At 37.7% G+C, this 144,179-nt stretch overlaps 2 protein-coding genes and 1 pseudogene across 6 annotated transcripts; 1 reads left to right on the forward strand and 2 right to left on the reverse strand.

The window, feature by feature from the left end:
- Positions 1–534: 534 nt before the first annotated feature.
- On the reverse strand, positions 535–30,842 carry SUN3 (Sad1 and UNC84 domain containing 3). 2 transcript variants are annotated; one of them, XM_077162172.1, is made up of 11 exons: positions 30,535–30,842; positions 24,017–24,078; positions 22,474–22,577; positions 16,187–16,227; positions 12,952–13,123; positions 11,598–11,682; positions 7,747–7,862; positions 6,098–6,265; positions 1,841–1,933; positions 1,352–1,405; positions 535–699 (listed from the first exon to the last, which is right to left on the reverse strand). In XM_077162172.1, exons 1-11 carry the CDS (start codon positions 30,651–30,653, stop codon positions 580–582), a joined length of 1,134 nt encoding a protein of 377 aa, XP_077018287.1. In that variant the 5' UTR covers positions 30,654–30,842; the 3' UTR covers positions 535–579. The 2 variants fall into 2 exon arrangements, with proteins under 2 accessions (XP_077018287.1, XP_077018295.1); XM_077162180.1 differs by lacking the exon at positions 1,352–1,405.
- Positions 30,843–34,988: 4,146 nt separating this feature from the next.
- On the forward strand, positions 34,989–104,078 carry C1H7orf57 (chromosome 1 C7orf57 homolog). 4 transcript variants are annotated; one of them, XM_077118845.1, is made up of 9 exons: positions 34,989–35,135; positions 35,265–35,337; positions 40,213–40,398; positions 72,250–72,358; positions 75,158–75,311; positions 97,759–97,856; positions 100,266–100,483; positions 101,244–101,258; positions 102,996–104,078. In XM_077118845.1, the coding sequence occupies exons 2-9, from the start codon at positions 35,283–35,285 to the stop codon at positions 103,040–103,042; spliced, it is 882 nt and encodes a 293-aa protein (XP_076974960.1). In that variant the 5' UTR covers positions 34,989–35,135; positions 35,265–35,282; the 3' UTR covers positions 103,043–104,078. The 4 variants fall into 4 exon arrangements, with proteins under 4 accessions (XP_076974960.1, XP_076974955.1, XP_076974968.1 ...); XM_077118853.1 differs by having other exon boundaries at positions 35,025–35,071; positions 100,314–100,483; XM_077118831.1 differs by having other exon boundaries at positions 35,030–35,071.
- Positions 37,687–39,135, reverse strand: LOC143648591 (COP9 signalosome complex subunit 2 pseudogene; annotated as a pseudogene).
- Positions 104,079–144,179: the final 40,101 nt, after the last annotated feature.

Below are 144,179 nucleotides of genomic sequence, written 5' to 3' on the forward strand. Positions count from 1 at the left end.
TTTGTATTTATGAACAATATTGACCTATATTTAATAATTTCGTATCTTTAACTTACCAAGATTTCTTTATGAAGTGTTTTTTTCAATTGACTTTATTGCATGCCAAGGATTTCACCAAGTCATCTGCAAACAGTCATGGTCAGACTTCCTTCTCAGTAATTTTTACCTCTAATTTCTTTCTCTTTTTTAACTGTATTGAGCAGTACCTCTAGATCAGTGGTAAATAATAGTGATGGGGTAAACACCAATGCCTCAAAGGAATGAATTAAAATAAATGAATGCAAAGATGATATTATGAGAAATGCTGTAGAATCATACCATATTCTGTAGAATTCTACAGATTCACTTCTCAACATGCTAACACGATTCATCCCCAAAAGCTAAACTACTAGCAAGATATTGAGTTTACTTTCATTTTTTTTATTAGTAAAATCCATTCTTTTTTTATGGCAAGTATGAACGACTTTGAGGTTTCCCACCCACTCCCAATTTTTGACATCTCGGGGTGCTATATAATCTAAGGAAATAAGAATCTTGAACATTCTTAAGCTTTAATCATGACCTTCTACACCAGCTGTTCTAGGTGTGATTTCCTGGATTGCCATGGACCCTGAATCGATATAAACAGGTATATGTTGGGTGCCCCCAATTGCTGAGGATTTTCAGTTTCACACATGATAAATATTCAGAAACTTCATGCTGAAAATAAAGAAAAGATAAAGATTAGTGCCTTTTAAAGAATTCACTTCAAAGAATCCTAATGAATGCTGAGATACAAATATTTTCAATTCTTGTTTAATGGATGAGAAAATGAGCTAATAGAAGTAAAGAGTTCATAAAAGACAAATATGGTGGAGGAAGATAATCTAGTGGCCTGAATACCCAAGTTCCCCCACTGCCGTTCTGGTCACTATCCCACAGTGCTCCTGGTTGACTGTGCCAGGGAACGAAGGAGTGTAAGGTGTGTGTATGTGTGTATGAGTGTGTGTGTGAAAAACACATTTGTGAAGCCACTATTATAATAACAAATATATAAACCCAAGTTCTAACAAATATACAACTAAATATGAAACTCTGTAAGTACATTCGTTCATTTCTAGCACATGTATTGTTCTGGGCTTAGATTTTCGGATTTTTGGCCAAGAAATGTAATAAAACACCCAGTTTTACATAGTATAAAATGCCTCCTACATCTGTTTAGTTACCTCCTATATAACTGAGTAACAATGAAAGCATATTTTGTTCAATTTAGAGAGTTTCAGGGGGATTATAACTTAAGAGTTTGTATTATTTTCAATTGGTTTAGGAAGAGTTTGGCTTACGTTATCTGGTATTAAATACTTGGTCTTACCCTGAATTTCTCTCTGCCTCTAGCCATCTCATATTGCATGGTCATCCCCATCTCCTTTATCCAAGGAAGACAAGATAGTGACTATCACATTTAATAATAGGAAGGGAAAGAAATAGTTAAGAGAAAGACCAAGAAACTGGGGGCAGTGCAACAGTGGCTCAGTGGCAGAATTCTCGCCTGCCATGCCAGAGACCTGGCTTCGATTCCTGGCGCCTGCCCATGCAAAAAAAAAAAAACCAAAATCAAAAACAAAGTGATAGTAGATGAGTAAGAATTTGGCTTAGAAACTGCTTTTGTATCTGCCTGTCTTTTGCATCACTATCCACTTCAGTAATTTTTGTCTGAGCTAAAAATTGAAGTTCAGACAAGTGATGTTTAACTCATGCATTGGTCATCATTATTTCCGCAAGCAAATTTTCATCAAGCAACCCCAACAAACCCCTTCTACTGAGGGAGCCTACTCAGATCTTTCCCCAATGCTTTCATTACCTGAAGCTCAAATGTTTGAATGGTGGTTCCTCTTTTGTTATATATAAATTCACCTAGGAATATTTCTTCTCCTTCGCATTCCTTTGATATGCCCTATAAAGAATGTGACAGACATGGAGGTTTTAATGAGTGGATGCTTGATTAAAATAAAATGGAAACATGCTGTCTGTTCAAGTAGAAAAAAATTCACCAGACATCTCTGAGCATGCACCAGGGGCAATAAGATGTGCTGGATGTTAGCACTGCTTTGTATGCTCAAAAGGGTTCTAAATTGGGAGATTTTGAGGCAAGAGGTAGACTAATCACAGGCTTGACATTAGATAGATAGATAGATACATAGATACATAGATAGATAGATAGATGATAGATAGATAGAAAGATAGATAGATAGATGGAAACATACAAACATAGGTACATAGATGCATAGAAGTTGGATAGATAGCTACAGATAGATAACAGACTAGATAAGGAAGGAAAGAAGAAAAAGGAAGGAGAGAGAGAAAGAGTGAGGGTGAGAAAGAAAGAGAGAGAAAGAAAGAAAGGAAGGAAGGAAGAAAGAAAAAGATAGAAAAAGAAAATCCAACCATTAACTCTGGCCTAATAACCATGTGTGCAATCCAGTATGCTTTCAATGGAATAAAATAGAAAACAAGAAATTAGTACTCGTATTGACCTGATGGTTTCCAAAATGAGATAAACTTAATTCATCTGCCAGGCTTTTATTGCACAAACAACTTTCTGTAAAAATTAAGCTTTTGCTGACTAAATGAAAACATTGATATTTATGTGCAATATCCTTTGGGCTTTTTACCACCCCCCTCCACCTTTCAAAATTGAAGATTTTTGAAAGCAGAATACTCTGATGGAAACTATTTTGTGAATCTAATATTTATTGTTAGGTCCATAAAATTGTGGTAACACAAAAAATAGTTCATTAATTAAACCATTTTATAATGAAAATATTACTCTTTAAACTATTCATAGCATTTTTTATTAAAGAAATTGAATACTTCACAATTAAATAATGTACCCACAATTATCTACAGATAACTCAGGCCTGTTACAGGTCTTTTAACCTGTTATGGGAGAACTGTTAGCTTTATTTCCTCCTACTTTATCACTGTTTTAATTTCCACTTGTTATAAATTCTCTAATGTAAAAGATAAATGAGAAGAGGCAGATTTTTATTACTAAAGGATTCTTGCCTAAAGAATTCACCCATGATTCCCCTAGAAAATGAGCAACTGTGTGTACCCCTCTGGTAAAGGGTTAGAGATACTCAAATTCAATCAAACTCAAGTTTTGCAGAAGCCCCTATAACCCCTGTTGCAGATAGTGGCAGGTTTGCATCAAAGGATAGTAGTCTTCCTTCTCTTTTGCAATCCCCAAATCATGGAATTCAGACTGAGCACCTATGTTTAACAATGAGACTTCCTCCAGATAGTAACACCATGGGATTTAAATAATCTAAATCTAAAGGACAAAATGCAAAGAGACACTGAAACAAAACATTTTGAAGAGGGCAAGATGGCTGATTCAGCAAACTGGAGAAGACACAAATTACCCTGGCTGTGGGCAGCACAAGTGGCAGCCTGACGTAGAGAGCAGAGCCCCAGAGAGGGCCAGGCACTGGAGCTACCGGGGCTGGGGGGATGTGAGGCATGAGGGCCTCAGGAGGGCTCCGGGTCAGAGGGTTGGTTGATAGGCATATTAGGAATCATTTACGCCTCACCCAGCACACAGCAGAGGACCATCTTCTTCCTCGCAGCTCTTAGGCAGCTGACAACAGGAGCACCACACAAAAATAAAGGTGTTAAGCCCTACTCTGCTCACTGAATGGTGGAGTTCTTCTCACAAGCAGACCCGGAATGGGGTCTCCAAGGCAAATGACTGCAGGGTCACTCTCAGACTTAACTTACCTAAAACCACATGCTGGGGTCTGCAGGTGAAAGGGCCCAACCAGCTACCCTACCGGGAAGGCTCTCTGTCAAGGAGCCACCCACACAAACAAGACTTCCAGTCAGCTTTTTGTTACATAGCTCTTTAAATGCAAACAGGCATTTGAGAAAAACATTTAACAAGAAAGAGACCATGTAAACAAATAGGAAAAATGGTATTTGGAAATAAAGACAGGGAGGAGGCAGAATAAATTAAAACTATATTATCTTCAGATGCATAAGAGAAAATATCACATCCATGGAAGAAAAAATTTAGACTCTAAATCAAAGAATGTTTACAGAAATAAAAAACAACCCTTGGAAATCATAAACATGATAGTAAAAATGAGCATTTCAGCATAGGAATTAAAATATAAATTGATAAAATCTTCCATAAGGTGGAGAAAATTAGCATAGAGAGAAAATAAGTCAGGGAAGATATTTTTTTCAAATAACAAATAAATAGACTTTTCTGGATGAAGTGAAATTCCATGATAACTGTAATCAGGCCCACTTTGCAACCAGCCAGATTAAAGCAGATGGGCACAGTACCCCAGAAAGGATAGCTGTATATGTGTGTGTGTGTGTGTGTCTGTGTGTGTGTGAGAGGGAGAAATTTGTAAATTGTCTGAGGTGAATGGCCATAGTGGGAGGGTATTTTACTTCTGGAGATGAACTTGGTAATGATTTAGTTTAGGAATTAGCCATGCAAATTAAATAAAAATAACACAATTATTGATCTCAGGAACACCAAAGCAATGACACAAAATAAGAAAAGAGCATTCTAGCACACAATATGGCTCAATGGAGAACAATATTATTCACATATTCACAATGGAAACACTGAATACTGGTTGAGGCAAAAGGTAAAATGCACACTGTCAGTTTTTCAAACAGTTAAATATAGAGTTGCTATTGTATCCAACAATTCCACTCTCAGGTATATATCCAAAGGAATTGAAAACATATACCCATACAAAAACCTATTCTTAAATGTTCACAACACAATTACTCATAATAGCTGGAAAAAAAGTAGAAATAACCCAAATATCCATAAACGGATGAATGGATGAATAAAATGTGGTGAATCCTTGTGAAAACCTTGTGTCTGATGCTCCTTTTATCTACCTTGTCAACAGACGAGTAGAACATATGGAATAAAAATAAATAACAGGGGAAACAAATGTTAAAATAAATTTAGTTTGAAATGCTAGTGATCAATGAAAGTGAGGGGTAAGGGGTATGGTATGTATAATTTTTTTCTGTTTTCATTTTAGTTCTTTTTCTGTTGTCTTTTTATTTCTTTTTCTGAATTGATGCAAATGTTCTAAGAAATGATGAATCTGCAACTAAGTGATGATAACGAAATGATCTCATGTTAATGTTTTAGTTCGTTGGTTGTTAAATGTTTTTAATTAATAAATAAATTAAAAGAAAAAAGCAAAAAACAGAAAAAAAGAAAAAAATGTGGTGAATCCTTATAATGGAAGATTATCTGGCAATAAAAAGAAATAAAGAGTTGATACATGCTACAACATGGATGAACCTTAAAAACATTATGGTAAGTGAAAAAAGTGTGCTACAAAGGGTCACTTGTCATGATTCCTTTATATGAAATGCTCAGAACAGGCAAATCTGTACCGACAGAAAGTAGATTAGTGATTGCCCAGGACTGAGGGACGGAGGTTGGGTGGAACAGGTTGTGATGGCTGGGGGCGTGCAGCTTCTTTGCTCAAAAATTGATTATGGTAATGGATGCACATCTCTGAATATGCTAAAATCCATACACTTACACCCTTAAAATGGGTGAATTGTATGGTATACGTTTATATAAGATATATAACTTGTTGGAGGATGGAGAGAACCATTAAAGAGAGCTAACCTCTTCTTCCTTAGGAGAACATCAGTAGATATTAACCAAACCAGAAAAAATCAAGAAATAGTAGCAGAACCATATATGGAGACAAATCCCAAATAAGCATCTAAAATTGCTGTTAGTGGGTGTTTTCTGGGGAATGAGAACTGGGGGTTGGGAGAAGTGGGACAGTGAACCTCAGTGTTTCATTATAAGTTTTATGGAAATATTTGATCTTTTTAATCCTATAAAAATCTTTTGATAAAAGAATATATATAAAGATGTAATAATAAAATGTTATAGATATAAACAATCTGATCTAGCCCACTTACACAGTTCTGGGAAATTCAGTGAATTTCCCACAGTGATACAATTAGTTACTGTCCAGTTAAGATGATCACCCAGCTCCTAATGTCTAGCCAACCCTCTTCTATCATAACCCACTCTGAATGCTAGACTTCTCACATAGACGGAAAATTCCTTGGGTGCACTGGAGGTGTTTCCTGAGGGAGAGATCGTCTCAGAGATGTGCTCCATAGTAACGGCAGTTGGGATGATCTTCCTGGCCAGCTTGATCAGGGTATGACCCTGGGGACCTGGAAAGGCCCAGCACTTCCCGGGATGGACATCTGGCTGGAAAGAAACACCAAGATGATCTCTTTTCTGGCACCATAAATCCATCCCCACAGTATCAGTCACTATCTACTGCAGGTCTATCTTGTGCCTGGAGGTGTTGTGCGGGATACAAATCAAATAGGAAACTTCCATGAAACTACCTAGGCTTGGTTAAAAGACCCTCCTCTGCTCTTTCAAAGACTTTTCGGCTTCTTGCAGAGTCTTTTATTACCTGAGCCTGGTTTCTTACATTGCTCCAACTAGACCATCATTGATTGCAATGATGGTGATGGTGATGGTGATGATTGTGGTGGTGGTGATGGTGGTGTAACGGTGACGGTGGTAATGATGGATTTGCTGATGCTGCTGGTAAAGAAGAAAAAATGTTTTTTCTTCAACCATTTTCTAGAACTAGACTGTGTTCTGGAATGAGCTTCATGAGTTTGTCCCTGAAGGTACTTACAACTTTGAAATCAACTTTAGATTTGGGGATCACAGTTAAAAAGTGCTCTACTATCTACTGGCGATGCTACGAGTTTAGATGGCAATCTCATCTAGAATTTTCCCTGTTATTATATTGAGTTAGGATTTTGTGGCTTCAACACGGCACTTAGTGGGCATGAACTCTCAATAAATGTTTGCTGAATGACAGAAGATTTCAAAGAAAAAGGGAGGAAACAGAATAAACTCAAAGAAAAGAATGCAGAATGTATCTGTTTTATTTCAGAAATAAATAATCTAGTTTACTGATCATAAAATAATAGACATAAATAAATGAATAAATAATTACGGTATAATGCCTAGAAAATAAATAATTCATGTGGTTTAGTGACAACAAAAAGTTAAGGAGTTTCTATTTGGGATGATAGAAAAGTTTTGGCTATTTGGTAATAGTACAACATTGGGGATGTAATTAACAGCACTGAACTGTGTATTTGAATGTGGTTAAAAGGGGAAATTTATGTATATACTACTAGAACAAAGTTTAAAAAAATTTCATGGAACTGCCCTACACAAACAGTGAACCCAAAGTTAAAACATGGACTATAGTTAATAGTACAATGTAAAAAATGTGCTTTCATCAATTGTAACAAATGTACCACACACATGCAACGTGTTACTAAAGAGGTGGTATATGGGAACCTTGTGCTTTGTGCATGGTTATCTTTTAAACCCACAACTTCTGTAATTATATATATATATATATATATATATATATATATATATATATATATATATATAAAACAATAGGAAAGCATTCTCAAAACCATTTGTAATAGCATGCTGTGTTTCAAAAAGAATCCGAACTCAATCTTTTCCATAAATATTTGCTAACCAGACTTTTGTGTTAAACTTGCCAATTTAAAAGTTAAAAATTAAAAGGTAAAGGCATGATTTAGGTCCTGAAACGTGTATAATACACCTTATATTGCCCCCATTTTAAACAATATTTTCATGATAAATAATAATAAAAGAGGAACAGTCTATTCTATTTTTACCTGAAGAATAATATCTGGAGGCATTTCATAATTTAAGAACCCTATCCCATGCCAGTACAGTTTTGCCTTGGCATTTTTGTAACTTTCTGAAGTCCCAGCTTCAATGATAGAGGCTCCTAAAATTAGAAAATATTTTTCCTAGTTAAAAATAAAAAATAAAATTAAAAAATTACATATGCAATTCAAAACACATTATTTGGATTTTAATAATGTTCTTGGAAAACTGTTAGTGGACAAATTATAAACAAGGTAAAATCCATACTCAGGAATCAGTAGGAAAAGCATGACTTTCACTTTTCATTACCAGTGAAGTTTTATTACTTTTAGGAAATCAGGTTTTCTCTGCCAGTTCCACAAAATTTCTGAAACTGAAATTATGATGAAAAATAGAATTCTGAGCAACTGATTTATAGAAGGAAATATTATAATAATGATATTAGTGTCTTTTCACGTGCTTAATTGACATTCATTTATCTTCTTTAATGAACTGTTTGTCCAACTCTTTTGTCCATTTTTTATTGGGTTGTCTGTTTTCTATCACTGAAATTTAAGAGAAATCATAAATTCTGGATTTAAGTCCATAGTCAAATATGTTTTGAAAATATTCTCTCCTAGTTTATGGCTTGTCCTAGTCTTGTGACAGACTCTTAATTGTCTTTTGCAGAACAGAAGCTTTCAAATTTGATGAAGCCTAGTTATTCCATTTTTCTCCCTTTTTATGGATCATGTTTTGGTGTTTTATATAAGAAATCTTTTCCCAATCCAAATTCACTAAGATTTTCTCCTGTTTTTACCTAGAAGTTTATAGATTTAAGCTTTACAGATGAAATTATTTTTTGTGAGGTGTGAATTATAGGCTGAAGTTTATTTTTTACACACAAATATCCAACTGTCTCAATACCATTGATTTGCTTTTGTTCCTTTGTCAAAAATTAATTGGTGGGCAGGACACGGTGGCTCAGCAGGCAGAGTTCTTCCCTGCCATGCTGGAGACCTGGGTTCAATTCCCAGTGCCTGCCCATGTGAAAAAAAAAAAAATCAATTGGCAAATTTGTGAGGCATGCAACTAGGTGAATGAAACTTAAAGACTGTATGTTAGATGAAATGTCAGAAACAAAAGACAAATACTATCATGTCTCACTCATATGGGCTAACTCTAATATAAAACCTCAGTGAACTGAAGTTGGGAGTGTGGGTTATCACATTGGGGCCTATTGTAAAGAGCTGTTTGTATGTAACCTGGTTGTTCCCAGAAACTTTGGGTGTTTATATGACACCCGCGACTCAGAGTTAGAGTGCTGAAGCCATGAAAGTCAGGACTGCATACAGAAACTGTTTAAATAAAGTTGAAAAAAGGATCAGGCTTTGAATAGAGATGTAAATGATGCTGATTTGGATAGGACTCGGGTAGATCAGAATACAGGGTAAAAGATGATATGATCCATATTTTAAAACTTCAACATCTGTGTAAGACCAAAGGGAGAGATGTTTCGTTGGTGCAAAATTTATATTTTGGGTAGTACACTTCCTAATTTAATTTGTATGGTCAGTTTAGTTACCACCATAAATACATGGAATCATGAATAGGGTGTGAGATCTTGCTGGTTTGTCCAGGTTAGTTTGGTGCCCCAATATATCTCAGAGTAATTTTGGCAGTGAATAAAGAAGTATTTGCCAAGTCCCCTTGGGGGACTGGAGAGAAAGGAAGAAATATTCAACTTTCCCGTTTGGAGAATTCCTGACATTCTCACAAGCAATGGGGACAGCCAAATTAATAGGCTAAGCCCTTGTCTTGTGTTGCACCTGTGAAACTTATTCCTGTAAAGAATAGGCTAAGCCTACTTTTAATTATGCCTGACTCATCCCCAGAGAATCTCTTTTGTTGCTCAGAGGTGGCCTCTTTCTCATGGCAGGTGAGAATTCTACCACTGAACTACATCAATTTTACTTTAAGAAGACTGTGTTTTGTTTTCGTTGTTTGAATTTTATTGATTTCTACTATATATAATTTAATTCTTTTTTTGCCTTCAATTCCTACTCTTAAGGTGGAAATTTATATCATTTATTTGAGATCTACCTTCTCTTTTTCTAATATAAGCATCTGATGTTCTACATTTCACTGCAAATGTTGCCTTAGATATATCCCATAATTTTTGATATGTTTTCCTTTTCACTTAATTTAAAATATTATCTAATTTCTCTTGTAACTTTCTCTTTGACCTAGAGGCAATTTAGTAAAGTGCTGATTGATTTCCAAATATTTGGAGATTTTCCAGATAGCCTTTTTAAAAAGCATTTTTATTGTTAATATAACATTTAAAAATCAAAAACTTAAAAGAAAGAAGAAGCAATGATTTTCAAAGTACACTTCAACAAGTAGATACAGAACAGATTTCAGAGTTTGCTACGTTATACCATTTCATTATTTCAGATTTTCCTTCTAGCTACTACAAAACACTGGAGGCTAGAAGAAATATATATTTTCTTTTTTGTGAAAAATAATATATATACAAAAAAGCAATAAATTTCACAGCACATTGCAATAATTAGTTGTAGAACACATTTCCGTGTTTGGTATGGGTTACAATTCCACCATTTTAGGTTTTTACTTGTAACTGCTCTAAAAAAACTGAAATATTTATGGGATTTTAATTTTTGGGGGTGTGTGTGCGGTGTGAATGGTCTGGGAATCGAATCCAGGTCTCCCACATGGAGGGCAAGCATTCTACCACTGAACTACCCGTGCACCCCATAGACAGCCTTTTGTTTTTCATTTCTAGTTCATTTCCATTATGGTCAGAAAATATATTTTGTATCAGTTCAAATATTTTAAATGCATTAAGGTCTGTTTTACAACCCAGAATATGATCTATCTTCAGGAAATTTCCATGTGCACATGCAATGACCTTGTAGTCTGATGCTGTTTGGTGGATTGTGCCAATTAGTTCAAGTTGTTTGATGGTGTTTATATCTTCTATATTGTGCCTGATTTTCTGTCTTGGTTTTTCTATTAATAACAGAAGAATGTTGAAGTCTCCACCAAAATTGTGGATTTGTGCATTTATTTCTTTTTAATGCCATCAGTTTTTGCTTCATCTATTTTGAAGTGTGCTTCTTGTAGACAGCATATATTTGGGTTGTGTTTTTTATCCAATCTGCTACTTTTGGGTCTATCCCCATGAATACCCAGCTAAGGGCTGCACATGTAAATCGTCTGCATATGTATATGAGATTAGGAAATCTTCACCAGCTCTTTTCTCGGGTTCCCCCTCAACTCTCTGGCTCCCTTTTCCCCTCCTTTTCTCCCACCTTCTTTCCTTCGACATTTCTCACTGAACACATTATTGACAGACTATTAAAGGCAGAACATTATAGAGAATACTAGAGTTAATAATTCACAATCCAAGCCTTAATTATTTTATTAGAGAATATTGAGAACATTTCTTTATCTACAGCCCTAAAACACTATTGTTTATTCACTAATAATTCATTTCAATTTTTATTATGCCATTTCAGTAGATGACAATATAAAATATCATAATAGTTACCATGCTTGACGTATTTTCTGCATTCCCCCAAATTCACTATGGACGCCTAGCTTTCTCTGTGGTGCTTTAAAATGCATCTAAAGAAGTTGCATAATTTTTGTTCCCTCTGAAAGTTGAACTCAGAAAGCAACTACAGTCATTTCTATTTTCTTCTTTATACATAGGTTTACTAATTTTTCCTCCTCAAGTTACTAGATAGACATATATGTTTTCCTAATAAAGTGATATAAAGAACGGAGACAATTTTGAAACATTGATATATTTTGTTTCCTGTTTTTTCTTTTTCACATTTCCTGTACTCACCAGCAGACTTAAGGGCATAATCAGCCATCTGAACTTGGTCCTCTCTCAACTTTTTAAGTACATAATTTATCAAGTTTGACATTTCCTGCAAAAAAAAAAATTTAATGTTTCCACTAATCTCTATCAACTGCTTAAGTTTTGATGATTCACTTTAAGGCTTTAAACCTAAGTTCTCTAATAGGCAAAATAATGGTAATAGCAGTGCAGATTTCTCAAGCACACCCTCTGAGTCAGGCACCGTGCAAAATGCTTTACACAGATATGTGATATAACCTTCACAGCTCTGTGGGAAAGGTGCATCTCAGATAGATGAGGCAACTAAAGCTAAGAGATTTTTGGTGGCTCCCCCAAGGTCAAACAGTAAGGGTGGACCTAAGGCCCATTCCAAAACCTTAACTGCTACACACCAGGACTTATAACTGAGGTGGTAATATGAGGTTGTGCCTCCTCATACTGTGATCTCCTGTGTCTTCTCTCTCTTTAGTGTCCTCTGCTTAGTAAAAAGCACATGGACATTCTATAGTTCTTTGGGAAACCAGGCTGTTTACATAAAATAAATGATAGCTTGTGTAACAAACGTCTAAAGGAAGTAGTATACTTAATCTTGCTTTCTCGCCATGCCCACCTCTCTCAGTCCCCATATCTCTTCTTTCTGTGCTTATATAGCTCCTGTACTGCTACTAATAGAAATGTTCACCCATTTGGATTAATATTGGGATCTTAAGGATATTCTGATTAAAAAGAAGCAAATATCTTGAAAGGGCCTAACAGTCTGAGTTCTAATTAGACACAGTACTTTAGAGATTTATTTTATTGACTATTTTCCTGTCTCAGAGCTGTGATGTGCCAAAATATAGGTGGTCAGTGTCATTTTCTGTGCATTTCAAAAAGTACACTTTAAGGGAAAGAAGATACTGATACTAGAGGTAAAAGAGAAAAACAAACAAGTTCATTGGATTTCATCATAATTTTGCCTAAATCTGGTGCTGATTAGGCCAGTTCTGTGAATAAAAAGCTTTTGCTATTTAAGTGCTTGTACATAGATCTTCTGAGACTGTCATTTCTGATGGATCTTTTTAAAATAAAACTGGAAAACAAAATAGGTTATTTTGGTGGGAAGTGAGTCGTATTGCACTGCAAAACCTTCTCTGTGGCACAGCATTTATGAAAAAGTATGTTTCCAGAAGCAAACTTGAGTGAAAGTAAGCTAATGTTAGGGAAGAATTTTAAAGAAGACATAAACCAAATCTCAGATTAGTACTAGAATAATTACTCCTCTGAAAGGAATAATGAAAAAGTGACACCAAAAGGAAGTGCTAAAAACACCACACCCACACCGCCCAACACGTGTTACCTCATCGAGGATCTCTTTGTTGTTTTCCTCCTCAGTAGGGTCCCCAGTGGTATTCCAGCTGCAATTGTGTATACCATCCTTCATCTCTCTAAGTAATACTTTCAGGTTATTTATCTGTTCAGTTAAAAATAGAATTTCACGAAAGTTGTTTTCCAAAGTTTGGCTTTCCTTCCTGTAAAAGGTGAAGCCCAATGTGAAAGTAGGAAGGTTTAAACTTCATCTCCCCTTGCAATCATCTGGAATTGGCTGCCACACATAAAGCAAAATGAGAAGATGTGTTGTATTTTTGAAGAATAAATTCCTGAGTGAATAGAGACCAGAGAAAGCCCCTTTGTCTAAAGCAGTACTCTTATGCTAAATAGGAAATGTAAGACATTTATGGAAAGCTTTCTTGACGGTGTCTTGGTGCTTAGCACTGAGCTCTGCATGGGGCATGGAGGATTAATCAAACTTGCATTTCCCTCTGGGGAACTCAGGACCTGTGCTGACCCTGAGACTGGGCATTTTATACTGGTGGATCCTAAATCTCATACTCCTTAAAACTGGTAATACCTTCCACTTTATGTATAGTATTGAGCACTGGTTTTTTTTTTTTTTTTTTTTTTAAAGGAAAGACAGAGAGAAGGAAGGAAGGATAGAAGGAAGGAAGGAAGGAAGAAAGGGAAACATTTTTAAACATTTTCTTGTTTTATTGTATTCTGTTTCTCCGTTTTTGTTACATGGGCTGGGGCCGGGAATCGAACCGAGGTCCTCCGGCATAGCAGGCAAGCACTTTGCCCGCTGAGCCACCGCGGCCCGCCCTGAGCACTGGTTTTTAAACTGCTTCCTTGGGTTCTGTGGAATGGCGTCAGGCAAGAAGTAGTTAGGAGAATCTAGACACTAAGCAGCTATATTTCATTTGTTTTATAGAATAAATGTGTTAATATTTAACTTCTGAAGAATGTGTTCTGCTACTTTTAAAGTTCAAAACTTACTGAAAGGACATTTGTGCTGGTTTGAAAGGATGTATGTACCCTAGAAAAGCCATGTTTTAATCCTAATCCCATTTTGTAAAGGCAGCCTTTTCTTCTAATCCCTATTCAGCATTGTATGTTTGAATCTGTAATTAGATCATCTCCCTGGAGATGTGATTTAAACAAGAGTGGCTGTTAAACTGGATTAGGTGGACACATGTCTCCACCTATTTGGGTGGGTCTTGATTAGTTTCTGGAGTCCTATAAAAGAGGAAACATTTTGCAGAATGAGAGAGATTCAGAGAGAGCAGAGCAGAATGACATAGCCACGAGAAGCAGAGTCCACCAGCCAGAGACCTCTGGAGATGAAGAAGGAAAATGCCTCCTGGGGAGCTTCATGAAACAGGAAGCCAGGAGAAGAAGCTAACAGATGATGCTGTGCTTGCCATGTGCCTTTCCAGATGAGAGAGAAACTCTGACTGTGTTCACCATGTGTCCTTCCACTTGAGAAAGAAACTGCAAACTTCATCAGAAGGTATCTTTCTCTGGATGCCGTAGATTGGACATTTCAATAGATTTGCTTTAATTGGGACATTTTCTCGGCCTTAGAACTGTAAACTACCAACTTATTAAATTCCCCTTTTTAAAAGCCATTCTGTTTCTGGTATATTGCATTCTGGCAGCTAGTTTTAGAACAACATTTGAGAAGAAAAATATGAAAGTCAAATAAAATATTTTATTTTTCTTATTCTTAAATAATCTAACAGAAAACAGCTTGTTCAAAATAATAATAGAAACAAAATGTTGGATGATTATAGTTTATGAATAAGTAAAATGTGTGACAGCAAGGTTATGAGGGAAAGAAGGGAGAAATTGGAAATACTCTGTGATAATGTACCTGTATTACTCAGGAAGTCACATAGTATTTGAAAGTAAACTTTGTACTGCTGTAACCATATAATGCAAACTCTAGGGCAACCACTAAAATTCTTTTTAAAGAACTATGATTGATATGCCAAGAGTGGGGAGAAAATGGAATCATATATAATGCTCAATTAAAAGCAGAAAAGGAAAAAAAAGAGTGGAACAAAAAATGAAACAACGTGACAAATAGAAAATACAAATATGGAAGGTATTAATCTAACTATATCAGCATTACTTAAAATGTAGATGGTTTAAATACACCAATTAAATGACAATGACTCCAGAGTGAATTAAAAATAAGATGCAACTATATGTTGTCTATAAGAAACCCAGTTTCAATATAAATACATAGGTTAAAAAAATAAAGGAATCTCTCTCTGGCCAACACAACGAGCAGTCTCACCACCCTACCCCTCTCTACGTGGGACATGACTCCCAGGGGTGTGAACCTTCCTGGCAACGTGGGACAGAAATCTTGGAATGAGCTGAAGCTCAGCATCAAGGGATTGAGAAAAACCCTAGAATGAGCTGAGATTTCGCATCAAAGGATTGAGAAAACCTTCCCAAAAGGGGGAAGAGGGAAATGAGACAAAGTGTCAATGGCTGAGAGATTCCAGAGTCCAGAGGTTATCCCGGAGGTTATTCTTATGCATCAAGCAGATATCATCTTGTTATTCACGATGTAATGGAGAGGCTGGAGGGAACTGCCTGAAAATGTAGAGCTGTGTTCCAGTAGCCATGTTTCTTGATGATGACTGAATAATGATACAGCTGTCACAATGTGACTGTGTGATTGTGTAAACCTTGTGTCTGATGCTCCTTTTATCTACCTTGTCAACAAAGAAGTAGAACATATGGAACAAAAATAAATAATAGGGGGAACAAATGTTAAAATGAATTTAGTTTGAAATGCTAGTGATCAATGAAAGCGAGGGGTAAGGGGTATGGTAGGTATAATCTTTTTTTTTTCTTTTTCTTTTTCTTTCCTGTGTTCATTTTATTTCTTTTTCTATTGTCTTTTTATTTCTTTTTCTGAGTTAATGCAAATGTTCTAAGAAATGATGAATATGCAACTAAGTGATGATATTGTGAATTACTGATTATGTATGTTGATGTTTTATTTTGTTTCTTAATTTTTTAATTAATAAATAAATTTAAACAAATAAAGGAATAGAGAGACATGCTCTATGCTAACACATAAAAAGAGAGCTGGAATAGGTATATTAACTTCAGAAATAGCAAATGCTCTTGGCTGGCATGGGGAGGAAAAGTATAACATTAGTGAGAAATTATTGCAAAGACATTGCACTATTTAAAATCGCAGCAGAAAGTCACACATATAAGAAAATCTCACTCACTTTAAAAATTCCAGTTGCTCTTTAGGCATACGAAGTTTGGCCTAAAAAAAAAAAAAAAGATAAATCATTCTGTATTTTGCATATTCAAATAACGTTATCATTCTTATTCAGGTAGCAGAAGGACATGACCCTCCAAACCTCGATACACACGGAGTGAGGGGTAGGACACACAAGCATCTTATAAGATACCTGAACATTTTGTAACTTCAACTATAAATATTTATCATATTTGGATTTGGTAACATCCAAATCTATTCATTAATGCATAATATTATACGTATTTCTAAACGGTATCCCATTTTCCTGTTTCTCAAGATTGTGAAGTGCTTGAACACCGTCTGAAGTCACTATAAGGGAGGAGAAGGGGGAGAATGAATTCTTGGGACATAGGAGGAAGAAGGAGGAACCAGAGTCTGTAGATGTGAAATACATGGGCCTGCCCTTAAGGCTGGGACGCAGCTGGCTGGGGGGTGGCGTGTGGGAAGAAAGCACCAGTGCAGAGTCTGGAAAAACTGGAGGAGCCAGACTGTGCTCTTGGAGGGCCATGCCATGCCCTCCAGGCTTGACTCTATAAACAATGAGAAGCCATCCCATTCTTAAATAAGAAAGCGATGTGATTAATTTTGGGTTAAATCAGCAATAACAATCAGAAGAATGCCTGATATTTGTCTAATGCTCACAAAGTGTTCCGCACAGACTACCACCTGTTTGAATGGGAGGTGGCCTGGGCCAAGACAAGGATGACCAGGGAGCGATAAAGTTTCTGCTGTGTATATACTGAGTGTGTGACCGCAGGGCCCTGTGGACATAGCCATTGGGGAGATACATATGAATACAGACAACCGATGAAGAAATGAAAGCCCCATTTTGGTTTTCAACTCTCCAGGGCTTTAGCACACCCTGCCTGTGCCTGGAACCAATGGCTCTGCTTCCTCTTTCACCCTCCGAGACAAGCTCTGGCATGGACCTGCCCAGCACATCTCTGCTCCCTTAGCTCATCCTGCTGAATCTCCCACAAACTACCGTGACTGGGTGCTCATATTTCAAAACCCCAGCTGGCCTAGTTGCATTCTGAAGCCAAGCACACCCTCCTCACCTGTATATTCTGTGGGCAGGGCACACACACACATGCATACACGCACATCCATCTATCCCAGCACAGGGATTTCAACAGATAGTTGTACAGCTATGTTCACAGCAGCATTTTTCACAAAAGCCAAAAGAGGGAAACAGCCCAAGTTTCCATGAATAGATGAATGGATAAATAAAATGTGATATAAATACACACAATGGAGTATTATTCAGCTATAAAAAGGAATGAAGTTCTGATACAAGTGACGTGGTTGAACCTTGAAAACATTATGTTAAGTGGTATAAGCTAGATGGAAAAGAATAAATATTGTATGATTCCCTTTATAAGAGATATCTAGAATAAACAAATTCATAGACATAGAAATTAGATTAGAGGCTACCAGGGTCTGGGGGCAAGAGTGGAAATGGGAAGTTATTTCTTAATGGGTACAGAGTTTCCACTGGGAATGGTAAAAAAAAATTGGTAATGAATGCTGGTGGCTGTCCAACATTGTGAATATAACATCATGGAATTGTACATTTCAAAAAAGTTAAAATGGCATATATGGATATATATAATATATATACATGTATATACTCACAATAATCTTTTTTAAATTACCTTGCTTTTTTTTTCTGTTGAGTAATTTAAATTCTTAAAGTCTCTCAACATTCTTATTTTGATTGGGACATGAATTTAAGATTTTATTATTGGTATAAGGACATTTTTATTTCTAGTTTTTCAGTTTCTATTTGAGTGAATCCTTTGGCAGTAGGGGTAGTATTTTCAATCTCTTTTTCTTTTTTCTTTGCTAATTTAAAATGAACATATAGAAAACATCCCTTAATTAGTGTGCTGATAAATGAATTTGAGAGTTCCCTGAATATTAAATTTATTTTCCAGAATTTTTTAAAGCTTATTTATTTTGCCTCATTCCCAAATGACTACGGGGGCTTTTCCACTAGAAGAACATAAATTTCATTTCATAAAAATGAAGAGAAAATAAGGATTAGGAAGGTAAGATAAGACCCAGAGGATCAGGTTGGCACACAGGCATGTGCTTAATAACTTAAATTCCTTTAAGTTATTAGCAGTGGACTATAATTTGTTTCCTAAAAATAAAAAAAAAGCTTTATTCACACACAATAAAATCCACCCAAAGTGTAAAATCAATAGCTCTCAGTATGATCACAGAGTTGTGCATTCATCACTACAGTCAATATAAGAACATTCTCATTGTTCCAAAAAGAAAAACCCCATATACCTTATACCCCCTATTATTGATACTTAGTGGTATAGTACCTTTGTTACAACTTATGAAAGAATATCACAATATTACTGTTAACTGTAGTCCATAGTTTACATAAGTTGTATTTTTCCCATCTACCAGCCTTATTATTAACACTTTATAATAGTGATGCACACTTGTTTTAATTCATGTAAGAGCCTTCTTATATTTGTACTGTAACTTGTTTCTGTGCATCCCAGCAGCCAAACTGCAGGGGTAGAGGGATGGAGGCAACCAAAATTCACAGCAACTACAGTATGAAAAACAAGCAAACACAAGGGTACAAGGGTAGTTCAGTGGTAGAATTCTCACCTGCCATATGGGAGACCCAGGTTCAATTCCCAGTCCATGCACTTCCCCCAAAATAAACAAGCAAGCAAAACAAACAAACAAAAACAAGCAAACAAAAATTCAACAAATGGTGCAGCAATAACGGGATATTCACATGGAGAGATAATGAAATGTGACCCCACCACACAGCATACAACAAACAAACAACCAAACAACAAAAAAACCCAAGCAAACAAACAAAGGTCACTTCATACCTTCATCAATACTGATGAGAACAGTAAGGGAGGTGTTTTGGTTTGCTGAAGCTACTGGAATGCAATATATCAGAAATGGAATGGCTTTTAAAAAGAGAACTTATAAAGTTGCAAATTTACAGTTCAAAAGCCATTAAAATGTCCAACCATCCAGAGAAAGATACCTTGACTCAAAAAAAACTGATGTCTGTCACATGGGTAGGCACATAGCTGGCATCTGCTGGTCCTTGTTCCTGGTTCTGTTGCTTCCTGCTTCTAATGCTAGGAGTTTCTCTCCAAGCATCTGCGGGCCCTCACTTAGTTCCTCCAGGACATAACTCTGAGTTCTGGATTTCTTGGCATCTCTGTGAAGGCACATGGTGATGTCTGCTGGTCTTTGTATCTCTAAACATCCATGTCTAGGCCTGTCTAGGCATCTGCTCTCTCTGCTGGCACTCTAAGCATCTCCAAATGTCCACATCTCTGTCACCTCTGAAACAACTGTTCTCCAAGCTTCTGCATCTCTAAAATGTTTCCCCTTTTAAAAAACTCCAGTAAGCTAGTCAAGATCCACCTGAAATGGGCAGAGTCACATCTCCATCTAATCAAAAGGTCACACCCACAATTAAGTGGATTATATCTTCACAGAAACAACCTAATCAAGAGGTTCTACCCTACGATACTGGATCAGGATTAGAAGAACAAGGCTTTTCTGGGGTATATGACAATTTCAAACCAGCACAGCAGGGAAAATCTCATCTAATGCTAGAAGGTCTAGAGTGGTTAATAGACTTCACAGACTCCAGGAATACTTTTTTTTTCAACAAAGCTCTTGATACAATACTGGCTGCCCAATCCTGATGACACCTACTAAGGGAGGATACCATTGGCACTTGCAGTCAGTTGAGCAGGGGTTGGGATGGACAGCTTTCTAAGAAATTAAGGCATTCAATGAGACAGGCAAAGAAATAGCTCAGCGAAGAGCCACAGTTTGTTTTGTTTTGTTTCAGACAATGTTAACTGAGACCCAAAGTTTCATGTTTTAGACTGTGGCTGCAGTAATTTTAGCTGGGTCAAATTCAGTGCAAGTCTTAACAATGTCCAACATGACCATTAATATTTTTTTCTCAACACCGATCTCCCCAAACATCTAATTTTAAACAAATACTCCCAGATGAATCCTAGAAGATATAATGGTGGCAGATGTACCCCTATGTAAATAATTAAGCTTGTCGCTTAATATAGAATTTCAGAGGTGAACCACTTAAATGTTGGAGCAAGTAACTTGAAATAATTGACCTTAAGCCTTTCTTTGTGATGCGATCATCTAGGTGTTGAGGCTAGCTAATGGGTGACAATAAAATCTCATCCTCCATGTATGGCCAGTGAGCTAATGGCAGGCCCAGTCTCAGCAAATTATGGGTTGAATTTCAGTTCCAGAAGTTACAGCCGGCCTGATTTAGGCCAGTTTCCTTAGTTGGCCCAGACCAGTTTCCTAATCTGTAAAATAAATTTGATAATACTCTTATTACAGACTTGTAAGAATTAAGGGCAATATCTATTTAGAGTGCATAGAATCACTTCTGGCACAAGCTATTAAATCATTAAGATGCCAGATAAAAAGAAAGAAAGTAACCTAAGAATTACAAATAATCATCATCTATCCTTCTTCTAGGAGTCAATCCTAAGTAAATAATCAAGTGTGTGAGAAGGGATTTATCTACAAGGAGTTGATGTTTATGATATCGAAAAATTGAAAGCAATTCAATTGTTCAGAAATAACAACTTATTGAATATATTATTCACTGTAATATTAGCTAACCATAAAATGTTTTTATAAAATAAAAAGGGAAGGGACCATGTTTAATTCTATTGTTAAGTGAATTAAACTACACAACAGCAATAGCATGTCACTTGGAATCTACAAGGAGCTCACATAGACATAAGTTGCAATCAATCTCAAGTGATTTCTAACAGAGCTCTTTGTGTGAAAAACAGCATAACTCTGGTCAATAACATGACCATGGATAAACCTCATCCTTGTGACCTTAGAAGTACTGCCTTAGATATTATTAAGAGGAAAACATCATCTAGTGTGTCAATTGGTCTAAAATTTAGAGGCACAGAAGGATTCCTTTTGAAAATGGAATAGATAAAACTGTCAGATCATTCATTCATTCATTCACTCAGATACATATTTGTTGTCTCCAGGTTCTGTTTTAGACTCTGGACAAGATTCCAACTCATCAGATTTTAGTAGGAAGCAGACAAAGGCAGGAAGACAGCTAACAAACAAGTCAATGAGGAAGTAACTGAGATAAAGTAGAGGTGATGCTAGGATACACCAAATATTGTCATAGGTGGGCTGGCTGGTCATGGAAGCCCTCTCTGAGGAGGTGACAGTTGAACTGGGCTCTAATGTTAAAAAGGAGCCACTGTTGCAAAGATCTGGGGCAAAATATTGTAGGCAAAGAGAAAACCCAATGTGCACACCTGGCAGAACACACTGGAAAAATATATAAGAGTGTACATTAGTTAATTCATTCTGGATATTCATCTGTTTTTCCTGTGAGCATTTAAAGATGGCCTTAGTTATGTCATGCTGGCCCTCCCTGGGGGGATCACTCCATAGCTGTCCTTCCTCCAGGCTCTGGTGCTCATAGATTTTACATCTATGCAGAGCAAGCAGCATCTTTGAGACAGACCCCTCAAGAGACTGGGGGCAATTCCAGGAATCAATTTATGGCCGTCCTGGGAAAATGCTCCTTGTTGGACTCCATGGGGCCAGACATGCTGGAATTAGGCAGCTGCTTGGTGATCCAAGACTCAGAGTATCTCAGAGGCGCCGAGAAGGTGGAGGTGAGGCTACTCACTGGAGCCCAGCCACCGTGTGTTGGAGGGGATTGGTTGGTCTGTCCCTTCTTCCTGGAGGGTAGTGAGTGAACTGGATGCAGCTCCTGTCATCCCTCCTTTCTTTAGTCTGCATAGTGCAGAAGGGACAAGCTCAGGCTAGCAATGGGAGTGGAGATGAACCAGAAAGAGCACATCTAATGACCTACTTCAAGCTAAGTCTATGTACATTTAATGTGCTTCAAGACCAAGGGAAGTCTGTATCTTCCAGAGTGAACGGCAGAAAGAAGTTAACAATAAAGTGCTATTTGCCACATTTTTTTTTTTTTAATACTGGCACTCCCCTTGGGGAACCTGAGAGAAGGAAAGACTAGGGAGAATTTTTAGGGCCCCTCAGCTGTAAAACCACTTCAGTCCAACTCCAGTCCCTACATTACGTCTATGAGATATTGTCATACAAAAGAAAGGTAACATATTAACAAGTTTGTCTAGGCTTGTAGCTTATTCAGTTTTCAATGAGTGACATACAAAACAGTTTAACAAAGCACATCACCTGGTAATTATAAAGCCTTGAACCATATTCTGCCATCACAGCGTATAATTGTCTGGAATCTTGAGGAAAATCTGTGTCTTTAAACCATACATGTTTTTGAAGTCCTGTTAGAGAAAAGACAAACTCTGAGTTAAAGAGAGTATCTGTAATCTGGAGACATATTTTTAAAAATATTTTACATGTGTTAATAGAAATGTCTCTAAGAATGAGGATATATACCATCTTTTAAAAATATCAGAGTCCTATTCAATGCCACTGAAATCATTTACACATCAGTGGTTAGAAGTGGGCCTGGAACACTGGCTGGAAAGTTAGACAAGTTTACAAGTGGAAAATACAAAGATATGTGTATCTTAAAAGATGTCAAGGAAAATTGGGGTATAATTTCTAAAACTCACTAAAATTCTAACTCATAAGTGTACGGTTTACATTGTGCGTTTCTAATGTAAGCACTGGAGAGGAAACTAAAGGCAACCATTTCCAACTGTTGTGAATAGGTCTGGCATGGTGCCATGTGTAGATTTCAGCCACAGAGGTGTAGTTAGACTGGGGCCAGACCCAAGACAAAGTGGGGAAGGCAAATTTAAGGTAAGGATGCCGAGGTAAACAGAGATAAACACCAGACAGCCAGGAAACAGAAGCCAATGACTATTAGTTCTCATTAGAAACTAGAATATTTAGGGTCTAGTGGTTCCTGGAATAGTATGGGCCCCACATATATGTAGCTAAAGATGGAGGCATGGGGTTAGGTGAAGCCAGCTTTACCATGACAACATAAAGAAATATCACTCAGAATCCTGCCATACATTATAAGGTACTATTTCGTTACGATAACTGGGTTGAACCCTTGATTTTTTTTTTTAACATGGGCAGGTACCGGGAATCAAACCCAGGTTTCCTGCATGTCAGACAAGAATTCTGCCACTGAGCCACTGCTGCATTGCCCTGAACCCTTGATTTTAAAGAGAACTGTATGCTTCAAGTTATCAGTATATTAAAGAGCAATTTTCCAGTGTATTGGGGTTTGTGATTTGTGATATTGTCAAGTCATAAAACAAGCTGCATGCTCAGCTGTAATTTCTTAGGAAACTGTGTGTTGAGTAAATTTCTTTGGCATTCACTATTTCCCAAGCTGAATCACCCAAATTTAGAAAAAGGAACTTGTGTGATGGGTTTCCAATAAAAATTTTAGGAATTCTTTAAAACAACTTCTTTACCCGAATGTGGTTAAAAGGGGAACATTTCATGTTGTAGATATATTACTAAAATAAAATTTAAAAAAACAACAACAACAAAAAACAACCTCTGTGATTTTAAACTGTGATTTTAGGAGAAAAAATATCACCTTCTAATTTTTCTATAAAGAAGCCCGTGTTACTTTTAGAATCAGAAATAAAAGACAACAAAGAAGCATGCTTTAGGAATGGGCAGCACACACCACCCCCACCCCCAGCACTGTCTGTGAGTCATTCCATTGAGGTCTCTCTAATGCACAGAAATATCTGTGAAATGGCCTTAAGGATTGTTGCTTAGTAAGACTTACCTACAAAAAGAAAAATCAATATAAACACTATACTTGTGGTAGTCTTCCATGATCGAATTGCCCTAAAAACAGTAAAAAAAAAAAAAAAAAAAAAAATTAGCAATGTAATGCATCATCATTAACCTTTTATCTGGGCTTCAAACTAACCACAACAACTAAGTCGACAAATTTGCTTATTTTCATTTTTGCTTATTCTAGATCAAGTGTGCAAATTAATTTAAATCTAAGTCCAGTATTCTTTAAAATTGAGTGAAAATAGTTTTCAGGAAGGTGTGTTCCCGCATGCACAAACATCCCACTTACACACACATAACTCTTAGGCTGCTATATTTCTATTCGTTTATCTTTAAATGCCAATAGGAAAGAAACAAAGGAGGCTATCCTAGAGGTCCAGAATATGGAACGAGCTTAAAAAAAAGAAAAATCTGAGTCTGATTTTGTGGAAATTGGATATTAAGCTAGAGAACCATGACAATACAGGTCTGATAAAATTCTTTATCCTATTCATAAGCTTTTCACCACTGTATATTGAAGTATAGCATATATACAGTAAAGAGCACAAATCATAATTGTGAAGCTCAATGAACCTACACGAAATGAATATATCCATGTAACCTCACTGGGATCAGGAAAAAGAGCGTCCCAGCTCCTTTCGTGCCCCCATCAGACCTTACCTCTCCTGCTTGTGTTTTTTATCTGTTGGTTCCTGATTAGTATCCATCAACTGAAAGGCACAATTCCCTGCACCAGGTTTACAAAAAAAAAAAATGGCTATGAAAGTGCCCTTGAGTATAGAAGCTCCTTGATTCATATTTAGATATGTACATTTCCTTAAATCCCAGCCCTTCTTAAAAAATATCTGCAAATGTCAGTAAGCAGGTAGCTATTAATTACCTTAAGTTTGGTGAACAAATTGTGTGCAAATATATATTCTCTCAGTTATGTGCCCCTGAGCTGTGCTGGCAGTTGGGCCTTGCAAAGCTACTGTTCTAGGATCCAAACAAACACCACAGACTTAGAAAGAATCAATTTTTCCTAGTATGGAAACTTTGATTAGCTTATCTCCTTGCATCAAGCAATCATGCTTATTAGCCATCAAGGGTTATGAGACACAATGCTAAACACAACTGAGTTTCCACAAACCTATTTTCTTCCCGCCAGGAAAGTGTATTTTTGAAAACCACTAAATATTGATGAAATTGGGGGCAATTGGGGAGTCCACTGTCTGAAGAGGTCATTCAAAGGTCAATTAAGGCACATAAGAGTCATTCTGATGGACTGAGTTAAATGACAATTATCCCAGGACCAAAAATTTATTTATTACTGAAAAGTTTGGCTGCCAGGCTTGGCTTTGAAAAGTTGCAAAACCCCTACTGTGCCTTCACCCAGCTTGTGGGATTTGGCCATTTAGGGGCAATATGCTTTGTTATTGTTGAGTGTGATTTTCAAATGCTTACTGTTCTTGAAGTAATGAATTTGTAGCATTATTTAAATTAAATAAATATTATTGATAGTTGGATTTTGGAGCAAGTTCATCCTGGTTTCCATTGGGATGGTTATTTCCTAACCTTTCAGTTTTTCTTTTCCCAGCACGCAGGGCTAATGGGGGTTACATAGGATAAGCTCAGATACGTGGGATGAGACATAGGTCTTTTGCCCCACCCAAGCGGGCAGGGCTTCCCTGCTGTCTTCTTAAAGGTTACATCCCATTTTCTAATTAGAGGAAATATACATTTTTAGCTTAGGGATCTGTAACTAAGTTAATTCTCAACAAGGACTGAACAAAAACCACTCTCTGCCTAAAGCTTGGATTAAGCACTGCGCACTAGAGAGTGAACAAGCTAGCCCTCTGATAAAAAAACTTAATAACAAGGGATCAAACAGATACTTGTACACACAAGAGCCAAATGATGGAAGCAACCTGAGTGTTCATTAATAGATGAATGGATAAACAAAATATGTATGTACATACAATGGAATGTTATTCAGCCTTAAAGAGGAATGAAGTTCTGATGCATGTGACATCAATGAACATTGAAGATATCATGGTGAGTCAAAGAAGCCAGATATGGAAGGAGAAATACTACATGATATCTCCTATAAAATACATAGGATAAGCCAATTCCTAGAGACAAAAAGTAGATTTGAGGTTACCAGTGGTGGGGTTTTGGGGAGAATGAGGAGCTATTGCTTAATGGGTACAGGTTTCTATTTGAGATGATGAAAGCGCTATGTAAAGAGTGATGGAAAATTATTAAAAATTTATTAATGTATTTACACTCTTAAACAACGAGTGGGTCAAAGAAGAAATTGCAAGAGAAATTAGTAAATACCTCGAGGCGAATGAAAATGAAAACACAACATATCAAAACTTATGGGATGCAGCAAAGGCAGTGCTAAGAGGGAAATTTATTGCCCTAAATGCCTATATCAGAAAAGAAGAAAAGGCAAAAATGCAGGAATTAACTGTTCACTTGGAAGAACTGGAGAAAGAACAGCAAACTAATCCCAAAGCAAGCAAAAGGAAAGAAATAATAAAGATCAGAGCAGAAATAAATGAAATTGAAAACATGAAAACAATAGAGAAAATCAATAAGACCAGAAGTTGGTTCTATGAGAAAATCAATAAGATTGATGGGCCCTTAGCAAGATTGACAAAAAGAAGAAGAGAGAGGATGCAAATAAATAAGATCAGAAATGGAAGAGGAGACATAACTACTGACCTCACAGAAATAAAGGAGGTAATAACAGGATACTATGAACAACTTTACGCTAATAAATACAACAATTTAGAGGAAATGGACGGGTTCCTGGAAAGACATGAACAACCAACTTCGACTCAAGAAGAAATAGATGACCTCAACAAACCAATCACAAGTAAAGAAATTGAATTAATCATTCAAAAGCTTCGTAAAAAGAAAAGTCCAGGACCAGATGGCTTCACATGTGAATTCTACCAAACATTCCAGAAAGAATTAGTACCAACTCTGCTCAAACTCTTCAAAAAAATCGAAGTGGAGGGAAAACTACCTAATTCATTCTATGAAGCCAACATCGCCCTCATACCAAAACCAGGCAAAGATATTACAAAAAAGAAAACTACAGACCGATCTCTCTAATGAATATAGATGCAAAAATCCTCAATAAAATTCTAGCAAATTGTATCCAACAACACATTAAAAGAATTATACATCATGACCAAGTAGGATTCATCCCAGGTATGCAAGGATGGTTCAACATAAGAAAATCAATTAATGTAATACACCATATCAACAAATCAAAGCAGAAAAATCACATGATCATCTCAATTGATGCAGAGAAGGCATTCGACAAGATTCAACATCCTTTCCTGTTGAAAACACTTCAAAAGATAGGAATACAAGGGAACTTCCTTAAAATGATAGAGGGAATATATGAAAAACCCACAGCTAATATCATCCTCAATGGGGAAAAATTGAAAACTTTCCCCCTAAGATCAGGAACAAGACAAGGATGTCCACTATCACCACTATTATTCAACATTGTGCTGGAGGTTCTAGCCAGAGCAATTAGACAGGAAAAAGAAATACAAGGCATCAAAATTGGAAAGGAAGAAGTAAAACTATCACTGTTTGCAGACGATATGATACTATACATCGAAAACCCGGAAAAATCCACAACAAAACTACTAGAGCTAATAAATGAGTAAAGCAAAGTAGCAGGTTACAAGATCAACATTCAAAAATCTGTAGCATTTTTATACACTAGTAATGAACAAGCTGAGGGGGAAATCAAGAAACGAATCCCATTTACAATTGCAACTAAAAGAATAAAATACCTAGGAATAAATTTAACTAAAGAGACAAAAAACCTATATAAAGAAAACTACAAAAAACTGTTAAAAGAAATCACAGAAGACCTAAATAGATGGAAGGGCATACCGTGTTCATGGATTGGAAGACTAAATATAGTTAAGATGTCAATCCTACCTAAATTGATTTACAGATTCAATGCAATACCAATCAAAATCCCAACAACTTATTTTTCAGAAATAGAAAAACCAATAAGCAAATTTATCTGGAAGGGCAGGGTGCCCCGAATTGCTAAAAACATCTTGAGGAAAAAAAACGAAGCTGGAGGTCTCGCGCTGCCTGACTTTAAGGCATATTATGAAGCCACAGTGGTCAAAACAGCATGGTATTGGCATAAAGATAGATATATCGACCAATGGAATCCAATAGAGTGCTCAGATATAGACCCTCTCATCTATGGACATTTGATCTTTGATAAGGCAGTCAAGCCAACTCACCTGGGACAGAACAGTCTCTTCGATAAATGGTGCCTAGAGAACTGGATATCCATATGCAAAAGAATGAAAGAAGACCCATCTCTCACACCCTATACAAAAGTTAACTCAAAATGGATCAAAGATCTAAACATTAGGTCTAAGACCATAAAACAGTTAGAGGAAAATGTTGGGAGATATCTTATGAATCTTACAACTGGAGGCGGTTTTATGGATCTTAAACCTAAAGCAAGAACACTGAAGAAGGAAATAAATAAATGGGAGCTCCTCAAAATTAAACACTTTTGTGCATCAAAGAACTTCATCAAGAAAGTAGAAAGACAGCCTACACAATGGGAGACAATATTTGGAAATGACATATCAGATAAAGGTCTAGTATCCAGAATTTATAAAAAGATTGTTCAACTCAACAACAAAAAGACAGCCAACCCAATTACAAAATGGGAAAAAGACTTGAACAGACACCTATCAGAAGAGGAAATACAAATGGCCAAAAGGCACATGCTCAATGTCCCTGGCCATTAGAGAAATGCAAATCAAAACCACAATGAGATATCATCTCACACCCACCAGAATAGCCATTATCAACAAAACAGAAAATGACAAGTGCTGGAGAGGATGCGGAGAAAGAGGCACACTTATCCACTGTTGGTGGGAATGTCAAATGGTGCAACCACTGTGGAAGGCAGTTTGGCGGTTCCTCAAAAAGCTGAATATAGAATTGCCATACGACCCAGCAAAACCATTGCTGGGAATCTACTCAAAGGACTTAAGGGCAAAGACACAAATGGACATTTGCACACCAATGTTTATAGCAGCGTTATTTACAATTGCAAAGAGATGGAAACAGCCAAAATCTCCATCAACAGAAGAGTGGCTAAACAAACTGTGGTATATACATACGATGGAATATTATGAAGCTTTAAGACAGGATAAACTTATGAAGCATGTAATAACATGGATGGACCTAGAGAACATTATGCTGAGTGAGTCTAGCCAAAAACTAAAGGACAAATGCTGTATGGTCCCACTGATGTGAAAGGACATTCGAGAATAAATTTGGAATATGTCATTGGTAACAGAGTCCAGCAGGAGGTAGAAACAGGGTAAGATGATGGGCAATTGGAGCTGAAGGGATACAGACTGTGCAACAGGACTAGATACAAAAACTCAAAAATGGACAGCACAATAATACCTAATTGTAAAGTAATCATGTTAAAACACTGAATGAAGCTGCATCTGAGCTATAGGTTTTTGTTTTGTTTTGTTTTGTTTTTACTATTATTACTTTTTTTTTTTCCTCTATATTAACATTCTATATCTTTTTCGGTTGTGTTGCTAGTTCTTCTAAACCGATGCAAATGTACTAAGAAACGATGATCATGCATCTATGTGATGATGTTAAGAATTACTGATTGCATATGTAGAATGGTATGATTTCTAAATGTTGGGTTAATTTCATTTTTTCTGTTAATTAAAAAAAAAAAGAGAAGAGGTAATTGGAGCTGAAGGGATACAGACTGTGCAACAGGACTGGATATAAAAACTCAGAAATGGACAGCACAATACTACCTAATTGTAATGCAATTATGTTAAAACATTGAATGAAGCTGCATGTGAGGTATAGGTTTTTTTTTTCTCTATATTATCGTTTTAATTCTTATTCTGTTGTCTTTTTATTTCTTTTTCTAAATCGATGCAAATGTACTAAGAAATGATGAACATGCAACTATATGATGATATTAAGAATTACTGATTGTACATGTAGAATGGAATGATTTCTAAATGTTTTGAAATCATTAAAAAATTAACAAAAAAAATTATTAATGTATTTAACGTCAAAAATTGTACACTTAAACATGGTTAAAATAATATGTTATGGTATGTATATTTGACCACAATTTAAAATGATGAAAGAAAAGTAAATAATCTGTAAACTTTTAAGTTAAAATAATCACTTTCCTGCTGCTAAAGTTCATTCTTTTAAAAAGAATGCCTTCTCTTTCAGGGTCTTTGTCCCTACCCAGTCCACTGCAATTCATCTAAATACTATTTACATAGATGATAGCATGCCACAGAGAACCGAAATCAGGAGAAACCTGCAGAGGAAACAGTTTGAAAAGAAGGAACATGTTGATTTGGTTATTCTCCAAGTTAACAGAGAATGCATGCCACATGTGGCATGGATTAGAAGGAGCGGATCTTTTTTAAAGAATTCTGCAAAGTTACATACCAGTTTGAGTCAGGGTTTTCATGCTCGGAGAGCATAACATTAATGCTTGTCCGACCGTGCGCTTCTTCAGAACCTCTTAAAAACCTGGTACCCCTTCCTGGCTTTGGCCTTCCATTCATTTTTCCCCACTGAACAAACTGTATTTTGTAGAGGGAAGAATACTGTTCATATTCTTTTTTTCTATTTTATGGAAAACATGATGCTATGCATGATGATTTTCTTTTTTTTGGTTCGGCTTTATTGTTTAACTTCTCTCGGGTGTTTCTCCTTCAAGGGAGAAACTGTGAGTGAACAAATCTTGAAATGTCTCTAATTCTTCTATTGCATCACACTTCTGTGACATGTCATAATGGTGCATATCTGCCTGACAGTGCATGGTCCTGAATATATGTACTGAAAATCTATTATTGAAGCATAGCTTAAGCATATTAAGTAAGATAAAGGTCTCTCATGTACCTTGTACTCTGCTATAACAGATCTGGAGGTTTTGTTGTGCTTGCTTCAGTACTTTTTTTTTTAACATGTACAAATGCAGTGGGAGGCCTCAAAATAGTGATCCCCAGTCTCAATCTGCTTCTTTATTACTCACAGCTAGTTTTAGTTAAAAAGTGATTGATATAAATATCATTCTCATGTATTTTAAAAGTATTTTACTATGTAAATATGTATCCACATATAATACTGTTTTCATGCTTTACATTTGAAATAAATAATATGCCACTCTCATAAATCTTCACTCATTTTAACTGCCCTCTAGTGTTCTATTATTCATCATTCTTCTATTAATGGATAATTAGGTTTTTTAGTTTTTAGCAATACAAATAACGTCTTAATTTAGACTCTTGAACATGTGTCTTTATGCACATTGCAAGGGCGTTTTTAGATATACACCTAGAAATGGAATTGCTGGATGGAACAATGAAGTAGTGTTTTTGGTGTATAAAATTCTAGGATGACAGTTATTTTTCTCTCAGCATTTAAGAAATACTATTCCATTGCCTTGGGAATTTATTATTGTGGATGAGAAATCCATCTAATTTCATTCTCCCCACCCCCATTTTTAGTTGAGTATTTTTTCCTTTGGATAGTTAAAAGATTTTTTGTTTATTCTTAATGTTCCTCATTTCACTACAGTGTATAGGGTGCAGTGATATCAGTTTTGCTTTTTCTTTATACTGAAAGGGCCCTTTCCATTTGAGAACATGTGTATTACTTCAATTCGGGAATATTTTTCAAGTACGAGTTCTCCAAATATTGTTTCTCTGCATTTCCTCTGTTTTCTTATAATGACTCATCCATCAACATTTGTGAATTCCTTTTAATTTATTCCCCTCACATCTCAACTTTTCTGTCATATTTTTTCCTTCTTCCTTTTCTTACTCTAGGCTGATTTAGGGGAAAATTCATAAATGCTATCTTCCAATGTACTAATTATCTCTTTGACTCTGTAACCTCTAAATCTATCTGAAAAATCTCAAGATTTCTATTTTTATACCCAATGGTTCAAAATTCAAAAGCTACGAAATGGCACATAGTAAAGCAGTTCCTTCCCACCCTGCTTCTTCTGTTCCCGCCCTCCTAGTATCCATGCTATAGTTTTCTTTCAAATAAGCGATATGCATACACGTAGATCTATACACTCATTTCCTCACATTTTAAAACTAGATGGCAGCTCACGACAAACAATGTTCTTCTCCTTTTTGTTTTCTTACATAAAAAATATATTTTGGGCAGGCCATGGTGGCTCAGTGGCAGAATTCTCACCTGTCATGCTGGAGATCTGGGTTTGATTCCTGGAGCCTGCCCATACCAAAAAAAAAAAAAATTTATATATAAATCTTTCCAGTTTAGTATGAACTTCCTCATTCTTTCATGGCAACATTGTGGTTCTTTTTTTTTGCATAGGCAGGCACTGGGAAACGAACCGGGTCTCTGGCATGGCAGGTGAGAACTCTGCCACTAAGTCACCGTTGCACTGCCCAGCATCATTTTCTATTGTGTGAATGTTCCATAATCTGTTTCACCTGTCCTATATTGATGGACATTTTGATATTAAAAGCAATATGCAATAAATAACTGTATACTTAAGTTATTCTGTAAAAGTGTGTATTTATCTGTAAGGAAATATATACCCAGAGGAGGAATTGTGGGGTCAAAGTCTATGCGTATTTGTAATTTTGATAAACATTGTCTTTGGAAAGACCCTACCAATTTACGTTTCCACTAGGAATGTATAAAAGTTTATTTCACTGTCTATTTACCAACATAGTGTTTTCAAACTTTTTATTTTTTAGAGTCTACTAGATTTTCAAAAACTGTTTCTCAGGATAGTTTCCTTTTGCATTCTGTTGAATGACATAGAGCGTGCTCTTTTTTTTCACACGACAAAGAGCCAAGTCCTCTTGGGTTCTATTCTTCGTCTACCTGCTTTTGTTTCATTTCTCCCTTTTTTGCTTGAAAAAATTTTTTTGAGATATCACTCTTTTATGGAATTTATTTAAGTAGTTTATACTTAATTAAAACCCCTTTTCAGACCATCTTATTTTAAAAAATCAATGTGGAGATCATTCATTTTCCTATTGTTTATCATGGTGGTGTCATCTTAGTGTCCAGTTTCCATCTGAGATCTAGAATGTTGGTCTAGAGCCTTATTCCCACTTACACTCCCATTTGTGCTCCTCCTTCTTTATTGGAGCCCCAGTGGCTCCCAGGGTTGTTAAATATTTTTTTTCTTTTTACATTTTATCTATTATTGTTATACGTTTGCAACAAGGGAACTTCATAGTACAAATTCCAAATGCTGTCTCTGTCAGAATGCTGAACAGATTTTTTATGATCAATATTGTGACAACTGAGCATTCAGCTTTCTACCTGGAATTGTTTCGCTTTTTTTGGCCCAGATGGAAATCTCTGGTAGGACACACTGCCTATTAACTTTTCTCTCCCCAGTCTTGCTTGGCTAGGGAGACTCTTCTACTGTGCTGGAGCATCTCAGCCCAGTTATTAGCTACTCCTCCCTGAGCAAGGAATCATGGAAATAACTCACTCATACTGAAAGCTGGAGTAGGCGTGTCTTAGTTTGCCAGGGCTTCGATGACACATGCCACACAGACTTGCTTGCTTAGACAATAGGAATTCATTAATTCAAAGTTTTGAAGGCTGGAAGTCCAAAGTTAAGGTGTCAGCAAGGCCGTGCTTTCTGCAAAGTCTGTAATGTTGTGGAGGCAGCAGTCTTCTGTGATGAGGCTCTCTTTCTGGCTTCTACTTCTTCTTGGCTTCTACTTCTATACATGACTAAGTTCCTTTGCTCATAAGTACTTAAGCCATATTGGATTAAGTTCTGCCTTCATTCAGTGTGGCCACTCCTTAACTAATGAAAGCATGTTCAAACGTCCTATTTACAAAAGGGTTCAAATTCACAGGATCAGGACATAGGACTTGAATGTGTGAAGGTGGGTGACATGAGCCAATCTCCAACAAAGAGCAGGATTTTTTTTGTTTTTCCCTTTTGTAGTTTATTCCTATATAATTGTCACACTGAGTTAACTCCGAGTAATTATCTCCATTATTTGTCAAGGGCGACATGGAACTTTCTGGATAACAAAAATGGCTCCCACTGAACTATGTTATAGCTATTGTTGCCTTATTGGCATCACCAAATGATATGCCAGATGGTCTGCTTTCTGGTGAAGCAGGATTCATAACATGTTTCTTGTAGACCCCAAATACAGGCAAGTCAAGTGTTTGGAATTCAGAACACTATTTGGTAGAAACATGGTTACGGGCTTTTAAAAAGTGATATAAAAAAATGACTTCTGACCTAAAAGATACGTATTCCTGAAAAAATAAGGTGTAACAAAGGACCTTTACAGAATAATTTCATTATTCTGAATAATGAATAATTTCATTATTGATGCACAATTAATTGGCAGAAACGTCTCTTTACTGGCTTTCCCAGGCACGTGTATGTCTTCTGTTTTTTAAAATGCATTACATAAACGGGAGATTTATGAGCATATCTCTGTCTAAAGTTAAGCATTCTTTGGCTAGGTGAATAATCACTCTTACATTCATTCGGTAAAATTATATTTTCATATACTGTCGCCCTCTTTTTTTTAAGATGAGACAGTTTATTAAGGAGTGCTAGTAAAACGTGGTAGATGCCACCAGTTTTTCCGGGCGCTTTGTAGTAACTAGGATTCCCAGCAGGAAACGAGAGGAAGCGGGAGGAGTCCTGGCCAGTAGCCGGGGTCCTTCCCAGCAAACGTAGACCCGCCCCCACCCAGCGCGGTCCCGCCCCGGGTCCTCGCTCCTCTTCTAGCCCAGACCCCGCCTGGGGCAGTTGACTGGCGGCACCCGCGCCCCGCCTATGCTGTGATTGGCTGGATGCCGCGCCGCAGGCTGCTTCGATTGGCTCCCGGCGCTCCCACCCGCGCCGGCCGCAGGTGCAGACCGGCCGTTGCCCGGGCGACGCGTGTTGTTGTGGTTCCGCCGCCCGCGTGGAGCCTGTATGGAGTTTGGCACCAGCTTTCCATGTGTAAGCAAATTGCAGTCTCAGCGCGACGCCGCCCTACGCTCTCAGGGACATTCTCGGTGATCCGGTGAGCTGGGGCGGGTGGGTCGAGGACTCTGGCCCACTTGGGAGAGTCCCAGGAGCTCTTGGTTACTCAGTTCACAGGAGGGGCTTAGTGCGTGAACACTCTACTCGGTGTTCTTTCTCTTCAAAACAGCGCTCAGAGGTCTCAGCAATGAGAAACACGAGCAAGGACCTGCACGGCGCAACCAGCCGTTATGCTTCCTGTGGTGAGTACGTTTGCGGAGCCCTCTGGAGGACCGACACACGGAGGCATCCTGGAGCCCAAAAGAGGCTGTGTTCATTTTTGCTCGGATTTTATTGGGTTGGTCATGAATCCGGCACCCTCTCGGTTTGTGTTTGGACGAAGAGAAGAGGATAAAACTAAAAAGTTTTATTCTAAAAAAACTTGTGAAACTATCCCTGTGCCCGTGTTAAAGTGAGGCATAAAGGGAGAATATGAAAAACAATTCGTTTTGTTTTTCTTTATTTTCAACGAGAAAACCAATGTTGTCTACAGTTGCCTCAGTTGTCGGTCAAAAGAATTTTTTTGGAATTTCCTTTGTAATAGTTTAACCCTGTATAACTCACAGCTTTTTTCCTCAATCCAGACTTATGAGCTTTCTTTTTCAGCTTCATCCTGGCCTATTTCACTGATTCCTTATTTCTTACTACCAATTTAGACCCTAACCAAGTGAAGTATATTGCCTGTTTTAAGTGGTTGGAAAAAAAGGAAACAAGAATTCAGTGGAGGTGCCTCCTTTCAACAATTCACATAGTCATGGAATTTACCTTATTCACCAGGGGCTGAATTTGAAGAGAAGGGAAGGAAGAAGATTTGGAATATTGTTGTCCGTTTTTTGTTTTTATTTCTCTCCATTTAGTGAAGGACTGGAGAAAGAGGGTTAGAGAAGCTGGTCCTGGAGCTCAGCTTGGGAGAGACAGAATGGGAAGCTGGGCTGGTATGCTGGAGTTGTTTACATCTGAAAGAAAGTGAGGACTGGGAGGAGGAGAGTGGAGCAACCTGTGGGAAGATCCCTGGCCAGGAGGCTTGGGCTCTCACCTTGCATTCTCCAACCTTTCTGTGAAAGGTTGTGGCCTTATCTGTAAGAATGACACTAATAAAAGCCAAAAAGTGCCAGGCACTGTTCTAAAATATTAACTCATTTAGCATCATAACAACCCTACCAGGTATCATTAACCCAGTTTTGAGGGTTGAGGACACTGAGGCATATGAAATTCTAAGTAATTTGCTCAGGGTCACATACCTAACAAGTTGGAATGGGGTCCCCACAGCCTGTCCTTGTGATCTCCCTTCTCTGGTTGCCACAGCAGCCTAAAGACAGGGGCCTGTGCTCTGAAAACTGTGTGTTCTGGTTTGGAGACCAGAGGAGCTAGACTCAAGTTGCTGCTGGGAGATTGTCGGTGAGATTCATTATCTCTTGTAGGCTCTGTTTTCTCATTGATAAAATGAGAATACTAATACTCACACATGAAGACATAAAAATCTATAAGATACTAAACAGTCTGCTGTCATATAAGTACTTCTAGTTTAAAGTGATAAAAGCTAAAAGATTATTTTTGTCCATTTAACCCTCTATGTGTGGGATTGTTAGGTGGTGGCAGTTGATTCTTACTGACTGGTACCATTGCTTGCTGAGTCCTTTGGCATGTATTTTTAAATGGCTGAAAGGATTAGAGTTCCTGTACCTGCCGGAGTTTACAATAATGAGAAGAAAGTAGAAGATACACTGTTCTCTGTGGATTAATTAGTAACAAAAACTTGGAGAGGAAAAGTTACACAAGAATCTAATGACTTCCCTCTAAAAGAAAAAATATTTGAGTTGAATAGGGTCAAAATATGAAGCTGCTAAACTCATTCTTAACTCTTAAATTGATTCTCTGTGATCATCTGTGCAGTTTTTTAAAGCTTTCCCTGTGGTTTGTTTTCTTTTCAAAACTGCATAATGTTGATTTAGGTAATTAATGTCCTTAAACTATTTTTAAAAATTTCCATTCTAAATACTATTTGTTTTTATGTGGTGAACCAGCTATATAGTTCTATGTAGGAATCAGATAAGCTTTTTTTTTTTTTCCAATTTCTAACTGCACTGTTTATTTTGCTGCTTGGAACCTAAGTGACAGTATGCCACTATAATTAAGGGGTTTCATCTAAACCTTTACTACACTGCAGGTACAAAAATATTTGGACACATTTTTGGAGAATTGACATTTTGTAAAATGCAGCAAACATTTTAGTTTATACATGAGAAAAGAAAGTGTTCAGAAGGGTATGCATTTCAAGTTATTGCAGTTATTTGTGAGAATTTCTGCAGGTAAAACATGTTTAAATTTAACCAACAATAGTGTGTCAGTGTATTTAAAATCATGACAAAAACCTTCTCTTTGGTCATGTTGCCCATGACAAATTACTATGATGATGTATGTTTAGGGCAAGCTGTCAATTCAGCAATGGCATTTTGGTTTTCTTCTGGAGAGTAAAGCTGTTTTTCTTGGGATAAATGCAGCAGCAAAACACAAACCAGTTGATCAAAAAAGCACTTCTGCCGTAACTTCATTAATTTTCAGGACATCTCAACCGACAGTAGTTTTGCCATTTCCTGTTCTTTTAAGGATTATATCTCTGCACTTTGCCTTAAGTGCGTCTGTAAAAACCTGTTCTTTGTTAAGCCAGTTTACTGACTACAGCCTGGCTGAGAGAATTTAATTGGTTGGTCCATTTATCTAGAGAAATATATCGTGCATTGCCCCTCTTCTGATGATCCAGTTCAAGGAGCTGGTTGACTTGATCAATTCAGACACGGATAATGTTATCCAGTATGTACTCCACCAGCAAGCTTTCCACATCAGTTACATCTATGTTTAACTTCTTAGAAATGAAAGGAATATGTATTCTTGTGTAAGGCTTAATTTTATGTGCACTTGTGTTCTGAGGGTTTGCAAAAGCTCTTCAGTATGTTCCCTTAAGAAAGGATCATCCACGATGTTGCTGTGGTTTGTTTTCAGAATCTTTTCAAATTCAGTAATGTCATTATTCTGATAGGCACTTACTAAATTTGCCATTGCTAGAATTTCTGGATAATTTTTGTACGGCTTGGCCTGCTGTGAGTCAAATGGATTTATTTGCTATTTCATTAGCATATTTGGTAAGACCAAATATTTTAAGCAAGTAGTTCATCTGGGACTCCCTGATTCATCATAATTCTTGAATGCTTAAAAAAAAAAATCAGTGTGTTCCTTTTCAAATTCACCTTTTCTCAAGTGCATTTTACCACCACATTCTCTGGTGACTTCCATGATCAGTGGATGAGGGATAGCAGACTTACTGTGAAGTGACTGTTCATAGAGTGCTTTAAATTTTTTGTTATTTTCTGTGCTGTGTACATTTGAATTTCCAAAGCATTTATTTCTAATAACTGTGTACCTTTTTTCAGGTCATCTTCTCCATAATCATTCTGGCAGGATTAATGTAATTGGTGTAAAATTTTTTGAAGTTTCCCATATTCTTCTTGTTCTAAATATAATTTTCCAAGCTTTGGTTTGTCTTAAACCACAGTCTATAATTCTTAGCATCTTTGAAAGCTTCCAATGTTGTTTCATAGAATTCCTGCAGTAAATCCATCTGACATAAAAAATCAGAATTCTGTTTAGAAGTGAGATATCAAGAATAGAATTAATGGATTTTTTAGAATAATTTTTTGTGACTGCACTCTGAATATGGGTCAACAGTTGTTTATATCTGTTTATTTCTGGAAAGTTTGTCAACTTAAAATTAATCTTAATCATTTGTTTCAGTGCTTTAAATCCCCATTTTCCTTTTTCACCTTCAAGTTCCAAAACCTTTAGGAAACTGCTTAATGCTGCTTTTGAGTTATCTTCTTTCAATGCTATGGAATTATAGTACCGATTTTCCAAATCCACATTTGGTTCCGGTTACTATCTTCAGAATATTCCAGGTTGTAGTCCTCCTCCTCATCGCACATGAAATCATCCTCCATGTCAGACATCTTGGCTGGGAAGGGGGGAAGGGGAGGACAAATTGGAGACAACCTCTGGAACCAGATAACTTTTGTCTTTAGAGGACAGTTTCATGCTTATGGGACAACCATGAATGTGAATTGATTTATTCAACACCCATTTTCCTGTGCACCCACCAAGAGCAGGGCATTGCACTAGACTCTGACACTCATGAATTTGTAAATTCTAGTTAGTGTTGTTAAATATACCAAATTACGTGTGGTGCATTTATTGCATCTTTTTTATTTTACTTTTTTTCTGGATTTGGTTTCCAAATTTTCATTCGGTTGTGGTATTTTCCCTTTTATCTGGACGTATGGTTAATCAGTTTCCAATGCACAGAGTTTCCTAATAGTCCGACTAAAAGTCTCTCACAGAGAGTCTTATGGGAGGTCACGAACCATAATTTAGGAATATGTCCTCCATGCCTTAAGCTGACAAGGCCACTTAGGCAACTTGATCACTTTGTCAGTTCTATGGCCATCTTCTTTTCCCAAGGACCCTGTCTGTTGGACTCAAATCAGGGTGGAGAAGAAGAACAGAGAGCCAGCTATCCTTAATTTTCCTCTCCTTCTTCTCTTACACTGTGGCACCAAACTCCGTCTTTTTGACACCTCCTCTCTATAGAAATCCCATGCCTTTATGTATCCTCACCAACATTTCAGTTTATAAGGATGCAACTTGAGGTTTTTCAAGGAAGCCAATCTCAGTCAACATAGGAATCAATAATGGTTTTCCATAACAAGTAATTGCTCTGACAAAGCTACAGTTTCCCCTTCCCTTCTCTCTTTTCTGTAATATCTGGAACTCTGGTTCTAGACTTTTAATTAGGTAACTGAGTTACTGATGGTGTTATGATTCATTACATAATATTCAAAAGAGGAGAACTTCTTCCCTTGCTAATGTGCTGTGTGGCATGTATTGCCCCTAATTGTACTGTCTACACAGGACAATCCTGTGGAGTAGAAGACATTCTCACTCACATGTCTTCTAGGCAGTGGAACAAACTGAACCATGAGATTAATGTGTACATCACCACAGTGACTTTGGCCTTAACTCTCTTCCAGATTGGTATTACCATCTTCCAGCAAAGCAGTCTGAGAAACCAGTTGATGCCCCACCAGCATCCCAGATCCCAGGTCTCAGCAATTTGGGAGACTCACATAATGGGAATACAGTGACGACACGTAGATACTGGATAAAAGAAACAGACTCAGAATATGTTAAACTGGCAAAACAAGGCGGCAGACCTGGTAAATACATTCATTTGCTTTGCTTAATTTTCATTTGGTTCTCTTAGTTTGGCTCAAGGAAACATTAGGAGAGTTTTTTCATAATTTAATTTCCTCATTATAAAAATATTACTATAAAATTCGTAAGTTTTGACCAACACCTTTGGAAGTATAGGTGGTTATTCCTTCTTTCCCATTTGTACTGTCAGTTCTGCTACAGTTCAGGATGTGTATAATCTTCAGTGATTTGCTAATTTTTAGAAGTTAAATCAAATAGGCTTTGAGTTCAATGAATTGGCTTTCTGGGACTTTTTTCTGAATGATAACTTGACAATGACTGACCCCTTTTTACTTTCTAGTTGCAAAGAGAAACTCCCGAAGTTGTCTACTTAACAGAAAATCTGTCTTTGGGTTCTGTTTTTTTCTTAATAAGAGAAGTTGTAGCTTTATACCAAGATCATGTAAAAAAAAAATCAGGACACCACACTGTTATTAACACCTTGCATTGGTGTGGTATATTTGTTACAATTGATGAAAGCACATTTTTATAATTGTACCATTCAATATAGTTTGTAGTTTAACTTAGGGTTCCCTGTTTGTGTAGTGCAGTTCCATGGATTAATTTTTAAAAATTTTTATTCTAGTGACATATATAAAACCTAAAATTTCCCCCTTTTAATCACACTCCAATATATAACTCTGTGATGTTAATTACATTCACAGTGTTGTGCATTCTTTACCAAAATGTTTGTCCACCGTACCAAATTTTCTATTGTGCATTTTAAGCCTTAACTCTATTCCCTGCTCCCACCCCTCCCCTGGTAACCTGTAGTCTAGATTCTGACTCAGTGAGTTTTCTTTTTCTAATTTTATATCAGTGACCTCAGACAGTATTTATCTTTCTATGTCTGGTTTATTTAATTCAATTTGATGTTTTTAAGGTTCATCCATGTTGTTGCATGAATCAGAGCTTCCTTTTTACAACTGAATACTATTCCTATTGTGTAAATATTCAACATTTTGTTTATCCATTAATCAGTCGATGGACATTTGGGTTGCTTCCATCTTTTTGCAATTGTGAATAATGCTGCTAGAAACATTGGTGTGAAAATATCTGTTCGAGTCTCTGCTTTCAATTCAGTATCCCTAGAAGTGGGATTGCTGGGTCATATGGTAGTTCTATACTTAGCTTTCTGAGGAATCACTAAACTGTCTTCCACAGAAACTGCACCATATTACATTTCCACCAGCAAAAAATGAGTGTTCCTGTCTCTCCACATCGTCTCCAACATTTACAGTTTTCTTTTTTTTTTTTTTTACCACTATCCATTCTGGTAGGTATGAAATGGTATCTCATTGTGGTTTTGATTTGCACGTTCCCGATGGCTAATGATGTTGAGCATCTTTTCATGTGCTTATTGGCCAACTGTATATGTTTAGAGAGTTATCTGTTCAATTCTTTTGCTTATTTTTAAATTGGATTGTTTGTCTTTTGTTGTGGAGTTGTAGGATTTCTTTATATAATCAAGATATTAATCCCTTATCAGATATGTGGTTTCTAAATATTTTCTCCTGTTTTTTAAGTTGTCCTTTTACTTTCATAATAAAGTCATTTAAGGCACAAAATTTTTAATTTTTATGAGGTCCTGTTTATCCATTTTTTTGTTGTTGTTGCTTGTGCTTTTTGTGTAAAGTCTATGAAACCCTTGCCTAACACAAGGTCCTGAAGATGCTCCACTAGGTATTCTTCTGTGATTTTTATATTTCTGGCTCTTATATTTAGGTCTTTGATTAATTTTGAGTTGATTTTTTTATGGTGTGAGGTTGGAGTCAACCGTCATTCTTTTGCATATGGACATACAGTTTTCCCAGCAAGTGGCTATTCTTTCCCAATTGAATGGTCCTTTCCCCCAACCAAAAATCAATTGACCATAAATGTGAGGGTTCATTTCTGAGCTCTACATTTGATTCTATTTGTCTATATGTCTGATCTTGTGCCAGTACTATACTGGTTTTTTCTTTTCTTGTTTGTTTGTTTTTCTACATGGGCAGGCACCGGAAATCGAACCCGGATCTCTGGCATGGCAGGCAAAACTCTGCCACTGAGCCATCATGGCCCACTTCATACTGTTTTGATTACTGTGGCTTAGTAATAAGTTTTAAGCTTGGAAGATATGAGTCCTCCAACTTCAATCTTCTTTTTCAAGATGTTTTTGGTTATTCAGGGCTCTTTAGCCTTCCAAATAAATTTCATAATGGGCTTTTCCATTTCTGCAAAGTAGGATGTTGGAATTTTGATTGAGATTGCATTGAATCTGTAAATCACTTTGGGTAGAATTGACATTTTAATATTTAGTCTTCTAATCCATGACCATGGAATGTCCTTCGATTTATTTAGGCTTTCTTTATTTTCTTGTAGCAATGTTTAATAGTTTTCTGTGTACATATATTTTACATCCTTTATTACCTTTGTATCCTTGATTGTATCTATTTTAGATATTTGATTCTTTTAGTTGCTATTTTAATGGAATAATTCTTCTTTTTGTTGTTCATTGCTTGTGTGTGGGAATACTACTGATTTTGGGGTTTTGACTTTGTACTGCCATTTTGCTGAACTTATTAATTAGCTCTAGGAGCTTTGTGGTGGATTTTTCAAGATTTTCTATATATAGGATCATGTAATCTACAAATAGGGAAAGTTTTGCTTCTTTCCAATTTAGATGCTTTTTTATTTGTTTTATTTGCCTCATTGCTCTGGCTGGAACTTCCAGTACAATGATTAACAGCAATGATATTAGGCATCCTTGTCTTCTTGTCTTCTTCCTGATCATAGAGGGAAAGCTTTCAGTCTTTCATGATTAAATAACATTTTAGCTATGGTTTTTCATGTAAGCCCCTTATCATATTTAGAAAGCTTCCAATTCTCCCCAGTTTTCTAAGTGTTTTTATCAAGAAAGGATGCTGGATTTTGTCAAATGTGTTTTTACCAGCAATTTAGAAGATCATGTAGGTTTTTTCCATTATTCTGTTAATGTGGTGCATTACATTAATGGATTTTCTTACATTGAACCACCTGTGCATGACTGGGCTAAATCCCACTTGATCATGGTATATTAGTGTTTTAATGTGGTGTTGGATTCTGGTTTCTAGTATGTTGTTGAGGATACTTGCGTCTATATTCATAAGAGATATTGGTCTGTAGTTTCCTTTTCTTGTGCTATCTTTATATGACTTTGGTATGAGGATGACATTGGCCTCATAGAATGAGTGAGTGAGTGTTCCCTCCTCTTCAGAGTTTTGGAAGAGTTTGAGCAGGATTGGTGTTAATTCTTCTTGGAATATTTGTTAAAATTCCCTTGTGAAGCTCTCCTGTCCTGAGCTTTTCTTTGTTGGAAGGTTTTTGATTACTGGTTCAATCTCTTATTGGTTGTTGGTTTGTTGAGCTCTTCTATTTCTTTTTGAGTCAGTACAGGTAGTTTTTATATTTCCAGGTATTTGTCCATTTCACCTAGGTCATCTAATTTGTAGGCATACAGTTGTTCATAGTATCCTCTTATGGTCCTTTTCATTTCAGTGGGGTCAGTAGTAATGTCCCCCTTTTCATTTCTGATTTTAGTCATTTGTGTCATCTCTCTTTTTTTCTTCATCAGTCTAGCTAAAAGTTTGTCAGTTTTATTGATCTTGTCAAAGAGCCAGTTTTTGGTTTGCTGATTCTCTTTATTGTTTTTTAAATATATACACACAATGGAATTTTAATCAGCTGTGAAAGAAATGAATTTCTGACATATACGACAACATGGATGAACTCTGATATCATTTGGAGTGAAATAAGTCAGGCACAAAAGGAAAAATACTGTATTATCTCACTGATTCTTTTTAATTATGAAATAAAACATATACAAATAAGCAATAAATTTCAAAGTACATTGTAATAAGTAGTTACAGAAGATTCCAGAGTTTGGTATGGGTTATAGTCCTACAATTTTAGGTTTTTCCTTCCTGCTCCTCCAAGACTCAGGAGACTAAAAGAAATATTGATACCATGATTCAGAGGTCATACTCACTTGCTAAATCCTATCTTCTCTGTTATAATTCCTCCTTCTCCTTTGATACTTCTTCCAATCTTTAGGGGTATTTGGACTATGCCCATTCTAACTTTTTCATGTTGGAAAGGGCTGTCAATAATATTGTATAGGAAAATGGAACTAGTTGATGTTCTGGAGAGGCTGGCCCCCTGGGTTTCAGAATTTATCTGGCTTAGGAACCCATCTGGAGGTTGTATGTTTCTGGAAAGTAATCATAGTGCATAGAATCTTTGTAGAATCTCAGATTAAGCTCTAGGTGTTGGCAGGAATGGTTTTGGTTGGTGTTTGGCATACTATGTTAAATAGCAATATCTAGCCTCCAGAGTAGCCTCTCAACTCTATTTTAACTCTGTCGGCCACGGATAGCTTATTTTGTTACAATTCTTTCCCCCTGTTTGGTCAGGTAGGTATTGTTGATCCCATAGTGCCAGGGCCAGGCTCATCCCTAGGAGTTATCTCCCACATTACCAGTGAGACTTCCTGGATGTCATGTCCCACACAGAGGAGGGGGTAATGATTTTACTTGCAGAAATGGGCTTAGAGAGGGAGAAGCCACATCTGAGCAACAAAAGAGGTCCTCTGGAGGTAACTCTTAGGCACAACTATAGGTAGGCTTAGCTTCTCCACTTATGTAACTGAGCTTCATTAGGACAAGGCTCAAGATTAAGGCCTTGCCCTATTGAATTGGGAGTACCTAATGTTTGAGACAGTATCAGGGGTTTCCCTGGTGGTGAAGCTTAATAGTGCCATATTTTTTCTCCTGTCCCTAAAAAGACTTTGCCAATACTTTTTAATTGGCTGCTCAACATACTCTGGAATGTATCTGGGCATTACTTAAACTGAATAGAATTACAAGCCCTCATTTGCAGTCTGGGCTCCTTCTGTGTTTGGGTTGTTCAAATTATCTGTCTAAACAGGTTAAGTTAGATTGTGTGCTATAGAAAATTTAGGTTTTGTACAAAATAACTGCTCTTCCTTTGCTTTCATTGAGTAGGTGATGTTCTAAAATACAGACAAATGTCCTCCTTACCTGCTGTATTCTGATTTTTACCTTATTCCTGACCTGATCAGCTTCATTCTTATCTCTAATTGAAGTCTGATCTCTTTTACAATATTTTTAGCAGCTATTTTACGTGATGATTCTGACTTTCAGACATGTAGAACTCCTACTCTGAGTCTCAGGTGTCGCACAGTTACCCAAAGGTCCAAGGAAATACCAGGTGCTTTAGTTTGCTGATGGCTGCCAGAAGCTGTGATAGAACAACTTTTAAAAGGAATTTATTAAGTTACAAATTTACAGGTTGTTCTAGTTTGCTAGCTGCTAGAATGCAATATACCAGAAACGGAATGGCTTTTAACAAGGGGAATTTAATAAGTTGCAAGTTTACAGTTCTAAGGCTGAGAAAATGTCCCAATTAAAACAAGTCTATAGAAATGTCCAATCAAAGGCATCCAGGGAAAGATACCTTGGTTCAAGAAGGTCGATGAAGTTCAGGCTCTCTCTCTCAAGTGAGATGGCACATGGCGAATACAGTCAGGGCTTCTCTCTCGGCAGTTCAGGCTCTCTCTCTCAAGTGAGATGGCACATGGCGAACACAGTCAGGGCTTCTCTCTCAGCTAGAAGGGCACATGGCGAATACGGTGTCATCTGCTTGCTTTGCCTCCTGGCTTCCTGTTTCATGAAGCTCCCCGGGAGGCGTTTTCCTTCTTCATCTCCAAAGGTCGCTGGCTGGAGGACTCTCTGCTTTGTGGTGCTGCAGCATTCTCTGCTCTCTCTGAGTCTCTCATTCTCCAGAATGTTTCCTCTTTTATAGGACTTCAGAAACTAATCAAGACCCACTCACATGGGTGAAGACATGTCATCCCCTAATCCAGTTTAACAACCATTCTTAACTAAATCTCATCAATCAGGGAGATGATCTCATTACAGTTTCAAACATACAGTATTGAATAGAGATTATTCTCCCTTTATGAAATGGGATTTATATTAAAACGTGGCTTTTCTTAGGGGGCATGCTTCCTTTCAAACCAGCACACAGGTCTAAGGCCATAGAAATGCCCAAATTAAGGCATCCAGAGAAAGATACCTTAACTCCAAAGAAAGGCCAATGTCTGTCACATGGGAAGGCTAGTTCTTGTTTCTGGTTCTGTTGCTTCCAGCTTCTAATTCTAGTGGTTTCCTCCCTCAGCATCTCACAGGAAGGCACATGGCGACATCTCTTGGGCCCTGCATCTTCAAAAATCTGGGTCTCATGTTGGCTCTGTTGGCTCCAAACTCTCTCCAAAATGTTTCCCCTTTCAAATGGCTCCAGTAAACTAATCAATACACACCTTAAATGGGTGGAGTCATAGCTCCATCTAATCAGGATGTCCACAACCACAATTGAGTGGATTATATCTCCATGGAAACAATCTAATCAAAGGGTTCCACCCTAAACAATATTGAATAAGGATTAAGAGACCATGTTTTTCTGGGATACATAACATTTTCAAACCAGCACACTTGGTTATGCATATATAGCACAACGTCTCAAAATCTAGAAATAACAATTACAGCTCCAGATTAAATGTGACTGCTGTAAGAACTTGCAATCTAGTTCCTAATTTTCTTATAATTATTTTCTAAAATAGGCCATACAATATTTGCTCTTTTGTTTCTGGTTTATTTTGCATCACATAGTGTCCCCCAGGTCCATTCACATTGTTACACGCCGCATGACTTCATTCCTTTCTGTAGCTGCACAATATTTGATCATGTGTATATACCATGGTTCACCATTCTTCTTCTCAGTGAGTGTACCCTTCAGCCACCTCCACCTATTGGGTATCATGTATAATGTCCAAAGTCAATAATCCATGTCTCATATTATCCTCATTTAGTTACATAGTCATCAACACTCTCAATTTTGGAGAGTTTTCATTGCTCTCAAGAGAAAAATAACCAATAAACCCACCCACACAAATTAGGAAATCCAAATATCCCCTTAACTCTTGTCATTCCCTGTACCCCAATTATTTACCACTGGTATTCCTGTGGTACTGTTGATGTCTTCCTGTTAAACATAGACCATAGCATCCGATAGTAGTTTTTCCCCCATACCCTGATATTATTTACTCTTTGTACAAGATTCATGCCTTTGAAATATTCATGCAAGAACTTATTTGTATTTGTAATATTAATTGGTAGGATACATGGGTCTATACGACCCTTTTCAATCATGTTTGCCTTCAATATGGCAGTATTACTTACAGACCCACTAATGAACTGCCTTCACTTCTATCCATTCCTGTAGATTTAAGATCAAGCTTATTAGCTAACCGTTCACCTATCTCTAGCTTCCGTGTTTCTCTATGTCCCCTGTATATTATAAGCATCTGAGTTTACCTTTACCAAGGTCATAAAAGTGAAATCATACAGTATTTATCCTTTTGTGTCTTTCTTCTCTTTAAATATAGGCATTTAGAACAATAAATTTCCCTCTCAGCACTGCCTTTGCTGCATCCCATAAGTTCTGACATGCCATATTCTCATTTTCATTCATCTCCAGATAGTTACCAATTTCTCTAGAAATTTCTTCTTTGACCCACTGGTTGTTTAAGAGTGTATTATTTAATCTCCATATGTTTGTGAAAATTCTGCTTATTTGGTGGTTATTGATTTCCAGCTTCATTCCCTTGTGAGTAGAGAAAGTGCTTTGAATAATTTCTATCTTCTAATATTTATAAAGACCTGTTTTGTGCCCCAGCATATGATCTATCCTGGAGAATGTTCCATGAGCACCAGAGAGGATTGTATATCCTTGTGTTTTAGGGTGTAACAATCTAAGTATGTCTGTTAGGTCTAATTCATTTATAAAATTAAGTTATTTATTTCCTTGTTGATCCTCTGTCTGGTTGTTCTATCTATAGAGGAAAGTGGTGTATTGAAGTCTCCTACTATTATTGTCGAAACATCTATTGCTCCCTTCAGTTTGCCAATGTTTAACCTCATGTACTTTGGACCTCCTTGATTGGGAACATAAACATTTATGATTGTTATTTCTTCTTGGTGAATTGTCCCTTTTATCAATATATAGTGTCCTTCTTTTTCTCTTATGATGTCTTTACAATTAAAGTCTATTTTGTCTGATATTAGTATAGCAACTCCTGCTTTCTTTTGGTTACAACTTGCATGGAACATTTTTTCTGTCCTTTCACTTTCAATCTATTTGTACCATTGGGTCTAAGTTGCTTCTCTTGTAAGCTGCATATAGATGTATCATATTTCTTGATCCATTTTGCCAAACTGTATCTTTTAATTGTGAATTTAGTCCATTAACGAAGATATTACTGTTAAAAGCAGTTCTTGAATCTACCATCTTATCCTTTGGTTTTTATTTTTCAGATCTCTGTAGTCTTTCCCCTTTTTCTCTTTTTAAGTTACCCTTACTGATATTCTTTAATTCTGTGCTCTTCTCCAGACTCCCTTTCCTGTCTTTTTTTTAAGCTAACAGAACTCCCTTTAGTATTTCTTGTAGGACTAGTCTCTTGTTGACAGAGTCTTTCAGCCTTTGTCTTTCTGTGAAAATTTTAATCTCTCCCTCAATTTTGAAGGACAATTTGCTGGATACAGAATTCTTGACTGGAAGTTTTTCTTGTTCAGATTCTTAAATATATCATACCACTGCCTTCTCACCTCCATGGTGCCTGTTAAGTAGTCCGAACTCAGTCTTATGTGGTTTCCCTTGTATGTAGTAGATTGTTTTCTATTGCTGCTTTCAGGATTTCCTACTTCTTTTCAACATTTGACAGACTGATTAGTATGTGTCTTGAAGTAGGCATATTTGGATTTATTCTTTTTGGGGTTCATTGGGATTCTTTGATTTGCATATTTATGTCTTTTATAAAGGTTGGGAAGTTTTCCCCCATTATCTCCTTAACTAATCTTCCTGGCCATTTACTCTTCTCTTTTCCTTCTTGGGACGCCAATGATTCTTATATTTGTGCACTTTGTGTCGTTCATAATTTCTCTGATGATCCAATTCAGATTTTTCCATCATTTTGCCATTTGTTCTTTTGTGTGTTTGAAATCAGTTGTCCTGTCCTTTAGTTCACTTATTCTTTCTTCTGCCTCTTCAGATCTGCTGTTGTGTGTCTCTTTTGATTTGGTCTACAGTATCTTTCATCTCTTTGATATCTGCTATTTTTCTATTCTCTCACGTTCCTCTTAATGCTCTTCTAGTGTCTTGATCTCCTTTATATCATTAGCAATCACATTGAATTTATTTAGCAGAGCTGCATGAACATCTTTGATTAATTGTTCCAAAGTCTTAGTCTCCTCTGGTGTTTTTTTTTTACATGGGTAGGCAATGGGAATTGAACCTGGGTCTGTGGCATGGCAGGTGAGAACTCTGCCTGCTGAGCCACTGTGGCCCGCCCCCCTCTGGTGTTTTACTTGGACATTATGCTGGGCTATCTCTGTCTGCATCTTCATACGCTTTGTAATTTTCTGTGGCTGTGAAGACATTTATTATCTTGATAGGGTTCTTTCGAAGTTGATTTTCCTCAGTAGTGGGATGGGTGTAGGGTGGGGCCCAGCACAGGGCTAGGTGCAGGGTGGGGACACAATTCTGTGTCTCCGCCAGCTTTTTAGTTGGATCATTTGGCTTCACCGTATCTGTCTGAATCTTCATATGCTTAGTGATGTTTTTGTTGATTTCTGAGCATTTGATTATCTTGATAAGGTTATTTTGAAACTTAATTTACCTCAGTTATCTAAGATTTTGTGGTTGCTTGGGTTTGCGTTGAAGGTCTCCTTTGGCACTTGGATTGTCAGTAATTCCCTGCCAAACCAGGGCATGGACCTCATGCAGAAGGTGCCACTCTAACTGAAGATCTTTTAAAGGTTAGGGAGAAAGGCAATCCCCAGACTGCTCTTTCCCTTTCTTCTCAGAAGAGGGCACTCTTGGCCACCTCTCCTCTCAGGCCTGCCTCTCCCTGACTGTGGCAGATGGCTGGGCAGGATCCAGACCAGGTGAAGAAACTGTCAAGGCCATAGGTCTCTGTGCATGCTGGAAGCCACCAACCCCAGGAACAGGGGGTGGTCGGTGGGCACTGTGTACCTCAGCAGAGAATCTGTTTGTGGGCATGATAGTTCTGGTGGTCTCCAGACTCGCACGTGGAATGACGGGCTGTGTGGCGTGGCTCACTTCCTTGTCCCTTCTTTATGCCCATGCACACCATGAGTGCACCAGGCCTTGGTGGAGAAAGAATACAGGTAGCGGGACCCAGAGTGTCTCTTTTGCTGCCCACTTGTGAGATTCACTCTGCTCTGCATGCCCCACCCCCCACCCCTGGTTCTCTCCTGTCTCCCCCAAAGCCAGGTGTCCACAGAAGCCTGTGTCGGGGGGGAGGGTAGGCACTGTGTACCACAGCAAGTTTTCTGTGTGTGAATAAAACAAGTCTACTGGCTCCCAGGTTCCCTCGCAGGAGCCCTTGGTTGCAGAGCAGAGAGGGAAGATCTCCCAAGCTGGTTGTGGAGGTGAGTGTATGGGAGCATGCCACTTCTTTAGCACCCACTCTGGCCTGCATGTTGCAACCTGCCCTAGGTGCAGTCACAACTGAGTAAACTCGCCATATCCTCTCAATCATAATTTTTCTACTTTTAATGTAGTAGTCCCTCTCGCTCATACCCTGGAACTCCTGTCCCAGTCATTTTCTGTCCTTTCTCTAGTTGTTCCACATAGCAGGGATGAACTCATCTTATTGCATTCCACCATCTGCCTGTAAGTTATTCCGTGCTGTGGTTTTTCTTGCGTTGAAGTGAGCAGGGTCTTCTCTAGCAGACAGTTTATAGTTTGAAGGAAGAATTGTCCTTTGCACTTCATAGTTCTAGATGCAAGTTAATTAGGATCTGAAGGAAACATTCCAGAAGTCAAAAGTCCACATCAAGGTGCTGGGTGGAAGTTTGCTTTCTGGTAGACTGGGTGGCATGTCCTTGGAGTTGCAGGCTCTCCAGTCACATGGTGCTGCTTTCCAGATCTGTGCTTTCTTGACCTGCCCAGCAAATGCAGCACTTCAGCTTTTCCCCAGTTCTGAGAAAACTTAGTATCTTTAAGTGTGCTCAGCTGCTTTTCTCTGTGGCTGGTTGGAAGAATCGTCACCCTCAGAGCTGGGACCCCAGTGATCTGAAGTCACTAATTGAAAGCTCTAATCAGCTATGCCCACCCCTGACCTTGGGGAAGTAGAATCTTATGTCTTCTTCTGTCACCAATGAGCTAGCCCAGGGCTGGACCCCATGGTAACCTACTATGAGAGTGGGGCTGTGTACCAGTAACTGCCATGCAATAGAGGGATTCTCTGGCATTTACTGTAATTTACCAGCCTCTTCCTTCTGCTCTTTCCTGGATGCCATACAGTGTTCTGCTGGATTCTGGAGTTTCCAAATAGTTGTTTCAGACAGTTCTGGCCTGTTTAATAGTTATTGTGGTGGAGGGACTGGGTCTTGGAGCTTTCTGTTCCTCCATCTTCCCCCTACTTCCCCTGTCTTTGAGCTTTAAGGTCCTTACTTGCTGATAGTACTTCCTAACTACTCTGTGAACATTTTTTTTTTTTTTGCTTATTCTCATTCTCATACTCCTTACCCATTTTTTATGAATAAACATTAAATAATGAAGACCATCAATAGATTACTGAATAGTAGTTCAGTGGTGATATTGGTGAAGATTAAATGTTTATACATACTGTAACTGAGAAAGTACTGTTTGATCACACTTAAAACCTAGTTCATCTTGGGCTGTGCGAGGTGGCTCAGTGGCAGAATTTTCACCTGCTGCACTAGAGACCTGGAATCGCTTCCCGGTACCTACCCATGCAAAACAAACAAACAAAAAACGAATTTATCTTGTATTTAATAGAGCTCTCTGGTGAGAATGGTTAAAGGAACATATCTAATGTATCATATAGATCCCATTTATGGTAGATATTTGGGACGTATTAATTTTCTTTTACTGGATACCATTATCCTTTGGACATTAATGTAGGAGAAATAGGAAACATAAGGGCAAAATCTTTGCTTTACTATTCAAAAGCTCAGTCTGAATGACTTGATTTACTAATGGAAATTTCATAGAATGGGACTTTGATATTTTCTTAGATTCACCTCCTCCCCACTACCCTCCCTGACCATAGGCTGAAAGGATATGAGTGGGCCATTGGCAAAATCTGAATTAGGTTTGTAAATCAGATAAATGTGTTGTGTCAATACTAATTTCTTGAATTTGATAGTTGTACTATGATTATGTAAAAGACTGTTTTTAGGAAATACTCACAGAAGTATATATGGGTTAATGGTATCACGTCTGTGACATGCTCCTACATGGTTCCGAAAATACCAACCATGAGAATTATGAGAGAATAAGAGAGCAAGAATATGTTAAAGCAAATATGATGAAAAGTTGACACTTGGGTAATCAGGGTGAAGGGTACAGGGGATTTCATACTATTCTTGCAACTTTTCTGTAAGTCTGAAATATTTTAAACTTAAAAATTAAAAACAAAAATTGATGGCCCTGCACATGACAATATCTCAGGAAATGTTAAGTTCTGCTGCTAGTATTGTTACTGTCATTTCATTCTCATTTTTATCAGCGAAACAGGTCATTCCCAGCTCTCTGCCGTGGATGTTGCAAACTCCTTGAAACAATGAAGAACTCCTGGGAACCAGGAGTGCAAATGGCTGAAAGCTAGAGAGTGCATTAGAAGCTGGTGTAGGTTTTTGAGAAGGCGCCTTGTACCCTCCCTGTACCTCTTGGGGTTGGCTCCAGTGTGAGGGGCAGCTCTGACAAATCCCCCAGATAACTAAGAAGGGGCCTATACTTCACTTCCCATCTGGAAACCTGGAGTAAGTGGCAATGTGTGCTTCTCCTGAAAATGGCTGTCAGGGCCCAGGGCACAGGAGCCATATGGTAACTTCACTGAGGTTCTGACAGTCCCCAAATGGCACAGGAGAGAAAGGGAGGGACCCAGCAAGTGCCATCCCTTGAAGATCTGGAAGTTTTGCCTCCGCAGATGTCAGCACAGAGACAGAAACCGTATCCCAGGAGCTGGTACATGTGGGCATTTATCGGTGCCAACCCAGGACCGGTGCTTTTTTCCAGACTATGGAGTGAATACGAGATTGGGGGAGAGTGGAATATGATGAGATCAGCACAGGGAGGTCCCTGCTTGAAGAGCACGAGGGACGGCACTTGACTCAGCACATGGCCATGTAGTGACAAGTCACGACCAGGGCTGACTAACCCTGCCCTGAGGTTCTTTTATCCCTCGGGTCTTGGGGGCAACCTTAATGAGAAGAGGGCCAAGTGGAAGAAGACTGGACTGGCTGAGCTTACCCTGAATCAACAGAGAACCCTCTGGAAAGGATGGACTTGGTTTGGAATGTTCTGCCATTAGGCAGGATAGAGGATGAGGATGGAAATTATGTTGCATTATAAAGCAAGAAGAAAGTTACATTCTTGCTCACCTGAGATTAATAAACTCAAAATCTGGGCTCACCAAATTAAAAAAAAAGTTGTTTCAATATTCCTTTGATCCTTCCTTAACAAGATGACTTTCCAGAAGTTTTCAGTAAATCATTTGCTAGATAAGTATCTGGTATTAAATAACAGGTGTATTTTTTTATGCACTTGTGTTTCTTAAAAAGATATATGTAAATCAAATATTTGTAATCAGCAAGAGACATCAATCTGTAGAGGATATGATGAACCTTTTTCTTCATAAATTCTTTTCAGAGCTATAATCAGTTCTTATTATAACTATATTCCGATGTTTCTAACATGTCCGTTTTTCTTAAAGCAAAATTTGTTGTTTTGTGTAGGTTAACCTCCTAAATTCTGGTACATATGGTGTACTCGTTTGAAAGGATGTATGTACCCTAGAAAAGCCATGTTTTTTTTTTTTTTTTTTTTTTTTAATCATTCCAATCTACATGTACAATCAGTAATTCTTAATAACATCACATAGTTGCATATTCATCATTTCTTAGTACGTTTGCATCGATTTAGAAAAAGAAATAAAAAGACAACAGAATAAGAATTAAAACAATAATAGAAAAAAAAACAAAAAAAGCAAAAACAAAAAACCTATACCTCACATGCAGCTTCATTCAGTGTTTTAACATAATTGCATTACAATTGGGTAGTATTGTGCTGTCCATTTCTGAGTTTTTATATCCAGTCCCGTTGTACAGTCTGTATCCCTTCATCTCCAATTATCCCTTCTCTTTTTTTTTTTTTTTTTAATTAACGGAAAAAAAGAAATTAACCCAACATTTAGAGATCATACCATTCTACACATGCAATCATTAATTCTTAACATCATCACATAGATGCATGATCATCATTTCTTAGTACATTTGCATTGGTTTAGAAGAACTAGCAACATAACCGAAAAAGATATAGAATGTTAATATAGAGAAAAAAATAAAAGTAATAATAGTAAAATCAAAACAAAACAAAACAAAACAAAACAAAAACCTATAGCTCAGATGCAGCTTCATTCAGTGTTTTAACATGATTACTTTACAATTAGGTATTATTGTGCTGTCCATTTTTGAGTTTTTGTATCTAGTCCTGTTGCACAGTCTGTATCCCTTCAGCTTCAATTACCCATTGTCTTACCCTGTTTCTAACTCCTGCTGAACTCTGTTACCAATGACATATTTCAAGTTTATTCTCGAATGTCCGTTCACATCAGTGGGACCATACAGTATTTGTCCTTTAGTTTTTGGCTGGATTCACTCAGCATAATATTCTCTAGGTCCATCCATGTTATTACATGGTTCATAAGTTTATCTTGTCTTAAAGCTGCATAATATTCCATCGTATGTATATACCACAGTTTGTTTAGCCACTCTTCTGTTGATGGAGATTTTGGCTGTTTCCATCTCTTTGCAATTGTGAATAATGCTGCTATAAACATTGGTGTGCAAATGTCCATTTGTGTCTTTGCCCTTAAGTCCTTTGAGTAGATACCTAGCAATGGTATTGCTGGGTCGTATGGCAATTCTATATTCAGCTTTTTGAGGAACCGCCAAACTGCCTTCCACAGTGGTTGCACCCTTTGACATTCCCACCAACAGTGGATAAGTGTGCCTCTTTCTCCGCATCCTCTCCAGCACTTGTCATTTTCTGTTTTGTTGATAATGGCCATTCTGGTGGGTGTGAGATGATATCTCATTGTGGTTTTGATTTGCATTTCTCTAATGGCCAGGGACATTGAGCATCTCTTCATGTGCCTCTTGGCCATCCGTATTTCCTCTTCTGAGAGGTGTCTGTTCAAGTCTTTTTCCCATTTTGTAATTGGGTTGGCTGTCTTTTTGTTGTTGAGATGAACAATCTCTTTATAAATTCTGGATACTAGACCTTTATCTGATATATCATTTCCAAATATTGTCTCCCATTGTGAAGGCTGTCTTTCTACTTTCTTGATGAAGTTCTTTGATGCACAAAAGTGTTTAATTTTGAGGAGTTCCCATTTATTTATTTCCTTCTTCAGTGCTCTTGCTTTAGGTTTAAGGTCCATAAAACCGCCTCCAGTTGTAAGATCCATAAGATATCTCCCAACATTTTCCTCTAACTGTTTTATGGTCTTAGACCTAATGTTTAGATCTTTGATCCATTTTGAGTTAACTTTTGTATAGGGTGTGAGAGATGGGTCTTCTTTCATTCTTTTGCATATGGATATCCAGTTCTCTAGGCAGCATTTATTGAAGAGACTGCTCTGTCCCAGGTGAGTTGGCTTGACTGCCTTATCAAAGATCAAATGTCCATAGATGAGAGGGTCTATATCTGAGCACTCTATTCGATTCCATTGGTCGATATATCTATCTTTATGCCAATACCATGCTGTTTTGACCACTGTGGCTTCATAATATGCCTTAAAGTCAGGCAGCGCGAGACCTCCAGCTTCGTTTTTTTTCCTCAAGATGTTTTTAGCAATTCGGGGCACCCTGCCCTTCCAGATAAATTTGCTTATTGGTTTTTCTATTTCTGAAAAATAAGTTGTTGGGATTTTGATTGGTATTGCATTGAATCTGTAAATCAATTTAGGTAGGATTGACATCTTAACTATATTTAGTCTTCCAATCCATGAACACGGTATGCCCTTCCATCTATTTAGGTCTTCTGTGATTTCTTTTAGCAGTTTTTTGTAGTTTTCTTTATATAGGTTTTTTGTCTCTTTAGTTAAATTTATTCCTAGGTATTTTATTCTTTTAGTTGCAATTGTAAATGGGATTCGTTTCTTGATTTCCCCCTCAGCTTGTTCATTACTAGTGTATAGAAATGCTACAGATTTTTGAATGTTGATCTTGTAACCTGCTACTTTGCTGTACTCATTTATTAGCTCTAGTAGTTTTGTTGTGGATTTTTCCGGGTTTTCGACGTATAGTATCATATCGTCTGCAAACAGTGATAGTTTTACTTCTTCCTTTCCAATTTTGATGCCTTGTATTTCTTTTTCTTGTCTAATTGCTCTGGCTAGAACCTCCAACACAATGTTGAATAATAGTGGTGATAGTGGACATCCTTGTCTTGTTCCTGATCTTAGGGGGAAAGTTTTCAATTTTTCCCCATTGAGGATGATATTAGCTGTGGGTTTTTCATACATTCCCTCTATCATTTTAAGGAAGTTCCCTTGTATTCCTATCTTTTGAAGTGTTTTCAACAGGAAAGGATGTTGAATCTTGTCGAATGCCTTCTCTGCATCAATTGAGATGATCATGTGATTTTTCTGCTTTGATTTGTTGATATGGTGTATTACATTAATTGATTTTCTTATGTTGAACCATCCTTGCATACCTGGGATGAATCCTACTTGGTCATGATGTATAATTCTTTTAATGTGCTGTTGGATACGATTTGCTAGAATTTTATTGAGGATTTTTGCATCTGTATTCATTAGAGAGATTGGTCTGTAGTTTTCTTTTTTTGTAATATCTTTGCCTGGTTTTGGTATGAGGGTGATGTTGGCTTCATAGAATGAATTAGGTAGTTTTCCCTCCACTTCGATTTTTTTGAAGAGTTTGAAGAGAATTGGTACTAATTCTTTCTGGAACGTTTGGTAGAATTCACATGTGAAGCCATCTGGTCCTGGACTTTTCTTTTTAGAAAGCTTTTGAATGACTAATTCAATTTCTTTACTTGTGATTGGTTTGTTGAGGTCATCTATGTCTTCTTGAGTCAAAGTTGGTTGTTCATGTCTTTCCAGGAACCCGTCCATTTCCTCTAAATTGTTGTATTTATTAGCGTAAAGTTGTTCATAGTATCCTGTTATTACCTCCTTTATTTCTGTGAGGTCAGTAGTTATGTCTCCTCTTCCATTTCTGATCTTATTTATTTGCATCCTCTCTCTTCTTCTTTTTGTCAATCTTGCTAAGGGCCCATCAATCTTGTTGATTTTCTCATAGAACCAACTTCTGGCCTTATTGATTTTCTCTATTGTTTTCATGTTTTCAATTTCATTTATTTGTGCTCTAATCTTTGTTATTTCTTTCCTTTTGCTTGCTTTGGGGTTAGCTTGCTGTTCTTTCTCCAGTTCTTCCAAATGGATAGTTAATTCCTGAATTTTTGCCTTTTCTTCTTTTCTGATATAGGCATTTAGAGCAATAAATTTCCCTCTTAGCACTGCCTTTGCTGCGTCCCATAAGTTTTGATATGTTGTGTTTTCATTTTCATTCGCCTCGAGGTATTTGCTAATTTCTCTTGCAATTTCTTCTTTGACCCAGTCGTTGTTTAGGAGTGTGTTGTTGAGCCTCCACGTATTTGTGAATTTTCTGGCACTCTGCCTATTATTGATTTCCAACATCATTCCTTTATGGTCCGAGAAAGTGTTGTGTAAGATTTCAATCTTTTTAAATTTGTTAAGACTTGCTTTGTGACCCAGCATATGGTCTATCTTTGAGAATGATCCATGAGCACTTGAGTAAAAGGTGTATCCTGCTGTTGTGGGATGTAATGTCCTATAAATGTCTATTAAGTCTAGCTCATTTATAGTAATATTCAGATTCTCTATTTCTTTGTTGATCCTCTGTCTAGGTGTTCTGTCCCTTGATGAGAGTGGTGAGTTGAAGTCTCCAACTATTATGGTATATGAGTCTATTTCCCTTTTCAGTGTTTGCAGTATATTCCTCACGTATTTTGGGGCATTCTGATTCGGTGCGTAAATATTTATGATTGTTATGTCTTCTTGTTTAATTGTTCCTTTTATTAGTATATAGTGTCCTTCTTTGTCTCTTTTAACTGTTTTACATTTGAAGTCTAATTTGTTGGATATTAGTATAGCCACTCCTGCTCTTTTCTGGTTGTTATTTCTATGAAATATCTTTTCCCAACCTTTCACTTTCAACCTATGTTTATCTTTGGGTCTAAGATGTGTTTCCTGTAGACAGCATATAGAAGGATCCTGTTTTTTAATCCATTCTGCCAATCTATGTCTTTTGATTGGGGAATTCAGTCCATTGACATTCAGTGTTATTACTGTTTGGATAATATTTTCCTCTAACATTTTGCCTTTTGTATTATATACATCATATCTGATTTTCCTTCTTTCTACACTCTTTTCCATATCTCTCTCTTCTGTCTTTTTGTATCTGACTCTAGTGCTCCCTTTAGTATTTCTTGCAGAGCTGGTCTCTTGGTCACAAATTCTTTCAGTGACTTTTTGTCTGAGAATGTTTTAATTTCTCCCTCATTTTTGAAGGATAATTTTGCTGGATATAGGAGTCTTGGTTGGCAGTTTTTCTCTTTTAGTATTTTAAATATATCATCCCACTGTCTTCTAGCTTCCATGGTTTCTGCTGAGAAATCTACACAAAGTCTTATTGGGTTTCCCTTGTATGTAATGGATTGTTTTTCTCTTGCTGCTTTCAAGATCCTCTCTTTCTCTTTGACCTCTGACATTCTAACTAGTAAGTGTCTTGGAGAACGCCTATTTGGGTCTAATCTCTTTGGGGTGCGCTGCACTTCTTGGATCTGTAATTTTAGGTCTTTCATAAGAGTTGGGAAATTTTCAGTGATAATTTCTTCCATTAGTTTTTCTCCTCCTTTTCCCTTCTCTTCTCCTTCTGGGACACCCACAACACGTATATTTGTGCGGTTCATATTGTCCTTGAGTTCCCTGATACCCTGTTCAAATTTTTCCATTCTTTTCCCTATAGTTTCTGTTTCTTTTTGGAATTCAATGTTCCATCCTCCAAATCACTAATTCTATCTTCTGTCTCTTTAAATCTATCATTGTAGCTATCCATTATTTTTTCTATGTTTGCTACTTTATCCTTCACTTCCATAAGTTCTGCGATTTGTTTTTTCAGTTTTTCTATTTCTTCTTTATGTTCAGCCCATGTCCTCTTCATGTCCTCCCTCAATTTATCGATTTCATTTTTGAAGAGGTTTTCCATTTCTGTTCGTATATTCAGCATTAGTTGTCTCAGCTCTTGTGTCTCATTTGAGCTATTGGTTTGTTCCTTTGACTGAGCCATATTCTCAATCTTTTGAGCGTGGACAGTTATCTTCTGCTGCTGGCGTCTGGGCATTTATTCAGATTTTTCTTGGTGTTGGACCCAGCAAGGTTGTAATATTTTTCTGTGAAATCTCTGGGTTCTGTTTTTCTTATCCTGCCCAGTAGGTGGCGCTCGTGGCACACGTTTGTCTGCGGGTCCCACCAGTAAAAGGTGCTGTGGGACCTTTAACTTTGGAAAACTCTCGCCGTCCTGGGGGTTCGCTAGCCGAAGCGGCTTGAGCCGGCCCGGGGTCCGAACGCAGGGAGGGTGTCCGAACGCAGGGAGGGTTGCTGGTCGCCGCAGCCAGGGAAAGAGCCCGTCCGAATTTCCTAGTCGGCCCTGGGCAACAAGCATGGCGGGAGGGCGCCAGCGGCAGCGGCCCGCCCGAGAGAGTGCACGTTCCCCGGGAGTCACGGGGTCACCGTTCTCCGCGGCCTGGGGGTCTCCGATCCAATTCTCTCAGTTGGTCCGGGGGCTGCGCGTGGTGTGGGCGCCAGTCGCCTTGGTTTCAGGGGACCACCTCTCCAATTCTCCCAGCCGGCCCGGGAAGGGGGAAGGGAGCAACTCCGGCCGCTTGCCACCCCGCCCGGTAAGGCCCGCGCGCCTCGGCGTTCTCACCCGAGCTGCTTCTCTCAGCCAGCCAGCCGTTCCAGAATGGGGTACGCTGTCTTTTCCATCTCTGTTGTGGCTTTGGGCGCTTTCTGTATCGTTTCTACTCCCCTAGTAGGTGTCCTGGAGAAGAAACCAAGATCCGCGCGTCTTACTAAGCCGCCATCTTCCAGGAAAAAAAGCCATGTTTTAATCAAAATCCCATTTCATAAAGGTAGAATAGTAAGTTTGAAACTGTAATCAGATCATCTCCCTGGACATGCGATTTAATCAGGAGTGGTTGTTATGCTGGATTAGGTGGTGACATGTATTCATCCATTTGGGTGGGTCTTGATAAGTTTCTGAAGTCCTATAAAAGAGTAAACATTTTGGAGAATAAGAGAGATTCAGAGAAAGCAGAGCAGAACGACATAGCCACATAAAGCAGAGTCCACCAGCCATCTACCTTTGGAGATGAAGAAGGAACATGCCTCCCGGGGAGCTTCATGAAACAGGAAGCCAGGAGAAGAAGCTAGCAGATGACACCGTGTTCACCATGTGCCCTTCCAGATCAGAGAGGAACCCTGACTGTGATCACCATGGCCTTTCCAGATGAGAGAGAAACTCTGAACTTCATTGGCCTTCTTGAATCAAGGTATCTTTCCCTGGATGCCTTAGATTGGACATTTCTATAGGCTTGTTTTAATTGGGACATTTTCTCAGCCTTAGAACTGTAAACTAGCAACTTATTAAATTCCCCGTTTTAAAAGCCATTCTGTTTCTGGTATATTGCATTCCATCAGCTAGCAAACTAGAACGTATGGTCCATTCTAAACCATCTATAAAACAGAACAAATCAGGAATCTGTGAAAATGTAAAAGCTACAGAAGTTGCCCAAACTTGAACACAAATGTCAGGGCTCCCTCTGCTATTCCACCATACAGCATCTGTGTTGCTCTTTTATTTGTAATTTTTTTCTTTTCCCCCTAGTGCTTTAGTTCTTTTTACATTTAACCACACCATGGTTCTCCTAGGGGTTTTTGTGGATGCTGGTACCTCTTTGGAAGAATGGCCTTTTACAATACTTGCTTTCTGTAGTTGTCATGGAGATCTGACTCAACAGTCTTTCCTCCACCCTCTGACCAAGAGGATCTATATCTTACACTCTATACAAAAATTAACTGAAAATGGATCAAAGACCCAAACATTAGAGCTAAGACCATCAAACTTATAGAAGAAAATGTAGGGGAATATCTTATAAATCTTGTAATAGGAGGTAGTTTCCTAGATCTTAAACCCAAAGCACAATGAGCATTGAAGAAAGAAATAGATAAATGGGATTGCCTCAAAATTAAACACTTGTGTATCCAAGAACTTTGTCAGGAAAGTAACAAGGCAGACTATGCAATGGGAGACATTCCCTATGCAATGGGAAACCACATATCATATCCAGTATCCAGAATATATAAAGAGGTTCTTCAACTCAACAATAGAAAGACAAACAACCCAATTAAAAAATGGGCAAAAGACATGAACATACACTTCTCAGAAAAGGAAATACAAATGGCTAAAAGGCACATGAAAAGATGCTCAACTACACTGGCTATTAGGGAAATGCAAATCAAAATCACAATGAGATATCATCTCATACCCGCTATAATGGCCATTGTCACAAAAACGGAAAACGACAAATGCTGGAGAGGTTGTGGAGAAAAGAGGCACAATTATCCACTGTTGGTAGGAATGTAAATGGTACAACTGCTCTGAAAGGCAGTTTGGTGGTTCTTCAGGAAACTAAGTATAGAATTTCCATATGATCCAGCAACCCCAATACCAGGTATATATTCAGAGGACTTGAGGGCAAGAATACAAATGGACATTTGAAAAGCTATGTTTATAACAGCTTTATTAACGATTGTCAAGAGATGGAAACAGTCCAAATGTTCATCAATGGATGAGTAGCTATATAAGCTGTGGTATATACATACGATGGAATGAAGCATGTAACAATGTGGACGAATCTTGAAGCCATTATGCTGAGTGAAATTAGCCAGAAGCAAAAGGATAAACACTGTATGGTCTCACTAATATGAACTAACATTAATGAGTGAACTTTGAGAGTTGAAGTTAAGAACACAGGTTATCAGAAAATAGAAATAGGATAGAGATTGGGTATTTGGTGCTGAGGGAATACAGACTGGGCAACAGGACTGATTGTAAAAATTCAGAAATGGATAGCACAATACTACCTGATTATAGCACAATAATTTAAGTACACTGAATGAACCTGAATGTGAGTATGGTTGAGGGAAAAGGGCTGGGGGCATGTTTGAAAACCAGAAGAAAAGATAGAGGATAAGGACTGAGAGGGTATAGCTTAGGAATACCTAGAATGGACATTGATGGGGAGTAAATATACAAATAAAGAAATGCTTTTACATTAGGGAGAAGAAATGAATGCCAGCATTGCCTAAGGTGTTGAAAAGGATGCTATACAGGAAAAGTACAAATCAAAATAAGCAAGAGTATGGAGTCAGCAGTAACATTGTAATGTGTTTCCATTGAATGTAACAAAGGCATTATGCCAAAACTAAATGTCAACAGGTGGGGGCATGGGGGAGGGGTATGGATTCATTGTGGAAGAAAAGGAAATGTCTTCATATAGATTATGGTAGTGAAGGCATGTCTGTTTACTTAGGTTGGATTGTATGATGTACAAGTAAAACTGTTTAAAAATGAACAGAGAGAAACAAGTGCTAGAGAAAATAAAGAGAAAGGGATGTACCTATTCACTGTTGGTAGGGAAACTGAGAGATGCAGTCCCTTGGCGGGCAGTGTGGTGGAGGCTAGGGGTGGGGTTGCCATATGATCCTGCAACCCTGTTGCTCAGTGTATACCTTGATGAACTGAGAGTGGGGACACAAATGGACATTTGCACACTGGTCTATGGTGGCAGTGTTCCCAATTCACAGTGGATGGAGGTAGCCTAAGGGTATGACTGAGGGAAGGAAGAGGGAGCTGTGGTGTATACGTACATCGGACTACTAAGCAGCTCAAGAAGGAATGTCGTTGTGAGGCGTTCAACTAGGTGAGTGACCCTGAAGGACAGTATATTGAAAGAAATGTCAGAAATAAGAAGACAAATATTATCATGCCTCACTCATATGAACTAACTATAATATAAAAATTCAGTGAACTGAAGTTGAGAGCATGAGTTTTTAGGCTGGGGTCTGTTGTAAAGGGTCCTAGATTGTAAGCTCGTACAGTAGTCACATATATTCATGAGTTGTTGCTGTTATTTCTAAATTCTGAGATATGGAGCTGTTTGTATATAACCTGGTCATTCCCAGAAACTTCGGGTATTTGTATGACAGCTGAGACTCAGAGTTAGAGCTCTGGAGCTATGAAAGTCAGCCCTACCCCATACAGGAACTATTTAAAAAGTTGGAAAAGGAATCAGATTTCAAGTAGAAATGTGAATGAAGCTGATCTGGATAGGACTAAGGTAGATCAGAACACAGGGTAAATATCATGTATAAAAAACTTCAACTTCTGTGTGAGACCAAAGGAAGAAATGTTTAGTTGGTACAAAATTTGTATTTTGGGTAGTGTGTTACCTAATTTGACTTGTGGATCAGTTTAATTTAACACCATAAGTACACGGAATCTTGAATAGGGCATGAGATCTTGTTAATTTGTGTGATGCCCTGATATATCCCAGAGTAATTGGGCAGTGAATAAAGAAGTATTTTCAGCATCCTCTTGAGGGACTGGGGAGAAAGGAAGAAATAGTTGACTTTCCCATTTGGAGAATTACTGATATTCTCACAAGCAGTTGGTACAACCAAATCAATAGGCTGAGCCCTTAATCTTGGAGTTCACCTCTGTGAAACTTATTCTGCAAAGGAGAGGTTGAGCCTACTTATAAGTATGCGTAAGTGTCACCCCCAGAGAACGTCTTTTTTTTTTTTTTTTTAAAGGAAAGACAGAGAGAAGGAAGGAAGGAAGGAAGAAAGGGAAACATCTTTTAAACATTTTCTTGTTTTATTGTATTCTGTTTCTCCGTATTTGTTACATGGGCTGGGGCCGGGAATCGAACCGAGGTCCTCCGGCATAGCAGGCAAGCACTTTGCCCGCTGAGCCACCGTGGCCCGCCCCAGAGAACGTCTTTTGTTGCTTAAATGTGACCTCTCTCTAGGCCAACTTGGCTGGCGAAGTTACTGCCCTCCCACCTATATGAGACATGACTCCCAGGGGTATAAATCTCCCTGGCAATATGGGACAGGACTCCTGGAATGAGCTGGGACACAGCATCATGGGATTGAGAAAGCCTTCTTGACCAAACAGGGGAAGAGAGAAATGAGATGAAGTTTTTGTGGCTGAGAGATTTCAAACAGAGTCGAGAGGTTTTCCTGGAGGTTATTCTTATGCATTATATAGATATTCCTTTTTAGTTTATGGTGTATTAGAGTGGGTGGAGGGAAGTACCTGAAACTATTGAGCTGTGTTCCAGTAATCTTGATTCTCAAAGATGATTGCATAATGATATAGCTTTTATAATGTGACTGTGTGATTGTGAAAACCTTGTATCTGATGTGCTTTTTATCCAGAGGTTGGACAGATAAAGTAAAAAAGTATGAATAAAAAATAAGTAAATAACAGAGGGGATAAGGGGTTAAATAAATTGGTTAGATTGAAATACTAATGGTCAATGAGAGGGAGGGGTAAGGGATATGGGTTGTATGAGTTTTTTCTTTTATCTTTTTATTTTTCTGGAGTGATGCAGATGTTCTAAAAATGATCATGTGATGAATACACAGCTATGTGATGATATTTGGAGTTATTGATGGTACACCACGTGTGCCAGTTTGAGTCTGTCACATACCCCAAAAAAAGCCGTGTCCTTTAATCCTCATTCAGTATTGCTGGATGGGAACTTTTTGATTATCCATGATATGTGACCCACCCAATTGTGGGTGGTAACTTTTGATTAGATGGTTTCCTGGAGATGTGTCCCCACCCATTCAAGGTGGAGTTGCTTACTGGAGCTCACGAGAGCCAGGAGAGCCCACACAGTCAGAGACATTTGGAGATGAAGAAGGAAAACACCCCCAGGGGCGCTTCATGAAACAATAAGCTAGGAGAGAAAGCTAGCAGATTTTGCCATTTGCTCTTCCAGCTGAGAGAGAAACCCTGAACTTCCATCAGCCTTTCTTGAGTAAAGGGATCCTCTTATAGGTGCCTTAATTTGGATGTTTTCATGGCCTTAAAACTATAAATTTGCAGCTTAATAAATTCCCCTTTTTAAGAGCCATTCTGTTTCTGGTATATTGCATTCTGCCAGCTTGCAAACTAGAATACCCTGTATGGACTGCCTGTGTGTGAACATTTGTCGATAAAAATATATATATATATATAAAAGTAGTTTTAGCAGTGCAGGGGTGGTTCAGTGGTAGGATTCTTGCCTGCCATGCAGGAGACTGGGGTTTGATTCCTGACCCATGCATACGCACCCCCAACACACACAAAAAATTGTGAACAATATTCCCTATGATATGCATATCACATATCTGCTCATGTGTGTATATGCAGATATAAATATACATATATGAAGGGGGACATAAATTTTTTTTTTAAAGCTTGATCATATTCATTAAAAAAGAAGTAGCTTTAGCTAGAGAAACAATTGGGTAGCAGTCAGGAAGATGCTGTCATGATTCAGTCCCCAGGGAAGCAAAGGCTGACTTGTCCCATTTCTTAGAGCCAACTTAAGTGGTAGTAGGTATATGATTGGGGTGCGGGTTCCCAGCTTGCAATGCCCCATATTTTTGCTGGGCATTTATTAACATGAGTACCTACACTCTCTCAGAAACCTCTTTTTGTGTATATTTGTCTTGGGTGGGCAGCATCAGGGCCTAGGAGCAGCGATTCTGGCCAGAAACAACCATGCTTCGATAGCACGTTCCAGGGTGGTGACTAAACACAGAAGCTCAGTAACCACAGAGGACGTTATGAGCATCAAAGGGTCAGGGGAGCACTTGAGGGCCTGGCCTGGCCTCCAGGTCTGTGAGAGTCATATCCTGCTCTTTTCAAAGACTCCTGCTCTACTGGGCTTAAGCCAGGAGTGCATACTTCTCATCTTCAGTAGGAACAAGCAAAGGATTGTGCAGCTGGAGTCTACTGTGTCAGCCAGGGAGCTGTAATGGCCACTTCACTAATCCATATACAGCATGTGAAGTTAATCAGCTGATGTATTCCAACTCTTGGAGTGAAGAACACACCAGCCACCACCTGTCATTTTTTTCCTGGAGACTGCTGAAGTGTTTTCTAGCATCCCTCTTCTGTACCTACCCGTCCCCACTTCTTCAGGGAGCAGCCAGCCTCTGCATTCAAAAAACCTTCATCCTGGGGCTGAACTGCTTTTCCTTTTGAGTGATCCAGTTGGGAAGTGACCCCTGAGCTGTGCCCTGCATCTTGCTGTCACAATGCCACTATTCAGGTTATTTTGGTTCAGCCAAATCCAGTTGTGTGTGGGTCAGTCAGGTACCAGGTGTCCTGGGCTCTAGACAAAGGCTGACTGCCTAATGGGCCTGCATGGGGTCTGCTCTGTGCTTTTGGTGCACACAGCTCCAGCAGCCAGACCGGGAGAAAACACCCGTTTCTGTGGTTGTAGATGTGGACCTGAAGTGGCCTGCCTGACTGCCAGGTGCTCCCATATCCATCTTCTCCCCCTCTTTTTTCCTGTTCTTTAAGAGCAAGTTCTTGCAGGAGGTTCTGTTCTGAACCATGGTTTAAAATCTCTATGGAAGTTCTTACTGAATGTTGGACATCTTCCACTAGGAACTTTTTTTAGGAGTCTCTGCAGATGAACAAAATAAACACTGGAAGAAGTCTAAATATCTACCAGTAGGGGATAATTCAATTAAATTATGATAAATGCATTTGACAACTATTAGGTTTTTTATCAATATAATAAAGCAATTCTATTATAAGCAAAGAAAAACAGGATACAAATTGTATATACATTATGAGCACTTATATGTTTAAAAATGAAGAAAAAGATAGGAAGGAAAACCAAGAAAATATTAACATTGGTTATCTTGAAGCAGTGGGAATACTGAAGACATCTTTTTATCTTTTCTTTATTTTCTTATTTTTACAGTGAACATGTGTCAACTTTTTATAATTGAAAACAGTGTTTACAAATTTTGTCTTATCCAAGAAAATTAATTAAGGGAACAGAGGAACTCTTCAGAAGAGGCTTGCTTATGGGCAGCTTCCTGAGTATAAACCTCACTAAAAATTGTTCTGTTCTGTTCATATGTGGCTGATGCCCCATTAATAAGTGTGTCGAGGGCAGGGAAATTTCTTACCTGCTTTTTATACCCTTTCTCAATGCTTTACTCATTGTAAACAGAGTAATATTAAATGAATTGAGCTGGAAGCAGGTGTTTTAGTTTCCTAGGCTGCTTAGAGCATATACCATAAAATGCATTGACTTAAACTATGGGAATTTATTAGCTTATCATTTGAGACTGAGAAAGTGTCCAAAACAAAGCATCATCAAGGTGATATTTTCTTCCCAAAGACCAGATGTTGGCCACCCAGTGACAAGGCACATGGTGGCATCTGCTGGTCTCTCCCATCTTCTCTGGGTTATTGCTTTCGGCTTCTTGCTTCCATGGTTTGCTTTTGCTGTATTCATCCTGCTTATGAGGGACTGCAGTAATAGGATTAAGACCCATCCTGAATGAGGCTGGGTCACGACTGAAGTATCCTAATCAAAAGGTTCTACTTACAATGAGTTCATACCCACAGAAATGGATTAAGTTTAAGTATATATTTTTCGGGGGCATATATAGCTTCAAACCACCACAGCATGTATTTTCAGTATTTTTCTCAGAGCAGGAGCAGATTTCCTCTAGGTATCTAGGACCATGTGGCAGTAGCTGGAAGAGGATGCCAAGAGACACAGCCTTGTTCGTATTCTCTGTCCATTTTCTGATGAACTGAGCCAGAGATTCAGTGTCTGGCATGTCAGTAGCTATGATAAATATTTGTGGTTTGTTTTGATTCAGGTTGTAGGATACTGTAAGCCCTGCTGAGACTTAGAGTATCTTCCCCTTCATTGTCTGTGCAGTATGTACTAATTACTGAAGAGCTGTTTTTCAAGGAGGAATGGCTCCTGGTTGGCCCATTCTTGCCCAGAATGGTAATGGAGTGTTCAGTGTTCACTAATTACTGTGGGCCGAGATGAAGGAGGTGTCGACAGTAAATCAACAGAGGGTTGATTTCCAGGTTACATTGGAATAACAAGAGGGATAAGGACAGGAACCACGCTAGGAAATGCCTTCCATAAAAAAAATGTTTTCCTTTTTTCCAAGTTTGCCCAGTTTTGAGATTTGTTGTTATCATTGTTTTTAAAGTTTGACCACAGAAAAGCTGTCACATTGGTGCTGAGCGTTCATTTTGCAGTCGCTGTCTATTTGCTAGGTGTGTTAGTTTGCAAGCTACCAGAATGATATACCAGAACTGGAACGGCTTTTACAAAAGGGAAATTTATTAAGTTACAAGTTTACAGTTCTGAGAAAGTGAAAGTGTCCAAATTATGGCACCAACAAGAGGTTACCTTCACTCAAGAGAGGCTGATGGATTAGGAATACCTCTGTCATGTGGCTGGCATCTGGTCCCTGGCATCTGGGCTCTGTTGCTTTCAGGCTCTGTTTCTGTGGGGGTTCCTCACTTTACTTTTCTAGGGCTGGCCTTCATCTCTTGGCTTCCCTTGCTTCTCTCCAGGTTCTGGCTTGCTTGACATCTCATAGCAACATCTGCTGGGCTCCATGCATCTCCAAACATCCGAGTCTCTGTTCTCTGAAGCATCTACATCTGCTTTCTCTTTTGGCTCTGAGGCTTCTGTCATTTCTGTAGGCTCTGTTCTGAAGTTTCTGTTGGCTCTGTTGTTTTTGTCATTTCTGACTCTCTCCAAAATGTCTCCTCTTTTAAAGGATTCCAGCAAACTAATCAAGACCCACCTGGAATTTGTGGGGTCACATCTCCATGTAATCAAAAGTTAACACCCACAATTGGGTGCGTTACATCTCAATGGAGATAATCTAATCAAAAGACTCCAACCTACATCCTTGAATCAGGATTAAAGGAAACAGCTCCTTCCATAAGATGGAATCAGGATAAAAACATGGCTTTTCTGGGGTATGTAGTACCTTCAAAGAGGCACACTAGGGCTCCTGAATTATTTGGGCATACCTGCCAGTTTTTTGGATCTGCTGTATTCTCCCAAGCCTGGGGGGGAGCCTGTCTGGGAAGTAGAATCTGGCTCAGATTTTATCCCTCACTCTGCTTGTCCATCAATTGGTCTTTACCCTCTATTCTAGCCCAGGTATAACCCAGTCCAGTGGGATGACTAGGGTTCTTTTTATTTTACAGATAGGCAGACCACATTCTTACTCTGTTTTTATGACTTTTAGTGAATAGTATAAAGTGTATTGATTTTTTTTCTTTATTTGATAAGTTGTGGGTTTACAGAACAGCCATGCGTAAAATACAGAATTCCCCTACACCGCCCTGTTATAAACACCTTTTATGGATGTAGTACTTTGTTACAATAGATGAAAGCACATTTTTATAATTGTACTACTAACCAGAGTCTATGGTTTAACTTAGGTTTGTTGTTAATATAATGCAGTTCCATGGATTTTTAAAAAACTTTTTTATCCTGTTACCATATATACAATCCATCGTTTCCCCCTTTTAATCACATACAGATATATATTTCAGTGCTGTTAACTATGTTCCCAATATTGTATTACCATGACCACAAGCCTTTGCCAAAACATCTCCATCATTCCAAATAAGAACCCTGTACATATTAAAGCCTTGACTTCCCATTCCCTATCACTATCCTATCCCCTGGTAACCTGGATTCCAGATTCTGACTCTATAAGTTTGCTTATTCTAATTATTTCATATCAATGAGATCATATAAATATTGTTGTCATGCATAGTGGGAATTCATTCATTTTTACTGCTGAATAAAATTCCATTGTTATGTATACATGTTTTATTTATCCGTTCATTGTTTGATGGACACTTAGGTTGCTGCCATCTTTTGGCAATTATGAATGATGCTACTATGAACATCAGTGTAAAGTGTATTGATTTTATTAATGTATTTATTACAAACGCCATTTTTTCCCCCTGAAACACAGCCCTGATGTTTATTTACTAAATTCCTCTTCCCCATTTAGTAAATAAACACTTTGGCCTTTGCCATTAATTAACTTTGGCCTTTGCCATTAATTAACATATGTCATCATCTAATGTATTTAGAAAGTTAAAAATATATATTAAATTTAGTATAGCTATAAATATTTAAGCCTAGGCAAACCAAGAGAAAAGTAGTAGCTTGCTTTGTTTTAGTCTTCTTGAAATTTTACTTAAAAAATATAGATATCATATTTAGCCCCAGTTTCCTAAACTCTACCTTAATTTTGGGTGATTATCTTGAACAATATAGTAGACTCTTTTATAGTTTTGTCAGTAAATAGCTAAATTAAGACTTATATGCTGTCTTTTTGTTTACCTAAGGATATTCATTTTCCTAAATAGATAGGTTCTTTGCTCTGAAATATTTTCATTTAAAGCACAATTTATTTTTCTTAGAGTTAAGAATTAAATGCTTCCATTAGTGGATATGACAAAAAAAAATTGTCACAGTAACTTAATCTGAAGAAAATCATAAATATGGAAACTTGATATTTGTATAGGTAATTAAGAAATTGTACATATGCTTTAGTTGACATTTCAAGTCCAAATCCGATTTTTGTTTCCTATTGAAATTTGGTATTTGGATTGGTTTCTTTTTGGACTTAATAGATGAGAAGCTATAGATATTTTATGAAGAAAATGGAAAAGATTTTGGGAAGGAAATGAAATTCATTTTCCAAAACTCTCAAAATCCTATTCGCAAGGAAAAAAAAATCCATTTGCATTTTAATTTCTGGTCCAAAATATCACATAAAAACTAGTGATATATGCAAAACTTGCATAGAATAGAGTATTTGTTACATGTCAATGTGTAAAATTAATTTTACATCTATAAAAAGCACCTATAAAAAGCACTATTTAGATGAAGTTTCTCTTCCATTCTTCTAGGACAATTAAAATATAATGTGCTATGCTCTGTAGTAATTTCAAAAGTTAAAAGGGATAAAACCAAAAGAGCTTGATACTGAATCAGTAGACTTGGACCCTAAACCAAATTCCACCACCAGGAAGCTCTGTGGGCAAGTATGGAAACCTCTGCTGTGCTCCAGGTCCCTGTCCACAGTGCGATCCCTGAGCCTGTCAATATTAGACATTCTTCCCCTTCTGACGTTCTGGGGCTCATGCTTTGGACCACTGACTCTCTCAGTAAACCAAAGGTGAACGAAACCTTTGTTTCTCCAGTTCTGACTCGTGGTAAGCGTGTTAACCAAATTGCTTAGCTATCAGTAGGAAAGTTGGCATTGGTAACTGGGCATGGCGGATGATGATGATTCGGTTATATGCCTGTAGTAAGTCACAGCCCAACTGGGAGTAAGACTGAGCTGCAGTGCAGAGGTAGCAGGAAATCACTTATGGTGGAATTTTTTTCTCTTTGAGATCTGCTGAAACATTTTGCTCCTGGAACCAGGAAAGGCTCCCCGGTTGCATACTCCATGCCAGATTGGTATATTCACCACAGCAAACCACCGACAGCCAACCAGAGAGAGTGAGTATTTCAGACCACCCACATGTTTGCCTATCTTTTCAGGGAAATTTTAAATTATAAATATCATCTAATACTGATACTGATGTTGTCATATCACTTCTGGTACTATTTTACAATAGCCAGCTCTTTGGGGGATGTAGCATAAGTTGTTAGAAATCCAGCGTTCTGGAAATCTACAGTAGTATTGTGCCATCAGAGAGTTTGCGCTACTTACTGGTAAATTACTTCAAGTTTTTGTTCTCTGTACCTTAGGACCTGATTCTGACTACTTAATTCCATTCATAGAAACAAGAATATATCCTAAAGCTTTCTTCTCATTAAAGATGAAAGTTACTATATAAAGCTATAAATACAGAATCCTAATTTTCTATGATTATTACACATTGTTGGGACCCATTGTCCGCATAAATGTTTGAATGTCTAAGAAATTTGTATGTTTGGGATCCAAAATGCATCATCCAAACCTCTTCTCTTGGACTGAGAAGTTACATAAAAATAACTTTGGGTCGTTTTCCCAAGCGATCTGAAAATATGGTCATATAGGTGTGTGTCCAAGCTATCCTCTAGTGTTATCTGAAATGCTCTCCCTATGTTCATGATATGATTTTTTCTTCACAATTCTTGTTCCCCCAATATTTTAGACTAATACTTTGGGTTAACATAGTTTACCTCTAATGCTAGCATTATACAGTAAAGAAAGAGAATGAAGCACTCATAAAGAGAATTTGGAGAAGACCTCTGCCCTTAGCCTTACTGTGAAACCCAAGGCATCAAAGCAAAATTGCTGTGTTGGGTGTCTGAACTATTCCTTGATCCTGTCACCTATCCTACATTATCTGAAAGCAAAGACTGGAAATGGCCCATGTACCTGAAAATAGACCAACTAACCTCTGGCTGCTCTGTGGATCCACATGTCTTCTTGCAGCTGAGAGGGGTATCTGCTTTAGCTGAGTGCCATGAGCCAATGCACACTCCAGGTGATTGGATTTTGTGTAGTTGATGTGTTCTTCAAGTGTCGGGTCTGCGTTGAGTCTCCCTGGATCTCACAGACATGGTTTATGGGCTGAGGGTTGCCCCTGCCTCCCTTGCCTCCTCCATCCTGTGGATCTTCCTTTCCCTTCTTTCTGCTTTCTTCTCCTCTGGTAGACAAGAAACCCATTACCACATCATCCCCCATTTGATTGTGTACCCTGTGCCATGATTGGGAAAAGGGGAACACTTTTGTCTTCACCTATCCTGTATTCTTTTATTCATCTTCCAAGTCCCTTAGTGGTACCCTATTTGCTTTAGTTTTCTTCCTTCTCCCCAGGATCCTGTCTTCCTCCTGACTCAGATAACTTGCTTTAGGTACTGGGACAGTCTGAGGAGGAAAAGAGAAAGTATAAGAACATCTTCCTTTTATTGGAAACTTGGAAACTCAGTAAATGCAACTTAACTCTGCTTAAAAGTTTTTTTGGAATTGTCCCTTCTGTTTTTTTCAATTCTTGTCTGTCTCGAGGTATTTTTTTCTGCCCCTAGAGAATCTTGGAAACAGGAGGGCTGGAACAAAGAACCTCCTGCTCTGCTCTTAAGTAGGTGGATCTCAGGCTCTGGTCCCTGACTCCTTCTTACACCTCATGCCCATCCAGAGTTGCCTATCCACACCTGCTTCTCTGACTGTTCTTTTTGCTGTCCACTCCCCAGTTTGGATTATCAGGCTCAGCCTCTCTCCTGAGCTTCAGCCCTGCATAAAATTGCACATCTCCTGAGTCCCTAACCTGCCTTTTCCTTAAGTCTTTTGTCAGCCCCTTTTTCTTCTTTCTAGTGCTCTTCTGACTCTGTCAGTTAATCTCTCACAGCTCTGACCACTTTCAGTCATGTCCTCACCACACCCTTGGATGACTCCATGTGGCTCCCCTCCTTGCCTCCTCTGGCTTTGCTCCTCCCCCAGACCCTGTCCCAGCCATGCTGCCTGCCCGGCCCACTCTAGTTACCTCACTAAACTGCAAACTGCCATGAGGATAAAGTCCAAACTCTCCACCTGGCTTGTAAGGCTTGGATGATCGTGGAGTACGAAGGCCAGTGACGAACAGGAGGCTGAGGTAGTAAGCTGGGGAAAGCTGTCATGTTACTCAGGACTATGCTTCTTGGGCCTGTCTCCAGATTCTGTGCTTTCAACTCAGGGGTCCCTGTTCGGTATCCTCAACTGGGGTGCTGTGAAGATGAGGAGCAGGATACAGCCTCATCCTAGCTTCCACTCTGAAGCTTCTGGTTGGAACCATGTCCTGGCATTTCAGTGTTGAATCCAAGTGTACTTTCCAGTTAAGATTATCATATGTACCAAACTCAGGAATCCCCAGCCTCCATCAGTTTCAATACTTGTGGGCTAAGCATCCAGCATAACATTGTGTGAAAATGGTTGGGAATATAAATACTCCCTTAAAAGATGGCCATCTAACAGAAAACTGAAGGTTATTATTTGAAATGATCATGTTAAATGGTAAATTTGGGGGGATGTTGAGCTATTTTGAGGAGGCAAAAAGTAGATGATATCAAAAAATTAATTATTTTATAGTTTACCTGCTTTATAAATTTGCATTTTAATATATCACATTTTGCAAAGTTGACCACCTGATCCTGGGAATTAGGCCCTGGCAGAGGGTAAGTATAAGTGTTTGTTCAGCAGGTTAGGGAGGGATGCTCCCACTTGCTTCTTCAGGCTCCAGGTGGAAGCAGGAAGCAGGATGGTGTATTGATAAAAAGAAAAACAGAGAATGAGGGCCAAGCTCCAAGTTGTAATTGCTAAATCATTTTCTGCAGAGTCCCTGCTATTTCCATGCCAGATTACATGGTTTATGAAGAATTTAACCCTGACCAGGCCAACGGTAGCTATGAATCCAGAAGAGGACCATTCGACTTTGACATGAAAACTGTTTGGCAAAGAGAGGCTGAGGAGCTTGAAGAGAAAAAAAAGGTGACACACTTCTAAATTGACAGCCTTTGCTTTGTTTCTGTGACTCCCTGCACAATTCAGTGACATGCATGCTAGCTGGGGGCATTTCATGTTGCCCCAGGACAGTGAGCCCAGGTTCTGTATTTTAAATCTGGGTCTGCTGTGAGGTGAGCAGTCATGACATTATCGTCTTTTTTTTTCCTCCTTGTGAATATTTACTTGACCAGGTAAGGCTACTTTTTACTAAATGAGTTATTGCTTGTCTAGGGGGAAAACTGGCATCCCACTTCTCACCTTGCACCAACAGAAAGGACATTTTGTATGAATTCATTATCTAGTTTCTGAATATTTGCATTTTACCTAAGTATTTAAGTTTTCCCTGGAATTCTCTTTAGTGATAATAAAGGAAGAGAAAATGAATTCTTTCCTTGCCTAAACCTTCCAGTGGTATATTTTACCAGGAAGCAGTGAAAAAGGTGAAAGCCTTCTTAGGGGATATGTATTTTAAAAGAGGAAATGGGAAACTCATGAGTAATCTCTGGTAGATTTGTGTTGTGCTATCAAGATACCAAGATTAGCAGACCTTCTGAACCCCTTGCTTCTCTGTACTTTGTATGTGAAGGGAGCAAAATGCAGGAAGCCAGCACAATAGCATACCAACTCCTCCTGCTCTAGGGTGGGGACTCTGGAGCCCTTGGGAACTTGTGATTTGTGTGAAATGAAACTCCTATTAAAAATAGCAATACTGGAGAACTTTTGGGTAAGATGGCAGAGTAGGGAGCTCCAGGACTCACTCCACCTCCAAAAACAGCTAGTAATCAGGCAGGAATTATCTGAAACAACTGTTCTGGGGCTCCAGAGGCAAGAAGAACACTGTACAGCATCCAGAGAATATGCTGAGAAACTGTGGTAAAGAACTGTAAGTAGCTTACTCCATGGCAGCTGCCTGCGTCCATCCCCCACTCTCAGAATTAAGTCCTGGCCAGCTGCTGCAGACAGAAAAGGACATACAAATCCTCTTCCCCAAGGATAGAGGTGGGGATGGGAATGGAGCATAGCTGAGCACTGATCACATCTTTTGATTAGCAAATTTGTATCTCTGAGTTTCTGATTCAACCAGCTCTGGAGTGGTTATAGCCATTGTTTGAACCCTGCCCCAATAGGGGTAAATGTGATGGACATTTAAAAACACAGTGCCTCCTCAAAGCTTCAGGAAACTGTTTGCTGAAGGGCTTTTGCTGGGCAGGCGAGGAAAACACAGCTTTCAGAAATCATCAGAAAACTTTTGGCATCCTGACCATCTCCCCAGGCTCTTTGTTGCTGATCTGCTTCTCCTTCTTGGGTCCCTGACCCTGTATTTGCTGGGAAATACTGACTTGGGAAAGTCCTCTCCAGGCGATCCTCCTCCCAGAATTTGCCTTCCAGTCAAAAGCAGCTACAGGCAATGAAAAGAATGTAAAAAATAAAAACAAAAAAACAAACAAAAAAATAGAAAGGCAAAACAAAATCAAACAAACATATCAAGATTCCCGGAGAAGGAACAGAAGAAAGAATGCTTTCTCCTGTTTGTGAAATAATTGCACAAATATGCAGTCTTAAAAACTGTACTGCAGGGCGGGCAATGGTGATACAGTGGCAGAGTTCTCACGTGCTGTGCTGGAGACCTGAGTTCAATTCCTGGTGCCTGCCCATGTGAAAAAAAAACTGTACTGCATATCTGGGGCAAGAATGAAATGAAAAAATGCTAAAAAAAAACAACAAAAAAACCCTTATCAGTTAAATGAGCAATTCTAAAGGCCTAAAATAAGTTGAACCAAGTGTTAGAGAAGAACCTTAACACAAAGCCAATCAATGATGAAACCCTAGGAAAGACAGAAACTGATGTCCAGAGTAAACTCATAATGATAATCACATGCCTAAACATCATAAAAAAATTATAAGCCATGTTAAGAAACAGAAAGACAATGGAACAAACTTGTGATAACTAAAGACACAGAACTTGAAATAACTAAATTAAATATGTTCAAATAGATCTTCTAACTCAATTCAAGTAGATGAAGGGCAATATGACTGAAGAAATATATGATATTATGAAAATACCAGGTGATCATAAGGAAGAATTTGAAAGTATAAAGAGAAACATAACAGAAATTGTGGGAATGAAAGGCACAATAGAAGAGATTAAAATAAACTAGAGACATATAACAGCACATTTGAACAGGTAGTAGAATCAGTGAAATAGAAGACAGGACAATAGAAATAGTGAAGATAGTGAAGAGACAGAAAAAAGAATGGAAAAAAATTGAACAGGGTCTCAGGGAATTGATTGACAACATGGAGCATATAATCATGGATATCCCATAAGGAGAAGAGAAGGGAAAAGGGGCTGAAACAATATTTGAACAAATAATGGCTGAAAATTTCCCAACTCCTTTCAAAGTCATAAATTTACATGTTCAAGAAGTGCAATGTGTTCCAAACAGAAAAAATACTAATAGACCTACTCCAAGACACAAACTAAATGTCAAATGCCCAAGAGAGAATCCTGAAAAAAGCAAGAAGAAAAGTGATTTGTCACATACAAGGGAACCACAATAAGACTAAGTGCCGATTTCTCATCAGAAACTATAGAGGTGAGAAGGCAGTGCTATGAGAAATTTAAGATACTTAAAGAGAAAACTCCCAGCCAAGAATTCTTTATCTTGCATAACTGTCCTTCAAAATGAGGGAGAGTTTAAAATATTGATAAATAGAAACTGAGAGAGTTCATCAATTAGAGACCTGGCCTACCAGAAATACTAAAGGGAGTTCTGCAGGTTGAAAGCAAAAGACAGGAGAGAGAGGTTTGGAGTAGTGTGTAGAAATGAAAATTATCAGGAAGGGTAACTAAAAGGGTAAAAAGAGAGACAGAAAAAAAAAGATATGACAAATAAAAACCAAAGGATAAAATGGTTGATGTATACACTGCTGTATTAGCTAGGGTTCTCTAAAAAAACAGAATCAGCAAGAGATATCTGTAGATATAAAATTTATAAAAGTTTCTCACATAACCATGGGAATGTAGAGTCCAAGATCTGTAGGGCAGGCTGCAAGCTGATAACTCCGATGAAGTCCTCAACAAACTCTCAGGAGAGTCTGTTTGGATAACTGTGGGGATGGATGAGTCCAAATTCATAGGGCAGGCTGTGAAGCTGGCAACTCCAATGGAGTCTGGACGAATTCCACAGGAGAGGCTCACCAGCTAAAGCAGGAAGAATGAGGGTCTCTTCTGAATCCTCCTTGAAAGCTTTCTTCTGATTAGATTAAGCATCACTCATTGCAGAAGACAATCCCCTTAGCTGATACAAACACAATCAGCTGTGGATGCAGCTCACATAATCGTGATTTAAGTCATTGAAATGTCCTCATGGCAACAGATAGGCCAGCATTTGCCTGACCAGATGATGGCACCACCACTGGCCAAGTTGACACATGAACCTGCCATGACAACTGCCTTTACAGTAATAACATTCAGTACTAATGGATTTAACTCACCAGTCAAAAGATGCAGCTTGGCAAAATGGTTAAAAAAGTATCATGCAACTATATGCTGTCTGTAAGAGAGTAAGCTTAGACCCAGAGACACAAATAGGTTGAAAACAAAAGGTTGGAAAAAGGTATTCCATGCAAACAGTAACCAAAAAAAGAGCTGGGTTAGCTACAAAATAGACAAAATAGACATTAGATGCAAAACCTGTTATAAGAGGAAAAGAAGGACACTGGCAAAATTGAAGGGAGAAGTAGACATCTACACAATAACAGTTGGAGATTTCATTATACCACTGTCATCAGTTGATAAGCACATCTAGACAGAGGGTCAAAAAAGGGAACAGAATTTGAATAATATGATAAATGAACCAGAGAATTTGAATAATATGGTAAATGAACTAGACCCAACAGACATATACAGAACATTCACCCCAATATAGCACAGCATACATTCTTCTCAGCTGTGCTTGAATCATTATCCAGGAGAGAGCCCACGTTGAGTCACAAAACAAGTCTCAATAAATTTAAAAAAGACTGAAGTTATACAAAGCACTTTCTCTGACCATAATGAAATGAAGCTAGAAATAAATAACAGGTGGAAAGCTGGAAAATTCACAAATATTGAAAGTTAAACAACACATTTCTAAACAATCATTGGATCAAAGAAGAATTTGCAAGAGAAATCAGTAAATATCTCAAGATGAATGAAAACAAAAACACAGTGTATTGAAACTTATGAGATACAGCAATGGCAATGTAGGGAGGGAAATTTATAGTTCTATATGTCTACGTTAAAAAAGAAGAAATAGCTAAAGTAAAAAACCTACCAGCACACCTGGAGGAACTAGAAAAAAAAAAAAAAAAACAGCTAACATCCCAAAGCAAGCAGAAGGAAAGAAATAACAAAGGTCAGAGCAGAAATAATTGAAATTTGGAATGACAACAAAACAAAAAAAACAGAGAGAATAAGCAAAATCAAAATTTGGTTCTTTGAGAAGATCAATAATTTTGGCAAACCTTTAGCTAGATAGACAAAGAAAAAAGGGAGAAGTTGCAGATAAATCAGAAATGAGAGGGGGGGCCATTACTAGTGATGTCACAGAAATAAAAATGATCCTAAGATGATATTATGAACAACAGTACATCAATAAACTAGACAACTTAGATGAAATGAACAAATTCCTAGAAATACACAAACAACTTACACTGACTATAGAAGAAATAGATCTCAACAGGACAATTAAAAGTAAAGAAATTGAATCAGGCATCAAAACCTCCCAACAGAGAAAAACCCAGAACCATATGGCAGAGTGTGAGTTCTGCCAATCATTCCAAGAAGAATTAATGCCAATCCTGTTCAAACTCCTCCAAAAAATTGAAAAGGAAGAAACACTATCTAACTTATTCCATGAGGCCAACATCACTGTAGTTCCAAAGCCAGATAAAGATACTATATGTAAATTAGACTAATCTCTTTAATAAGTATAGATGCAAAAATCCTCAACAAAATACTTGCAAATCAAATCCAACAGCATATTAAAAGAATTATATACCATGAGCTAGTGGATCTTATTGCAGATATCAAGAGTGGCTCAATACAAGAAAATCAATTCATGTAATTTACCACATCAACAAATTGAAGGGGAAGAACTACATGATCATCTTGATTGTTACAGAAAAAGCAGTTGACAAAATCCAGCATTCTTTATTGATAAAGCACTTCAAAAGATAGGAATCAAAGGAAACTTCCTCAACACAATAAAGGGCATATATGAAAAACCCACAGTTAACATCATACTAAATGGTGAGAGACTGAAAGCTTTCCTTCCAAGCTCTGGAAAAAATAAGGATACCCTATGTCACCACTGTTATCCAGCATTATGCTAGAAGTTCTAGTTAGAGCCATTTGACAGGAAAAAGAAATAAAAATGGTTCCAATTGGAAAGGAAGAAGTAAAACTTTCATTATTTGTAGAGGACATGATCTTATATTTAGAAGATCCAGAAAAAAATCTACCATAAAACTATTAGAGCTAATAAGTGAGTTCAGCAAAATGGTGGGATACAAGATCAATGTGCAATAATCAGTAGTGTTTCTAAACGGTCCTAATGACCAATCTGAGGTGGAAAGCAAGAAAAAAATTCCATTTACAATAGCAACAAAAAGAATCAAATATCTAGGAATAAACTTAACCGAGGATGTAAAGGACTTGTAGAAGAAAACTACAAATCATTTGTTAAAAGTAATCAAAGAAACCTAAATTTAAATAGAAGGTCATTCCATGCTCACGGATTAGAAGATTGAATATCGTTAACAAGTCAGTTCTGTCTAAATTGACTTAGAAATTCAATGCAGTATCAATCAAAATTGCAAAAGCCTACATTTCAGAAATGAAAAAGCTCATTATCAATTTATTTGGAAAGAAGAGTGGGCCCTGAATAGCCAAAAAAATCATGAAAAAGAAGAATAAAGTTGGGAGACTCACATTTCTTGACATTAACACATTATAGGGCCTACAGTGGTCAGAACAGTATGGTACTGATTTAAAGATAGCTATATTGACAAATGGAATAGAATTGAGAGTTCAGAAATAGATCCTCACATTTATGGCAAATTGATATTTGACAAGATTGCCAAGTTGACTCAATTGGGACAACATAGTCTCTTCAATAAATCATTCTGAGAAAACTGGATATCCATATACAAAAGAATGAAAGAGGACTCCTAACTCACACCTTATGCAAAATTAACTCAAAATGTATCAAAAACCTAAATATATGAAGAAGGACCATAAAACTCTTAGAAGAAAATATAGGAAAGCATCTTCAGGATCTTGTTTAGGCAGTGGTTTCTTAGAGTTTATACCTGAAGCACAAGCAATGAAAGAAGAAATAGATAAATGGTACCTCTCAATATTAAAAAATTTTGTGCTTCAGGAGACTTTGTCAAGAAAGTGAAAAGGCAACCTACTCAATGGGAGAAAATATTTGGAAACCACATATCTAATAAAGTTTTAGTATCCAGAATGTATAAAGAAATCCTACAACTCAGTAATAAAAAGAACAAACAACCCAATTTAAAAATGGGCAAAAGTCTTGAAAAGACATTTCTCCAAAGAGGAAATGCAAATAGCTAAAAAGCTCATAAAAACGTGCTCAACATCATTAGCTGTTATGGAAATGCAAATAAAAACCACAGCGAGATATTTTGCACCTACTAAAATGGCCACTATTAAAAAAGAACAAGGAAATTGTGTGTGTTGGAGAGGATAATAGAGCAATGGGAGCACTCATTCACGGCCGGTGGGAGTGTGAAATGATGCAGCCTCTGTGGAAGACAATTTGGCAGTTCCTCATGAAATATACGGTTGGCATATGAGCTGGGAATCCTGCTACTAGGTATATACCCACATGAACTGAAAGCAGGGACTTGAACAGACATTTTCATACCAATGTTTATCGCGGCATTATTCACATTTGCCAAAAGATGGGAGCAACCCAAGTGTCCAATGACTGATGAATGGATAAACAAAATATGGTATACACATAAAATGGAATATTATTCAGCTGTAAGAAAGAATGAAGTCCTGATTCATGTGACAACATGGATGAAAGTTGAGGTCATTATGTTGAGTGAAACAAGCCAGACACAGGAGGATTTGGGTGTAATAGTTAGGGTTCTCTAGACAAACAATCAACAAGGAACACTCACAAATATAAAATTTATAAAAGTGTCTCACGTGACCATGGGAATGCAGAGTCCAAAATCCACAGGGCAGGCTGTGAAGCCGACGATTCTGCTGGAGGGTCTGGACAAACTCCACAGGAGAGTCTTGCCGGCTGAAGCAGGAAGAGCCTATCTCTTCTGAATCCTCCTTAAAAGGCTTCCAGTGATCAGATTGAGCATCACTAATTGCAGAAGACACTCCCCTTGGCTGATTACAAATGGAATCAGCTATAGATGCAGCTGATGTGATTATGATTTAATTCTGTGAAATGTCCTCATCACAACAGACAGGCCAGCACTTGCCCAACCAGACAAACAGATACCACCACTTGGTCAAGTTGACACATGAAGCTGACCATGACAGGTCACATATGTTTCTAGAATGAAAGTTAACGTTAAAATATGGTGCTGTATAACACTGTGAACTCTTTTTTGGGCAATGGTCTGGAGTTAATAGTACAAGTATAAGAATATTCTTTCATGAATTAAAACAAATGAACAACACTATGACAAGGTATAAATAGTAGTGGGGCATATGGGAAAAGTATGCATAATGTAAACTATGGACATAGTTAACAGTAATATTTTGATATTCTTTTATCTGTTTTAACAAAGGTACCACACTAATGCAAAGTGTCAACAATAGGGAGGTATATGGAGTATTGTATTTATTATGCGACTTTTTCTGTAAACCTACAACTTCTCTAATTAAAAAAAAACAATAATTAAAAAAATTATTCTAAGTGAAAGAAACCAGACACAAAATATACCTACTGTGTGATTCCATTTATATAAAATGGACATATAAATAATTCTATAGAGACAGATTTAGATTAGTAGCTATGTAGGGCTGGGGAAGGATAGAGGGATTGAGAGGTGACTGCTACAGGCTATGGGGTTTTTCTTTCTGGAGTAATGAAAATATTCTAACATTGGTTGTGGTGATGAATGCACAACTCTGTGATTGTACTACAGTTAATTTATTGTATACTTTGAATGGATTGATGGTATGTGAATATATCATAAGAAAACTGCTTTTAAAAGTAACAATAGGGACTTCCTGGAAGATGGCGGCTTAGTAAGACGCGCGGATCTTAGTTTCTTCTCCAGGACACCTACTAGGGGAGTAGAAACGATACAGAAAGCGCCCAAAGCCACAACAGAGATAAAAAAGACAGCGTACCCCATCCTGGAACGGCTGGCTGGCTGAGAGAAGCAGCTCGGGTGAGATCGCCGAGGCGCGCGGGCCTTACCGGGCGGGGTGGCAAGCGGCCGGAGTTACTCCCTTCCCCCTTCCCGGGCCGGCTGGGAGAATTGGAGAGGTGGTCCCCTGAAACCAAGGCGACTGGCGCCCACACCACGCGCAGCCCCCGGACCAACTGAGAGAATTGGATCGGAAACCCCCAGGCCGCGGAGAACGGTGACGGGTGGGGGAGGCCCCTTCCAAACCCGTGACTCCCGGGGAACGTGCACTCTCTCGGGCGGGCCGCTGCCGCTGGCGCCCTCCCGCCACGCTTGTTGCCCAGGGCCGACTAGGAAATTCGGACGGGCTCTTTCCCTGGCTGCGGCGACCAGCAACCCTCCCTGCGTTCGGACCCCGGGCCGGCTCAAGCCGTTTCGGCTAGCGAACCCCCAGGACGGCGAGAGTTTTCCAAAGTTTAAGGTCCCACAGCACCTTTTACTGGTGGGACCCGCAGACAAACGGGTGCCACGAGCGCCACCTACTGGGCAGGATAAGAAAAACAGAACCCAGAGATTTCACAGAAAAATATTACAACCTTGCTGGGTCCAACACCAAGAGAAATCTAAATAAATGCCCAGACGCCAGCAGCAGAAGATAACTGTCCACGCTCAAAAGATTGAGAATATGGCTCAGTCAAAGGAACAAACCAATAGCTCAAATGAGACACAAGAGCTGAGACAACTAATGCTGAATATACGAACAGAAATGGAAAACCTCTTCAAAAATGAAATCGATAAATTGAGGGAGGACATGAAGAGGACATGGGCTGAACATAAAGAAGAAATAGAAAAACTGAAAAAACAAATCGCAGAACTTATGGAAGTGAAGGATAAAGTAGCAAACATAGAAAAAATAATGGATAGCTACAATGATAGATTTAAAGAGACAGAAGATAGAATTAGTGATTTGGAGGATGGAACATCTGAATTCCAAAAAGAAACAGAAACTATAGGGAAAAGAATGGAAAAATTTGAACAGGGTATCAGGGAACTCAAGGACAATACGAAGCGCACAAATATACGTGTTGTGGGTGTCCCAGAAGGAGAAGAGAAGGGAAAAGGAGGAGAAAAACTAATGGAAGAAATTTTCACTGAAAATTTCCCAACTCTTATGAAAGACCTAAAATTACAGATCCAAGAAGTGCAGCGCACCCCAAAGAGATTAGACCCAAATAGGTGTTCTCCAAGACACTTACTAGTTAGAATGTCAGAGGTCAAAGAGAAAGAGAAGATCTTGAAAGCAGCAAGAGAAAAACAATCCATTACATACAAGGGAAACCCAATAAGACTTTGTGTAGATTTCTCAGCAGAAACCATGGAAGCTAGAAGACAGTGGGATGATATATTTAAAATACTAAAAGAGAAAAACTGCCAACCAAGACTCCTATATCCAGCAAAATTATCCTTCAAAAATGAGGGAGAAATTAAAACATTCTCAGACAAAAAGTCACTGAAAGAATTTGTGACCAAGAGACCAGCTCTGCAAGAAATACTAAAGGGAGCACTAGAGTCAGATACAAAAAGACAGAAGAGAGAGATATGGAAAAGAGTGTAGAAAGAAGGAAAATCAGATATGATATATATAATACAAAAGGCAAAATGTTAGAGGAAAATATTATCCAAACAGTAATAACACTAAATGTCAATGGACTGAATTCCCCAATCAAAAGACATAGATTGGCAGAATGGATTAAAAAACAGGATCCTTCTATATGCTGTCTACAGGAAACACATCTTAGACCCAAAGATAAACATAGGTTGAAAGTGAAAGGTTGGGAAAAGATATTTCATGCAAATAACAACCAGAAAAGAGCAGGAGTGGCTATACTAATATCCAACAAATTAGACTTCAAATGTAAAACAGTTAAAAGAGACAAAGAAGGACACTATATACTAATAAAAGGAACAATTAAACAAGAAGACATAACAATCATAAATATTTACGCACCGAATCAGAATGCCCCAAAATACGTGAGGAATATACTGCAAACACTGAAAAGGGAAATAGACTCATATACCATAATAGTTGGAGACTTCAACTCACCACTCTCATCAAGGGACAGAACATCTAGACAGAGGATCAACAAAGAAATAGAGAATCTGAATATTACTATAAATGAACTAGACTTAATAGACATTTATAGGACATTACATCCCACAACAGCAGGATACACCTTTTACTCAAGTGCTCATGGATCATTCTCAAAGATAGACCATATGCTGGGTCACAAAGCAAGTCTTAACAAATTTAAAAAGATTGAAATCTTACACAACACTTTCTCAGACCATAAAGGAATGATGTTGGAAATCAATAATAGGCAGAGTGCCAGAAAATTCACAAATACATGGAGGCTCAACAACACACTCCTAAACAACGACTGGGTCAAAGAAGAAATTGCAAGGGAAATTAGCAAATATCTCGAGGCGAATGAAAATGAAAACACAACATATCAAAACTTATGGGACGCAGCAAAGGCAGTGCTAAGAGGGAAATTTATTGCTCTAAATGCCTATATCAGAAAAGAAGAAAAGGCAAAAATTCAGGAATTAACTATCCATTTGGAAGAACTGGAGAAAGAACAGCAAGCTAACCCCAAAGCAAGCAAAAGGAAAGAAATAACAAAGATTAGAGCACAAATAAATGAAATTGAAAACATGAAAACAATAGAGAAAATCAATAAGGCCAGAAGTTGGTTCTATGAGAAAATCAATAAGATTGATGGGCCCTTAGCAAGATTGACAAAAAGAAGAAGAGAGAGGATGCAAATAAATAAGATCAGAAGTGGAAGAGGAGACATAACTACTGACCTCACAGAAATAAAGGAGGTAATAACAGGATACTATGAACAACTTTACGCTAATAAATACAACAATTTAGAGGAAATGGACGGGTTCCTGGAAAGACATGAACAACCAACTTTGACTCAAGAAGACATAGATGACCTCAACAAACCAATCACAAGTAAAGAAATTGAATTAGTCATTCAAAAGCTTCCTAAAAAGAAAAGTCCAGGACCAGATGGCTTCACATGTGAATTCTACCAAACGTTCCAGAAAGAATTAGTACCAATTCTCTTCAAACTCTTCAAAAAAATCGAAGTGGAGGGAAAACTACCTAATTCATTCTATGAAGCCAACATCACCCTCATACCAAAACCAGGCAAAGATATTACAAAAAAAGAAAACTACAGACCAATCTCTCTAATGAATACAGATGCAAAAATCCTCAATAAAATTCTAGCAAATCGTATCCAACAGCACATTAAAAGAATTATACATCATGACCAAGTAGGATTCATCCCAGGTATGCAAGGATGGTTCAACATAAGAAAATCAATTAATGTAATACACCATATCAACAAATCAAAGCAGAAAAATCACATGATCATCTCAATTGATGCAGAGAAGGCATTCGACAAGATTCAACATCCTTTCCTGTTGAAAACACTTCAAAAGATAGGAATACAAGGGAACTTCCTTAAAATGATAGAGGGAATGTATGAAAAACCCACAGCTAATATCATCCTCAATGGGGAAAAATTGAAAACTTTCCCCCTAAGATCAGGAACAAGACAAGGATGTCCACTATCACCACTATTATTCAACATTGTGTTGGAGGTTCTAGCCAGAGCAATTAGACAAGAAAAAGAAATACAAGGCATCAAAATTGGAAAGGAAGAAGTAAAACTATCACTGTTTGCAGACGATATGATACTATACGTCGAAAACCCGGAAAAATCCACAACAAAACTACTAGAGCTAATAAATGAGTACAGCAAAGTAGCAGGTTACAAGATCAACATTCAAAAATCTGTAGCATTTCTATACACTAGTAATGAACAAGCTGAGGGGGAAATCAAGAAACGAATCCCATTTACAATTGCAACTAAAAGAATAAAATACCTAGGAATAAATTTAACTAAAGAGACAAAAAACCTATATAAAGAAAACTACAAAAAACTGCTAAAAGAAATCACAGAAGACCTAAATAGATGGAAGGGCATACCGTGTTCATGGATTGGAAGACTAAATATAGTTAAGATGTCAATCCTACCTAAATTGATTTACAGATTCAATGCAATACCAATCAAAATCCCAACAACTTATTTTTCAGAAATAGAAAAACCAATAAGCAAATTTATCTGGAAGGGCAGGGTGCCCCGAATTGCTAAAAACATCTTGAGGAAAAAAAACGAAGCTGGAGGTCTCGCGCTGCCTGACTTTAAGGCATATTATGAAGCCACAGTGGTCAAAACAGCATGGTATTGGCATAAAGATAGATATATCGACCAATGGAATCGAATAGAGTGCTCAGATATAGACCCTCTCATCTATGGACATTTGATCTTTGATAAGGCAGTCAAGCCAACTCACCTGGGACAGAGCAGTCTCTTCAATAAATGGTGCCTAGAGAACTGGATATCCATATGCAAAAGAATGAAAGAAGACCCATCTCTCACACCCTATACAAAAGTTAACTCAAAATGGATCAAAGATCTAAACATTAGGTCTAAGACCATAAAACAGTTAGAGGAAAATGTTGGGAGATATCTTATGGATCTTACAACTGGAGGCGGTTTTATGGACCTTAAACCTAAAGCAAGAGCACTGAAGAAGGAAATAAATAAATGGGAACTCCTCAAAATTAAACACTTTTGTGCATCAGAGAACTTCATCAAGAAAGTAGAAAGACAGCCTTCACAATGGGAGACAATATTTGGAAATGATATATCAGATAAAGGTCTAGTATCCATAATTTATAAAGAGATTGTTCATCTCAACAACAAAAAGACAGCCAACCCAATTACAAAATGGGAAAAAGACTTGAACAGACACCTCTCAGAAGAGGAAATACGGATGGCCAAGAGGCACATGAAGAGATGCTCAATGTCCCTGGCCATTAGAGAAATGCAAATCAAAACCACAATGAGATATCATCTCACACCCACCAGAATGGCCATTATCAACAAAACAGAAAATGACAAGTGCTGGAGAGGATGCGGAGAAAGAGGCACACTTATCCACTGTTGGTGGGAATGTCAAAGGGTGCAACCACTGTGGAAGGCAGTTTGGCGGTTCCTCAAAAAGCTGAATATAGAATTGCCATACGACCCAGCAATACCATTGCTAGGTATCTACTCAAAGGACTTAAGGGCAAAGACACAAATGGACATTTGCACACCAATGTTTATAGCAGCATTATTTACAATTGCAAAGAGATGGAAACAGCCAAAATCTCCATCAACAGAAGAGTGGCTAAACAAACTGTGGTATATACATACGATGGAATATTATGCAGCTTTAAGACAAGATAAACTTATGAACCATGTAATAACATGGATGGACCTAGAGAATATTATGCTGAGTGAATCCAGCCAAAAACTAAAGGACAAATACTGTATGGTCCCACTGATGTGAACGGACATTCGAGAATAAACTTGAAATATGTCATTGGTAACAGAGTTCAGCAGGAGTTAGAAACAGGGTAAGACAATGGGTAATTGAAGCTGAAGGGATACAGACTGTGCAACAGGACTAGATACAAAAACTCAAAAATGGACAGCACAATAATACCTAATTGTAAAGTAATCATGTTAAAACACTGAATGAAGCTGCATCTGAGCTATAGGTTTTTGTTTTGTTTTGTGTTGTTTTGTTTTGATTTTACTATTATTACTTTTATTTTTTTCTCTATATTAACATTCTATATCTTTTTCGGTTATGTTGCTAGTTCTTCTAAACCAATGCAAATGTACTAAGAAATGATGATCATGCATCTATGTGATGATGTTAAGAATTAATGATTGCATGTGTAGAATGGTATGATCTCTAAATGTTGGGTAAATTTCTTTTTTTCCGTTAATTAAAAAAAAAAAAAAAAAAAAAGAGAAGGGATAATTGGAGCTGAAGGGATACAGACTGTACAACGGGACTGGATATAAAAACTCAGAAATGGACAGCACAATACTACCCAATTGTAATGCAATTATGTTAAAACACTGAATGAAGCTGCATGTGAGGTATAGGTTTTTTGTTTTTGTTTTTTTTGTTTTTTTCTTTCTATTATTGTTTTAATTCTTATTCTGTTGTCTTTTTATTTCTTTTTCTAAATCGATGCAAATGTACTAAGAAATGATGAATATGCAACTATGTGATGTTATTAAGAATTACTGATTGTACATGTAGATTGGAATGATTTCTAATTGTTTTGTTAATTCTTTTTTTAATTAATAAAAAAAAAAAAAGGAAAAAAAAAAAAAAAGTAACAATAGTATTTTGATGAGAGCAAAAGATCCATCTCCCTTGACCAGTGTTTTTCTTTTTTTGCATGGGCAGGCACCAGGAATCAAACCCGGGTCTCAGGCATGGCAGGCGAGAACTCTACCTGCTGAGCCACCGTGGCCCACCCTGACCAGTGTTCTTTTAAGATTGTAAGCAGATGAGATGTTTTTGAGCCTGAGAAGATTGTAGTCAGTGATTTGAGATATTAACTCCTGACTCTTTGGCCGGGCTTGCCAGTGTCTGGTTTAAAGAGAATCTCTGGCAGCTTATTTTGGGGATTTGTGGATGTAAACACCAATTCTACATCAGTTGCTGAAGTGGGCCCTCTGTTTTGTCCTGTGAGATCTCCAATCTCTTTTCATGATTCCAATTTTGGGTTATTTGAGTGATCAATGTGAATCACTTATTTTAAGGATCAGGTCTGTATCCTAGTGATAATTAAGTGTCCAATTACATTGAACTAAAGCAAATACTAATAAATGGACCTTTGGCTGTTAACCACCATCATGGTGCATATCTAGAGAAAACATTAAAAATCTAAATGCTTCCAGCACCCTGAAATCTAGTGGGCTTATTTAGCAGCTGTTTAGAAATGCTGTGTTGGAAGCTGAACAAAAAAATTACTCAAAACCAGCCTGTCCTTTGTCCTGTGGATTAGAAGGTAGAAGAAGAAGAAGCTGTGGGTGAGGATAGGAATCCCTGTAAATGTTTAACAGTTAAAAAGGAACATTATGTTGGGTCACATCTATGGAGATTATCACCCTCAGAAAGGGCCTAGATTTCCCTAATAAGTTATTTTTATAAATATCCCACTTCAGTATGTAGCTCACCCAGGAATATCTATTGCATGGAAATAGAAGAGTTCTTTCCTTTTTACTCCTATATTTTGGCATAGATATGTTCAGAGCTTTAACATAAAGATATGTACCATGTTAGGCAAGAAGGTTGTATAGAATCTGAAGGGCTCCTTCCCTAGGCTCTAATTTCAGCTGACATCCTCCAGCTTCTCTTTGTGGTCTGCCGTGGGTGCTTCCCACCCAGCCAGCCTGGGGCCTGGGAAAGGGCCTGCAGACCTGGGGTTTCCTTCTCAATGCCCTGGCCTCCTCATGTGGCACTGGGTAGATGCACCATAATATTTAAGGGTAAATGTTTTGCCTGTTGATACTAGGTTGTAACGGGTCTTGCTTTCCTGTAGGGTGACTGGAGAGGATCTTGTTTCCTTTTCCTGAATAGTCCTCTTTTCTTACTCTAAAGGCTTTTGCAATACTTCCATGAGTTTTGTTTGTTTCTGTTTTCCCATAGCATTTTGTTTCTTTTTTTTATAATATAATTTACATATAGTAAAATTCACCCTTTATATAAAGAGAACTGTTCTGCAAGTCCTCACAAATGTTTGCATTGCTTAGCCCCCATGGCAATCAAGATATAAAGAAATTCCATCCCCATCCCCAAATTTCCCCATGAACCTTTAAAGTCAGCCCTCCCTGACCCCTAGCCTCTGGCAAGCGCTGATCTGTTTTCAGTCTTTATAGTTTTTCCTTTTCCAGAATGTCAAATAAATAGAATCATACTATATGCAGTCTTTTATTCATGACTTCTTCCATGTGGCCTAATGCATTTGAAATTGATTCATGTTGATGGGATGAATCAAAAAGGAATGATGGGTCAGTGGCAGAATGCTCACCTTCCATGCGGGAGACCTGGGTTCAATTTCCAGACCATACACCCAAACAAAATAAAACAAAAAGGAATGATGAGGTCATTCCTTTTTTTTTTTTGTATGCTGTATGGTGGGGTCACATTTCATTAGTTTTCCATGCGAGTATCCTGTTATTGCAGCACCATTTGTTGAATTTCTGTTTGTTTGGTTGTTTTGCTTGCTTGTTTGTTTTTTGAGGAAGTGCATGGACCAGGAATCAAAGCTGGGTCTCCCACATGACAGGTGAGAATTCTACCACTGAACTGCCCTTGTACCGCCTAGGGTCATTCCTCTTTATTAGGGAGTGGTATTTTATTGTCTGATCATAGTACAGTTTGTTTATCCATTCACCTGTTGACAGACATTCTCGTCATTTCCAGTTTTGAGTGATTATTAATAAAAGTTCTCAGGTGAACATAAGTCCTCATCTCACATGGGTTGGATTGCTGGATCATGTGGTATGTGTGTAGGTAACTTACTAAGAGGGTACCATGGGCGGTTCAGTGATAGAATGCTCACCTGCCACATGAGAGACCTAAGTTCAATTCCTGGCCTACACACTGCCCCCCTCAAAAAATAAAAATAAAAAATAAATAAAAATTGACTTACTGAGAAGCTCCTGTGTTGTTTTCCAGTTGCTCCACATCCTCATTAGCTCTTGGTTTTGTCCTTTTTTTTTTTTTTTAAACCATTCTAATTGATTTGCACTGATAGCTCATTGTGGTTTTAATTTGTATTTTCTCAATGACTAGTAATGTGTTGAGCATCTTTTAGTGCTTTTCTTTTGCCATCAATATATCTTTTTTGGTGAAGGTTCCATTCAGATCTTTTACCCATTTTTTAATTGTATTGTTTATTTTATTCTTGAGTTTGAAAGTTCTTTATATATTCTGGATACAAGTCCTTTGTCACATATGTTTCATAAACATTTTCTCTCAGTATTGTTTTTTCCATTTTCTTAATAGCATCTTTTGAAGAAACAGAACATCTTCATTTTGATGAGGTCCAGATTATCAGTTTTATTATTTTATGCCTGTACGTTTGGTATTACAGCTATGAAACCTTTACCTAACCTAGAGTCACAACAATTTTCTCCTATGTTTTTATCTAAATGTTTTATAGTTTAAGGTTTTGCATTTATGTCTATGGCCCATTTTCTGTTAATTTTTGTATATGGTATGAAATATAGGTTGAGATGTTTTTTAAAATATATATGAATATCCATTTGTTAATATTCTTTCTCTAATGCATTGCATTTGTAACTTTGTCAAAAATTAATTGATCATAAATATGTATCTATTTCTGGATGCTAGTCAATTGATCTATATATTTAACCTTTTGCCAATATGATACTATCTTGATTACTGTGGCTTTATAGTAAACCTTGAAATCAGGCAGTATGAGTCCTCCAACTTTATTCTTTTTCAAACTGTTTTTGCTAGTCTTTGCCATTCCATATAAATTTTAGAATCAACTTTTTAATTCTTTAAAAAAAATCCTACTGGTATCTGGATTGGAATGGAATTGAATATAGATCAGTTTGCAGACAATTGAAACTTTAATAGTGACTCTTCCAGTCCATGAACTCTGTCTGTCTCGATTTATTTAGATCTTTTAAATTTCCTTCATCAGTGTTTTGTAGTTTTCTATGTATGGATGTTACACACATTTAGATTTTTGGCTTGTTTTATTTTTTTAATTGTTGTGCTTAACTTTTAAAATTAGGTGGTAAAAGTAATTTTGAAGCCTCCATTAGAGACCTTTACTCTCCTATCTGTCTCTACCCCTCCCCACTACGAATGCCTCCATGCCCAGCCTATCATGGCAGTTTCATAAATGTAAAGAGAAATGCTCTGGTGTGGAATCTTGCATGGAACAGCTACTCAAGGTAATTTTTCTGAAAGAATAGAAGTTATGGAAGCCTTCATGAAGATAGGACAGTAGAGAAGTTTTTCTCATCATAAAAGGGGAGATTCTGAGCCTATTATTCAAAGGGAAGGAGGTGCTCAGAGGAGGGAAAGAGGGTCTTGCAAGTCAGTGACCCTGAACATGGTGGAGACATTGAAACTGTGATGGAGATGAAAGCTCTTCCAGAGGAGTGGATGGAAGCCATGGGAAAACTGGCAGTCCACTCTGCATATGGACTGGCCTGGCAGACTAGTGCTAAGAGCTCAGAAGCCAGTCTGTCTACCACTGGCACTAAGACATGGATGGCAAATTGGCACATACCCTGGCAGTCCTGTCCATTTCAATGGGGTTTTGGACTTGGGACAAAAACACAAGCAATATGCACATGGGCCCTGTTCTCTGTTACAATCTGAATATGAGTTTGTAGAAGGCTGTCTGTTATGTATGTACTTGTAATAGAAAGGTGTGAAAAGAGTCTGAGTGACCCTCGGTGGAATCTGGGAACATTCATGAGTGTGTCTTTTACTTTAGAACATGATGCATTTAACAAGGACTGCCTGTGCATCTTAGCTTCCTGGGCCTGTATAATAAAGTTCCACCAACTGGGCGGCTTCAAACTGTGTTCTCTCATAGTCCAAATCAAGGTGTTGGGTTCTGGTGGTGGTGGTCGGCAATCATTGGCATAGCTTGAACTCTGCCTCTGTCACATGGCCAACTTCTTTGTCTGTCCATCCATGTCCAAATTTCCTCTTTTTATAAGCACACCTCTCATACTGGATTAGGGCCATCAGAATCCATTTTGGCCTCATCTGACCTAATAGCACCTTCAAAGATCCTATTTCCAGATAGGATCATATTCACATGACCAGGAGTTAGGACTTGAATATATCTTTCGGGAGGACACAATTCAAGTCATAACACTGTGTTTCCTTGGAAATATATTCATGATATGCATGGGATGATCCCTGTAAGATAAAGCCTATCAATATATATGCATACAGAGGGGAAATGTGAAAGGGTCACACCACATTTCTAGCATTTGGTTTCACCAGTGGTCAGGATTTGATGGGGAGTGAGAACTATTACTTTTACTTTAGATGTTTTAGAATTTGGGGGGGAAGAGAGGGTAAGCAAGTAGACCCCAAAGTTACATATCACTTGAGCTTCTAACCCATGAAATAAATATAATTGGAAGATAGGGCAAGAGAAAGATTGTTCATTCCCCTTCAGCACATGATTCATTGTGGGAAGAAAGTTGGGCAAGAGAAGGCAGATTTCTTTCAGGACAAGATTCAGGTTGTATTCAAGTTTAAAAACAGGAGTTATATAATCTAATATTGAGCATTTATGTGAAAGAGTGACTATATACAAGTAGAATACATTTTATAATCAGCACACAGACTAAGGCCTGTACTTATGACAATGTGGGTCAGAGGGAAGACAGCCACCCCATACACATATCTGGGGTTCACCTTGACCAAAATGCTCTTTTACCATTAGAGTACAATGGAGTCAACTGTTGCTGAACAACTAGGCTGCTTATAATTTGTGCTGTTAAAAAAATGTTTCAATGACCTTAGTTGAAATGTAATCCTCTTACCTGACAGAAGTGTGTTTGGGAGAAGTTAGGAGGGTCTCCCTGTTCCACTCTGAATTTAAAGAAAAGAAAACAAGGAGAAATAAAAGGTACATGTCTGAGTACTGGTTAGGGGCTGAAGACATCACTGATGTTGTAGGTATGGGCCCATAGAGAAGAGGGCGAACCACAAAGTTTTAGTAGAAAGCTTGTAATTCACTATTAAAGAAATCATAGGTTACTGAAACAAGCCACTCCAAACTTCAGAATTTTAAATACCAAGCCAGGCTCTAAGGTATCTATATACTGCTCTACCCCTACCCCCTTATTCTTTTTTTTTTTTGGTATGGGCAGGCACCAGAAATTGAACCTGGGTCTCTGGCACAGCAGGCAAGATCCCTTATTCTTAAGTAGTGGAAATTAAAGTACAGTGGATCCCTACTACAGCTGGGATCATTTCTACTAACTCCTTACCCCCATTTTTTTAATATATGAAATCATTTAGATTTTGGTTCAAACCTGAAGACTCTTGAGTCTGTCATGCCTAGACTTCTGGAACATCTTTACCCCAGAACCCGCTAGCTTGGGGTCTATATGACACCCTCTCTCCTGCCCTGTCATTTCATAGCCTCTCTTTCTAAGTCTGTCACTCCTCCCATCTCCTACGTGAACTGTGTCAGAAGGACTGCAGCTTCAATAACTCTGTAGCTCAGCAAATTATGACTTAGAATAGGCTGTGATTCTCCAGTTTTAACCAGCAGAATTACTAGGGACCATCTAAGTCACTGGTATGGAAATGGATTCGCTACAGAAAACAGGATAGAAGGGTACCTCATCCAATTCAGTAGAATTCATACCAGCGTTTTTTTCCATGCTATGCCTAACAGAGATATCTAAGTATCTTGTACTCTGCTCTTGTCATTTTTGAAACATTATGAAAGTTTTCTTTTAATTGGGATTCGAGTTGTAACTGATGTTGTCCTGCCTCAGATTCATCCTGCCTCAGGATAAGGCAGAATATAAATAATATCGTACTACTGATTAAATTATTTCTCCTGTTTAAACTGTTCATTTAATAAAGAAAGCAAAAAATGGAGCTTGAGACAGAGTCCATTAGTCAAGTGTACCTTGCTTGAACTGTCATTACAGTCTCTTTGTTTCCCTGGAAGAACCTCTTTTCTTTGTGCTCTTTCCTATTTCCTTCCAGTTCTTTCCTTTCTCCAATGACAGAACTTTACCTAGGAAAGCACTTGAGCCTAAAGGATGGTCAGTCCTCAATCCAGGACACACAGTCTGCCTGAGTGATGCCTTATTTTTGATCTGCTTAACTTGCTTATCAATTTTCTTTCTCATGTACTCTTTTATATTTTTTGGATTCTGAACCAGCTACGCATATGTTTTATAATGTTCAGAATTATCTTACTATGTCAACATATTAAAGTAATAGGAGTGATTAGCATTATACAAATAAGTTCTGACCCCTCAGATTCTTACCTTAAAGAAAAGCGCTGTGGTCGGCAATTTGATGAGATGGTGGTGGTCACACAAGTCCTCAAATGAAAAATATCAGCATTTTATATTGATTGAGATTTTAAATCAGATTTCAGTATCATGGGCTATTGCATGTTCAAGTTTAACCTCTCACTGATCGCACCTTCTCTCTCATAACTCCATTGGAGCAAGCTTTCCTCCTGGTATTCTTATTTCTCCGAGCACACTCCCCTTTGATTTCACCTTCTTCACCATATATCTCCATCATGTGCCAGGTCTTGTTGCTACTTCTTAGGATCACTCTTTCTTGCTCTTCCCCTTCCTACTATTTAGTTCAGCTCTTCATTACCTGTTGCCTAGGTTTATACAGGAGCGGTCTTTACAGATCCCCTACTTCTCTAGTCTTTCTCCTCTTGAGATCCCACCTCATTCTCTTCTGGGATATCTCCTGCCTTCCACCTTGACACTTTCAGCTATTGGAGCTGTTTTTCCTCTAACAGCTATGTCCTGCTCCCATAGGCACAGGGTCCATCTCAGATACCTTCCCCCTCCCCTCTAATTTCCTCCTGAATCCCTCTCTTGGATTTTTCAGCCAAAATCACATTCTCTAAATAACTCCTTCCTGACTACCACATGTTTGAGTACCTATGATAGAATTGCACCAGGACATTGTTCCAAAGAGGAGGTGTCCCTCCAGGATTGCAGCCCAAGGCTCCATGCATGCAAACAAGCCACAAGTCACCTGGGGGTAGAGCACATAGTGGTTCCTTTTATTTTTTCCTGAGTACGTGACATCTATACTTGAATGCAGCAACTGCCTTTGAAGTACTGATACTCTCTTTTGCACATGGTATTAACCACTTTTGTTGAATGGATGATAATGACCAGACTAAATGTTCAGTCCTAAACCTTTTGTATTTTTGCTTCCATTTTGCTTTCTGAATTTTCTTCTTCTTTAGTGTCTGAGCTGTGAATGCTTTTTACTAACCCAGGATTATGCATGTTCCTTTGCACAGGTGAAACTGCCAGCAATTAACTCGAAGCATCCAAGCAAAGTGGGGACCCCTGTTGGCTCTAAAGATTCAGCAGGAAGTAGATTGTCCTTCCCTCCCATGTAAGTGGCATGAGGAACTCGAATGCTGCCTGAGTTAGTTTGGGGTTTGGTCTGTCATCTTTCATGCACGTGACAACAATGTCAGTGATGGCAACAACACACTGTGTTAATGACAGTTGCTTTCCCACGGCTCTTTTTGGTCAGACAGCTTTGACTACCATGTTATCCTGCAGCCCGCAGAATACAAAGCCCATGAAATAAATATAATTGGAAGATAGGGCAAGTGAAGGGCTGTTCATTCTCCTTCAGCACATGATTCATTGTGGGAAGAAAGTTGGGCAAGAGAGGGCAGATTTCTTTCAGGACAAGATTCAGGTCATATTCAAATTTAAAAACAGGAGTTATATAATCTAATAATGAGCATTTATGTAAGACAGTGACTATTTAAGTAGAATATATTTTATATCAGCACACAGACTAAGGCCTGTACTTATGACGATGTGGGTCAGAGGGAAGACAGCCACCCTATACACATATCTGGGGTTCACCTTGACCAAAATGCTCTTTTACCATTAGAGTACAATGGAATCAACTGATGCTGAACAACTAAGCTGCTTATAATTTGTGCTGTTAAAAAAATGCTTCAATGACCTTAGTTGAAATGTAATCCTCTTACCTGACAGAAGTGTGTTTGGGAGAAGTTAGTCCATCTCTCATTCCTTCCTAACATCTGTTTTTGCTCCTATTGAACATGCCTTCTCCTGCATCCATTTTTCATTTTTGGCTGCTGTACCTCTCCAATGAAGTACTTTCTTTTCTGTTGGTCCATGGTCTGCCTGAAACCCACCTCCGCAATCCCATCTGTTTTAGTTTCCTTGGCTGACAAGCGAATACCATGCAATGGATTGGCTTAAATGATAGGAATTAATTAGCTCATGGTTTTGAGGCTAAGGAAATATACAAATCAAGGCATCATCAGTGATGCTTTTTTCCCTAAGACTGGCATTCTAGAGCTGGCAGTCCATGATTCTTGGACTCCTCTGACACACGCAGCTTCTCCTGGTCTCTCCCTTCTCTTCCGAGTTCCACTGACCTTCAGCTTCTTGTTTCCAATGGCCTTCTCTCTGTCTCAATTTCGCTCTGCTTATAAAGGACTCTAGTAATAGGATTAAGACCCATCCTGATTGGGCTGGGCCACACCTTAACTGAAGTAGCCACATCGTAAGGTCCTGCTTACAATGGGTTCACACGTACAGGAATGGATTAAGTGTAAGAACATGTTTTTCTGGGGTGCCCAGCTCCAAACCACCACACTGTATTTCCCAAAAGCTTGCTTGGACTGGCTGCTCACTACTTGTCCTCTTGTTCTTTCATGGACATGTGGCTTAGTTCTGAGGTTTTCTGTGTCTTCAAGTCCTGAACCTTGGTATTGGCTCCTTTTGAGTGTTCTAGCTCTACAGTTAGATAGGAAATAGTTTAGGTGCTCTTACATTTTGTTAATCTCCCAACTGGAGAGTGAACCCCTAGAGGGCTTTTGTTTCTCTTTCAGTTTGCCAGAACCATAGTTTAGTTCTGGAATAAATGTCATTAATTGTATGACTAATCCTTCCAGTAGCTTCTAATCTAATGGGAAAAAGAAAAACAAAAACAAAAAAACAGCCACATTGTTCTATGACTTTGTGACCAATGCTTTCAGCTTGGACTGGGAGGGAGAAAAATGCATAGAGAGTGCAAGAAAGCTACTCAGAATAGCCTAACAATGTGGTGATTCACCACAGGAAGGCTGATGATCAGAGAACAAGTGATGTGTGTCATTTGTTTGACTTCAAAGCTCAGGCTGTTTTTCCATCATGTCGAAGCTTCCCTGTCATTCTTTAATGTAGATTATGATAAGAGCCATAAATATGATGCAAGTGGTAAAATGCTAGGTTATCAAAGATAATCTACAGAAAGAAGACAAGGCTTTATAAAGGAACAGAGGCCTGGTAGATAACCTTTAATATGGACAAGGACAAGGAAGAAATAAGTAACAGTTTTTTACAAATGGCTGAGTATGAGCAATCCATTACTACTTAAGGAAGAAATAGTATTTTCTGAAGAAGGCTTCCCAGTGAATAGCTAGGACTTATTTCTTATTTACTATAATTGAAGACTGGCTTTGGAAACTGGACTAAGCATGCTGTCACCCCATGTACCCACATCTAAGGGATGCTTTGAAATGTACTTCCTAATGATTAAAAGGGGATGGGGGGAGGGAGAGAGTGGCAGGGAGAGAGAGAGAGAGGGAGGGAGGGAGGTAGGGAAAGAGGGTGGGAGAAAGAGAGAGAGAGAGAAAGAGAAAACATGCCCATGGTGAAGGACACCAACCAACTCATCTAATATCTTATGAGGATGTTCAGCAGAAACTGCTCTTCTGGTATATTATTAACCTTTGTACTTAAGTTTGACATTAATTTTTTTCTTTTTGAGGCCCGGTCAAAAAAATAGTTCACCTACAAACTTCTCCAAACTTATTAGCAATGGTTATAAGGATGAGTGGTTACAGCAGCGAGCCAGCTCAGAAAAGAGGATCCCACACCTCCCCAGAATGCCAGCCTCAGCTCAGTCCACAGAAGATCCCGAAGGGCCCCAAGATGCAGAGAAGCCTGAGGACGCGGAAGTCCCCGAAGGCTCCGAGAAAGCTCCAGGTAAAGCTCATCTGGTAATCCACTGTCCACTGGGGCTTTTTATTAACTGTGCTGGCAGGGGCTGGCCCTTCCTTTTTTTTTCTCATTATGGTAAGGAGTAATCAAAAAACCATGTTAGAAGGTCAAGATATCAAGATTACAGATAAACACGAGGATAATCTATTTTTTGTGTTTTTCCTCTTTATGGAGGCGAACAGCAAAAGCGCTGACTTCTGGGGCCTTACATTTTCTTTAATTTGCCAAAAACTTTGATGCTCAATTTGGTATCCCAGACCATCTTATTGATTTTAGTCTTCTGGATACAAAGAATTTTGACCCTTAAAATGCCGTATCTTCTGCATAATCAGTTTGTCCTATTTGAGAGGGCTTCATAGAAGTTCTCAGTTCTTTGAATTGAACTCAGAATTCAAATTTCAAATTATTCCATTATCAACATTTCTTAAATTTTGTTATTGAACAGAGCTTTATGTGTAATTAAATGTTCAGAGTCCTGTATTCGTTTTTATTTTTAACGGTCACTGATTGAATTATTCTTATTTTTTGGGGGGCCTTGTCCATTGTAGAGCCCATTGAGTTTTATTCTTAGTTTCCCTAGCTCTATTAATTATTGACTTTGTGGCTTTATACAGCTTTTTTTTTTTTTTTTTTTAACTCTTGAGGCCTCATTTCTTGCCTTGTCTTTTTTTAAGACTATAAGAAATTATGACACCTGGGTCCATTTCACTGTGTTGACAGTACATGTACTTGTTCTTTATTACAGAGTCTTCCCCTGCAAGTGAGTATTTGCAGAGAAACTGAACTGCAACGGGATACAAAAAAATGTCTTACCAAAAAAAGAAAAAAAATCACTGGACATATTTCTGAAATCTGAAACTGAAGTCTCTGGCAGCCTGCAATGTCTTTCATCAAACTGCATGTATTCTAGTTACAGAGGCTGTGCCATATATGCTTTTTAAAAAATTCATCAGAATTCTAATAACACAATTTTGAGGACAGAAAAATAAGAATTACTTACATTATTACAGCCAAATTAATTTATTCTTTTAAGTATATTACAAACAAAGAAAAACATCTTTTACATGTTTTTATATGTTCATAGACATTTTTTATTACCTTGTGGGAGAGCCATGCATTTAAAAAATGAGAAAGTGAAGGAAAAAGTCATAGGAGGACCTCAATTTAAAAATAGAAATAAAAATAAAAAAATAAGAACAGAGGTCACTTAAATAGGGTATTTTAATATCTTTAGTATGATTTTTCTGCATGTGCATGGTCTTAAGTAAATAGAGTTTATTTCACCACTAACAAAATGATCTAATCAAGTATCATCGTTTGACATTGGTATAAATTTATAAATTGTTCTATCAGGAAGTACATCATTGCATGTATTATATAATGTATGTGGTTACGTTAGCAGCAATACCTGTTGAATTTCATAGGAACATTGAAAATGAAAGACTAAATAAGCAGTAACTGCCACCCCACCCACCCACCCCATAATCTAGAAATATCCCCGTTTGCTAGAGTGGTTCTACTTCATAGGGTTCTCTGGAGAGCTGAGGGTGTCACTGCTGAAACTGCCAGCTCCACACGCTTTTGAATGCTTTGATGGCTATACTCTATCTCCTTTTATTCTCACATTATTTTTCTTTCTTGTATTTCCTTACCCATCCTGTTTCCTGTTTATTCTGCTCTCCATTTACAAACTGTATTAGCCAGCCCAGAACCAGCCTTTTGCCTTCCAGCTGGGAAGGCATTGGGGGGGGAAGGGGGGGAGAGGTGGGGGTGAGGAGGTAGGGGTGGGAGGAAGCCTCTATTTAGAGCCTGCTGCTGGAAATTTCAGTACCTCATCTAGTCAAGGCTTGTTAGGAACTGTTCTTTCCCTCCAATAGGAACAGGTTTATTTTTTCCTCTTATTGCCATTTTTGCAGCCATTCCAGAAGTCTTTAGAGGGTCAGAAAGCTGGCCTCTACATAATTGGTGGAGCACTGCACTTTGAAATTTGGCCAAAATTTAATGGAATGCATAAGACTTTGGCATGCAAAAACTAATGCCATCCAGCATTCATGCTGAGGTGCTGGCTAAGCATACAGACGTCCTTAGATTGGGTGGATGTCCGCCTGCCTCCTTACCTGACCAAGGCTGTATTCACACTGCTTAATTCAACTCTGTGCATTTGTGTTAGCATAGCCTTTCAGCAGGTGCAGACTTAACTTTTGGATCGTACGCATCTCTGACCAGGCATTTTGTTTGCTCTTGTCCACTGGTATGCAAGCTGGAGTCTGATGTTTCAGATGTCTGACTTGTGCCTGGTGATAGTTATACGCTAAATTTTTATGTAGATTTCAGGAATAATAGCTATAAATGGGTAGGGAAAATGTGTTTTTCTTTTATTTAAAATTTTAAAAATAGGTTAATTTTAAATTGCAGTTGAATTTTATTTATGTGACTGACTTTAGTTTAATTTTAATTGTCTCTCTTTGTCTATTCACTTATTTACTTTGTATTGCAGGTGCTGCAGCATCTCCATCTGCATCAACACCAGCCGAGCTCAAATAAACCCCAGTAACATCACGTGCATTTAGGGTGGTTCATAGTGGCTAAATATGACAACTATGCTACAGCTGTTTTTATAAGTCTCTTGTTATATTGTGTTAATGTAGATTCTCATGAAATAATTTATTTTGCAGTAGATTTGACATCCTTTTGGCAGAGATTGTGCAACTAGTGAGTTTTGTTACTTGCATTTCTCTGGGAGGTCCAATACATGGTTGACAAACAAAACTAAGGTCTTTGTTTCCTTATGCCTTGCTGGCTTGGTGATGTGAGTACATTGATTGATTGCAATCAGTTACTTCCTTCCTGATGTGTCATCATCTGATATCACCTCCCACTGTGTGAACCACTGCTTGGTGTTATTTCTATTGAAATTGATGGCTTGGACTCTTAAGTTGAAGAAACTCAGAACACATACTTTAAACCTTTTCTATTATTTACTCCTGTAATCTTTTTAGAAATAATTTTTCTGTTACGTAAGAATATCATGATACCATGTATATTAAGAAAAATAAGATTTTAATTTATTATGGCTTGAAATTTTAAAGAGTCAATGTAAAGAATTTGTAGCATTTGCTAGCTTTAAAATGTTGCTCATGCTTTCTGCATAAACTAAAATCCAGAATATTAAACCTTTATTGTTTTGTATTTTTTAAGCAAACATGTTTCATTTTAATATTTCATTTAGTAGTCCTAACAAACTTTTAATAACAGACAGAATTCTCTTATTTTGTAAGCTTTGTTATTATTTAAGTAATTAGGATTAGAATGTAATTTTATATTTTGAACATTTAATTCACAAATAAAATAGCTTTCTGCAGGAAGATTTTCAGAAAGCCAAAAAAGGTCACAGATATTTTAGCCTCTTTCCCAGAATAAACTTATCATGCATTTACTCACTTAAAATTTTAAAATTTTACATTAGTTCTTTAAATAAGATATTTAACTGAGCACATATCTCTATATTGTTTGATCAAACTGATATTACTATGGGAGAATGTATACAATGTGAAAAAATATGAATGGGTACATATCCTGAATAAATAGAATATATTATTTCATTGTAGTAAATATTTATTTATTTTCTCCCTTCTCCTCCCCTTCCTTTTTCCATCCCTGTTACCATGTCATTCCAAAATAACTCCCCCCTCCCCCACTTAGTAAAAAATCACCAGGAATAGAAATCAGTAGTTTAGAACTTTTTTTTTTTTTATTAATTAAAAAAAGAATTAACAAAACAATTAGAAATCATTCCAATCTACATGTACAATCAGTAATTCTTAATAACATCACATAGTTGCATATTCATCATTTCTTAATACATTTGCATCGATTTAGAAAAAGAAATAAAAAGACAACAGAATAAGAATTAAAACAATAATAGAAAGAAAAAAAAACAAAAAAAACAAAAACAAAAAACCTATACCTCACATGCAGCTTCATTCAGTGTTTTAACATAATTGCATTACAATTGGGTAGTATTGTGCTGTCCATTTCTGAGTTTTTATATCCAGTCCCGTTGTACAGTCTGTATCCCTTCATCTCCAATTATCCCTTCTCTTTTTTTTTTTTTTTTAATTAACGGAAAAAAAGAAATTAACCCAACATTTAGAGATCATACCATTCTACACATGCAATCATTAATTCTTAACATCATCACATAGATGCATGATCATCGTTTCTTAGTACATTTGCATCGGTTTAGAAGAACTAGCAACATAACCGAAAAAGATATAGAATGTTAATATAGAGAAAAAAATAAAAGTAATAATAGTAAAATCAAAACAAAACAAAACAAAACAAAACAAAAACCTATAGCTCAGATGCAGCTTCATTCAGTGTTTTAACATGATTACTTTACAATTAGGTATTATTGTGCTGTCCATTTTTGAGTTTTTGTATCTAGTCCTGTTGCACAGTCTGTATCCCTTCAGCTTCAATTACCCATTGTCTTACCCTGTTTCTAACTCCTGCTGAACTCTGTTACCAATGACATATTTCAAGTTTATTCTCGAATGTCCGTTCACATCAGTGGGACCATACAGTATTTGTCCTTTAGTTTTTGGCTGGATTCACTCAGCATAATATTCTCTAGGTCCATCCATGTTATTACATGGTTCATAAGTTTATCTTGTCTTAAAGCTGCATAATATTCCATCGTATGTATATACCACAGTTTGTTTAGCCACTCTTCTGTTGATGGAGATTTTGGCTGTTTCCATCTCTTTGCAATTGTAAATAATGCTGCTATAAACATTGGTGTGCAAATGTCCATTTGTGTCTTTGCCCTTAAGTCCTTTGAGTAGATACCTAGCAATGGTATTGCTGGGTCGTATGGCAATTCTATATTCAGCTTTTTGAGGAACCGCCAAACTGCTTTCCACAGTGGTTGCACCCTTTGACATTCCCACCAACAGTGGATAAGTGTGCCTCTTTCTCCGCATCCTCTCCAGCACTTGTCATTTTCTGTTTTGTTGATAATGGCCATTCTGGTGGGTGTGAGATGATATCTCATTGTGGTTTTGATTTGCATTTCTCTAATGGCCAGGGACATTGAGCATCTCTTCATGTGCCTCTTGGCCATCATTATTTCCTCTTCTGAGAGGTGTCTGTTCAAGTCTTTTTCCCATTTTGTAATTGGGTTGGCTGTCTTTTTGTTGTTGAGTTGAACAATCTCTTTATAAATTCTGGATACTAGACCTTTATCTGATATATCATTTCCAAATATTGTCTCCCATTGTGAAGGCTGTCTTTCTACTTTCTTGATGAAGTTCTTTGATGCACAAAAGTGTTTAATTTTGAGGAGTTCCCATTTATTTATTTCCTTCTTCAGTGCTCTTGCTTTAGGTTTAAGGTCCATAAAACCGCCTCCAGTTGTAAGATCCATAAGATATCTCCCAACATTTTCCTCTAACTGTTTTATGGTCTTAGACCTAATGTTTAGATCTTTGATCCATTTTGAGTTAACTTTTGTATAGGGTGTGAGAGATGGGTCTTCTTTCATTCTTTTGCATATGGATATCCAGTTCTCTAGGCACCATTTATTGAAGAGACTGCTCTGTCCCAGGTGAGTTGGCTTGACTGCCTTATCAAAGATCAAATGTCCATAGATGAGAGGGTCTATATCTGAGCACTCTATTCGATTCCATTGGTCGATATATCTATCTTTATGCCAATACCATGCTGTTTTGACCACTGTGGCTTCATAATATGCCTTAAAGTCAGGCAGCGCGAGACCTCCAGCTTCGTTTTTTTTCCTCAAGATGTTTTTAGCAATTCGGGGCACCCTGCCCTTCCAGATAAATTTGCTTATTGGTTTTTCTATTTCTGAAAAATAAGTTGTTGGGATTTTGATTGGTATTGCATTGAATCTGTAAATCAATTTAGGTAGGATTGACATCTTAACTATATTTAGTCTTCCAATCCATGAACACGGTATGCCCTTCCATCTATTTAGGTCTTCTGTGATTTCTTTTAGCAGTTTTTTGTAGTTTTCTTTATATAGGTTTTTTGTCTCTTTAGTTAAATTTATTCCTAGGTATTTTATTCTTTTAGTTGCAATTGTAAATGGGATTCGTTTCTTGATTTCCCCCTCAGCTTGTTCATTACTAGTGTATAGAAATGCTACAGATTTTTGAATGTTGATCTTGTAACCTGCTACTTTGCTGTACTCATTTATTAGCTCTAGTAGTTTTGTTGTGGATTTTTCCGGGTTTTCGACGTATAGTATCATATCGTCTGCAAACAGTGATAGTTTTACTTCTTCCTTTCCAATTTTGATGCCTTGTATTTCTTTTTCTTGTCTAATTGCTCTGGCTAGAACCTCCAACACAATGTTGAATAATAGTGGTGATAGTGGACATCCTTGTCTTGTTCCTGATCTTAGGGGGAAAGTTTTCAATTTTTCCCCATTGAGGATGATATTAGCTGTGGGTTTTTCATATATTCCCTCTATCATTTTAAGGAAGTTCCCTTGTATTCCTATCTTTTGAAGTGTTTTCAACAGGAAAGGATGTTGAATCTTGTCGAATGCCTTCTCTGCATCAATTGAGATGATCATGTGATTTTTCTGCTTTGATTTGTTGATGTGGTGTATTACATTAATTGATTTTCTTATGTTGAACCATCCATGCATACCTGGGATGAATCCTACTTGGTCATGATGTATAATTCTTTTAATGTGTTGTTGGATACGATTTGCTAGAATTTTATTGAGGATTTTTGCATCTGTATTCATTAGAGAGATTGGTCTGTAGTTTTCTTTTTTTGTAATATCTTTGCCTGGTTTTGGTATGAGGGTGATGTTGGCTTCATAGAATGAATTAGGTAGTTTTCCCTCCACTTCGATTTTTTTGAAGAGTTTGAAGAGAATTGGTACTAATTCTTTCTGGAACGTTTGGTAGAATTCACATGTGAAGCCATCTGGTCCTGGACTTTTCTTTTTAGGAAGCTTTTGAATGACTAATTCAATTTCTTTACTTGTGATTGGTTTGTTGAGGTCATCTATGTCTTCTTGAGTCAAAGTTGGTTGTTCATGTCTTTCCAGGAACCCGTCCATTTCCTCTAAATTGTTGTATTTATTAGCGTAAAGTTGTTCATAGTATCCTGTTATTACCTCCTTTATTTCTGTGAGGTCAGTAGTTATGTCTCCTCTTCCATTTCTGATCTTATTTATTTGCATCCTCTCTCTTCTTCTTTTTGTCAATCTTGCTAAGGGCCCATCAATCTTATTGATTTTCTCATAGAACCAACTTCTGGCCTTATTGATTTTCTCTATTGTTTTCATGTTTTCAATTTCATTTATTTGTGCTCTAATCTTTGTTATTTCTTTCCTTTTGCTTGCTTTGGGGTTAGCTTGCTGTTCTTTCTCCAGTTCTTCCAAATGGATAGTTAATTCCTGAATTTTTGCCTTTTCTTCTTTTCTGATATAGGCATTTAGAGCAATAAATTTCCCTCTTAGCACTGCCTTTGCTGCGTCCCATAAGTTTTGATATGTTGTGTTTTCATTTTCATTCGCCTCGAGATATTTGCTAATTTCCCTTGCAATTTCTTCTTTGACCCAGTCGTTGTTTAGGAGTGTGTTGTTGAGCCTCCACGTATTTGTGAATTTTCTGGCACTCTGCCTATTATTGATTTGCAACATCATTCCTTTATGGTCCGAGAAAGTGTTGTGTAAGATTTCAATCTTTTTAAATTTGTTAAGACTTGCTTTGTGACCCAGCATATGGTCTATCTTTGAGAATGATCCATGAGCACTTGAGAAAAAGGTGTATCCTGCTGTTGTGGGATGTAATGTCCTATAAATGTCTATTAAGTCTAGTTCATTTATAGTAATATTCAGATTCTCTATTTCTTTGTTGATCCTCTGTCTAGATGTTCTGTCCCTTGATGAGAGTGGTGAGTTGAAGTCTCCAACTATTATGGTATATGAGTCTATTTCCCTTTTCAGTGTTTGCAGTATATTCCTCACGTATTTTGGGGCATTCTGATTCGGTGCGTAAATATTTATGATTGTTATGTCTTCTTGTTTAATTGTTCCTTTTATTAGTATATAGTGTCCTTCTTTGTCTCTTTTAACTGTTTTACATTTGAAGTCTAATTTGTTGGATATTAGTATAGCCACTCCTGCTCTTTTCTGGTTGTTATTTGCATGAAATATCTTTTCCCAACCTTTCACTTTCAACCTATGTTTATCTTTGGGTCTAAGATGTGTTTCCTGTAGACAGCATATCGAAGGATCCTGTTTTTTAATCCATTCTGCCAATCTATGTCTTTTGATTGGGGAATTCAGTCCATTGACATTTAGTGTTATTACTGTTTGGATAATATTTTCCTCTAACATTTTGCCTTTTGTATTATATATATCATATCTGATTTTCCTTCTTTCTACACTCTTTTCCATATCTCTCTCTTCTGTCTTTTTGTATCTGACTCTAGTGCTCCCTTTAGTATTTCTTGCAGAGCTGGTCTCTTGGTCACAAATTCTTTCAGTGACTTTTTGTCTGAGAATGTTTTAATTTCTCCCTCATTTTTGAAGGATAATTTTGCTGGATATAGGAGTCTTGGTTGGCAGTTTTTCTCTTTTAGTATTTTAAATATATCATCCCACTGTCTTCTAGCTTCCATGGTTTCTGCTGAGAAATCTACACAAAGTCTTATTGGGTTTCCCTTGTATGTAATGGATTGTTTTTCTCTTGCTGCTTTCAAGATCCTCTCTTTCTCTTTGACCTCTGACATTCTAACTAGTAAGTGTCTTGGAGAACGCCTATTTGGGTCTAATCTCTTTGGGGTGCGCTGCACTTCTTGGATCTGTAATTTTAGGTCTTTCATAAGAGTTGGGAAATTTTCAGTGATAATTTCTTCCATTAGTTTTTCTCCTCCTTTTCCCTTCTCTTCTCCTTCTGGGACACCCACAACACGTATATTTGTGCGGTTCATATTGTCCTTGAGTTCCCTGATACCCTGTTCAAATTTTTCCATTCTTTTCCCTATAGTTTCTGTTTCTTTTTGGAGTTCAGATGTTCCATCCTCCAAATCACTAATTCTATCTTCTGTCTCTTTAAATCTATCATTGTAGCTATCCATTATTTTTTCTATATTTGCTACTTTATCCTTCACTTCCATAAGTTCTGCGATTTGTTTTTTCAGTTTTTCTATTTCTTCTTTATGTTCAGCCCATGTCCTCTTCATGTCCTCCCTCAATTTATCGATTTCATTTTTGAAGAGGTTTTCCATTTCTGTTCGTATATTCAGCATTAGTTGTCTCAGCTCTTGTGTCTCATTTGAGCTATTGGTTTGTTCCTTTGACTGAGCCATATTCTCAATCTTTTGAGCGTGGACAGTTATCTTCTGCTGCTGGCGTCTGGGCATTTATTCAGATTTCTCTTGGTGTTGGACCCAGCAAGGTTGTAATATTTTTCTGTGAAATCTCTGGGTTCTGTTTTTCTTATCCTGCCCAGTAGGTGGCGCTCGTGGCACACGTTTGTCTGCGGGTCCCACCAGTAAAAGGTGCTGTGGGACCTTAAACTTTGGAAAACTCTCGCCGTCCTGGGGGTTCGCTAGCCGAAGCGGCTTGAGCCGGCCCGGGGTCCGAACACAGGGAGGGTGTCCGAACGCAGGGAGGGTTGCTGGTCGCCGCAGCCAGGGAAAGAGCCCGTCCGAATTTCCTAGTCGGCCCTGGGCAACAAGCGTGGCGGGAGGGCGCCAGCGGCAGCGGCCCGCCCGAGAGAGTGCACGTTCCCCAGGAGTCACGGGGTCACCGTTCTCCGCAGCCTGGGGGTTTCCGATCCAATTCTCTCAGTTGGTCCGGGGGCTGCGCGTGGTGTGGGCGCCAGTCGCCTTAGTTTCAGGGGACCACCTCTCCAATTCTCCCAGCCGGCCCGGGAAGGGGGAAGGGAGTAACTCCGGCCGCTTGCCACCCCGCCTGGTAAGGCCCGCGCGCCTCGGCAATCTCACCCGAGCTGCTTCTCTCAGCCAGCCAGCCGTTCCAGGATGGGGTACGCTGTCTTTTTTATCTCTGTTGTGGCTTTGGGCGCTTTCTGTATCGTTTCTACTCCCCTAGTAGGTGTCCTGGAGAAGAAACTAAGATCCGCGCGTCTTACTAAGCCGCCATCTTCCACCATTGTTCAGTTTAGAACTTTTTGATTAATTTTTTTTAGGCAATCAAAACTTGTGGAGGGCAGGCAATGGTGACTCAGCAAGCATAGTTCTCCCCTGCCATGCTGCAGACCTGGGTTTGATTCCTGGGGCCTGCCCATGTAAAAAAAAAAAAAAAGCTTTTGGAAAGGATAAAATTTAGAATTAGCAAGACCTGGGATCAAATCTTGGTTGAATACACACACATACATAAGCACACACACATACACACACACCCTCTCAGTATTCTGACACTTCTGTGGAGCGCATCTAGCAATCTCATTTCACTACAACCTTAGGTCAGCTTAGCTCCAAAAGGTTGAGCACTTTTTCTTTTTAAAGCAGTTTATTCACACACCATACAATCCATCTCAGATATTTTTTTTTTTTACTTCTGTGAGCTTTGTTTTCCTCCCATATAAATTGAAGATAGTTCCTATAACCAATGGTTACCGAGAGATTTCATTAACGTAAAGTTCAGTAAGATTCCTAACCCAATAATAGACAATCCTGTAGAATTCAATGGTTCTCTCACTGGATTTTTGGAAAATCAAGGCTCAATGCAAGGGGTGAGTCCACCCAGGAGGGAGCCCCCAGGTATACAGAGTGGGAAACCAGCATCACTGAGGAAAGCTCCTGTTCCAAACACCATGTTAATTGGTAATGTTTCCCTTTGTCCAGGGCCTTATGGAAATTAGTGAGTGGAAAGTGGAAAAGTGGATGAGAAAGAATAGCTTTAATGAGGAGAATGTCAAGCAACACCAACACCAACTCTCTAATAAAAAAGAAGGCAGGATAGTTTGGTGGTTCCTTAGGAAATTAAGTATCAAGCTGCTCTGACCCAGCAATAGCACTACTTGGTATATACCTGGAAGAGCTGAAAGCAGTGACAGACATTTTCACACTGATGTCCATAGCAGCATTATTCACAATCACCAAAAGATGGAAACAATCCAAATGCCCATCAACAGACAAGTGGATAACAAAATGGGGTATGTACATACAATGGAACATTATGCAGCAGTAAGACAAAATGACATCCTGAAGCATTTAACAAGATGGGTGAGCCTTGAGAACATAATGCTGAGTGAAATAAGCCAGACACAAAAGGATAGATACTGTATGATTCCACGTTTATGGTCATGGTAATGGTAAAATCAGAATATAGGAGACTTAGAGATACATAGAAGGTAGAGATGGGTGTACAGGTAACTAATGAGGTTGAACTCAAATGTAAGTGAATAGATAGAAATGAAGGCAGTTTTCTAGTGGGTCTATAAGTAATAGTACCATATTGAAGGTTAACATGATTGAAAAGGATTGTACAGACCTATGTGTCCCACTGATAAACACTAGAAATACAAATAAATTCTTTCAAGAACTACTTCAAAGGCATGATGTGTGTACAAAGAGTGTTTAAGTCCAGGGTATGGGGGAAAACTGCTATTGCATGCTTTGGGCTATGTTTAACAGGAAAACATGAGCAGTACCACAGCAACAGCAGGGATAAATAATGGGTGCAGGGACAAGAGGTAAGGGGAGGTTTAGATTTCCTATTGGTGAAGGTGTGTTTCCTGGTTATCTTTCTCTTGGGAACAATGAAATTATCTAAAAGTGAGAGTGTTGATGGACTGTGGACTTTGGGAATTATACATGATGTCTAATGATTGCAGGTGGCTGAAGGTATACATATGAGAAGTAGATTGGTGAACAATGGTGTATACATATGATTGAATATTGTCCTGCTATGAAAAGGAACGAAGTCGTGAGGCATGCAACAATGTGCGTGAACCTGTGGGACATTTGGTGAGGCAAAATAAGCCAGAAACAAAAGAACAATTATTATATGGTCTCCTTTTAAAAATGCTTATAAGAAAACAGGGACCTAGATTTCAAGCTCTTATAGCGGACACATTTAGTCTGGAGTGGTAATTACTATTTTTGGATTTTGAGAGGATGTTTTATATATCTATAACCTGGTATTTAGAGATAAGACTGAAGCCTATCATCAGGATTAAGGTAATTCAGAACTCAGGGGTAAGGAAGACACTGTCTGTATTTTAGAACCGCACCTGCTCTCTGAGACCAAAGAAAGGTTTATTTTGTCTGAAACCTAAATTTTCTGTAGCATAAAATCTAATCCAACCTGTCTGGATAGCTCATTTGAACAATTGAGACACAGGGAGCCCAGAATAAGAATGAGGGCCTATAATCCTGTATAGCTTAATATAATGCCTGGATACATCCTAGAATATATTAAGCAGATAATCAAAAATATTAGCAAAATTCCTTGAGGGATGGGAGAGAAAATATGAAACTATTAAACTTTAGTATCGGGGAATCCCCTGATACATTTATTGACAGCCCCTTCCAATATGAAAAAGTTAAAATGGCCGTAGCCCAAACACCCCTAAAGAGTGGGTTTGAAAGATCAGTGGTGATGGTGGAGTTACACAGAGAAGGTAGCATTTAACAAACAAATATGATTGCTGAATCATTAAATTGATATTTCTTTTAGTCTTGAGTAGTTTAGAGCAGCTAGAAGTAAAAACCTAAAATTGTGGAATTGTAATTCATACCAAACTCTGAAATCTGTTCTACAACTAATTGTTGTTCTGTGCTTTGAAATTTATTGCTTTTTTGTATATAGGCTATTTTTCACAAAAAAAAGTAGATTGTGATGTTAAAAATATTTATTCCTTCTAGTTTCCTATATACTGGAGCAGCTAGAAGGAAAAAAATCTGAAATGATAGTATGTAGTCCATGACAAACTCTAGAATCTGTACTATAACTACTTGTTGAAAAGTACTTTGAAAACTATTGCTTTTTTTCCTTTCTTTGCTTTGTATATATGTTACATTATACAACTTTAAAAGTTTTTTTAAAAAAGGTGTTTTTTTTTTTTAAATGCAGAAGCCAATATCAGGAGTTGGAGCATCTTGATTATAGAAGAAAATGAGTTCCTCCACTCTCTTCCATGGGTCTAAGGGGTCCTATGATGCCTCTTCAAAAACTGGCAGATTGTACATTGTAAAGCAGCAGAGAAGGGCTGGGCATACTGCCTTAACTACCAAAGGATGACATTTATGAGGGGTTGTATCACATTCCTTAGAGTTTAGGATAAAAGAAAACAGGCAAAATTAGTCTAACAGATAAGTACTGGCAACATGAAAGGATGTGAATAGGGTGGTAAGACATAGTTTTAATTCTTTTTATGCTAAGAGATCAAAGCTCAGCAGGTTTGTAAGGGTATCTTCCTCTTAGGCCAGATTTCATGTGGAGTTGTTTGTGAAACTATAGGAGACAGTTTGTACATAACAGTGTGCAAAAACATCGCAGAAATTCTAATTCACTGGCAAGCCCTCCAGGTGATATGATATAGATGATATATGAAGTACACTTTGAGACATACTGTCCTATAGACTGGGTCAATGCTAATTGTGAATGCAAAGATTTGGTTTTGAACATGCCACTTCTTTCTGTTTGATACCAAAAGTTTCCTAGCTGTAAGAGAGACCCAGAGGAAGAGACAGCCTTTTCTTCCTCTATTACATCAGTATGTGATACATGGAGCTTCTGCAGCCATCTGGTAGCTCTCAGGGTATCAGCCCAAGTACAAACTTCCACACTGGAGACAGTAAAATCTCAAGGATGGGTAAAACATAGCTCCTTGTCGACTGCTTGACCTGCTAAATTAAATAGCACTGGAGCCACTTTATGCTTGAATGTCTTGATTTGTATAATATCAAGTCCCTTACCATTTAACCAAGTCGTGTCAGGTATTTGGTTTCCACAGGCAAAATTATCCTGATACTCAGTTCCATAATAATAAAGAAATGGGTATAGCATCTTTGAGAAACAATACAAGGTTTACCCCATTAAGTGTTAATTCTCTTAGTTACAAAGTGTAGCTGTAATCTAGATTCGTCACATCCTTTTCATGTAATATTTGTATTCCTCTTTATTCTCTACTCATTCTTTCCAATTACACCTATGTATATCTTTAATTATGAATACATTGTGTCTTAGATGATTATCAGTGGTTGTTTAGACATCAAAATGAATTTACTCACAGAAACATAGACAAAACGATATTAATTTGTCATTGTATTTCTTGGCTAGCCCATAGAAATCTATTTAAACTAAAATATGATGTAAATCAGGAATAAGTAGAAAACAATTCTATGATTATCTTAGTTTGCTAGAGCTGCTATGACAAATACCACCCAATGGGTTGGCTTAAACATCAGGGATTTATTGTCTCACAGTTTTGGAGCCCAAATGTCCAATGTTGAGGTACTGATAAAGCTTGTTTTCCCCAATTCTCTGTAGCATGGTGATGTCTCTCATTCTTGGCTTCTGGATTCTTCTGACTTCCAATTTCCTTTGTTTATAAGAATTTCAACCAAATTGGATTAGAGCTCACCCTGATTCAATTTGGTTTCATCGAAATAGGATCTTCAAAGATCCTAGTCACAAATGAGTCCACACCTTAATAATATCTTACAAGGTGCTATGGGTTGACAAATGGGTTGACACACACAGGAATGTAGATTAAGTCTTGAACATGTCTTTATGGGGGACATGGTTCAATCCCTAAGCATAGCGTAATCGCTTTTACATCTTTAGATGCTTAAATACATTGCACAAAAATTAAAGCATACAACCTCCCTACTACAAAATGACCCAGCAAAATCATAAGTAATCAGTATCTGTGGAAGGAATTTAAAATATTTTAGAATACATGTGCTTTTTCCTAACATGGTACAATACTAAGCATTCAGCTTAAAATGAAATCTGAAATAATTTTCCATTTATCTCAACTTCTATTAGATGAGGGGAGAGTGGGGAGATCATTAGAAAATAAATAAATCACCATTTTCTTTCTTGCCCATCTCTGAATGAAACAAATATGCACTGTCCATAATACCTATAGTAAAAATCATTTTCCTTGGATTCTTTTTTTCTCAATATTGCATCTTATTTTCTGTAAGCTGTATGCTCTTTATCAGTCCAATAATCATATTGGCCCTCCCAGTGAAGAATCGTTCCTTTAGTCCATGGACTCAGCCCTGGCCCCCAACCCGCCTTATATTTCTCTAGCTCACTGGGACCCAGAGGCTGGTTGGTGAGCTTAGCTTGTCTTTCCTCCAGTAACTGGGATCCCACACAAAGCTGGCTGGCTTGAGCATCATCACACAGCTGCCTCTGCATGAGCACTGCCCTAAAGTTCTCCTGTTCAGGGCCAAGGAATGGAGCATATTGGGCTCTGTACTCATTTTTTTATCTCACCAAGCAATCATGTGGCTCTGGAACCCAAGGAGGGGCAGAAATAAAAGACAGGAATTATATCTTCGCATATCAAGGAAGGGGAGACCCAGTGCCTTTTGGGGACCCAGTTTCTATCCCAGGAAGATTCAGGAATTGATTAAGGGAGGGTGGGAAAAACTGGTGCCAGGCAAGGACCCTGTTCTAGTTTTCTAGCTGCTGGAATGCAATATACCAGGAACAGAATGGCTTTTAAAAAGGGGAATTTAATAAGTTGCTAGTTTACAGTTCTAAGGCCAAGAAAATGTCCCAATTAAAACCAGTCTATTGAAATATCCAATCAAAGCATCCAGGGAAAGATACCTTGGTTCAAGGAGGCCAGTGAAGTTCAGGGTCTCTCTCTCAAGTGAGAAGGCACATGATGAACAGAGTTTCTCTCTCATCTGGAAAGGCATGTGGTGAACATGGCATCATCTCCTAGCTTTCTCTCCTGGCTTCCCTTCACGAAGCTCCCTGGGAGGCGTTTTCCTTCTTCATTTCTATAGGTTGCAGGCTGGTGGACTCTGCTTCTCATGGCTATGCCATTCTGCTCTGCTCTCTCTGAATCACTCATTCTCCAAAATGTTTCCTCCTTTATAGGACTCCAGTAACTAATCAAGACCCACCCAAATGGGTGGAGACATGTCATCACCTAATCCAGTTTAAGAACCACTCTTGACTAAATCACATTTCCAGGGAGATGATCTGATTACAGTTTCAAACATACAGTATTGAATAGGGATTATTCTACCTTTATGAAATGGAATTTAGATTAAAACATGGCTTTTCTAGGGGACATACATCCTTTCAAACCAGCACAGACCCCAAAGCCCCCAATCAGATAACCTCTGTGCTAGCTTGAAAGGATTTTGTGTCCTAGAAAAGCCATGTTTTAATCCTGATTCATCTTGTGCAGGCAGCCATTTCTTTTAATCCCTATTCAGTACTGTAGGTTGGAAACTAGATTATCTCCATGGACACATGGCACACCCAGTTGTGGGTATTAACCTTTCATTAGAGGGAGATGTGACTCTACTCATTCCAGGTAGGTCTTGATTAGTTCACTGGAATCCTTATAAAAGGAAACATTTTGGAGGGTGTCACAAGGCCACGATAGGACAGAGCCATGAAAACCATGACAGCCCACGTAACCAGAGACTTTTGGAGATGAAGAAGTAAAATGCCCCTGGGGAAGTTTCATGAAACAAAAGGAAAAAGCTAGCAGACATCACCATGTTTGCCCTATGCCTTTCCAGTTGAGAGAGAAACCCTGAATGCCATCAGCCTTCTTGAACCAAGGTATCTTTCCCTGGATGCCTTAGAGTGGACATTTCTATAGCCTTGCTTTAATTTTGACATTTTCACAGTTCTAGAACTGTAGACTTGCAACTTAAATTCCCCTTTTTAAAGCCATTCTGTTTCTAGAATATCACATTCCAGCAGCTAGCAGACTAAAACATCCTCCCTCAGGAAAGTCTACCAGCACAGGCAAGGGAGAAAAGAAGATCCAGCCAGGATAGCATCTGGTATGCAAGAGACCTCTTTGAGTTTGTTGTTCATGGATACAGGCTCAAATCTTGTGTTTGAATCAGAATAAGACCTTTGCACCTGTTAGTTCATTTAGAGTTGGAAGTTACCCTAGTCAGCCTCCTCATCTGAAATCACTAAGACTGGATGCTTGAAGTGATGTCATTCAGTTATGTGACACTTGACATCGAATCTCACTAAGTCAGGAGAACCGGACAAGAGCATTTCTAAGTCTTCTTCCAGCTCTAAAAAAAAGTAGTCACTAATCCATTGAATCTGAGAATTGTGTCTCTGGCTTCTCAGTCTAAATGCCTTAGTATCATTTAATGTGCACTTCGTGACAAGAGGAGCACATGCTGCCTGCTTTACATTATGCTATCTAGAAACATCAAGGAAGATATGATTTATCCCCAGTTAAAGCAGTGATTTCCCAAAGCACATTTCTAGGTTCTTGGGCATACCCAAGACCTCTTCAGGGTTCTGTGAGGTCAAAACAATTTTCATAATTTAAGACTTTATTTGCCTTTTTACTCTCAAGCTCTCACTATGTTCCAGAAGCTTCATGACATGTTATGTCAAATAGATTAAATACAGAGGCAGATTTGAGACTCTGTCTCTAGTAAGCCAAACTTTTTTTTAGAGAAGTTGTAGATTTACAGAAAAAATTCATGCAGAAAATAGTTCTTATGTATCTGTCCCCCCCCACCCAATTTTTAATACCTTGCATTAATGTGGTACAATTGTTAAAATTGATGAAAGAATTTTATTGTACTATTAACTATAATCCCTGGGTTACATTAGGGTTCCTTGTTTGTGTGGTATAGTCCTGTGGCCTTGGTTTTTTTGAAATTCTTATTCTAGTAACATATATACAACCAAAAACTTCCCCCTTTAAAATTTGAAAAAAAAAAGTAAAACAATGTTACTCTTCTCACTAAGTCCTTTTTTGGTTTTAGAAATTTTTATTTATGCTAATATACAATGGGTTTATTCTTGCAATTTTTCAATGAAGTGAATATGCTAAATATGTATTAGTTGTAATTACTAATATGGTAGATATTGATAGACAATAACCCACACAAGCAATGTTTCTTTAAATATCTTTTCCTTCGAATTCTTGAATTTTTTTTCTTCAATGAATTTTAAGAGTGTAAAGAAACCAAAATGTTTGAGGTCTGCTGAGTGACAGTGTTGGGAACTGAATCATATAATCTAAGAAAAGCACATTTTTAGTCTTAATTTGTTTTACTATGGGTATGAACCCATTTGTAAATGGAACTTTTTGAAGATGTTATTAAAGTGTGGCCAAGTTGAATAAGGGTGGGTCTTAATCTATTATTACTGGAGGCCTTTTAATAGAGGAAATTTGGATGAATTCAGAGAAGCAAGAAGTTGTAGAAGCCAGAAATCAGAGAAAACCACTGGAGGAGATCAAGAACATCGTCACGTGATGGAGGATTGCCAACTCCAGAATGTGCAGATTTCAGGAGAAAGCAGAGCCTTGCTTATGCCTTGATTTGTGATTTCTGGCCTCTAAAACCATGAGCCAATTAATTCTTATTGTTTCACCCAACTCAATTTGTGGTATTTGTCATAGCAGTCCTGGCAAACTAAGACACAGGAACTCAGCGAGATTAAGAACTTTCCCACTGTCACATAGCGTATGGTAGAGTACATGTCCCTCAGCCTGCAGAGCCTGTGCTCCTTCCTTTCTTGCTTTTCTGTCTTTCCTTTCTTTTCCCCCATAGGATACGGCAAACTGCTGAGCATCCTTACAGAAATTTGTTTTTTTCACTTGGCAAAGTATTTGGCCTTTAACACTCACTCAGACCCTGGGGTTGAAGCAGTGAGCTATAGGAGGGAATGTTGTGCTGCCCAAGAGACATCTGATACCTTGAGGTCAGGCAGAGGACAGCTAACACCAGTCATTTCTTTTGAGATATACCTGATATATGCTTGATAACTATCTGCCATGGAGCAGGGGTGGGACTGGGTATCACAGAAGAGACAGGACAGAGAAGAAATAAGTAGGAAAAACTTATTTGAAATAATATGTTATGTATATTAGGTGCCCGTACACTGTTGGGGAAATATAATGAGTAACAAAATCTTCTCCCAGCCCAGAAAACCACTCCACACAAGTAGAAGAGTAAGAAAAACAATTTTATTAAACACGAAACCAGAATGTGCTACATCACATGCAATCCACTAAAGGGACTGTACAGAAAGAAATCTCACCCTTTTATAGAGCCAAGCAGATACAACCTGTTCATATTCATGTTCTCAAGAAAAAATGATAACTAGCCTTCAGGTAGGAGGACACAATAGCACCATTGGTCACCCATGGCTTATCTTTCACCTGGTAGTTGGGGTGGTCTTTGTTTATCAATTGCCTCTCTCCAAAGGAATAAAAACACTTCTCACAATTACAAGGTGGAGCCCGATGTCTAAAACTCCCATAGCAACTAAAGAGACTCTGACAATTGTTAAATAAAATAATAAAATGATTGCCTACATTGGTGCTGCTGGAAGGGAAACCCTCTCCATGATGGACTATTCCAGAAGGCAAAAATAATTGACCTACAGAGGTTTCTGAAAAATTAGTACACACCCTACAGCATTGCTCAAAAGCAAGCCTGTTTTGCAGATTTGAATGCATTATGTACCCCAGAAAAGCCATGTTTTAATCCTGATCCAATCTTGTGGGAGCACTCATTTCCTTTAATCCTGATTCAATGTGGTGGGTTGGATTTTTTGATCATATTATCTCCATGGAAATGTGACACACCCAATTATGGCTTTTAACTTTCGATTAGATGGAGATGTGACCCCCCCATTCCAACTAATTTGATTAGTTTATTGGAAGCCTTTAAAAGAGGAAACATTTTGGAGAGAGAGAGAAATGACAGAGTTGGCAGAAACAACAGGAATGACAGAAGACTCAGAGCTGACAGAAACTTCACAGCAGAGCTGACACAGTTGTGGACACGTGGAGAATAGGGACATGGATGTTTAGAGATGTGTGGAGGCCAGCAAATGTTGCCATGAGATGTTAAGCAAGTATCTAGAGAGAGCCAGAGAAACCAAGAGATGAAAGCCAGTCCCAGAGAAGCAAAGTGAGGAGCCACTAGAGGGTCAGTGGCTGAAGACAACAGAGCCCAGGAACAAGAGACCAGCAGGTACCAGCCATGTGACTTCCCAGCTGACAGAGGTGTTCCTGACCCATCAGGCTTTTCTGAGTGAAGGTAACTTCTTGTGGTGCCTTAATTTGGACATTGTCACTTCCTTGGAACTGTAAACTAATAACTTATTAAATTCCCCTTTTTAAAAGTCATTCCAGTTCTAGTATATTGTGTTCCGGCAGATAGCAAACTAATATACCTGTTGATAAACCAGTTTTGATCCAGGAGAAAGAACTTATCAGGCTGGAAAAACATACCATACAATCAATGTATATTTGTTCCCTACTTTGTAAGCACCCCCTCTCCCATGTAAAATGTAAACTTAATCAACCATTCAAAATATTTAATCACTTCTGTGCTCACCCTATATGAGCTTCTCCTTTTCACTCCCTTTGTGGTGCTTCCTTATAATTTCTGAATCAGATGCTGCCTGATTCATGAATTGCTCAATAAAGCTGTGAGATCTTAAATTGCATGAAAAGTTTTTCTTTCATCAGTTTTAGCAAAAAGAATGGGATCCAAAGGCAATTGCTGACTGTTCTAGAGACAATGAGAAAGACAGGTGAGGACTCCTGTTGAACTCTGTGAGTTCTCTGGCCTCCTTGCTGTCTCTAAGGATTGTGGGTGAGTCCTCTCAGTTCTGTGTGCCACTCTTTTAGTGTTTGAGCTCTCTGATCTAACTAGTTTTTAACTCCACTGGTTAGCAGATCAATCTTCCTGATGAGAAGGCTCAAATTTTGAGGTGGCATCCCTAGCTAGTCTTTTGGTGCAGCCCACAGTTTCATTTACACTACTGCTGTTTTCTTTGTTTTATGAACAAGGTAAGAGACTTTTTGTCCTGGGCAGAAGGTAAATAGTGAAATGTTAAAGCTGCCCTAAGGCAATATGCCAGAAATGGAATGGCTTTTACAAAGGCAATTTATTAAATTATACGTTTTTAGTTCTAAGGCTGTAAAATCTTCAAACTGAGGCATCCAGGGAAAGATGCCTTGACTTAGGAAAAGGCTGATGATGTTCAGGGTTTCTCTGTCAGCTGGGAAAGCACATGGTGACATCTGCTAGCTTTCTGTTCCCAGCTTCTCATTTCAAACAGCTTCCCTGAAAACATTTTCTTTCTGCATCTCCAAACATCTCTCTCTTGTTGGTTCTGAAGGTTTTTCCAAAATGGTTCTCTCTCAAAGGACTCAGTAAGCAACCTACCTTGAATAGGTAGAGACACATTTCCAGAGAAACCACTGAATCAAAAAGTCCCACCTAACAATACTGAATCAAGATTAAAGAACATGGCTTTTCTGGGGTACACAAGTTTCAAACTGGCACAGATAGGATTATTGAAGTAGAAAAACTTTGAATCTCCACTATCTAGTTGCCAACCACATAACATCTTCCAAAAGCATGGAGGTGAAAGTTGAAACAATCTAATAAAATAGGAAAATCTTACCAAAGTCAAACAAAAGTTGCTACGTCCATTATGGGGAACGTTCCAATTAGATAAATCTACTCAACTCAGAGGTTGCTTGAGGAAAAGGGCTCCCAAATTGAACAGGATTAATGGCATGCCTATTTTAATTGGGACTCAGACTCTATTAAGAAATTACAAACTCTAAAACAGCATATAAACTAGTGTGTTTCAATTTTTATGTCTTCTGTGCTTTTATGATAGACTTGTGGTTGAAAACTTTTATATTGAAGCTATAAACTCTCTATTAGTGTGTGTCTATTTTTAACGTGTATTCTCATTCCTTCAGAAATTATCAAATTAACTTATTAAACTCCATAAAATAATTCTACTCAAATTTGCTTAAATATTAAGACATATAAGAACTTACATATAAATTAATACCTCTAAGGTTTTAAAATTTGAGGAAACTAAATTGCTAATATTCCCAATATAAAAGGATTCCTAGGAGTAAACCCAAATGTTTTAAGAAAATTCAACTTCATGTAATTCAGATGTTCTTTTGACAAATGGGAGTAGTTTAAAATGGAGGACAGCTGGCTGTCTTCTCAGTTATCAATGTTAAGTACAATACAGAAATACAATACCATTTTTTTTTTAACATGGGCAGGTACGGGGAATCGAACCCTGGTCTCTGGCATGGCAGATGAGAAGTCTGCCAGTGAGCCACAGTGGCCTGCCAAAAAATACATTATCATTTTATTTGGATTTGTCCTTCCTAAATTAATACAGGTTTACTAATCAAATAAGCTAGCATTATATCTACAAGATATTTAAGATAATGAAAATTTGTGTTTAAACAAACTGAATTATTATTCTGACAAACTTTTTTCCAAGAGTAATTGTGTTTTGGATTGTAGGAAGATGGTAGCATAAATTCCAGGAATCAGTTCCTCTATCAAAATAACAAACTGGCAGGAACTGTCAAATTCAACTATTTTGAAACTCAGAGTTTAGTGGAATACTGTGCAGCATACAAGAAAAAGCTGGAGGGAGTAGCTAGTAAATTGAGGTAAGTGGGACCTTATCAAAATGAAAAACTTTTGTATACACAAGGACTTTATTGTGAAGTAAAAGAAAGCCCAATTAATGGAAGAAAATAGATGAAACCACAAATCTGATAAAGGTTTAATATCCCTATATATTCTAGCTTGCTAACTCCTGGAATGTGATACACCAGAAACAGAATGACTTTTAAAAAAGGGGAATTTAATAAGTTGCTAGTTTACAGTTCTAAGGCTATGAAATTTTCCATATTAAAAGAAGTCTATAGAAATGTCCAATCTAAGGCATCCAGGGAAAGATAACTTGGTTCAAGAAGGCCGATGATGTTCAGGGTTTCTCTCTCCACTGGAAAGGCACATGGCGAACATGGAGACATCTACAAGCTTTCTCTCCAGGTCTCTTGCTTCATGAAGTTCCTTGGTGGCCTTCTCCGTCTTCATTTCCAAAGGTTGCTGGGTGGTGGACTCTGTGGTTCTCTCGTTTTTCTGTCATGGCTCTGTGGCTCTCTCCTCATTCTCAAAAGGGCATTCTCTCCAAAAATGTCTCCTCTTTTATAGGATCCTAGTAAACAGATCAAGATCCACATAGAATGGGTAGAGACATGTCTCCATCTAATGAAGTTTAATACCCACAATTGATTGAGTCACATCTCTGTGGAGATAACCTAACCAAGTTTCCAACCTATACTACTGAAGAGGGATTAGAAGAAATGTTTGCTTCCACAAGATTGATTAGGATTAGAATATGGCTTTTTTAGGGTACACAAATCCTTTCGAACTGGCACACTATACAAAGAAATAATTTAACTCAACCATAGAGAAAGAAACAACCAAGTAAAAAGGGGTAAAAGACTTGGACAGACATTTCTCCAAAGAAGGTATACAAATGGCCAAAAAGCATATGAAATTACACTATCATGAGTCATTAGGGAAATGCAAATCAAAACCACAATGATACCGTTTCACATTCACTAGAATGGCTACTACTAAGAAATAGAAACACTTATCATTGCTAGGATGACGGTTTGGCAGTTCCTGAGAAACTAATTATACAATTACCATATGACCCAACAAGCCTGCTATGACTAGCCAATCCCAGTACTAGGTATACACCCCAAAGAATTGTAAAACAGGGGCTTAAATAGATATTGATACAGTAATGTTCATAGTGGCATTATTCACAATTGCCAAAATATAGAAGTAACTGATGAATAAATAAAATATGGTATATATGTACAGTGCAGCATTATTCAGCTATAAAAAGGAATGAATTTATAATACATGAGGTAACATGAATGAAGCTTAAAGGCATCATGTGTGTGAAATAAGCCAGACAAAAGGACAAATATTCTATGATCTCACTGATATGAAATACTTAAATACTTAAAATAAGCAAATTCATAGGGTTAGAAACTAGAATACATGTTACCAGGGGCTGAGATAAGGGTAGGAAATGGGAAGTTAATACCTAAATTGTACATAGTTTCTATTTGGGTTGATGGAAAAGTTTTGGTTATGGATGGCAGTGATTGTTGCACAATATAGTGAATGCAATTAATAGCACTGAATCATGTATTCGAATGTGGTTAAAAGGGGAAAATTTTAGGTTGTATATATGTTGCTAGGATAAAAACTAAAAACAAACTTAGGACTGTAAAACAAAGTAAACCCCATTGTAAATTATGCACTCTAGTTACTAGTACAATTATAAAGTGTTTTTTTTTGTGAATTGCAACATGACAAATGTACCAAATTAATGCAAGGTGTTAATAAATAGGGTTGTATATCAGAACTCCGTATTTTATACATGATTTTTCTGCAAACCTACATTTCTCTCTCTAAAAAAAAGAATTACTGTGTTTGGTAGGATACAGTCCTGGGAACAATTTCCAGTATCTTTTTGATAATGTAAGTATGTAAAGAATGCAGGATGTGCTGTTCTCAAGTTAAAAGAGAGTAAATTTTTTTTCCTAATGTAAAATGACTGGTTATTGCAGAATGAGAAACAGGGCCAAAACCTGATCGGATATAGAAAGTTGGGAAGGTTTGTGGAAAAGGCATTTTATTTGTTGTGGTCAGGGTTGGCTAAGATTTGATTTGTAAGACTACAAGAGCTTCCTTATTATACAGTATCTTCAGGTAAAACTAGAATTTGTTTTTCTCTCTGTTAAAGTGATGAAATTTTCTGTATTATTGATTTTCTCATAGTAAGAGACAATAAGCATTTTTCTTTCCCATCTGAATAATCTTCCTAGAAAGCAAAGATTATATCACCAGGTTCTGTGCCTTAAATATTAACCTTATCATCCAGTAACTGAGAAATTAGGATTTAAGGGATGCTTGGTTACTGAATTATTATATAGATATTCCTTTTTTTGCTTTTTTGGTATATTGAGTCGACAGAAGGAAATAGCTGGAATCTCTAAATTGTAGTCCAGCTGCCTTGATCTCTGATAATGATTGTATAGCCCTCATCTTTTGCCCCTGTGATTGTAAAAACCTTGTGACTAACCTTCGTTTGTACCCAGTTATCCAGTCTTTCAACTTTAAAGTCTTGTAATCACTGAAGACAGCCTCTAATGTTTACTAATGAAGGGTCTTGGCTCAGCCTAGAACTAATCCACCCCAACTGCAAAGACATCTTGATAACTGAGACTGGATCTAACCAAACTGGGCCCACCTGACATGCACAGTAGCTTAGACTTAAAACTGTAAGTCACTTATACCTCACTATAATGCTAAAAGTTATGTCCATCATCATTTTACGGCCACCATATTCTTACATAGGCTCTATGACTAAGCATGTAATCAATCTACACATTAGGTGACCTCTAATTACATCATCTGGGGTCACTGTGCTCATTATCCTAAAACCTGCCCATCTTCTAATGCTCGAAAACTATCAAAATTATTGCAGTTCAGACAGACAGATTCTGGGCTGAGAAGCCATCTGATCTCCTGCTATATGCCTTGTAATAAACTCTTTCTCTCTTTGAAACTTGAGAAATTGGTCAATTGAGCGTATCAGACAAAAGAATCCACTTCCTTTGTCAGGTAACAATTTGGTGACCCAGATGGGACACTGCCCGAGGCTCCAGAGCCCCAGCAGAACAGGTATGTATTGTAACCAAGCTTTTTGCTGCTGCTGGACTGTATTTAGTCTAGGCTTGGCAACTGGGGTTTCTCTGTTCTGCTGGCAGTTCAGAGACTTTGGTGCCTTAAAAATCTTCAAAGAGAGAAACCATTTCCAGTCCCATGTCTGGATATCTGACAGGGTGAGTGGGTCAACAAGGAGTAAAAATGCATTGGGGAGTAAATATGGTGGTTCAGGTCCCCTTGGATCTGGCTTTAAGTCTTGCTACAGTTACCAAAACAACCCCCTTTGCTCTGACCGCTACACCTATCTGTTTTTCAGATACCACGCTGTGCATAGTTTGAAGCCCTGATATAAATTTTTCTGTTGAGTACACTCCTGGAAAATGAGTAATCCAACAATTAATTGGGATTTAATGAAACTGAGTAGGGCTGTTTAAGTGCTAGCTGGTGTGTTACCGGAATAGAGTAAGAGTTTAATGCTTGTTTAATTGCTAAACAGCGTGTTAAGCATTTAATACCTGTCTAATTTTTAGTTAGTATATTCGGTGTAGTTACTAATTGGTGCCTTACTTAAATATAATGGGTGTGTCTGTTTAAATTTATTAGTTGGTGTCCTACTGCATTTATATTGATCAAGTGTTCCTAATTGGCTACTGATTATGGAAGTTCTTTAAAAAGGGAAACTTTGGACTGTATTGAAAATTGAAAATATTTTAATTATAAGTCTATTAGAAAAAGCATTTAATTTTGTAACATAATCTGGCCTAAATGTGACTTAAACTAAAATACTACTGTTGCAGTTAATATAAAAAATATTATAGTTAAAATTGCTCTGTACAAAGGCAGAAATGGAATGAGATAATGGATATACAATCTTTTTTTAAATCTCTCTCAAAAATATTTCTGTGTTTCTGTTTCTTGTGTAACTATCTTCCTATCTGTGTCTGTATGCTTGCTCAGTGTATATTCTCATACCTCTGGACGGTAATAGCAAATCAATAAGAGGATTCTTAAAGACCTCTATTTGAATTGCTTAGAAATAATTAGGCAACTCCTATAAATATATAAATACATAAATTGGCACTTCTGAAGTAAAAAATAGAAAAGAAAAAAACTCTCTGAGCAGCAAGACTCAAAAGCATTAATTTTGTAAATACTACAAACAAATCTGGACGTTATAAAGAAACCACTCTGGAATTTCCCTAAAACCACAAAGTTTGCCGGAGAGTTGCCTGTAGGAAGGAAAAGTTCCAATTGTTCTGGTTTCAGATTTTAAGAAAATAGATCTAATAATTAGAAATGGTTAAAAAGAAGGATGTAGAAACTCTCAAAATTCCAAGGCCTCACCTAAAACTTTCAACAAGCCAGACTTCATTCTTTCTTTCCAACCTATCCCTGCCCGGAGGACCTAAGCACCTAAGGCAGCCAAATTAAACTATAGGGGAGGTGCGGTTTAGAATTCTTTTGCTGGGCCTGGAGATTAAAAATGGTAAGAAAAGAACATGCTACAGAATAAACCACATTTCATAATATTATTTTTTCAATATTACCTTTGCAATGTTAACCATAGTAATTAGATCAATATTAAAATTTCAGTACCCTCAAGATACGACTCACTGAATAAAATCTAATTACTGAATTTCAGTAAGTACAATGAAAACTCTTTGAAAAATATGAGACAGTTTTCCTGGATTTATTTTTAAAATAAATTTAAAAAAATTTAAATTGCAGTACAGTATATATTCTAGAACATATAAGTCAATGTATTTTTAAAATTGTTTGTAATTTTAAGGTATTATAAAAACAATGAGTTTTTTTCAACTTCCAATAAAAGGAATTTTGTAATAAGTTTTTGAATTGAACAGACGTGATTTTATTCTGCTTGGGTATTTTCTCCCTAAATTTATACAAGCTTACTAATAAAATGAGTTAGTAGTATAAGTACATTCATAAAACTCCTCTTAAAAATAGCCTAACTAAACAGGTTTGTTTACATGAATGGAGCAATGTACCTGGTAATGATGACACATAAAATGTAATAAAATAAGAATATGCCAGGGCTCTAAATATATCTTATTTAAGAAATCAGTTATACCAAGTAAGAAATATAAGTGAATTTTTAAAATAATCTTGATTGCCTGCATTTTTAGTTGCTTTGCCATTTGATACCTCAGTATGTGAAAGAATTTGAATTTGTAGTGACTTTGTTAATGCCAATCAACATATTTTTGCTAGTGAATGTTGTCATGAATAAGGAAAACCTAATTCTTACCATCAGAGGGTTTATATTCTAGTCAGAAAATACTTGTGCCAGGACATAATGTAAGACAGTAATGATAAAGGACTAAATATGATGGAAAAATTTAAAAAGCAGATAAATAAAAATGACCTAGGAAGACCTCATAGAAGAGATTACACTTAAACCTTTAAACAAGGAAGTAGCATTTAAATTAATAGAGGTCTGCATCAGGTTTTTTAGAAGCCATAACTTAATTTTATGAACTAACATATTCCTGGTATTAATTAGCATTTGGGAATAATGTTGAGAAAGCTTTTACTATTTTTCTGGACCTAAATCCCTTAAATATTAAAAAGTTGATAATATTTTAAACTTGGGGCTTCTCTTATGTTTGAGAGTAGTGCTAAATTGGGCTGAGAGATTTTAAGCATAATGTAAAGTAATCATTTGCGTGTTGAGAGTATAAAGTATATAAGTGCCTGGCTGTGTTCCAAACCCAAGGATAAATTCTTTCCTTTTTCCATTATTTTATACTACCTCTGTCTCTTTTCCCTTTCATGAATACTATTATTGAAAGGAAGTACGCATATTCAGAAAGCTTTGAGAATTTGTTATCAAATAATAATGTGCAGTTCAGATAAATAAAAACTATAGGTGGTATAAATAATATCTTTACTATTTTTCATACCAAGATGATATTTCCTGATTAAAAGTCAATTTCATTTGTACACTAAGCTCAAAATGAGTATGAAAAGTTTATAAAAGTGAATTCCATCTGCCCTAGTCAGTGCTGAAAAAAATATATAATGACTGTTTATCAGATATTTCATAAAAGGAAAGCTTTTGTATCAAACCTGGTATTCATACAAAACTACAGTTTAGGTTTCTTCCTGCTAAAATAATGTAGATTGTTAGTCTGCTCTTCATGTAAAGTTTTAAAAAGTTTTTCTTGATCATGTGAGTACTCTGTCTAGAAAACAAAGATTTTACATCAGAATAGTATCCTTGTGAATGTTTATGTTAGCCTTATCATTGTTTATTTCAGAAGACAAGTCTTCTCACTGTTAAGGGGAAAATTACAAAAATTTATTTTTTTCAACTTGAAAAGTAAGGTGCTAAAATAGTTTAACATATTGTATGTGAGGGGTTTGGGAAGTATTATAGGCATTATAGTGGTTAAAAGGGATATTCTATCCTGTTGTTACCTAAATTTGTATGAGTGAAATGTTATTCATATATTTAGAAATTGTATAAAATTGTTAAAGATTTGACAATGTTCTCACTGTCAATGTTATATCCTGATACTAATTGATACAGTGTGAAACAATAGTATGATATTGTTAGTCATGGTCTTATTATAAAAAAAAAGGCTACAGATCATGAAATCAGCTAAATATACTTGTGAGTTACACTGCTTTGCTCTAATGCTTCTCGAAAAGCTGTCAGCTTTAAGCCAGAACATCATCTGCAACAAGGAGAGACTTTAAAAGAGGAAGAACTAATACATAAATTATAGTTTATTTAATTAGCATAATCTGTAAATGTGAAAGGTGGAACAGGACAAAACTCTTGCCATGGTTTGAAAATATAAAAAAGCTGTCCAATGTTTTTTTTAATATCAGAAAGTAGTTTCATTTTGAAATGCTTATAAATAGCCCCTCTGGAGGACATTGAAGTGGTTCCACAGGAGGCTAGAGGTGGGTTTGCCCTGTGATCCTGCAACCCCATTGCTAGGAATACACTTGGAGGAACTGAGAGTAGGGACACGAGTTAGTTGCACACTGTGTTTATGGTGTCAGGGTTCACAATTCACAATGGATGGAAGTGGCCTAATGGTACATGGACAGAGGAATGGAAGGGCAAACTGTGGTGTATACATGCAATGGATGACTGAGTGACTGCAAGAAGGAATGAAGTTGTAAGTCACACAACTAGGTGAATGAAACTTGAGGACAGTATGTTGAATGAAATGTCAGAAACAAAAAGACAAATATTATCATGCCTCACTCATATAGACTAACTATAATATACAAACTCAGAGATTTGAAGCGGAGAGAATGGGTTATCAGATTGGGGCCTATTGTAATACTTCCTAGGTTGTAAACTCTTACAACAATCACATCTATTCCAAAGTTATGTTATTTCTAAATTCTGAGATACTGAGCTATTTATGTATAATTGGGTCATTTCCAGGAACTTCAAGTATTTGTGTGCCACCTGTGACACAGAGTTAAAGCTCTGAAGCTATGAAAGTCAGCATTACCCTATACAACAACTATTTAAAAAGTTGAAAAGAATCAGATTTTGACTAAAGGTATGAATGAAGCTGATCCGGCTAAGACCTATGTAAAACAGAATACAGGGTAAAGGATGATGTGGACTACATTTAAAACTTCAATTTCCATGTGAGGCCAGAGGGGGAGCTACTCATTTGGTGCAAAATTCACATTTTTGGTAGCACTTTATCTAATTTACCTTGTTGGCCAGTTTATTTGAACACCAAAATTATAAGGACTCTTGAATAGGGCATGAGATCTTGTGGATTGTCCAGGTTAGGGTGATGCCCTGCTATATCCCAGAGTAATTTGGGCAGTGAATAAAGAAATATTTGCAAAGTCCCCTTGGGGGACTGGGAAGAAAGGAGGAAATAATCAACTTCCCCGTCTGGAGAATTCCTGATATTCTCTCAGGCCTTGAGGACAACCAATTCAATAGGCTGAGCTCCTTAATCTCAGGGCTCACCCCTATGAAACTTATTCCTGCATAGGAGAAGCTATGCTTACTTATAATTATGCCTAAGAGTTACCCTCAGAGAACCTCTTTTGTTGCTTAGATATGGCCTCTCTCTCTAAGCCAATTTGGCGGGTGAACTCAATGCCGTCCCCCCATATGGGACATGACTTCCAGGGGTAGAAATCTCCCTGGTAATGTGGGACAGAACTCTTGGGAATGAGCCAGGACCTGACACCATGGGATTTAGAAAGCCTTCTTGACCAAATAAGGGAAGAGAGAAATGAGGCAAAATAAAGTTTCAGTAGCTGAGAGATTTCAAACAGAGGTGAGAGTCTATCCTGGAGGTTATTCTTATGCATTATATAAGAATTTTTCAGTCTTCAGTGCGTTGGTGTTTCTACAGGGAATACCTGAAGCTGTTTAAGTGCATTCCAGTTGCCTTAATTCTTGAAGATGATTGTATAACTACATAGCTTTTATAACACGGCCATAGATTGTGAAAATGCTGGGGCTGATGCTTCCTTTATCCAGGTTATGGACAGATGAGTAAAAAAATAAGGACAACTGATAAGTAAGTTGGGGGAATAAGGGGTAAAAAAAAATGGGTAGATTCCAACACTAGCTCTCAATGAGAGGGAGGGGCAAGGGGTATGAGATGTATGAGTTTTTTCTTTTTATTTATTTTTCTGGTGTGTTGCAAATGTTCTGAAAATGATCATGGTGGTGAAAACACAACTATATGATGATATTGTGAGCCACTGATTGTATCCTTTGGATGGACTGTATGTGTGTGAAAATAGCTCAATAAAAATATTTTTTTTAAATATGCTTACAAAGAATTGAGGCTTAGGGCGGGCCATGGTGGCTCAGCAGGTAAGAGTGCTTGCCTGCCATGCTCGAGGACCCAGGTTTGATTCCCGGTGCCTGCTCATGTAAAAAAAAAAAAAAAATTAAGGCTTAGATAATACACTTTAATTGTTCTTTCTAAATTCTGAAATGCTTTGCTCTTTGACTAATCTGATAGTTCCCTGGAACTTTAGGTAACTATGTGACTTCTAAAACTCAGAATCAGTTCTCAAGCCCTAAAAGTAAGCATTACTCTGTACAACAACTGTTAAAAACTGAAAAAAATCAGACTCTGACTAAGATGTGATTGATATTGGTCTGGTTAAAACCAAGAGGAATCAATAGACAAGGTAAAAAAATAAAGTTGTATGTATTTTAAAACTTTAACTTTTGTATAGGACCAAGCAAAGAAATGTTTATATTGTCCAAAATTTAAATTTTCTGCAGCACACAACAATTTAACCTGTCTGGTCTGCTTATTTAAACAACCTAATTCAGTTTTCTTTGATATGAAACCTAGAATAAGGAATAAAATCTTAATATTCTGTACAAGTTAATGTTATACCATGATTCATTTGAGAGTATTTTGGGCAGAAAATAAAGTATTTACGAAGTCCCTTGAGGGAATGGAGAAAGGTGGAACTAGTAAACTTCCCCACTGGGAATTTCTGATATTTTCTAAAGTGATAAGGGCTCCCAATTTAATAAGCCAAAGTCTCAATCTTGGGGCTTGCCCATATGAAACATTTCTATAATAGTGAACTGAAACTACTTATAATTAATGCCTAAGAGTTACCTCCAGGGAACTCTATGTGGGAACATGATTTCCAGGTGTGTAAGCCTGGCCCTCAAATTGTGTGACATGAATCTCAGGATGAAGCCTGACCCTGGCATCATGGAATTAGTTAACCAGAAGGAAGAAATGAAATAGAGTTTCAATGGCTGAGAGATTTCAAGTTGAGTCAAGAGGTCATTCTGGAGGTTACTCTTGTGCAAGTTTCAGTCAGGTATTGCAAACTGCCACAATATGGCAACCCCCAACTAACAATATTCCCTGAGACCCTAAAAGGTATCCTGGGCTCTATAAAAATTTTACTTCTTGAGTTTGTTTTTCAGAGACTTAAACCCTTTGGATTGTTCCAATGCCAGAGAAATTCTGAAACCCCAAAATACCAGGCTCTCCAAGGACAACAACCAGTTTTGATAGTATCATCCCTTTGCCCCTTAATGACAATTCCTTTTTCAGTCTTGAAGCAGTTAGAAGAGTCATCACCCAGATATTCCTCAAGATTGTGAAATAATTATCAAATCAGAGGGAGGAATTGTAACTGAGAAATTAGGATTTAAGGGGTAATTTTGATTACTGAATCGTAATATAGATATTCTTTTTTGCTTTCTGGAGTATATTGGAGCAGACAGAGGAAATAACTGAAATCTCTAAATCGTAATCTAGCTGCCTTGATCTCAGACAGTGATTGCATAGCCTTTATCTTCTGTCCCTGTGATTGTAAAAACCTCATGACTAATCTTCATTTATACCCAGTTATCTAGTTTTTCAACTTTAAGTTCTTGTAAACACTAAAGACAGCCCCTAATGTTTGTTAATGAAGGGTTGTGGGTCAACCCAGAACTAACTCACCCCAAGTCCAAAGATAACTTGATAACTAAGACTGGATCTAATCAAAAAGGGCCCACCTGACATGCACAGTAGTTTAGCCCTTAACCTACAAGTTACCTGTGCCTCATTATAATACTAAAAATTATGACCATCATCATATTAAGGCTTACATACATTCTATGACTAAGCATATAATCAATCTGACAATGGTCAATAATTAAATAATCTCTAAGTACATCATCCGGGGCCATTGTTCTTTTTATCCTAAAGCCTGCCCATCTTTTAATGCTAGAAAACTATCAAAACTACTGCAGTTCAGAGAGTCAGATTATAGGCTGCTAGGCCATTTGATCTTCTGCTATGTGCCTAGTAGCAAACTCCTTTTCTCTTTGAAATCAAGGTGTCTCAGAAATTGGTCATATGAGTGTATGGGGCAAAAGAATCCACCACGTAGCCTGGAAACAATCCTTTATTGTTTTAGCTAACAAGTCTTTTCACTTTTAAAAGAAGTCTTGTCTTGTTTTTGCTTACAATTGGTAAATAAACTCTCATAGGCCCAACATGAATGTGCTGGTGCTAAACCCCATATGAGCAAAACGAAAAAAAAGAAAGAAAGAAAAAAAGTTACGTTTCCTGTAAATGCCCAACTTGCGCATATGACCAAATTTAAATACAGTCTGGTTTTTATCAATTGTACCTAACTGACTTCTTCATTCCTAAGCAATCATCTGTACCATTAGAAATTCTCTCCCAATGTACTTGCTCTACCTATTAATATCTGTCATGTCCTTTGTTCAAAAGAATTCCTCTCTACCTTGTGATTATTGGAATATCCCCAATTCATGGACTGATTCAATTGGAACTCTCTGAGATCTAAACAAATTTTGCCACAAAGTTTTATTTAACACAATCACATTAACTCTTTCACAATCTTTTATTGCCACTTTGGCTAAGTAGGGAACCAAATATTGTTTCACAATGAGGCCATGATCCTATTTAATAAAACATACAACCTGACAACTTTAGACATTTCACCTTCCCACAATCAAAACCTGAATGACATCATCTTCACTTCATCTCAAACTGTTTTTAGAGTTTTTTCAGAGAACTCTTGGGAAATTAGAAGGCATTTGCTTTTTTTACCTTGTAAATAAAGAGGTGCTAAAGTAGTCAGGTTTATTTGATATGTTATGAGTTGCATGGGAAATGTGGTCAAATTAAAAATGATTTTCTCCAATCTGTTTTTAAATTTCTATGGGTAAAATGGCATTAATATAAACATTTCAGAAATTGCATTAGGTTCTTAGAGATTTGTCAATGTCCTCATTGTCTATGTGATGTACTAAAGCTGACCTGTATGATACTAGACAACAGTGTAGCGTTATTGGCCATAACTTTCAGTTATTCTTAAAAATTTTACATGTTGCAGAAATAAACAAATTTCCTTCTCAACTGCATTATTTTTATAATGAACTTTCATCAGAATTTTCACTTTGGTGAAAGAGTGATAAATTAACCATGCCCACTTTAAGTCTTTTGTCCCCCACAGATAGTTTCTATTCTGATGCTTCCCTAAAAAACAAAATTTGCAATCAGCTCTAGACCAGGTGGTTAATTTTCAGTGAACAGTAACATCATTGGGAATAATTTCAATTTTTCTTAGAATGATGCTTAATGTACTCTCTTTAGATTATTCACGTTTGTAAAAGAGCAATAAGTTAAACCTGGCCACTTAGAGTCTTTGGTCATCTACAGATAGCTTTTATTCTGATGCTACCTTGAAAACACTTGCAATCAGCTACAGGCTAGAGTGCTTCATCTTCAACAGAAAGGACTGTCTGAGACCCTTCGAATGGACTATTCCAGGTACTCTGGGGCACAGGCTTCTAATGACATTGCTTAAGTAACTTTGAGACAATACCACTGGACTGAGTCATGTTCTCTAGAATTCTAGTGAAGAGACGAGTGGGTTTATGAAATTGCTAACACAAGATCAAGCAGAACAAGAATTATTTTTAGGACTGAACAAACTGATAAAAAATGGTTTAATGTTCTATTTTCTGGATACAAGGTATCCCTTGTATCTTTTCCCTTAAGCTACCTGTAATTCATAAAACAATTTTTCTCCCTCCAGAATTAAGAAATTTTTTGGTATATTCTTATCTTTATGGCAAAGTAATTATTTTCATAGTTTCACAATCTGTACTTGTTTTACAGGCTAGAGATACTGATTTTATAGCCAAGGTGTTGACCAACTGTTATACTTGAGAACAATGCTCATTTAATTAGACATGACCAGAGACATTTAAGGAACTAAGGGTGACTTTATGGAGCCTAGGCTTACAAAACCTTCCTGGAAAAATCCATCTTGTATCTGGCTCTAGAGTTCCTAGCCCACAGGAAAGTAAAGAAAGTTACTTTCTGGCAAGCACAGGAACCATATGATACTTTGGGGACATTGGGAAAGAGGAATTTACTCAAATATGGAGGCATTGTAGGTGAAATCTGGTCCTGAGTTCTTGGCTTGGCTTACTAACATAAAGAGGGTTTTAAAAGTCCAAAAAATAAAATTAAAAAGTTCTATGGATGTTTCCCTATGAAAACTACCAGCAAAGCAAACTCAAAAAGGTAAATTGCCATTCTTGCTGCACTTATGTAAATAACCATGCCAAATCTAATGAAACCAGGCTTATTTTATGATAAAGAATATTCTTTCTTTTGGGTTATTTTTTATGAAAAGGAATGTGGCTGTAGAAAAATGTTGTGCTTCAGTAAACTATAGCACACTTCTGTGAGTTATCATTTCTTGCTGCTATTCATTGCCTGAGTTATTTTGCATCCCTTTTGTAAACTGCAGATAACTGCACAGTTGTTATCTACCAGTAAATTGGATTGGTCCTGTGATCTTACATATATTGTCTACCCTAAATGACACTCAGAAAGATAACTTAGTATCTTTTGTGTAATGAGCCTCAAACTGATTAAAATGGGATAAAACCCCCAATCCTTTGACCAACTATAATACAGGATTCCACTCTTTCGTGCATGCCATTTATCTTCCCTAGAAACATATGACCTGGAATGAGCAGTTGTGGATATATCTAAGGTAATGAAGCAAAGCTTTAACATAATCCTAAATGTTCTCAGACCCTCCAGGCTGAGGTTGCCAGTTTAGCACCAGTGATTTGCAAAACAGATGATCTCTGGCTACCTTGGCTGCCCATGAATAATTTTGCATTTATGTTAATGATCTGGCACAGTGATAATCTGGATACTTTAAAGGAATAAATTGTTTCATGATTTAAGTCAGGCTCAAACATTTCTATGGACAGATCTGTTTCCTGACCTAGATTCTTAGCTTAATAGAATATGGGGACAAATTAGTACGCTTTGGACTGAGGCTTTTAAATGGGATTATCAGCCTATATGTTTTTGTTTCTTGTACAAATCATGTTTCAGTATTGTGTTCAAATTCCTTGTCAACATCAAGATAGATGGCTGCTCTTAAGACAGGTAATCAAAAGGAAAATGAGATAGAAATGGGACTGTCTCTAGTGGATCAAGACTAAAAATAAAAATAATAGATAGTGTAACTCAGATAGAGCCAGGCACTTGATCTATTCAACCAAGTAACCCTATTCTGAAGGTCTTAAATGTAATTCAGGAATCACCCAACAAATCTCACTGCAATCAAGAAAGGAAACAAAAACCAAAATGAAAAGGAAAAATGTAACAAAATAAGTGGCTGAGTCTACCCAACTGCCTAAAAGAAATCATTGGTGGTGACTGGAATGTTTTGATCAGGTTTCCAAAGAGATCATTGGAAAAATGACCACAAGTGGGGGGACACTGTTAAGTAAAATAAAATGGCTACCTGCACTAGGTGGTGCTGGGGGGGACCCCCTTTCAGAGAAGAGCATTTCCAGAAGACCAACACAATTGACCTGCAGGGGTTTTCTGAGAAAATGGTACATACCCTACAGGATTGCTCATAAGCAACACCTGCTGATGAACCACCTTTCATCCTATAGGGATAGTTTATCAGAATGGACAAACATACCATGGTAGTCAATGTATATCTGAGGAAGGTTAGGTAGGAAAGGGAGTTGTGGGAAGTGATCCCAAGACCCATAGCAAAATATTTATTTTCATGTGTGCACATCTGCCTAGCCTCTGCACAACTCAGGTTGATACCTGAAAAGAACCAATGAAAAGTACAGCTCAATAATACTTATTAGTATAGCCAGAAGGGGTAGGACCCCTCCAAGCCCTTACAATGCAAGGATTCCAACCTCAGACTGATTCTCCTTTGGAAAATGCCCAGGCTCATTTTCCTTTGAGTGTGTACTTTCACTAGGTATTAAAGTTTTGAGCTGTAAAAACTGGCAAGTCTTTGGACTCTTTGGATGTACACACTGACTAGTTCTCAAGTTCTTTCCTGCAGCTGAATCAAGAACCTTAATAGCATCAACCCCTGGTTGAGGTCTCGATTTCACCAAGAATTCCTGGGGCTCTCCAACATCCAGAAGAGAATTCCTGAGGCTCTCTGGCAACCAGCCAAGAAATTGTAGGGCTCTTTGGCATCTGGACAAGAACTTCCAGAGCTCTCTAGTCTAGCATTGAGCTTATTAAACTATTTGGCTATACTTACTGTCATGGTTAGGGACAGGTGTCAACTTGGCCAAGTTGTGGTACCTGTTCATCTGATTGGGCAAGCGCTGGCCTGTCTGTTGCAATGAGGACATTTCATAGGATTAGGTCATGATCACGTCAGCTACATCCACAGCTGATTCCATTTGTAATCAGCCAAAGGGGAGTGTCTTATGCAATTAGTGATGCTAAATCCAATCATGGGCAGCCTTTTAAGGAGGACTCAGAGGAAACAGGTTCCATTCCTGCTTTGGCTGGTGAGCCTCTCCTGTGGAGTTCATCCAGGCCATCCATTGGAGTCATCGGCTTCGCAGCCTGCCCTGTGGATTTTGGACTCTGCATTCCTACAGTCACGTGAGACACTTTCATAAATTTTATATTTGCAAGTGTTCCCTGTTGATTCTGTTCCTCTAGAGAACCCTAACTAATACACTTACTAACTAGTCCTTGAGTTCTTTCCTGTGACTGAGTCAAGAACCCTCAAGGTGCCAGCCCTTGGTTCAGTTCTTGATTTCTCCAAGAACTCCAGGGGCTATACTGCATCATATCTGCTCCCCAATTTGTAAACCCCTCCATGTAAAATGGAAACAAAATATTTCCAATCAGAATACTTTCTAACTTGCTTTTAAATTTTTAAAATTTTTTTATTGATATGTATTATATATTCACAAACCATGTAACCATCCGAAGTGTACAAATCAAGTGTACAAAAAAAGCAATAAATTTCAAAATACATCACAACAATTAGCTGTAGAACAGATTTTAGAGTTTGGTATGGGTTAAAATTCCACAATTTTAGGTTTTTATTCTAGCTACTCTAAGATACTGGAGACTAAAAGAAATATCAATGTAATGATTCAGCAATCATACTCATTTGTTAAACCCTACCTTCTCTGTGCAACTACAACATCAACTTTGATCTTTCTCCCACTCTTTAGAGGTATTTGGGTTATGCCCATTCTAGCTTTTTGACATTGAAAGGGGTTGTTGATAATATGGGACAGGGGGATGGAACTAGTTGATATTCTGGAGAGGCTGACCCTTCTGCATTTCAGGATTTATCTGGTCCAGGGACCCATCTGGAGGTTGTAGGTTTCTGGAAAGTTACCCTAGTGCATGGAAAATTTGTAGAATCTTATATAATGCCCTAGGTATTCTTTAGGGTTGGTGGGAATGGTCTTGGTTGGGGGTTGGCAAGCTATGATAGTTGGCAATGTCTAACTGAAGATTGCATAAGAGTGACTTCCAAAGTAGCCTGTGGATGCTATTTGAACTCTCTCAGCCATTGATACCTTATTTGTTACACTTCTTTTCCCCCTTTTGTTCAGGATGGAATTGTTAATCCCATGGGGCCAGGGACAAGCTCAGCCCTGGGAGTCATCTCCCATACTGCCAGGGAGACTTTCACCCCTGGATGTCATGTCCTACATAGTGGGGAGGGCAATGGTTTCACTTGCAGAGTTGGACTTAGAGAGAGAGAGGCTACATCTGAGCAACAAAAGAGGTCCTCCAGAAGTAACTCTTAGGCATACCTATAGGCAGGCTAAGCTTCTCCACTACATACCTAAGCTTCACAAGGGTAAACCTCAAGATCAAGGGCTTTGCCTATTGATTTGGGTGTCCCTAATGTTTGACACAGTGTCAGGGTTTCCCTGGTGGTAAAGTTTAACAGTTCCATATTTTCTCTCCCATCCCTCAAGGGACCTTGCCAATACTTTTTGATTGTTTAATATACTCTGGGATGTATCCAGGCATTACATTAGGCTATAAAGGATTAAAGGCCTTCACTCTTATTCTGGCTCTCTGCTTTGTGTTGTTTAAGTGATTTCTCAGGCCAAGTTGAGTTAGATTAGATGCTACAGAAAATTTAGATTCTGGAAAAAATAAACCTTTCTTTCTTTGGTCTCAAAGCGTAGATGAAGTTCTAAAATACAGACAATGTCTTCCTTACCTCTGTACTCTGAATTACCTTAATCCCAACCTGATTGGCTTCATTATTCTCTCTAAATACCAGGTTATACACATATAAAACAGCCCCTCAAAATCCAGATATAACAATTACCACTCCAGATATAAAAATCCACTAAATGTGGCTGCTATAAAAGCTTACAATCTAGGCCCCTGTTTTCTCATAAGTATTTTCTAAGTGAGACCATACAATATTTGCCCTTTTGATTTTGCCAATTTTGCCTCACCAAATGTCCCACAAATGCATTCACAACATTTTGTCCCTCACAATTTTGTTCCTCTTTGTAGCAGCACTATCATTGGCCCATCTACTTCTCAGTCAGTGCATCCTTCAGCCACTTGCATTCATTGGGCCCTATGTATAATGTCCAAAGTCAACAGTCCATCAACACTCTCAACTATAGATAATTTCATTATTCCCAAAAAGAAAGATAACCAGTAAACACAGCTTCACCAAATAGAAACTCCAAACTTCCCCTTAACTCTTGTCCCAACCACCATTATTTACTCCTGGTATTGATGTCTTCCTGTTAAATATAGCCCATAACATGCAATAGCAGTTTTTCCCCTATACCATGAATTTAGACATTCTTTGTAAAAGATTCATACCTTTGCAGTAGTTCATGCAAGAACTTATTTATATTTGTAGTGTTAATCAGTGGGACACGTGGATCTATTCAATGTCTTTCACTTATGTTTACCTTCAATATGGTAATATTACTTATAGACCCACTAATTAACTGCCTTCACTTCTATTTATTCCCTCACATTTAAGTTCAATCTCATTAGTTAACTGTTCACCTCTAGCTTCCATGTGTCTGTAGGTTCCCTATACGCTTATATTATAAGCCTCTGATTTAACATTTACGATGGTCTTAAAAGTGGAATCAGACAGTATTTATCCTTTGTGTCTGGCTTATTTCACTCAGAATAATGTCCTCAAGGCTCATGCATCTTGTCAGGTGCTTCAAGATGTCATTTCACCTAACTGCTGCATAATATTACATTGTGTGTATTACCATATTTTGCTAATCCACTTGTCTGTTGATGGACATTTGGATTGTTTCCATCTTTTGGTGATTGTGAATAATACTGCTATGAACATCAGTGCACAAATATCTGTTTGTGTCACTGCTTTCAGCTCTCTTAGGTATATACTGAGTAGTGGTATTGTTGGGTCATAGGGCAACTCAATATTTAGTTTCCCGAAAAACTGCCAGACTGTCTACCATAGCTACTGTACCATTATACAGTCTCACCAGTAGTGCATAAGTGCCCCAATTTTTCCACACCCTTTCCAACATTTGTTTCCTGTTTGTTTAATAGCAGCCATTTTTATAGATATACAGTGGTATCTCATTGTAGTCTTTTTTTATTTTTATTTCAAACTAAATTTATTTTAACATTTGTTCCTCCGTTAGCATTGCAGTCTTAATCTGCATTGCCCTTATAGCTAATGAAAATGAGCATCTCTTCATGTGCTTTTGAGCCATCTGTATTTGCTCTTAAGAGAAATGTCTATTCATATCTAGCCTATTTTATAATTGGGTTGTTTGTACTTTTGTTGTTGAGTTGTACGATTTTTTTTCTGTATATAGGATATCAAACCTTTGTCCAATGTGTAATTTCCAAATATTTTCTCCCATTGACTTGGCTACCTCGTCACTATTTTTAAAAAGTCTTGTCAGGTACAAAAGCATTTGATTTGGGGGAGTTCCTGTTCTAGTTTGCTAGCTGCCAGAATGCAATATACCAGAAACAGAATGGCTTTTAAAAGGGGAATTTAATGAGTTACTAGTTTACAGTTCTAAGGCTGAGAAAATGTCCCAATTAAAACAACTCTATAGAAATGTCCAATTTAAGGCATCTGGGGAAGGATACCTTGGTTCAAGAAGGCCAACAACATTCAACGTTTCTCTCTCAGCTGGAAGGGCACATGGCGAACATGGCAGCATCTGTTGGCTTTTCACGTGGCTCTACCAAAAGGGGACTCTCTCCAAAATGTTTCCTCTTTTAAAGGATTCCAGCAAGCAACTGCACCTTCAGTGGGTGGAGACACACCTTCATGAAAATCATCTAATCAAAAGTTACCACCCACAATTGGGTGAGTCACATCTTCACAGAAACAATCAAAATGCTCCCACCCAGCAATATTGAATGAGGATCAAATGGCATGGCTTTTCTGGGGTCCACCACAGATTCAGACCGGCACAGTTCCCATATCTGTATTTCTTTTGTTGCTTGCGCTTTTGGTGTAAAGTTTAGGAAACTACCTCCTATTACTAGGTCTTGAAGATGTTTCTCTACCTTTTCTTATAGGAACTTTATGGTACTGTTCTTATATTTAGGTGTTTGATCCATTTTGAGTTAATAGGGTATAAGATAAGGGTCCTTACCTTATCCAGTTCTCCCATGCCTGCTTATTGAAAAGACTATTTTGCCCCACTTAAGTGGATTTGGAGGTCTTGTCGAAGATTAGTTGACCATAGATTTGGTGGTCTATTTCTGCACTCATAATTTGATTCCATTGGTCAATACTGTCATTGTGCCAATACCATGCTGTTTGACCACTGTGGCTTTATAATAAGTTTTCAAATCAGGAAGCGTTAATCCTCCCACCTTCTTCTTTTCGAAGATGCTTTCAACTATTTGGTGTCTCTTTCCCTTTCAGATGAGCTTGATAACTAGCTTTACAAGTCTTCAAAGTAGGTTGTTGGACTTTGGACTGTTACTGTGTTGAATCTGTAGATCAGTTTGGGTAGACTTGACATCTTAACTACATTTAACCTTTCTATCCATGAGCAGGGAATGTCTTTCCAACTTTTTAGATCTTCTTTGATTTCTTTTAGTAGTGTTATGTAGTTTTCTATGTACAAGTCCTTTACATCCCTAGTTAAGTTCATCCCTAGATACTTGATTCTTTTAATTGCTATTTTTACTGGAATTTTTCCTTAATTGACTCTTCATTTAGGTCATTGCTTGTGTATAGAAACATTACTGCTTTTTGCACATTAATTTTATATCCCACCACCTTGCTGAATTTATTAGCTCAAGTAAGTTTGTGTTAGATCCCTTTGGATTTCCAAATATAGTATCATGTTATCTACAAATAGTGAAAGTTTTACTTCTTCATTTCCAGTTTGGATGCCTTTTATTTCTTTGTCCTGCACAAGTGCTCTAGCTAGAACTTCGAGTAAATGGTGACTAATAATTGTGACAGAGGGCATCCTTGTTTCATTCCTGATCTTAGGGGGAAAGCTTTCCAGCTCTCTCCCCTGTGAGTATGATGCTATGGGTTTTTCATGTATGTCTTTTCTCATATTGAGTATGTTACCTTTGATTCCTACCGTTTGAGGGTTTTTTATCAGAAAAGGATGTTGAATTTTGTTGAATGCTCTTTCAGCATCAATTCAGATGGTCACGTGATTTTCCCTTTTTGATTTGCTAATTGCTGTATTACATTAATTGATTTTCTTGTGTTGATCCATCCTTATATTCCTGGTATAAACCCCACTTGGTCGTGATGTATAATTATTTTAATATGCTGTTGGATTTGATTTGCTAGTATTTTGTTGAGAATTTTTGTATCTATGTTCATTAGGGAGATTGTAGTTTTCCTTTCTTATAGCATCTTTACATGGTTTTGTTATTAAAGTATTGTTAGCTTCATAAAATGATTAAGATGGTGTTCCTTTTTCCTCAATGTTTTGGAAAAATTTGAGCAGGATTGGTGTTAGTTCTTTTGGGAATGTTTGATGAAATTCCTCTGTGAAGCCATCTGGCCCTGGCCTTTTCTATATAGGAAGATTGAATCTGTTCATTTGCGATTGATTTGTTGAGTTCTTTTATTTCTTCTTGAGTCAGTGTAGCTTGTA

Source organism: Tamandua tetradactyla, chromosome 1 (genome assembly GCF_023851605.1).
Source record: "Tamandua tetradactyla isolate mTamTet1 chromosome 1, mTamTet1.pri, whole genome shotgun sequence".
Lineage (NCBI taxonomy): Eukaryota > Metazoa > Chordata > Mammalia > Pilosa > Myrmecophagidae > Tamandua > Tamandua tetradactyla.

Coding starts and splice junctions, on each gene's coding strand:
- C1H7orf57 (XM_077118831.1), top strand. CDS start 35,045: ATGGAGTTTGGCACCAGCTTTCCATGT. Junction 35,072..35,264: donor TTGGCACCAGCTTTCCATGT/GTAAGCAAATTG, acceptor TCTTCAAAACAG/CGCTCAGAGGTCTCAGCAAT. Junction 97,857..100,265: donor AGATTGTCCTTCCCTCCCAT/GTAAGTGGCATG, acceptor TTTCTTTTTGAG/GCCCGGTCAAAAAAATAGTT.
- SUN3 (XM_077162172.1), bottom strand. CDS start 30,653: ATGAATGGAAGGCCAAAGCCAGGAAGGGGTACCAGGTTTTTAAGAGGT. Junction 22,578..24,016: donor ATTGATTTTTCTTTTTGTAG/GTAAGTCTTACT, acceptor TTTCTCTAACAG/GACTTCAAAAACATGTATGG. Junction 700..1,351: donor GAGGCAGAGAGAAATTCAGG/GTAAGACCAAGT, acceptor CTTTATTTTCAG/CATGAAGTTTCTGAATATTT.